At 48.6% G+C, this 144,179-nt stretch overlaps 2 protein-coding genes across 4 annotated transcripts; both read left to right on the forward strand.

Moving 5' to 3' along the window:
- The first annotated feature begins 2,638 nt into the window (after positions 1-2,638).
- TMPRSS3 (transmembrane serine protease 3) lies at positions 2,639-65,847 on the forward strand. Of its 3 annotated transcripts, none has more exons than XM_083171641.1 (13): positions 2,639-2,857; positions 7,568-7,718; positions 13,077-13,193; positions 14,299-14,415; positions 19,041-19,164; positions 24,106-24,234; positions 26,473-26,516; positions 26,819-26,990; positions 30,703-30,875; positions 34,752-34,847; positions 53,161-53,303; positions 54,848-55,000; positions 65,501-65,847. In XM_083171641.1, exons 1-13 carry the CDS (start codon positions 2,840-2,842, stop codon positions 65,522-65,524), a joined length of 1,461 nt encoding a protein of 486 aa, XP_083027767.1. In that variant the 5' UTR covers positions 2,639-2,839; the 3' UTR covers positions 65,525-65,847. The 3 variants fall into 3 exon arrangements, with proteins under 3 accessions (XP_083027767.1, XP_083027766.1, XP_083027768.1); XM_083171640.1 differs by lacking the exon at positions 2,639-2,857 and adding an exon at positions 7,007-7,320; XM_083171642.1 differs by lacking the exon at positions 2,639-2,857 and adding an exon at positions 7,088-7,164.
- A 9,095-nt stretch (positions 65,848-74,942) lies between these two features.
- LOC146059425 (putative gastrointestinal growth factor xP1) lies at positions 74,943-83,838 on the forward strand. Its single transcript, XM_083171644.1, has 3 exons — positions 74,943-75,032; positions 77,271-77,423; positions 83,667-83,838. The coding sequence occupies exons 1-3, from the start codon at positions 74,951-74,953 to the stop codon at positions 83,675-83,677; spliced, it is 246 nt and encodes an 81-aa protein (XP_083027770.1). The 5' UTR covers positions 74,943-74,950; the 3' UTR covers positions 83,678-83,838.
- Positions 83,839-144,179: the final 60,341 nt, after the last annotated feature.

Here is a 144,179-nt window from a genome sequence, read left to right on the forward strand (position 1 = left end):
ACCTTCAAGGAGAGAGCTTTCTGATCTCTATTGTGGGAGATCAACCCCCCCGCTTTCGTTGCTGGTTTTGAAAATCGTAGAAACCACTAAATTGGTTTTGCATATGAGCATAAACTTTGCATCTATGGGTAATTTCCCCATTCTTCTGGGATTATATATCTAAAGCGGCTTCTTAATAGGGTGGTTCCATATATAAGCGTCAACCTTATCAATACAGCCTCTATTTACTCGTTCGAAGTGAAGTTAGACTTACCTCAGTGAGTTTGTCCTTACCACCCTCTAGTGAACTCCAATACATACGTATGTTTGGTATAAGGAATGGCTCATGATTGTAAACTCTTATATCTGAATCTGTATTTTGCATGGCCCCTGATGAAGTCGTGTTGACGAAACGCGTTGGGAATCGTTTAATAAAGAGAAGTCTTCTTCTTATTGCTGAACACCTTAAACTGACTGCGGAAAATCAATGATTGTGGGATCATATTGTATGTTTATTGATGCTAGGTGGTACGATTTGAGCACATTCTGATCACTCTTTTTTCTCAGCTTTCCGTTTGTGTCTCTTACTAACAGGAGAGACATTTCAGAGTTGCAGCTTGGTATTTTTTCATTAGCGCAACACCTGAACCACTCCGTTCTTCGATATATATATATATATATATATATTTAGATAGATAGCCTTAAGGCCCCCATACATAGAGCCGACTTGTCCTAAGGACAAGTCGGACCCTATTCTCCTCCGAGCCGCCCGGCAGCTCCCCGGGAGGCTCACATACGATGAGGACTTTGATTTGCCATTTTTTACATGTGATAAATCGCAGGCCGGTGAGGAGCAGTGGGGGCGGGCGGCTGGGGAGGAAGCAGTGGGACAGCTGAGCAGCGCGTTACCAGATCAGTGCTGGGGCGGGCGGCGGTGACCATCAGTCTCACTCTCCACTGTCCGTGTCGGGCAGCCGCGGCTATTACATCTTTAAAATAACGTGTCAAATGACTTCCGCGGCCGCTGATTGGCTGAGAGTGCTCTATCTCAGCCAATCATTAGCCGGGCAGTCATTTGACACAATATTTTAAGATGTGATAGCCGCGGCTGCCCGCCCGCTACAGCGCTGGACATGGACAGTGGAGAGTGAGACTGATGGTCACCGCCGCCCGCCCCAGCACTGATCTGGTAACGCGCTGCTCAGCTGTCCCACTGCTTCCTCCCCAGCCGCCCGCCCCCACTGCTCCTCACCGCCCCGACTGACATACATCGTATGTCCCACCAATCAGACCCCTGATGCCGGGTCCGATACGCACGGGACCGCGCATCAGACCCGACCCCATGTCACGAAGAACCTATTTGGTCCGATTTATCGGGCCGATTGATCGCAATCGGCCGAAATCGGTCCAAATCGGCTTGATGTATGCCCACCTTAAGAGAGCATACCTCCAACTAATTGGAGACTGTCCCACTGGGATGCGGTCATTGGGTCACCAGTATGATGGTCGACAGTCATTAGGTTGACACTATTAGGTCGACATGCATTTAGGTCGACATGAGTTTAGGTCGACAGGCAGGAAGGGCGACAGGGTCATTAGGTTGACGTGGGTTAGGTCGACAGTCAAAAGGTTGACATGGGATTTTTCAAAAATGTTTTGAGCCGTCATGTGCCGACTGGCAGTATTTCATGCCCTACCACCATCCACTAGGGGGGCGTGGTGGGAGAATAAAATAGTGTTCCAAGCGTAGTGAGGCACCGTGCCCGAAGCATGGCGAGTGCAGCGAGCCATGCAAGTTGACGCGGTGCTCTGTTTCAGTGTACATGTCGAAATTCAGGGGACAAAAAAATGGGAAAAACCCCATGTCGACCATCCTGCATGTCGACCTAGACTCATGTCGACCTAATGATTGTTGACCAACATTGTGGTGACCTAATGATCCATACCCATTCCACCGTGCGGGTGGCATTGTACCGCGGGCGGGGAAGCAGTTGTGGGGGGGGGGGGGCTGGGGTTCAGCGCTGCTCTGGAGATCGCTGAAGAGATGCAGTGCAGGGCCGGAATGCAAGGTAGTGCTGGACATGCCCCTGAAAATTATGAAAACGGGTGATGCGGTAATAGGCCGGGCCCCTCTATAGCCCCGATGGGTGCCGGACGGCTCCCCGACAGTTGGGATTCCGACAGTCATTACTCCGACAGTCATTGCTCCCTCGTGGGGTCCACGACCCCCATAGAGGGAGAATAAAATAGGTGGCGAGCACAGCACAGCTCGCCACCGTGCCCGCAAGGGGCTTCATTGCGCTCCCCACGCTGTGCAGTCGGGATTCCGACGTCTGACTAATGACTGTCGGAATCCCGACTGTCGGCTAATTATACCACACCCGTCCCGATCACACCGTTGGCGCTGCAGGTCTTGGCTTTGAAGCCACAACAGTTGGGAGGTATGGGAGAGCGATAAAGTGGAGAGAGATAAATGACCAATAACAATCAGCTCTGCAATTTTTCAATTGCAGCCTGTAACATGGCAGTTAGGAGCTGACTGGCTAGAACTTTATAACTCTCCAAGGCTAAGTGCATCAAACCTCTTATCACTTTGACTCCAATCTTCCTTCACGTTGGGTCCTCGGGAGTTACCAATGCTCCTCTCACAATGTGGTTGTCCCCTGATCAATACACTTACTGATTTCTAGCTTCCTGGTTGCCATAGTGACCGCACAACTATCAAATGTCAGTACCAAGTGTCAGTTACACTGTATCAGTTGCAGCATCCTCTAGTGAGAGCAGCTTCCCAGGCTGAGCAGCCAGCCATACTGTACCTGCCCACAGATGGTGAGAAGAGAAGGTCCAGGTGCTACCAGCAATGTCCAGCGAACAGGAGGTAAGTGGCCGCTATATCATAATAATTTCATGTCCAAACTCAGTCTATTCCATTTGTGCAACAAAGTCATGTACATTTTATATGACAAGATTTTACTGGGGAGTGGATCTAGTTCTCTGAGAATATAAAGTGTAAATATGTATAAACACGTAACACAAATATTAATATAAAATAAACAAGTAAATGAAAGTTGATACATTGCAGAGTCTCGGTCCCCCCCCCCCCCCCCCCCCCACAACTGCACATAACACCAGGATTGTTTAATACCAGAACTTGGTCATTTGGGGACAGAATGAATGAACCTTTTCTCATTGTTGTTTTGCCTTGTTTATGGTGTTTTGTGTGTTTTTGTGATTGCTTTGTGCGCTTCTTTGTGTTATACACGGTCAGGAAACCCTGGAACATTGCAATATATAATTCAGAATCTCTTTTATTCCAACTTTAAATGGTGTTTTACTGTTTTCAATTGATAAGTTTACACCAATTGTTTCTCTCACTAGATGTCCGGTACGTCACAAAGAAATCTTCCTGCTCTACAGGGTCAGACACACGGAGCGGGACGTCTAAGCGATTTTGACTACATAGTCAAAATCGCTTAGAAGGTTAGTAAATCGCTTAGAAGGTTAGTAAAAATCGCTGACATGGTTAGACCCATCGCCCTATGGGCGGTAGCGATTCGCGCCGCTGCTTAAGTGAATATCGCTTAATAAAAACGAGTTGCCAGGGAAGGATATTTTGACTAGATTGCTGACTGTCTAGTCGCTGGTGTTCACTGCTGAGGGCGATCTTCAATTAAATACTAACCCAGTATGTTCATTCTAGTATAGTCAAAATCACCCACAGATGAAATGCTTAGTCAAAATCGCTGGTGCATTTAGTCAGTTGCTCACTAGCAAAAATTGCTCCGTGTGTACACCCCTTAATCAGTGGCGTAGCTACCGCTCCGCAGCCCCAGCGGAGGTGGGGGGGGGGGGGGATTTTTTTTGGCAGGGGGGAGCTACATTTCTAGTTACACCACTTCCCTTAAGACCCTGCTCTCCTTTCGCTCTGTAACAGAAGACTTGGAGCTGGGTAGACTCTGAGATAGTCACCGGTGACTTGGCGCAGCACCTGGTCCGTGCAGTGTCCCCAGAAGACACCTGCTGAAGACCAGCTCATCCGGGGCTGCGTCGGCTTTTCTGTGTTGATGTTGCATTATATACTGTACTGTCAGATCCGTCATATGTGATACGGTCACTGGGTCTACAAGCATAAGGTAAACGCCACTAGGTTGACATGCATGAAGGTCGTCATTACTGAAAGTCGACATGCAGGAAGGTTGACATGGTTTAGGTCAACAGGGTCATTAGATCGAAACAAGCATTAGGTTGACGTGGGGAAGGTCGACAATCAAAAAGTCGACACAGGGTTTTTCACTTTTTTTCTGAGCCGTCATGTGCCGACAGGCGATATTTCATGCCCGACCATGCACGAAGGTGTGGTGGGAGAATAAAATAGTGTGCCCAAAGCATGGCGAGAGTAGAGAGCTATGCGAGGGGATGAGGTGCTATGTATCAGTGTCCATGTGGACTGTGTCGACATTCGTGTAAAAAAGTGCAAAATCCCGTGTCGACCTTCCCCATGTTAACCTAATGCTTGTGTGGACTTAATAACCCATGTCGACCTTCAGTCATGTCGACCTTCATGCACGTCGACCTAGTGGTGTCGACCTAATGCTTGTCTACCTAGTCCATGTCTATCCAATGATCCATACCCGTGAACTCTGCTGTACCACCCCTAGCTCAGCATTATGATTATGTGGGTAAGACGCACAGCAACCACAAGTACCAGCATGTCAGCGATGGACTTTACAACCATGTTAATGGTGAATGGTAAATGCCCAAAATGAATGTTCAACCTAACAGGTAGGGGTCATGGGGTCAACAGTTTGAAGGTCGACATACATTAGGCAAGCCCCCCAAAACTACAAAAACAGGGTTCATGGTGCTCGGCCACACTCCTACATCTAAAGCCGCTCCACCCATGGCCCTTCACCTTCTTTTGGCTGTACGTGGCAAGACTCGCCTCCAGGACTCGAAAGGTTGGGAGGTATGCGTCTTGCAGACAACCTATCTGGTGCACAGGTGCAATCATTACTAACTGTCACATTTGCCAGACCACCTAGCTGGAGCACAGGTGTAATCATTAGTAACTGTCACATTCCCAGACTACCTAGCTGGTGCACAGGTGCAATCATTACTAACTGTCACATTTCCCAGATCACCTAGCTGGTGCACAGGTGTAGTCATTACTAACTGTCACATTTCCCAGATCACCTAGCTGGTGCACAGGTGTAGTCATTACTAACTGTCACATTTCCCAGATCACCTAGCTGGTGCACAGGTGTAGTCATTACTAACTGTCACATTTCCCAGATCACCTAGCTGTTGCACAGGTGCAATCATTACTAACTGTCACATTTCCCAGAACACCTAGCTGGTGCACAGGTGCAGTCATTACTGTCTCATTCCCCAGACCACCTAGCTGGTGCACAGGTGCTAGCATTACTAACTGTCACATTTCCCAGATTACCTAGCTGGTGCACAGGTGCAGTCATTACTAACTGTCACATTCCCCAGACCACCTAGCTGGTGCACAGGTGTAGTTATTACTAACTGTCACATTTCCCAGATTACCTAGCTGGTGCACAGGTGCAGTCATTACTAACTGTCACATTTCCCAGATCACCTAGCAGGTGCACAGGTGCAATCATTACTAACTGTCACATCTCCCAGACCACCTAGCTGGTGCACAGGTGCAGTCATTACTGTCTCATTCCCAGACCACCTAGCTGGTGCACAGGTGCTAGCATTACTAACTGTCACATTTCCCAGATTACCTAGCTGGTGCACAGGTGCAGTCATTACTAACTGTCACATTCCCCAGACCACCTAGCTGGTGCACAGGTGCTAGCATTACTAACTGTCACATTTCCCAGATTACCTAGCTGGTGCACAGGTGCAGTCATTACTAACTGTCACATTTCCCAGATCACCTAGCAGGTGCACAGGTGCAATCATTACTAACTGTCACATCTCCCAGACCACCTAGCTGGTGCACAGGTGCAGTCATTACTGTCTCATTCCCCAGACCACCTAGCTGGTGCACAGGTGCTAGCATTACTAACTGTCACATTTCCCAGATTACCTAGCTGGTGCACAGGTGCAGTCATTACTAACTGTCACATTCCCCAGACCACCTAGCTGGTGCACAGGTGTAGTTATTACTAACTGTCACATTTCCCAGATTACCTAGCTGGTGCACAGGTGCAGTCATTACTAACTGTCACATTTCCCAGATCACCTAGCAGGTGCACAGGTGCAATCATTACTAACTGTCACATCTCCCAGACCACCTAGCTGGTGCACAGGTGCAGTCATTACTGTCTCATTCCCCAGACCACCTAGCTGGTGCACAGGTGCTAGCATTACTAACTGTCACATTTCCCAGATTACCTAGCTGGTGCACAGGTGCAGTCATTACTAACTGTCACATTCCCCAGACCACCTAGCTGGTGCACAGGTGTAGTTATTACTAACTGTCACATTTCCCAGACCACGTAGCTGGTGCACAGGTGTAGTCATTACTGTCACATTTCCCAGACCACCTAGCTGGTGCACAGGTGCAGTCATTACTAGGTGATCTGGGGAATGTGACAGTTAGTAATGACTGCACCTGTGCTCCAGCTAGGGGGTCTGGCAATGTGACAGTTAGTAATGACCACAGCTGTGCACCAGCTAGGGGGTCTGAGACATGTGTCAGTTAGTAATGAGTCTGACTACAGCTGTGCACCAGCTAGGTGGTGCACAAAATGTCACATTTCCAGACCACCTAGCTGGAGCACAGGTGTACTCATTACTAACTGTCACATTTCCCAGACCACCTAACTGGTGCACAGATGAAATTATTACTAACTGTCACATTTTGAAACATGTGCTGCATTCATTCCTAACCAACACATTATCCACAGGTGGCCTGGAAAACATGGACCAGTCCTACCCCCCCTTTTACTAAAGTTCTCTAGTCCACTTTCCCTGAAGCACCTATCATCATCCCTTGCTCAGACCCTTCCCCATTCCAGGGTGTCATACACACTTATGTCACAAGGGGTCATTACATTGAGATTCTCTAGTGTTCGGCACACTGTAAAGTCGTCATCATCATCAGCCTGCGGAGGTGGGACCAGCATCTGATCTCTGTAATGGGCAGATACGCGCTGGTCACTTGCTGCAGGACTCTGCAAGGAAACAGAGAGTACCGGCAAGAAGGTTTCCACCAATCCATGGACAACACAAGAAAAATGTCTACATGTAAAATGGTCGACACACCAAAAGGTCGACATGAGTTTTTCAAGTTTTATTAGTGTCAATTTATACATTTGCGCACGTAGACCCCGAATTAGTGCCTCTGCTTCCACGTGGAAGGTAAAGTATAAAACAGTTAAAAAAAGGAACACAAATCGTGAAAACCATGACCATGTCAACCTTGTGCTTGTGTCGATCTATTGTAAATGTCGATCAATAGTAGTCAACCTCTTGACCTTTCCCCCGGATCCCTTATAGATGATAATATGGTATTATAGTCCTTGCTGCAATATCATCATCATTGTCCCATAGTATAAATCCTGGGCAGGACTATGCAGATACGTTACTTCATCTCCTCTCTTCCCAGGCTCCAGCTGAAGTTCCTGCCTCTGGTAGTTTGGAGATCGTGTCTGTTTCGGAGGAGGAGCTTCCCGCGGTGGACATCGCCTTCTCCTACTTCCGCTTTTTCCTAACACAAGCAAAACAAACAAAAGTAGATCCGCGAGAAAACAGATCAGGTGAGACCGGTCCCAACCTACACTACTGAGCCCCACCATCGCACATCGGGTGGAAAACATTAATGGTTGCTAAACATCGATGGTCAGTGGCGTAGCGGCTCATTTATCAATAAGTGATAAAGCTCGTGGACGCTAAAACTTGCGGCGTATACATTCCACTCCCAACTGTCATGTATTCAGCCCCTAACTGTCTTGTGGTCTGCTTTTGTAATGTGTTCAGCTCCCAAATGTCTTATGTTCTGCTCCTGTAATGTGTCAGCTCCTAACTGCCATGCGCTTAGCCACTAACTTGCATGTGTTTGGCTCCTAACTGTCTTGTGGTCTGCTCCTCTGATGTGCTCAGCTCCTAACTGTTTTGTGGTCTGCTCCGGTAATGTTTTCAGATTCCAACTGCCATGTGTTCAGCCCCTGTCGTGTTTTCTACTCCTATCTATCATACACTAAACTCCCAACTGTCATGTTCTTCTCCCAACCGTCATGTGCTCTGTTACTAACTGTCATATATTCAGCTCCCAACTACCATGCATTCTACTACCAACTGTCATGTACTTGGCTCCTAACTGGCATGCATTCAATTCCCAACTGCCAGGTGTTCAGCTCCTATCTATTATGTGTTTCAAAAAAGATAGATGGGAGCTCATTGGTTGGAGCATTATTTATCATGCGCGGGTTGGTAAATGGGCCCTTTAATCTGGTGTGGTATAGGGTTCCGACAGTCGGGATCCCGACAGTCATTAGCCCGAAGTCGGGATCCCGACTGCCCGGATTCAGACAGCATGGTGAGCCCAACAAAGCCCCTTGCGGGCTTGCCACGCTGCGGGCACCTATTCTATTCTCCCTCTATGGGGGTCTTGGACCCCCATGAGGGAAAATAGTGGGTGGCTGTCAGGCACCTGTCTGTCTGCGTTTTGACGGAAGCGGTACATCTGTCAGAATGAACTTAGGTCTACAGTCATTAGGTCGACCCCACTAGGTCGACTGGCAGGAAGGTCGACCTGACTTAAGGTCGACATGGGCCAAGGTCGACATGACTTAAGGTCGAATTTGCATAAAGGTCGACATGAGGAAGGTCGACTGGTCATAAGGTCGACATGGGTTTTTCACTGTTTTTTTATCCGAATATCGACAAAGTCGACATGGACACAGTTGGCAATGAGAATCGGACCCTCGCATCGCTCGCTTCGGGCACGGTGCCTCGCTGCGCTCGGCACACTATTTTATTCTCCCACCACGCCCTAGTGGATGGTAGGGCATGAAATACCGCCTGTCGGCACATGTCGGCTCAAAAAACAGTGAAAAACCCATGTCGACCTTATGACCAGTCGACCTTCCTCATGTCGACCTTTATGCAAATTCGACCTTAAGTCATGTCGACCTTGGCCCATGTCGACCTAGTGGGGTCGACCTAATGACTGTAGACCTAAGTTCATTCTAATAGATGACCGCATCCCGTTTTGACAGTCGGGATCCTGGGGGGGCTCACCGGATCGGGGTAACGTTGCGGAGGATGCAGGAACACATTCGCATTTGATGTTGTCTCAGTGATCTCCTCCGTTCCAGCCAATGGAACTTTTTGATGACTTTCAGCAGAAATACTTCAACCTAACAGGAGAGGGACTTAAATGATCGCTGTTCCGACCGGCGAGATAACCTGGCGGCTATAAATACACATTTCGGGTTTTATTTCGGGTTAGGGAATTGTGCGCTATGTCTAAATTGCTTCCCATTAATTTCCCAGCTGCTGCTTTTATTGTCCTGTAATCTGGAGGGTTTCCAAGTGCAGATGTTCATTTGCTTAAACTTGTAATCTTGCCAGGGGGAGAAAAGAGCTGAGTTCTCTCTCCCTCCCCATCTGTCCCGCCAGCTACTCCTCCTAATTACTGGAGACAAATGCACTGGAGAGCGCAGTTACAGCTCAGCCGAGCCTGCAGGAGCGAAGCAAGAGGGATGCTGCTGTATACTGGGGAGTGTGATGTCATAGGCGGAGCACCTGCGGCCATCGATGTTTTACAACCATCAGTTATTTTCTCTCAGAATGATGAGAATGTTTTACCTGTTCAGTGGCATGAAAGTGATGGCTGCCATTGTCGCATGCTGTATATCGATGTTGGCGATGCTAATTTAGCTGTGGATTCCACAAGGTGTACCCTCAGTCGGTAGCTGATTCCCAAAGCGCAGATCTCCATAGATCATATGCACGGCTCACACAATCCACTGTACTGAGATCTGACATACTGCAGTCATAATGTCAACATTGCCTGAGTGTCGATATTCAGAATGACGACATGACATGTGTCAATGTGGTCACGATGTTGACACTGTGAATGTTGACAGGTAGAATGTCAACAAACCATTTATATTTGTCTGGAGCTGGGGTTATGCTGCGGTTGGGGTTAGACTTGGGTTAGCCTGTGGTTCAGATTAGACTGGTAGGTTGACGGTACAGTTAGGGTTAGGCTGCGGTTAAGATTAGGATATGATTAGGTTTATGTTGCCGCTAGGATTAGGCTGCAGCTAGAGTTAAGCTGGCCATACATCTACAGATCGATTGTCAGATTGGGCCAATTAGAACAAAATCCTGGTAATATCTGAATGACAGTTTTTGGCAGTTTTCCAGCATTTCAAAGCAAACGGTCAACTGTCATTTACTCTCATCCATTACCAGGATTTTGTTCCAACCAACCCAATCTGACAATCGTTCTGTAGATGTATGGCCAGCTTTAGGCTGTGGTTAGGATTAGGCAGCGGTTAGGGTTAGGATTAGACTGAGTATATGGTAGGGTTAAGCACTAGTGAGGATTAGACAGCAGTTAGGGTTAGACTGCAGTTAAGATTTTGCTGTGGTTAGGATTAGGCAGCGGTTAGGGTTAGACTGCAGTTAGGATTATGCTGTGGTTAGGATTAGACAGCAGTTAGGGTTAGACTGCAGTTAGGATTATGCTGTGGTTTAGGATTAAGCAGCGGTTAGGGTTAGACTGCAGTTAGGATTTTGCTGTGGTTAGGATTAGGCAGCGGTTAGGGTTAGACTGCAGTTAGGATTATGCTGTGGTTAGGATTAGGCAGCGGTTAGGGTTAGACTGCAGTAAGGATTTTGCTGTGGTTAGGATTAGGCAGCGGTTAGGGTTAGACTACAGTTAGGATTATGCTGTGGTTAGGATTATGCTGTGGTTAGGTTTAGACTGCAGTTAGGATTATGCCGTGGTTAGAATTAGGCAGCGGTTAGGGTTAGACTGCAGTTAGGATTATGCCGTGGTTAGGATTAGGCAGCGGTCAGGGTTAGACTGCAGTTAAGATTTTGCTGTAGTTAGGATTAGGCAGCGGTTAGGGTTAGACTGCAGTTAGGATTATGCTGTAGTTAGGATTAGGCAGCGGTTAGGGTTAGACTGCAGTTAGGATTATGCTGTGGTTAGGATTAGGCAGCGGTTAGGGTTAGACTGCAGTTAGGATTTTGCTGTGGTTAGGATTAGGCAGCGGTTAGGGTTAGACTGCAGTTAGGATTATGTTGTGGTTAGGATTAGGCAGCAGTTAGGGTTAGACTGTAGTTAGGATTAGGCAGCGGTTAGGGTTAGACTGCAGTTAGTATTATGTTGTGGTTAGGATTAGGCAGCAGTTAGGGTTAGACTGTAGTTAGGATTAGGCAGCGGTTAGAGTTAGACTGCAGTTAGGATTCTGTTGTGGTTAGGATTAGGCAGCGGTTAGGGTTAGACTGCAGTTAAGATTATGCTGTGGTTAGGATTAGGCAGCAGTTAGGGTTAGACTGCAGTTAGGATTATGCTGTGGTTAGGATTAGGCAGCGGTTAGGGTTAGACTGCAGTTAGGATTTTGCTGTGGTTAGGATTAGGCAGCGGTTAGGGTTAGACTGCAGTTAGGATTATGTTGTGGTTAGAATTAGGCAGCGGTTAGGGTTAGACTGCAGTTAGGATTATGCTGTAGTTAGGATTAGGCAGCGGTTAGGGTTAGACTGCAGTTAGGATTATGCTGTGGTTAGGATTAGGCAGCGGTTAGGGTTAGACTGCGTCTATGGTAGGGTTAGGCTGTGGTTAGGATTAGGCTGCATTTATGGTTAGAATCTGTGAATGTTAGATTTTGTGAAGTCAACATTCTGCAATCCCGGCTACCGGATCACCTCATTTTGGCTCATCAGTGTGCAATACGCTTTCCGATCAGCCAGACAATCTTATTTGAATAATGAAAGTACATAAAGAAAAATCCGTGGGGTCCTGAGCATAACCAGACCTGGGCTCAAAGAGCCGGTCCTGGTTTTAAAAAATCACGGGGCAAACGACTAGGGGTCCCCCAGATTTTTTAAAACAAGCACCAGGCTGAAGGGCCGGTCCTGATTCCCAAAATACGGGGGACAAAACAAGTAGGGGTCCCCCGTATTCCAATAACCAGCACCAGGCCCAAACCGCAAGCAGGGTGATGCCACAGCTGGGGGGAGAATTTTATACAAGTCAAAGCATTAACCCCCTGACTGGTCAGCCTGGGCAGGGATCCTGGAGAAGTGGGGACCCCCCAATGAAGGCCCCCCCTCCAGAATTTACCTGCACAGGCTGAAGCCCGGGGCTGTCCCCGATGCCCCTTGGGTGCTGGGCATCGAGCTGATAAATGTGTAAAAATAGAACAAACTATTGTGTATTGCTGTGGAACTACTAGTCCCAGCAACACTGCACTGCATGCAGGGACTTGAGAACCACAAATCCCAGCATGTGGGGCATTAAAGGGCCCGCTGGAACTTGTAGTTCCTCAACAGTACAAATAGTGAAATAAAAACACACACACAATAAAAGTATAACTTTATTACATACTGAGCCCATTCATACACATACTTACCTACCTTGACACATAGGTAGGTCTCCTCCATCCTCTGGTCCTGAAGAAAATCCATCTGGGTACAAAGATGTAAACATATATTCTGCGTCTCCTCCTCAGTCCGTGCAGGGCTTCGCGTTCAGGTTTTTTTTATTTTGCCAAGTCCGCTGGATGCCTACTTGAAACAAAGAGGACGTGATCTACGCCAGAGGACCTGGTGAGTATGGATTCCTTATGGGTCCTCCAGCGTCGATCACTCCATTTGCCGCAAATTCGCATCCCATTAAATAGTCGAATTCTTCCAAAAATACGGGATTTTGAAAAATTCGATAAGGTGCGATGTCGGAACCTTACTAAAAATCCTATCCTATTAAATCTCACCCCAAAAGTCTACTGGCCGGGAATGCTGGGACTTGCAGTTCCACCGCTGCTGGCGACGCTCAGCTTTCCGACCTCTCTGGCAGAGCCCAGTAACATGCACTCGATGTCCTCTGCTTTGTGTAAGTGTCATTGTCACAATGTCTTTTTTAAATGCTTCCTCTCCAGAAAACAGAGAAAATGACGAATCGTCAAAGTGCCATCCCATTATCCCCATGAAATATCTCATTATCATCCTTCTTGTTGTTCTCATTATTGCCCTGGCCATCGCTACGGGCCTGATTGGTGAGTACGATTCATTATTCAGCGGCGTCTCCATTAAATTGTCAAGGATGAAATGTTTTACAAGCCACTTGAAGAAGAGAATAGAGACTTTTCGTGGTCTCTTTTTTCATTAAGCAAAGCGAGCTGACCTTTCTCACCTTCATTGTCTGCCTGCGCGATGAATGGCCGATGACTTGATAGCTTGTTTATCAGCGTATTAATGGTTTAATTGGACAGTAGACATTCATTATATCGGATAACTATCACGCAGTCTTCTATTTAGCGAATATTCACCGTCCAACAGTTGCCATGTCTGGTCCCTGTGCAATTTCAGCAGACATTAATCTTCCTCAGCTCCCCTTGTAAACGGCGCAGATCACTCTGAAGCGGCTGCGTCCTGTCTGGTGGGCATTGTATAAAAGGCAGTAGCCAATGGGAAGTCATTTGTTTCACAGCTTAGAATGATCGGAAGCCTCTGTTCTGTACAACTCCCCCTTCTCTCCTCATTCTGAGCAGACGTTTGCAGGAGCGTTTACGATTCCCAGAGATGAGACAAATGGCAGGCGGCCTTTCAAACGGGCATTGGCAAATGATTTTTCTCCCCTTTTGCTCCATGCGAGAGACAAAGTATCCACAAAATTTGTTTGAAAAAGCACAGTTAGGAAATGGTTGGCCGGGACTTTACCTCTCCTTAAGGCCTAGTACATAGACTCCGAATTATAGCCCCCAACTGTCACTTTTCAAGCAAAGCCTGTAACATGGCTGTGGAGAGAACCCCTATCAATCACCGCTCAGTGAATCAATGCTATGCGCACGCACACTGCGTCTGTTTATGTCAGACAGAGGGACTAGAGGCATGGCCAGCAGCTCACAGAGGGCTGGGCATGCCCCCATAGTGACAAAAGCAGGGGGAGTGGCTAGCCATCATGGCATTCATATGAGGCCACACCCCTCTGCAGAGGCCACACCCCCTTATCACACAGGAGTCCTGCTTCATTTATTTAGAATGGGAGGTATGCAGTTAGGAGCTGATTGGCTGGTACTTTGGGTAAGATACACCAAGCCTTGTAAAGTATCACAGAATGAAGACGATGTAACACATGTTATTTGTTCTCCATTTCCTTAGTACATTATACTTGTCCTGGGAAGCTACATTGCCAATCCTCGTCACAATGTATTCTCAGAACAAAGCGCTGTGACGGTGTCTTCGACTGCCCGGACGGAGATGACGAATTGAGATGTGGTAACAATCGCACATTTATATGTTTGATTTGGTTATATTATATATACAGGTACATTGAAATGGTTGAAAATAAATTGTATGAAAAAATAAATAAGAAATGCCATGGATTGGATGGGATCAGATGGTAAACACATCCAATTTGGGCTGATTTCTCACCCCATCAGTCTGGATCGGGTGAAATCGCCCAAATCGGACAAGTGTGTGTGTGAGATATATATATATATATATATATATATATATATATATATATATACACAGGCAGGGGGTAGCAGCGGCTACGAGTCGTTTGTTGGTTTGGATAAGCCCCGAGTGCCTCTGCTACCCCCTGCCTGTATTTGGGACAGCACATGCTGCACCCCTGCCGAAGGCACCAGGCCCTGAATGTGTTTATGAGGAGAGGAGTGCCAGCCTAGTACAATATATATATATACTAGGTGATTCATCGCGCCCTACGGGCGCTCTTCACACCGGCGTAAGGGGCTACGCCCCTTAATTTGTGAACATTTGTATTGTGAGAAATATGGTTAGAATTGTATGAAAGATGCCCTGTATTGCAGCTTCTGGCAGTGGGTGAGGGTCCAGCGTGGCAGCACAGGAGTACCGGACGGTGGCCCTGAGTCAGTGTCTCCTCCTACTGGGTGGGAGTTAGGGTGCATGAGAGCAGGAGGCTGGGACATGAGGCATGATAGGGGTATGTGGGCAACACAGCGTCAGCGATTACCCAGTGGTGGAAGTTACGGTTCAGGAGAGCAGGAAGCTGGGTAGTGATAGGGGTGTGTGGGCATACGGGGGACTAAAGAGGGTGGTGGACACTGTGCAGCTTCTGCCAGTGGGTGAGGGTCCAGCGTGGCAGCACAGAAATACAGGAGTCAGTGTCTCCTCCGACTGGGTGGGAGTTAGGGTGCATGAGAGCAGGAGGCTGGGCGGTAAAGCATGATAGGGGAATGTGGACAACACAGGGTGAGCGGGTCTCCACTGGTGGAAGTTACGGGGCAGGAGAACAGGAGGCAGGGCAGTGTCCTCCCACATTGATGGCAAAAGTATTCAACATCGGCCATAAACCATCGATTATTTGAAAATCATTGATGGTCGATGGGCATCCCTAGAACTGGAGGAGGGTGGGGGACAGTATGCAGCTCCCGGCAGTGGGTGAGCGTCTCCTCCCACTGGGAGGGAGTGAGCGTGCATGAGAGCAGGAGGCTGTATAATAGTGGTATGTGGGCAAGACATTGATAAAAGTTGTGGCGCTGGTGCAGAGGGCAGTGGGGAAACCTGCAGTGCGGCAGCCAGGGCCGGATTTCCCACCTAGGGGCGGTACCTGCTTGTGGTGGTACAGGATCCCCCATTGTCACGGGGGTACGTGAAATGCGGGAGCGGGGGCCGCGGTGGTCCGCTGGGGGGTGGAATTGCCGGAAGGGGGTCTGGGGGGTCTGCAAATTGCGGGAGGGGGGGTGGTGTGTGGGGATCCGCGGTTAGCGGGAGGGGGCGGGGGTCCGCAAATGGTGGGCGGGGGGCGCGGGGGGGCTTGAATCGTGGGAAGGGGGGTCCGCAAATTGCGGGAGGGGGGTTGTCGGGGTTAGTGAATTGCGGGAGAGGGGGTTGCGGAGGTCCGTGAATTGCGGGAGGGGCGCGTGGGGTGCCGTGAGTCAAGGGGGGGTGGTGCGGGGGTCCGTGAATCACGGGAGGGGTCATGAATCGCAGGAGGCGGGGGTCGTGGGGGGGCTGCGAATCGCAGGAGGGGGGGTTGCCGTGAATTGCATGAGGGGGGCGTGAATCAAGGGAGGGTGGGCACAGGGGGGTGGTGCGGGGGTCCGTAATTCGCGGGAGGGGGCATGAATCGCGGGAGGGGGGGTCGTGGGGGGTTCCGAATCGCAGGAAGGGGGGTATGGGGGGTGCCGTGAATTGCGTGAGGGGGGCATGAATCGCGGGAGGGGGGGTCCCCGAATGTGTGAATTACGGGGCGGTCGCAAATCGCGAGAGGTGCCGAGGGGGCCCGCAAATCGCGGGAGGGGGGCGCTACGGGGGGTTTCGTGAATCGCGGGAGGGGGGGTCGTGGGGGGTTCCGAATCGCAGGAAGGGGGGTATGGGGGGTGCCGTGAATTGCGTGAGGGGGGCATGAATCGCGGGAGGTGGGGTCCCCGAATGTGTGAATTAGGGGGCGGTCGCAAATCGCGAGAAGTGCCGAGGGGGCCCGCAAATCGCGGGAGGGGGGCGCTACGGGGGGTTCCGTGAATCGCGGGAGGGCGCGGCGCGAATTGCGGGAGGGGGGTCGCAAATCACAGTAGGGGGGGGGGGTGTGCCGTGAATCGCGGGAGGGGGGGTCGCGGGGGGCCCTTTTAATGCCGGGAGGGGGGGTCGCAGGGGTCCCACGAATCGCGGGAGGGGAGGATGCAGGGGTCCTGCGAATCACGGGAGGGGGCTCGCGGGAGGGAGGGGTCGCTGGGGTCCCGCGATTTGCGGGAGGGTCGCGGGGTTCCCGCGTTTCGCGGGAGAGGGTGGTCGCGGAGGTCCAGCGAATCGCGGGAGGGGGTGGTCGGGTCTGGGACGGATATTAGACAGCACTTACATCGACAGCCATTACATCGACACCATTAGTTCGACAGCTCAATAGGTCGACATGGTTTTAGGTCGACATACCATTAGGTCGACATGTCAACCGCAGTGCACATGGTTTCATCTATCTAAGAAATATATTGTCAGAAAGAGTGAACTAGAATAAGGGCCTCAGTTCCTGCGGGAGCCTACTGAAAAATAGCCCTGTATATATATATATATATATATATATATATATATATACATACACACACACCACATGAAATGGCTTGATTTGTCCCTCTGTACCTTAGTCTCTAGGAGACCTCACAGGCTCAGCGCTGCCTTTGATAAAAACCCTCCCATGATGAGGCTGCTATTGCTGCTGCTGTCCTCCACGTAGGGATGGCCATCAACCATCGGTGATTCAAAATCATTGGTTTATGGCCTATGTAGAATAGTTTTGCCATCGATGGGGAGAACCAGATGGTTTCCCACCATCGATGTCCAGCTTAATCAAATAGGGTGAAATTTAATAGGTTGAGAGATTCAGAAAGTGAGAGATTTGGTAAGAAATCTCCAGTTTTTATAAAGCGGCAATCATTTACACTGCAAAATCACACTGGTTTTGCAGTGTAAATGATTGCCACTTTAAAAAAACGGGAGATTTCTTACCTAATCTCTCACTTTCTGAATCTCTCAACCTATTAAATTTCACCCATAGTTTTGTTTTAATTTTTCCCCAAGGGGCCAGGACAGGGAGTGTAACTACGCCCCCGACATCCATGATGCCCCGCCCCCGTGTTTTGATTGGCCAAGAGGCCAATCAGTGAACGAAAATGGATCAATATGTAAAAACATTGATAGTCATCCATTGCATAGTATGACACTATCAATGGCCAGATGCACTATTGCCATTGATGGCAAAGGCAACAATGGCCAGCCCTCCCTCCATGGGCCTGAGAAGCATGTGATGAGCTCCACCAATCAGTGCTCCGCACAAGCTTCTCAGCCTCTGACCTCTTGTGCAAAGTCTCATGGGTGAACTCCCAGTAATGCATTGCACACTTGTGCAGTCAGTGTGCCTTGGCTCCCGATGCTCAGCACCAATAATCATTGTCTCATTGGCACATAGGTGAAGCTGCAGCACTACCCCACTCCCATGCACAAAACCTTTATTTAAAAACTAAAATAACAAAAAAAAAAAAATTAAAATACATGACCCCCTGTGCCCCCCTTAATCTGCCCTCTTTCATCAGGATGCATCAAGTCTCGCAATTAGATTTGGTACAACCCGTAAGCTTCAGTTGTCAACACTGGCGGATCCAGTGGTGGGGCACAACAGCATAATGTATCGGGTCAAGGAATTTGCATCTCAGCCAGACTGCAGTAGGAATGTAAAGTCCTGGGTTCTAATTCCAGGTCCACACAATGGGCCTGATTCTGGGTGGCTCAGTAAACAAGATTGTAGCCCCGCCCCGGGAGAATACCTGCCCCCCCCCCAACCATTGAGGGGATGTTTAGCAAAGACACATCCCTCTTGCATGCCGCCGATTCTCAAATAAAAGTTGGTCTCAACTGACTTTTATTTGTGGGCGCCGGGACGAAGACATGGGGATGCCTGGCATTTTCATAGGGACACCCATAATCAAACACTGGGCGTTCCCATGGCCAAGTGCCACCGCCAGTGCGAACGGTCCAGTGAATAACTTGCCACTGCCATTCGCAGTTGGGGTTTGCATATGCGCGAATCCCAAACATCTGGGCATCATGGCATGGGCTGAATTCGAATCACTGCTTGAGATCCAGAATCGGTCCCTTTATACATTTATGATACAAGCGACTTATATAAAATATCCTTGAAAATATATCCTTACATTTGGTTAGTACTAATGTCACCCAAGATAATTGCAAAGTAGTGATGTCAATGCTGCATAATGTGACTTTATATTTGGCAATCAGTGACGTCATATATGTGACATCACATGTTGTTTTCAGCTTCGCTATAAAGATATCTGTCACCTATTTATATTCATCGGTGCGCGGCATTGGAGCGCTGTCACTGTTCTCACAAGCTGTGTGTAATCTTGCAGTGAGGACGAGTGGACGGAACGGGGTGCTGCAAGCCTACATGGCCGGCTCTTGGAGAACCTTCTGTTCTGATGGCTGGAAAGCTCTGTATGGGAACCTGACATGTAAGCAATTAGGGTTTTCCAGGTAATACGGATCTGCTTGATGCTGCATGCTTCCTCGGCTGATGTAGCTTTAGGAGAACTGCTGTTAAACATTGCCGATGGTAATTAGAAATAACCCAACAGTGATGTATCTATAATCAGTGCAGTGCACATGGGCTCCTGGGGATATAGTCAGATGGTCCCCCCAATCATTAGCACCTCTCTGATATCCCAGCTCTTGTGTTCCCCCAGTTGCTGTATAATCATTATTTTATTAACAATGCTATATCTAATATTTATTTTAGTAAGACCAACCTGTAGCCAATCACCGCAGATGAATATTCACAAAGTAAAAGTGCATACACGTGGTGCAATTTGGGCTATGGCCATATTTTCTCTTCGATTTCACTTGAACTCCCTGGAGCCCAGAACCATCCAATATTGACTATATTCACTTGAGATGTTGGCCATATCTCAGTGCGAATTTGACTATACTAGAACACTATAGACTATATACGAAATAGTAAAATTGCCTTGCCTGCACAGTCTATTTTTCTTTGTGATGCCAATCTAACGGGGCCACGTATCGGCATAGCAAGCTGTATACACATGGGTCAGACCTGATCGGGTCCACCGTAGGCCTGTTCTTTTCTGCAGCAGTCACCCATAGGGTACCTGTTTAAAAAAAATATACTCACCATCCCTCCAGTGTAGATTGTGTCCTCTTTGGTCCATGTAGCTGTGGAAAAAAAACAAAAGCTGAATCCTGTATCCAGTGGACTGAGGTGCCGCAAGTGTGTTTATACAAGCAGCCCCTCATTGCAAATGAGAAAAGTCCCTCAGCTAATCAGAAGTGGGCTCCAGGGGAGCTCCACACCTGATAGGCTCTGCGCAGCTCCATTGATGCAGATTTTATGAATTTAACACTGGTGTCAAAGGAGGGAAAGGTTACAAGTGGAGGGAAAGGTTACAAGTGGAGGGAAAGGTTACAAGTGGAGTACCCCAGGGATCTGTACTTGGACCGGTGCTTTTTAATATCTTTATTGGTGATATTGCAAATGGAATTGAGGGTAAAATGTGCCTTTTTGCAGATGACACAAAGGTATGCAACAGGGAAGACACACCAGGAGGGGTAAAACAAATGATTGAGGATCTAGGCAGATTAGAGAAATGGTCAAGAGAATGGCAACTACAGTTTAATGCCAAAAAATGCAAAATCATGCACTTGGGTCTCAGAAATCCAAAGACTCAATATAGTATAAATGGCACTATAATGGAAACTACTGAGGAAGAGAGGGATCTAGGTGTCACTATTTCAGGGGACTTAAAAGCAGGTAGGCAATGTAACAAAGCAATGAAGAAGGCAAGTCAGATGCTTGGTTGCATAGGGAGAGGTATCAGCAGTAGAAAGAAAGAAGTAATAATGCCACTGTATAGGTCATTGGTACGACCTCATCTAGAGTATTGTGTTCTGGAGGCCATATCTCCAGAAGGATATAAATACATTAGAGACTGTACAAAGAAGAGCAACTAAAATGGTGCATGGCCTACATCACAAAACGTACCAGGAAAGACTAAAAGATCTTAATATGTATACTTTAGAGCAGAGAAGGGAAAGGGGGGACATGATAGAAACTTTCAAATATATCAAGGGCTTTAACAAGGTGCAGGTGGGAGACATTCTTCACAGGAAGAGGAGCAACAGAACACGAGGACATGCACTGAAACTAGAGGGAGGAAGATTCAGGGGAAATGTGAGGAAGAATTTTTTCACAGAAAGAGTAGTAGATAAGTGGAATAGCCTCCCAACAGAGGTGGTAGACGCAAATACAGTAGTACAATTTAAACATGCTTGGGATAAGCATATTGCTATCCTTACAAAAAAATAAGGATCAAATATGGTTTGAGGTAACATGTTTAAAAAAAGGGGCAGACTAGATGGGCCAAGTGGTTCTTATCTGCCGTCAAATTCTATGTTTCTATGTTTCTATGTCTATGGTGAGAACCGACAACTCAGTTGCCGGTTCCCACCATAGATGCCCATGTTAAATTTATAACATGGGCATCTATGGAGCCGCGCAGAGCCTATAAGGCGTGGAGGTCCCATGGGAACACCCAAATTCCCTCATTCTCCATGAGGGGCTGCAAGTGTCAAAACACTTGCAGCTTTTCAGTCTGCTGTATTCGGGATTTGTTTTTGTGGACCCTCTTGGATGCTACTTGGAACGAAGAGGACATGATCTACACTGGAAGGATGGTGAGTATATATTTTTCACAGGTACCCTATGGATTACTACTGAAGAAGAGGACAGGCCTACGGGGGACCCTATAGGTAAGCATGTTTGTATGTATGTATGTATGTATGTATGTATGTATGTATGTGGTGTGTAAAAATCTTCTGTAGAAGGACTAAAAGTCCCAGTGGGCCCATTAATGGCCCACATGCTGGTACTTGTGGTTCGTCAAGTCCCAACTTGCGGGGGAGGCTTTCTGTGCCTTGTAGTTCTACTACAAAACCCAACATCTATTTTTTTTTACTTAAGTCCTTTTTACAGTGGCGTCCACTTCCCAGGAATGTCGGGGGTACCCCTTTAAAAGGTGGTCCCCACTCCCCAGGTACCTGGCCTGGGGTGAGCAGTCATGGTTTCATGTTTTGGCTGGGGGAGCTATACATAGTTCCCCCCAGCAGTGGCATGGCACCGCAGGCTGTTGGAGCCTTGTGCTGGTTTCCAAAATATGGGAGACCCCTACTCCTTTTGTCCCCCCTGTATTTTAGGAACCAGGACTGGGCCAAGAGCCTGGTACTGGCTATAGAAATAAAGGGGGACCCTATTTGACGCCCTCCCCCTATATTTGTGCAACCAGGACCATATCTTTGAGCCCGGAGCTGGTTATACTCGGGAGGGGGGACCCCATGCCGTTTTGTTTTTGTTAAATGATATATTTATTTTTCTACATTTATTTTCCATTCGTATTCATCTGAATTAGCAGCTGTATTCAGCCCTATGAATGTTAGTAAATGAGCACACCACCATAGCACTCATGGCCATATACCGCCAAGTTCTATCTATGGCGTATTCATTCGTACACCAGATTTTGTCTGAGCTTGTGGCAAATCAACCGAAATTTGGCTGATAGTAAATTAGCAGATGGTAATTTACCAGCCGTATTTTAGATTAAATTGAAGCATTCATACCCATTCGATCTTAAACCCCATTCTCACTGCAAGGCAAATTACCGGGTCTAACATGTCGACCCGGTAATTTGTCTTTTAACACAAATTTTTTTGCAGTGTGAACTGTCTGCATACACGGATCTATAAACACGGGTAAAACCCTTCCTTTTACCCGTGTTTGAGATCCGGGTATGCAGACACAGAATGACCCGTTCACACTGCCAAAAAACCCGTGTTAAGAAGCAAATTACCCGGTAGAACAGCTTCATCTGGGAAAACTAGCAGTGAGAACGGGGGTCCGTCGCCACAGCTCCCGACATTTAAATGCCAGGTTAAAGCCGTGTAGTTCACACTTGCAGTGTGAATACGGTATAAGTCAATTTACCTCTTAAGATCCACCTGTAGCCAATCAGAGCAGAAGAACATTCACAAAGTAAGATCCACCTGTAGCCAATCAGAGCAGAAGAACATTCACAAAGTAAGATCCACCTGTAGCCTATCAGAGCAAAAGAACATTCACAAATTAAGATCCACCTGTAGCCAATCAGAGCAGAAGAACATTTGCAAAGTAACATCCACCTGTAGCCAATCAGAGCAACAGAACATTCACAAAGTAACATTCACCTGTAGCCAATCAGAGCAAAAGAACATTCACAAAGACCCACCTGTAGCCAATCAGAGCAGAAAAACATTCGCAAAGTAACATCCACCTGTAGCCAATCAGAGCATAAGAACTTTTACAAAGTAAGATCCACCTGTAGCCAATCAGAGCACCAGAACATTCTTAGAGTAAGGCCATCGTATAGCCAATAAGAGTATTAGAAGATGCCTAAAGACCAAACTATAGCCAATCATAACATTAGAAAGTCCTGATTAAGATTAAGGACACTTATACGGCCTACACACATGCCGAGATTAAGGCATTTTCTAAGCGATTTTGCTTAGTTTGGCAAAGTCTCGGCATCGGCAGGGTTCTCCCACCGGAGAACACTGGCGCTGTCTGGTCGCTTAGCACACAGAGCTGACAGCTCGCTCTGTGTGTGGTCTGTCAGCTCTGTGTGCTATGCGATAGCGGCGCAGCACAGCCCGACCTAGCATAGCTAGGTCGCCCCACACACATCGCTATGTGTGTAGGGTCCTTTAGGGTCCCTCGCTGTATCTGCACCTTGTGCATGCATGATCCAAACCAGGACTAATATCATAAACTCTCGCTGTATAATTCGGTCTATGGGGTCTTGTGTCCCTGTAAAACACGATTATTGCATTCCCCTGAAAGGACATTTCTTATTGCTGCTACGCTTTAAGTCAGGGGTGGGGAACCTCAGCCGGTCTGAGTGGCCCTCCCACCCGCCTGGCGGCTTTGCCGGGAATAAAGTACAGGAGAATTCTCGCGAGAGGTCGGTGGTTCTCGCGAGATTTCTCTTAATCAACAGCAGCCGGAGACTGTCAGTCCTATTCAGTGGCAGCCGCCAGAGCGTGGGACGGCTGCAGCAGGACAATTTGTAAGAGAATTTTTTTCATATTGCTCTGAAAGGTTTATTCCCCATACAAATGGCCCTTGGCACAAAAAGAGGTTCCCCACCCCTGCTCTAAGTGATGGACAACACGAGAAATAATCTGCATGTGAGGAATGAGCCTTACAACAAAGGCTTGAAATCCTTATAACAAACTTGTCTGGTTTCTGATTTATATATTAAAAAAAAATTATAATTTTGTATAATATTTTTGAAAAATTACGTTTCTTTTTCCTCCTAATTTCAGACGCGCTATACCATAATGTCTGTAGCTAATACTGACTGTACTTTGTAGCTTCATGAGCGCTTCCTCGCTGCCGGTGGATGCTCTCGAAGAACAGTTTAGACGAGACTTTGTGTCAATCACACAATCGTCACACGTGGAAGCCGCGATGACGCTGATGCAACATGTTATACAGGAAAGGTTGGTGTTAGTGCATAATGATGGAATAATGGCTGATGATATACATTTATCAATCCCCCGATGACTGACAGAGACAGATAATGTGCCGGTGGCTATACACCAGCCTGATTCACACTTTGAAAGTCGGTATTATTAGTCGGCTGAACAGATGCGGTAGACAAAGTCCTGATTGTAAAATGTGCGCTGTAGGGTGATGCTGCTACCGTACATGTGTAGGGTGTGGCTTACCTGGCGCTTCACCCACTCACCTTCAAGCCAGGGGCCTGATCATTGTCCGTTATGGGCGCGTTTCACCGGCAGGAATGGTCGTTTCATCATCTAAACTCCAGAAGAAGCAATGTCATCTTCAGATGTCTTTGGTTCCTGGTGTTTCGCCCCGTTCTATAAGTAGGTCTGTGGTTGCGAAGAGATTGGACTCCTCAGCCTCCAATGCACTGCATACCCTGGGGCCGTTCGCATGCATACTCTCAGGTCATGCACTGTACCCGGCTGGTAACACCACTGATTGTAACCTTGTCCAAAACATGGCGAGCGAAGCAAGCCCATAAGGTTAAACATTTGTACTGATCATGGTCACAAAACATGAGATATACAAGATTTGCCCCCCCCCCCCCAAAAAAAAAAAATTGAAGTCAACCTTTGCCTGTCAACTTAAGCTCTGTCCACCTTTCATAATGTTGTCATTTTGCACCTGTCGACTAATACATGTCGACTGTTTGGTGTTGACCTAATAACTGTTGACCCATTGATCCAAGCCCAGACAGGTAACAGTGGAAAGCAGAGGCATACCTAGATATTAGTAGGCCCCATAGCAAAAGTTTGTAAGGGCCCCCTATTTTGCACCAGATGGTGATAAATGAATGTAAAACATATTAGTAAGACAGCAAAGATGGGACCCCTTCAGCTCTGGGCCCCATAGCAGCTGCACCCCTTGCACCTATGGTAGTTATGCCCTTGGTGGAACGTATCACCGATACAGAACATTTGTAGTAGTATCGGCATAGTGGAGATAGATGCATTATGGGGCAGCTGGGCCTGCACCTTGTACAATATGGAATTATTTCGGTAACTAGGTATCCACAGCTGCAACTCACGGGAATTATTGTAGGCCCCCAACAGCCTACGTGAGCATGAAACAATCAGGGGTAGAGCATATATTATTTTATTTAAAAAGTGCCCAATGTAAATGGTCAATAAACGCAATAAATAATATCTTAATAACAAACCATTTATATTCTGTGGCCCTGTGAGTTACCACGCGGGGCCCAAATGAAAACCCTCTCTAGACTTGTCCTTTCTGATGGTGCTCATGCCCAATATTTAAAAGGACAATATTTTTAAGGCTTGGTTACTTGAAGCAGGGCAGAATTTTGGGGTCAGGCCGCCCCTAGGCACCAAACTTTTGCCTATTTGCACTTTTGGGATGGGCCAACCCATTCCTGGTTGGCCCATCCCCAGCACTCAGTCCCGCTGCCCGGCTCAGTGCCTCCACTCGGCCTGTCAGCCTCTCCACCTGCTCCCGCAGCCGCTGGTCCTCGCCCTGCAGGTCGGTGACGGAGGAGGAGAGCAGCCCTGCCAGCACGTCTTCCAACTGCCTCTCCAAGCTACCAGTACTCCTCCATTTCCACCTGCAGTGTCCCCCTGTCACCCTCCTGCCGGAGGCTCCTGCAGCTGGTGGCCGGTCACACCGACACCTCCGCGCTGGGTCCATGGATGGGCAGGAGGGAGAGTGCATGCCGGCAAGGGGAGCCCCAAGGAGGGAGCACTAGCGGCGGCTACAGCACAGGTACCGCTGGACACCTGCTAGCTCGTGGTCTCTACAGGCAGCTGTGCAAGGGGTGATGTCAGTGCTGCCGCTCAGTCATCTGATGCTGCTACCCATAGGGACCCAGAGCTAGTGACATGTACCGGGAGAGGCTCCTAGCTGCCTGCTGCCCTTAATTTGTGCCACCCCTAGGTCCGTGCCTCACGGCCCTAGTGGCAAAATCTGGCCCTAACTAGAAGGATTGCTCTTTTAAATTTAGGGAATTAGCACTATCCGAAGCTCTGGGTTTTACATTCCGACACTTCGTACATAGTCCTTCAGTCAGACCTATGCCGCATGAGAGTACACAGCCGATTGAAAAGGCCTGAATCAGTCCCATAGACTGAATGGATTCATGGTAAAAGGCTGCATTCACCTAAAGAATATATATGTACAATCTTCCTGCAAAAAAACACTTTTGTTTCCTTTTTTAGGGAACATTGCTCCTCGGGATATGTCACCACCATAAAGTGTCTCGGTGAGTACCGTATTTGTTAATAATCTGGGGACGCAGGTAACATGTTGGTGTAAATATGTGTCAGGCAATGGCGCTAATTCCCCTCCTCTTCCTCTCTAGCGGGTGGTGGGAGAGAGGGTAAGGTTAGACTACTTACCACCTAGGTCTTCTGACGACCGGCATCCTAAGCACCGGCATCCCAATACCGTCCTATCAAGGGATATAATTGTTTCCTATGTTTTGGCTTCAACAAGATGGAAGCCTTTACCGAGGGGAGACATCAGGCGCACAGTACCATTATAATATTATCTTTTCGTTTGCAGTCTGTGGGAACCGTCCCAGTTACAGCTCGTCTACACGTATAGTGGGTGGGAACATGTCTGCAGATGGACAGTGGCCCTGGCAAGCCAGCCTGACCTTCCAAGGCATTCATCTGTGTGGCGGATCTTTGATTAGCGCGCAGTGGATCGTGACTGCAGCACATTGCGTGTACGAGTAAGTGTCAGCAGGCATGGGGGAGATGTATCGAGCCTTGGAGGGAGATAAACTACCAACCAATCAGTTCCTGTAACATGACATTTTAGAGCTGCTTGGCTTTGTTCACCTTTATCTCTCTCCAAGCGTTGATACATCTCCCTCAAGGTTTTTACATTCAGTAAAGTGTTTTCTGCAATGACAAATATTCAGGGTCATCCGTTAAGTGCAAAGAAAGCGTTTACCAGCGTATCAACTACAAAGATAGGGCGGCCATTTTGTGGGATGATCCCAGGGCTGGATTGGCCATAGGGCTTACAGAGATGATTCCCAGTAGACTGGCACACCCATCAGCCAGTGACTATGTTTTGAAAGGTGTGGCCCTGCCCAGAGTAGTGGCCCTGCCCCCTCCTGTCCCACACACAAATAACCATTGCCAGTCACATAGCTGAATACCCAATCAGATACCCATCTATATCCATTGTAACATACTGTATGTTACAGGGGCAGGAGTGGAGGCTATTTGTGGGTTTGTCACAGCAGATTAAAGGTCTGGGGCCACTACAATGCCTTCCATATTGAAACCAAAAGGTGTAGTAACGTTTTAACTCTGTCCAATTTAGTATTAGGTCCACCTTTATTTAATTTGAGAGGTGCAGGGGGTAAGAGAGGAAAGGAGAGGTGCAGTGTGGCAGGGGGAAGGAGAGGTGCATGGGAGAGAAAGGGGTGAGCGAGGGAAGGAGAGGTGTAAGGGGTAGTACGGATGGTGGAATGGTCACAGCACTGAGGCCACGGGTTCGATTCCCACCCTGGCCCTAACTTGCAGAGTTTATATATTCTACCCGTGGTTGCGTGGGTGTACTCCGGGTACTCCGGTTTCCTCCCACAATCCCCAAAATACATTGGTAGGCTAATTGGCTCCCAAAAAATTAACCCTAGAATGTCTGTGTGTGCGTGTACATGTGGTAGGGAATATTTATTTATTATTTTATTTATTAACAGTTTCTTATATAGCGCAGCATATTTCGTTGCGCTTTCCAAAGGGGACAGTGATACAACAAAACAGGGTATTTACAGACAGTCAAAATGTAGGAGGGCCTTGCTCGCAAGCTTACAATCTATAGGGAAATAGGCATTGATACATAAGGATAGATACTGTATTCTTTATTATATAGATTGTAAGCTCCACTGGGGCAGGGACTGATGTGAATGTTCAAATATTCTCTGTACAGCGCTGGGGAATTTTTGTGCGCTATATATATATAAGAAACTGTTCATAAATAAAGAAATAAATAAATAAAGGGATGTGAGAGAGGGAAGGAGAGGTGTAGGGATGAGAGATGGAAGGAGAGGTGCAGGGGTGAGTGACGGAAGGAGAGGTGTAAGAGTGAGAGAGGGAAGGAGAGGTGCAGGGATGAGAGATGGAAGGAGAGGTGTAGGAGTGAGAGAGGGAAGGAGAGGTGCAGGATAACTGAGGGAAGGAGAGGTGTAGGGGTGAGTGACGGAAGGAGAGGTGTAAGAGTGAGAGAGGGAAGGAGAGGTGCAGGGATGAGAGATAGGAGAGGTGTAGGAGTGAGAGAGGGATGGAGAGGTGCAGGGATGAGAGATGGAAGGAGAGGTGCAGGGTAACTGAGGGAAGGAGAGGTGTAGGAGAGAGAGGGAAGGAGAGGTGCAGGGTAACTGAGGGAAGGAGAGGTGTAGGAGAGAGAGGGAAGGAGAGGTGCAGGGTAACTGAGGGAAGGAGAGGTGCAGGGTAACTGAGGGAAGGAGAGGTGTAGGGGTGAGAGAGGGAAGGAGAGGTGTAGGGGTGAGTGAGGGAAGGAGAGGTGTAGGGGTGAGAGAGGGAAGGAGAGGTGTAGGGGTGAGTGAGGGAAGGAGAGGTGTAGGGGTGAGAGAGGGAAAGAGAGGTGCAGGGGCGAAAAGGAGTGAGAAATAAATGCAGGTGTGAGAGACTCAGAAAGACAGACAAGTTGGATAATTGTATGTCATCATACAATATGGTTTCTTCTATATAATAGTGTCTTATGTCTTTCATCTACTGATACACAAACAGCATTACATGTATATACTAACTTATTACAAGACAACATTATATACCGACACAAAAGACAGCATTACATACTTATCACAAGACTGTCATTATACACGTGTGCATCTGTGTGTTGTGCCTGCTTCTGTGTGTGTGTGTGTATATATCTGGCACCGGGATTGCAGCCATATGGTTTCGGTGTCAGTGTGATCAGATATAAAACGTCTGTATACTTTACAGTACTATCGGTGACAGCGAGCGCTGTTCTATAACAATTACTGTGACAGCAGGGACGTTGCTATCACTGTATACTATGCAGAATCAATTTTATTATTTTTTATTAATATTTTTCTTGAGGCGTCACAGAATGACAATACAATGAACAACTATCACAGATACATTGAAGTCTGTATTCATAATCACATCTTGGTTTAGGGTGTTTTCCACAGTGTCGTAAAGATTTTCGTCCGCCCCCTTCAAATAAAGCCCCCTTAAAATAAAGCCCGCTGCCAACCACCCAACCCATCTGCTTAACCCCTCTGCTCTCCGCCACCACGCCGGGCCACGCAGATCTTGTCTGCGGTCCCGGCTCTCCTGGCAGGCTTCAGTTAATGAAAATGACCCTCACAAAATGTTTGTACATTAACAGCAGACCGTATTTGAGGATGCTAGAGGCCGCCCCACACGTGTCTGCAGGGATATGCTGAGCGTTTTTATAGGCATGCACATAATATGCTGGGGCGTTCCCCCTGCTTTCGTCCCATGCCCGCCCCCTTCCCACCCACCGTTGAGTGTGTAAAACTCGCAGAAGCCGCTCACTCCCAGGGTTATGTGCAAGCACAAACGCCAACCGTTGGACAGGGGACCGAATTTGGCCAGCAGCTTGCAATAATAAGAAATGTTAAACATTTGTTTGTGCAAGATATTGTATCTTATGTCCTTGTTGTACTAGACACATATAGGGCAGTATTCAATGCGGCTGGCGAGGGGGTTAAAGAAGGTAAACAGCGGGCATCGCCAAAAACAAATTTAACCATTTAACCCCTGCGCCGTCCGCTCACCGTATTCAATGGGGGGTATTCAATGCCGCAGCGAGCGGCCGGCGAGGGGGTTAAACAGCGAGGATTGCTGAAAACCAGCGATCCTCGCTGTTTAACCCCCGCGCCGGGCCGCTCGCTCTATTCAACGTTCTGGGGAAATCCTCGCCGTCACAGGACGGCGAGAATTCCCCAAAACAGCGAGACCCGCGGCTCCTGCAGAAAACTCACAGTTTTTAGCCGCGGGTCTCGCTGCTTCTGGAGCCGCATCCGCCAATTCCCCCTCGCTCAAAAAACGGAGCGAGGGGGAATTGGCGGATGCGGAGGCTGTGTTGAATGCTGTCAGGGTGAGTGGTGACAGCGAGCAGGAAGCCCTGCTCGCTGTCACCACTTGCAAACAGCATTGAATACCTGCCAATGTTTCGGGGGATCTCCCGCTGCATTTAGCCGCGAGCCTCTCTGTTTTGGCGGCCGCACACACCGTTTCCATGTCGCTGCAAAAACCCAGCCTGTGCAGGGGGTCAGTTGAATGCCGACTGTCACAGCTGGCAGAAACCATTGACTAAACCCCATAGACACATAAACACACAGTTCACATAGTAAATCTGCAGACAAGCGCAGGATAAATGACGCTGTATCTAAGTTCTCTCCCCCGCTTCATTTGCAGCTTGTATTTTCCAGAGTCATGGAGCGTACAGGTGGGATTGGTCAATCAGCCTCTAGAGCCTCCGACCAACTCTTTCCTGGTGGAGAAGATCCTCTACCACGGCAGATACAAGGCTAGCTCCATGGCCAATGACATTGCGCTTATTAAACTGGCCACACCCTATACATTCAATGGTAAGAGGCGGATTATTTATTTTACATATCAAGTATGTAAATCATTTCATGTAATATAACAATGGAACCTTATTTCAGGTAGAAAGGCCGAACATTGTAATGAAATTGGGGCTGTGCTGTGCCCCCTTGCCATCCACTATAATAATCCCAAATTGAATGCTATAGTCCAGCTGTATGTACCCCAAGAGGTTTAAGGGTCACTGTACGGGGACACTGAGAGGGTGGAGAGAGCTTAAAACAAGGGAACAGGCCTGTCTGATGGTCTCTGTAAGGGTCAGAGACAATGGTGGAGGAGAACAAATGCACCACTTCTTGGCTGAGTGTGCATGTGACCATGTCTCCAAGATTTGGCCACGCCTCTTGGATCACCTGTGCCCACCTTAAGTATTGGTGGCCCTGGGTCTACAGAATGGTTTGGTAAAATGGGGTAAGGGTTATGTTGATTTGGAGTATGGATGGGTAGGTCAGGCATGGCTTGCATGAGAAAGGGTGGGGGTTATCGTTCCCTAATGCCGTCCATCCGGTCGCATCCTATGGTAAAGAAAATGCCCCCATCTTGCGATGGCACATCGGGTGCTGAAAGAGGGCGGGCGGAGGGTGGCGGAGTAGCATAGCGCTATGCAGTAGCGCTAGAAGGCGGCGGGGGTCAGCGTGGTGACAGAATTTGAAAAAAAACAACAACAAATTAAAACACTAGGCAGCCCTCTGATTGGCTGAGAGAACTGCTACCGCTTATCGCTAAAGTACCCAGACACCGGCAGCCAGGGGCTGGCTGGCAACTTTTAGCCTAGGGGGCAAGTCCAGAGCACTGGCCCATAATCAGCCAAGTCACCGCCGGAAGGAATGCTTCTGCGCGCCGTAGGCGCGCCGAAAAATTAGGGGCGTGGCCTATCATAAGGGGCGTTGCCTGTACCATGATTGTATTGTGTACCTGCAGATTGCACATTTTAGCGAACCTTGTAATACCCATTACACATAAAGCCACATGCCGTAATGCCAATTACACATTATGCTGAACACCATGATGCCAGTTACACATTACGCCCAACACTGCGATGCTAATTACTCAATACACCGCACACTGTGATGCTAATCACACATTATGCTGCACACCTTGATGCCCATTACACCCCATACTGTGATGGCAATTACCCAATGCTCCCCACACCGTAATGTCCATTACGCCCCATACCATGATGCCCATTACACCGCACAATGTGATGTCCACAGTGCCAGATATGCCCCCACAGTGCAAGATATTCCGCCACAGTACCAAATACACATATGCCCCCACAGTGCCAGACACAAATGCCGCCACAGTGCCAGATATTCTGCCACAGTGCCAAATACGCATATTTCTCCACAGTGCCAGATATGCCCCCACAGTGCCAGAGACACATATGCCCCCACAGTGCCAGATATGCCCCCACAGTGCCAGAGACACATATGCCCCCACAGTGCCAGAGACACATATGCCCCCTCAGTGCCAGAGACACATATTCCCCCACAGTGCCAAAGACACATATGCCCCCACAGTGCCAGATATGCCCCCACAGTGCCAGATATGCCCCCACAGTGCCAGATATGCCCCCACAGTGCCAGAGACACATATGCCCCCACAGTGCCAGAGACACATATGCCCCCACAGTGCCAGAGACACATATGCCCCCACAGTGCCAGAGACACATATGCCCCCACAGTGCCAGAGACACATATGCCCCCACAGTGCCAGAGACACATATGCCCCCACAGTGCCAGATACACATATGCCCCCACAGTGCCAGATACACATATGTCCCCATAGTGCCAGATACACATATGCCCCCACAGTGCCAGATACACATACGCCCCCACAGTGCCAGATATGCCCCCACAGTGCCAAATACACATATGCCCCACAGTGCCAGATACACATATGCCCCCACAGTGCCAAATACACATATGCCCCCACAGTGCCAGATACACATATGACCCCACAGTGCCAAATACACATATGCCCCACTGTGCCAGATACACATATGTCCCCACAGTGCCAAATACATATATGCCCCCACAGTGCCAGATATGCCCCCCACAGTGCCAGATACACATATGCCCCCACACAGTGCCAGATATGCCCCCACACAGTGCCAGATATGCCCCCACACAGTGCCAGATATGCCCCCACACAGTGCCAGATATGCCCCCACAGTGACAGAAACACATATGCTGGGGTGAGGGAGGGGGGGGGGGGAGAGCGCTTACCCACTCGCTAGCTGCGGCTGGATCAGCTTCTCCAGCCCTCCTGCGCTGGCCGCGGCTTCCAGAACACGGCTGCGGCTACAGGAAAATGGCCGCCGGCCTCCTGCACTGAGAACATGTCCTCAGTGCAGGGGGCCGGCGGCCATTTTCCTGTAGCCGCGGCCGTGTTCTGTAAGCCGCGGCCAGTGCAGGAGGGCTGGAGAAGCTGATCCAGCCGCAGCACGGCCCGCAGCCAGTGGGTGGGTAAGCGGCCCGGGGGGCATATGGCACTCTGCCCCCCGGCCCAGCCCGCCCCAGCCGGCAGCGGTCTCTCCGGACCCCTTTCCACAACCTTCGATAGATATTATGTGCAGCACATACTCTCTATCAACGCAACATCTGACGGCGGGCCCGCGCATCGTGATGCATGTGCCCTAAAATTTGCATACAATCATTTGATTTATTGAACAGATGTGGTCGAAATCGAATGATTGCATACAATTTCTTACAAGTGTATGGGCTACATTAGTTTCAGGGAATAGGCACGCGTGACTTTGGGGATAATTTCTAAACATAGCAAAGTAACTTTACACCTGGACATACCTTGCTGCACTGCAGATGGGGCAGATGTAGGGGGAGATTCTCTAACAATTGCGGCCCAGCTCCACCCCCCTTCGCCGCCCATCGCATACATAATTATCGCATATGTTCTAACATATGCGATAATTATGGCAAAGGACAGCTCTTGCGTTAAGAGCTGTCCTTTGCGGTGAGAGTCGCCGGGTCCCAGCAGGTCCCGGCAGCTCCCCCCTCCCTCCCTTACCGGAGGGAGCCGGGCTCTCCTCCTCCCTGCACGCGGAAGAGGATCATAGTGCAGGGAGGAGGAGGTCACAGGTCCGGGCAGCACAGCTCTGTGCTGCCAGGACACAGGTGAGGTGGGGGGCGGGGGGTCAGTGCGGGCCGGCGGTTGGTTGCCGCAGAAGCCCATAGGCTTCTATGGGGCATCGCCAGAGCATCCCAAAATGCAGTAAAAACCCAGATAACGGGGTTTTTACCGCATTTTTAGTTTAGAGAATCTCCCCCGTAATGTGCATAGAGAGTTAGATGTGGGAGGGGAATTTTCTAACTCAAATCTATACGCAGAGTAAAAGTAAACCTGTGTAATAACATGTGTGGGTTACATACAAAAGCAGCCAGTATTTACCCTGCATGCAAAAGATGGAATGGAACTAATGGACACTGTGCTGGTGTTCCGTTGGTACTAGATAGTAATAATAATGGCACGCCTATTTAAGCAGATAAGAATAACATAAAGAGCATAGTATATTTGAATGTCTGCACTTATACTCAGAAATATAAGTATGACGTAACCAGATTTATGGAATTAAATGAAACAATGTTAGTCACAGATCGCCATCTTGTGGGCAGCAAGTGTAGTGCATTCAAAAGGCTGTTTTAAATAGCTTTTCTGGGAGATCTGAAGTTGTCCTGTAATTATCATCATCCGAAATTAGTATCCTACTGAACAAATCTATCTGTTATGTCTGGGGACTGTGATAATACTGTAAGACAAACATCAAAGCCTTCCACGTCTGTTTTTATGTGAATACACTGGAATGAGATAAATATTCATTTAATTGTTTCATTTATTTCCAGGGTTAATACAACCGATCTGTCTTCCAAATTATGGAGAGGATTTTCCAGAGGGTAAAATGTGCTGGATATCAGGCTGGGGCGCCACAGAAGAAGGAGGTACATACAAACTAGATAGGTTTATTACAGTTCATTGTCTTATCTTATCTATTAACGTGTCATGATGCCTCTCTCCCACTGATGTTGCCAAGGACGTAGCTACCACAGGTGCAGGGAGTGCAGCTGCTATGGGGCCAGAGCTGAGTGGGGCCACCTTCCCTGTCACAGTTACATGTGTTATATACAGGGTGTAGCTACCATAGGTGCGGGGGGTGCAGCTGCTATGGGGCCAGAGCTGAGAGGGGCCACCTTCCCTGTCACAGTTACATGTGTTATATACAGGGGTGTAGCTACCATAGGCATACCTCCCAACTGTCACGATTCCGTCGGGACAGTCCCGATTTTCGGGTCCTGTCCCTAAGTCCCACCCGCGGCAGGCATTGTCCCGCTGCGGGGGGTGGCAGTTGGGAGACCCCCCAATCTAGTAGAATAGACGCTGTGCGCATGCGCACAGCGTCTATTCTCGTATGAAAATGAGGTCGCGGCTAATTAACATAAGCCGCGCCCTCATTTGCATACGCCCCGCCCCCTTTTCGGACACAAGTTGGGAGGTATGCATAGGTGCAGGGGGTGCAGCTGCTATGGGGCCCAGAGCTGAGAGGGACCACCTTTCCTGTCACAGTTACATGTGTTATATACAGGGTGTAGCTACCATAGGTGCAGGGAGTGCAGATGCTATGGGGCCCAGAGCTGAGAGGGGCCACCTTCCCTGTCTCAGTTACATGTGTTATATACAGGGATGTAGCTACCATAGGTGCAGGGGTGCAGCTGCTATGGGCCCAGAGCTGAGAGGGCCACCTTCCCTGTCACAGTTACATGTGTTATATACAGGGATGTAGCTACCATAGGTGCAGGGGGTGCAGCTGCTATGGGGCACAGAGCTGAGAGGGGCCACCTTCCCTGTCACAGTTACATGTGTTATATACAGGGGTGTAGCTACCATAGGTGCATGGAGTGCAGCTGCTATGGGGCCCAGAGCTGAGAGGGGCCCCCTTCCCTATCACAGTTACATGTGTTATATACAGAGTGTAGCTACCATAGGTGCAGGGAGTGCAGCTGCTATGGGGCCCAGAGCTGAGAGGGCCACCTTCCCTGTCACAGTTACATGTGTTATATACAGGGGTGTAGCTACCATAGGTGCAGGGAGTGCAGCTGCTATGGGGCCCAGAGCTGAGAGGGCCACCTTCCCTGTCACAGTTACATGTGTTATATACAGGGGTGTAGCTACCATAGGTGCAGGGAGCGCAGCTGCTATGGGGCCCAGAGCTGAGAGGGGCCACCTTCCCTGTCACAGTTACATGTGTTATATACAGGGGTGTAACTACCATAGGTGCAGGGTGTGCAGCTGCTATGGGGCCAAGTGCTGAGAGAGGCCACCTTCCCTGTCGCAGTTACATGTGTTATATACAGGGGTGTAGCTACTATAGGTGCAGGGTGTGCAGCTGCTATGGGGCCAAGTGCTGAGAGGGGCCACCTTCCCTGTCACAGATACATGTGTTATATACAGAGTGTAACTACCATAGGTGCAGGTGGTGCAGCTGCTATGGGGCTAGAGCTGAGAGGGGCCACCTTCCCTGTCACAGTTACATGTGTTATATACAGGGGTGTAGCTACCATAGGTGCAGGGAGCGCAGCTGCTATGGGGCCCAGAGCTGAGAGGGGCCATCTTCCCTGTCACAGTTACATGTGTTATATACAGGGATGTAGCTACCATAGGTGCAGGGAGTACAGCTGCTATGGGGACCAGAGATGAGAGGGGCCACCTTCCCTGTCACAGTTACATGTGTTATATACAGGGTGTAGCTACCATAGGTGCAGGGAGTGCAGCTGCTATGGGGCCCAGAGCTGAGAGAGGCCACCTTCCCTGTCACAGTTACATGTGCTATATACAGGGTGTAGCTACCATAGGTGCAGGGGGTGCAGCTGCTATGGGGCCAGAGCTGAGAGGGGCCACCTTTTCTGTCACAGTTACATGTGTTATATACAGGATGTAGCTACCATAGGTGCAGGGGGTGCAGCTGCTATGGGGTACAGAGCTGAGAGGGGCCACCTTCCCTGTCACAGTTAAATGTGTTATATACAGTGGTATAACTACCATAGGTGCAGGTGGTGCAGCTGCTATGGGGCCCAGAGCTGAGAGGGGCCACCTTCCCTGTCACAGTTACATGTGTTATAAACAGAGTGTAACTACCATAGGTGCAGGGGCAGTGGCGTAACTAATAATTGTGCGCCCCCCTGCCGAAAATGCAGGGGGGCGCCCCCCCCCCCCCCCCTAAAAAAAAAACAAGCAGCGTGGAGCCGTGGCGCGCGGGGGGGGGGGGGGGGGGAGAGGGAGGGAAGGGGATTGAGGGGAGGGAGCGTGTGTGTGTGTGTGTGTGTATGTGTGTGTTTGTGTGCGTGTGTGTTTTACCTTGGGCCGCATCCGTCCGCGCCGGGTCCCGGCTCTCCCGGCTACTGCTGCTAACGAAAGTGACACTTGGAAAATGGCTGCCCCCATACAGCAGACGAAAAACTGTCTGCGGTATGGGGGCAGCCATTTTCCAAGTGTCACTTTTTGTATCAGTGAGAGAGCAGCGCTGCGGCAATAGCCGGGAGAGCTGGGACCCGGACGGTGCACACACACAGACAGGCAGGCAGGCAGACAGTGACTGTCGTCCCGCAGCCCCCCGGCGCCCACATACCCTCAGCGCCTCCCCGCCACGGCGGGGGCTGCGGGACGGTAGTTACGCCAGTGTGCAGGGGGTGCAGCTGCTATGAGGCCAGAGCTGAGAGGGGCCACCTTCCCTGTCACAGTTAAATGTGTTATATACAGTGGTATAACTACCATAGGTGCAGGTGGTGCAGCTGCTATGGGGCCCAGAGCTGAGAGGGGCCACCTTCCCTGTCACAGTTACATGTGTTATATACAGGGTGTAGCTACCATAGGTGCAGGGGGTGCAGCTGCTATGGGGCTAGAGCTGAGAGGGGCCACCTTCCCTGTCACAGTTACATGTGTTATATACAGGAGTGTCGCTACCATAGGTGCAGGGGGTACAGATGCTATGGGGCCCAGAGCTGATAGGGGCCACCTTCCCTGTCACAGTTACATGTGTTATATACAGGGTGTAGCTACCATAGGTGCAGGGGGTGCAGCTGCTATGGGACCCAGAGCTGAGAGGGGCCACCTTCCCTGTCACAGTTACATGTGTTATATACAGGGTGTAGCTACCATAGGTGCAGGGGTGCAGCTGCTATGGGGCTAGAGCTGAGAGGGGCCACCTTCCCTGTCACAATTACATGTGTTATATACAGGGGTGTAGCTACCATAGGTGCAGGGGGTGCAGCTGCTATGGGGCTAGAGCTGAGAGGGGCCACCTTCCATGTCACAGTTACATGTGTTATATACAGGGGTGTAGCTACCATAGGTGCAGGGTGTGCAGCTGCTATGGGGCCCAGAGCTGAGAGGGGCCACCTTACCTGTCACAGTTACATGTGTTATATACATTTTGAATCATTATTTTGTAAATAGGGGCCCTTACAAACTCTTACTCTGGGGCCTACATGTATCATGTTATGCCATTGTTTTATAATGCTGGAAGAAGGCCTGCATGGGGAGCCAACCTTTTGGATCCACTTGTGTAGAACAATGGTTTCTGCAAATCCATTGCATGCAGCTAGACATGATTTAAACAGTTGCAGTTTTTACCTATGGGCTACAGGACTGCAGCCCCCCCACCCCCCAGGTAAAATCCGCCACTGTGCTCTACCTAAGTGAAGCCAGATGCAGTCTGGAAGCCAAGAGATGCCCCTTTGGCTTCCATGGACTGCAGCCAAAGCAGCCCATAGACCCAGGGCAAGCGCATGCACAGTACCCAGGGGTTAAAGTGAGGGGGGACCTCTAATGGTGAGGTGGAACATCAGTGGCAAACGCAGGATTTTCAGAAGGGGGTTTCCAGAGGGGCGGAGCAAAGCACGGAGATGGACACTTAGGTGACCCAGTATATGCCAGGTCATTTAAAGTATTATAGATAGACATATATATATATATATATATATATATATATATATATATATATATATATATATATATATATATATACAGCACTTACCTATCCTGGGAACCAGGTTAGGAAACAGACCAGCACTCACGTAGTTTGAGTTGAAGAAAAAAATGTGTATTTTCAAAACATTATACAAAGTGTAGTGCAGCAAGGCTGACCCAACAGCCGTTTCAACTGGATGCCTTCCAGTTTTCGTCAGGGGTGAAGGCATCCAGTTGAAACGGCTGTTGGGTCAGCCTTGCTGCACTACACTTTGTATAATGTTTTGAAAATACACCTTTTTTTCTTCAACTCAAACTACGTGAGTGCTGGTCTGTTTCCTAACCTGGTTCCCAGGATAGGTAAGTGCTGTCTATCATTATCCCTCTTGGACCCTGCACCGCATCATTCCTTTAACATCTGAGTGCCGTTTTGCTTCTCTCTCTCTATATATATATATATATATATATACATACAGGGGCGTCAACAGCAGTGCAGACCCCTGGGCATAGCAATGTATTGAGGCACCTACCGATCCTCCATCGGTAGGGGTGGGGGAAGTTTTGATGTCCCGCGGGTGGTAGGGGGTATTATATCAACCGCTCAGCATGTAGCGCCTGGATCAGTAATTTCCACTAATTACCCCTTTACTGCACAGATGGTGGGAGATGAAGTGGGAGAAGGGGGCATTCGGCTGAATGAAGGGGCCCTGATACATAACTTCCAGGGTGGTAGAGGATGTTTAATATGCAGAGGAGGGGTGTATAGTGGAGTGGGCATATTATTCATAATTTTCTGGTGGGAGACAGCTTGCTTGACTGCCGATATCTCCAGTTCCCAGAAATACATTTATTAGATTTTAATGGATTTAAAAACTATAGAATCCCCCCTAACAAATGGTCCCAAATGGGGACTAGGGGATCAGAGTTCAGGAGGCAGAGCAATCTGCCAACGAGTATATAAAACTACATACCAGGTGTGTGGAGCTGGAGCAGTAACCAGCTGCTGGAAGGCTGATATCTCTGGTTCTGGGAACAGTAGAGACAAGCTTCTAGTGTCCACCAATGGGGGAGAGTCCCAACTTTTGGAATATACCCTTAGAGAAACTCTGAGTTAGACAGAACCTGAAATATCTGACTTGGAATAGCAATTAACAGGCTTGGATGGGGACCACTGCTTTGAAGTCAGATATCTCCGGTTCCCAAGGGCCGATTTTTAAAATTCTTGTACCCATGGAAAGAGGGGACCCTCAGCTTTCAGCCTAGGGCCCTTAGACTCCTGGGGGGGGTTTCTGGGTACCCAGAAACCCCCCCTGCGTGCGCTACTGAACATTTTAACCTCCACATTGGCCCTGCACAGTAATTCTCACAGAAAAGCATTCTAGTTTGCAGAACCAAAAACCCTAGCACTGGCCCGGTCTCCGCCTAATGGGGGGAGGGGATGGGGGGTAATTAGGTGGCATAGAGAAATAAGTTCCCCCCTCTGCATGACCACTTTATGCCCTGACAGTACCTATGTCAGTACTGCGCATGTGCCAGTATTGTACAGGCGCCGGGACCGTGATTTCACTTCTATGTCGGTACTGAGCACCACACACCGCCGCACTCTTGCCCCGATCCCGGCTGCTATGCCCAACACAGCATACGTAAATTAAATTAAGGAGGCCGATCTTGGGATCCCGGGAATCCCGGGATTGGGCATTTTCAATCCAAAATCCCGGGATTGAAAAAATGCCCCAGGATTGGCTTCCCTAGCCACAAGCTCAGTCAATGGCTTATCCGTCCCTCTTCCCCTCCTGCCCAAATATCTGATATGTCACAACTTCCCCTGTTGAGAGGAGGGGGGGACGACTTTTTACCCTGGCCTGGGTCTGCTGGAGGGGCCCGTGTCCCTTGCAGGGAGCCCGTGTCCTGCTCCCCCTTTGCAGGGAGCCGGGCATTGGGGAGAGAGATGACAGGTTGCTCCTGCAGCTCAGCGTCTCTCTACAGCCAGGCCCTGCCCCTGCCAGGTGGCCACGCCCTCTCCATTTTAGCGGGGCTAAGCCAACCTGACGCCAATGTTGTGAGGTATGGTTCTAGATGGGGAAAACACACTGCAAACAGGTGCACAGTTATGCCCCTATTTTTCTATAGAGTACAGTACAGTTAGTGTATGTAGGGTGTATGTATATTCATTTTATTGCAGCATCTGTTGCTTCTTCAATTGTAAAGTGTTAAGTATCACATGTAAGACGTCCTCATCTGCGTTACCGGCTTCTCCTCAGCCAACACTTACAGTAACACATTTTTCCCTGTGTATAAATATTTAACTTTCTGATAGAGGGCAACGAGCTCAGGGAACGCGCTGTGTGCAAATACAGATGTATTGCTGTATAAAGGTGATGTATAACCCCCTGCGCACATCCCCCTGTATAACGTCGTGTCAGCCCTTGTGTAACAGGGTGCGATTTTTTTTAAACAGCTAAAAAATCGCACCATATCGCACATGTGATATTTAGAAGTCAGAAAAATGTACGATTCCCTAGACATGGGAGTGTGTGGATTTGTGTAAACCTTTTTTTTTTTTTTAAATAGCGTAGGGTCCCTCCTCCCAAACAATAACAGCCTATCGAGCTGGTCCTGGTTCCACAAACACGAGAAAAAAAATAGTCGGGTTCCCCTGAATTTAAAAAACCAACACAGGGCTCTTTGCACTGTTCCTGGTTCCAAAAATGTGAAAGATAAAAATACTCGGGGTCCCCCATATTTTGGTACCAGCATCGGGCTCCATCAGCTAGCGGAGTCATGCCACAGCCGTAAGACACTTTTTACACAAGGACCCCTGGCCCCAGCCAGGACCTTGTGTAAAAAGTGTGGGGGGGACCCCACGCCATTTAAAAAAAAAATAACTTTAGAACACTTTTTTTGTCAGAACCGTGCACAGATCTCACTCTCCAGGCTGGACCTGGTCTTTTTGTTGCGCGATTTCTGGTCATTTTCATTTTGCGATTTTCGCGCTTTCTATGAGAAAACATCTGGAAGCGATTTCTAATGTGCAATTTTTTAGACAGGTCAAAAAAGTGCGAATTTTACCGCAATTCGCATGTTACTTAATGTGCGATTTTTGTTAAATGTGCGAATTCGGATGATTTTTACCTAAAAATTGCACATGTGCAAAAATTGCACCCTATTACATTTTTGCCGCTTGTCTCTTCTGTGTAGGATTAGTAGAAGTGGGGTTGGTGTCCAGTGGCGGATTCAGGGGGGGGTACCCGGGCACGTGCCCCCCCTGTCATTTATTTTGTAGCTGAGGACCAGGGCTTTCCAACGAGCCCAGCCCCGTGTCTCTAGCCCCCGGGGAACCGGAGATATCGCCTGGCAAACCTGTAACGTTTTTTCCCCATAGGATAATATGGGACCCGTCAATTCCGACCCCCACCCGGTTCCGACGGCTGCCAGTTCCCGCCCTGGCATCAAAGAAGCTTATGGTTGATTTCATTCAATTCCAAATCGCTGGGCCTTCAATATGATACCAGGATGGTCCAAATCGGTCAATCGGTTCCAGAGATATTGTGTGTAAACCGATTTTTTTATTTTTGAAATGTAATTTCATGCTGTTCATGTTCTTTGAGGGCAGATTACTCTGGAACCAAACGTTCCAGTTTCACTGGACTAAAATCATTCAAAGCCCACTCAAAAGTTCTTCAATATGATACTTGCCTCATGTAAATGGGTCAGTTGGTTCTGAAGATATAGCCGGTTAAATGAGATAACTGGTTAAAGGGGGAGGGGTGGTTTTCTCTCCCCCTCACACCAGAAAATGCAGGGACTAGGCTGGTGTTAAAGGGGCCAACCTGGGAATGCATTTTCTGGTGTGAAATGGGTATTATTTCAAATAGCCGGTACCTGCAGTGCTCTGAATACAGCCAGGCTCTGCCACTGTCAGTGGCTACCACTTCTGCCTGGCGGCGGCTATCCCCCATTTACCGCTAGCATGTATTCCCCCTTGGCAATGAGCATGTAATCCCACATGGCAATGAGCATGGAACCTCTGGCAATGAGCATGGAACCCTTGGCAATGAGCATGTAGAGAAGCAGCACTTATGTAGCATAATTTTTAATAGGCATTATGGTGTTTGGCATAACACATAATGGACATAATGGTGTGTAACTTAACGTGTAATGGACATTATGGTGTAAATGTTTTATGCACGCCTTTGGTGGACAATGTTCCTGTTTATGAAACGTATTGTGAATTTTTGCTTAATCTGTGTGGCATTATGTGAATTCTGGCTCAATCCATGTGGCATTATGTGAATTTTGTCTCAATCCGTGTGGCATTATGTGAATTCTGGCTCAATCCATGTGGCATTATGTGAATTTTGGCTCAATCCATGTGGCATTATGTGAATTTTGGCTCAATCCGTGTGGCATTATGTGAATTTTTTCCCAATTCATGTGGCATTATGTGAATTTTGGCTCAATCCGTGTGGCATTATGTGAATTTTTTCCCAATCCATGTGGCATTATGTGAATTTTGGCCCAATCCATGTGGCATTATGTGAATTTTGGCTCAATCCATGTGGCATTATGTGAATTTTGGCTCAATCCGTATGGCATTTTATGCTTTTGGCTCAATCCGTGTGGCATTATGTGAATTTTGACACAATTCATTTGGCATTATGTGAATTTTGGCTTAATCCGTGTGTGTTATTATGTAAATTTTGGCTCAATCCATGTGGCATTATGTGAATTTTGACACAATCCATGTGGCATTATGTCAATTTTGGCTCATTCCATTTGGCATCATGTGTAAGGGGCAAGTATAATGGGGTCTAGTATTTTGTTGCATAATGTGTAGAAGTTGTATATGGTGTTGACACGCCCCCTGTTGAGTGGCCACACACCTTTTTCCGGAGCGCGCCTTCGGCGCACGCACAACTACATCCTTCACTTTTGTCGCCATGGTGGGCCTGCATACTTTAAATGCCAGGGCCTATTTTTAATTCCATTCCCACCCTCTCCTGCCACTCTCTTAGCATGTACACTGGCACCACTAACACCGCCCCTCCCCCACCCAAACCCTTTTTTATCATGTGCCCCCCCTGTCATTTTATCCTGGATCCGCCCCTGTTGGTGTCTGTTTAGGCCATAGACCTTACCCAAAGTCTAGAATCCGATATCTATCCTCGGGATTATGAGCAAACATAGAGGGTGGGAAAGTAGGATGGCTAGCGAACAAAATTGCCACCTCCATCCTCAATCCTTATGGATAAGATCACAGGCATGGTAGACACGTGGAAAGCGCATTGACTTCAGCTCTGGGCAGTGTGTATCATCACATCTCCACTGCTTTCAGGTAAGTAACATGGTAATTGTGAAAAAATAGATACCATTCAAGATTTCTAAGCAGGCTCTGATAGGGTCGGTAGAGCCCCTTATTTCTGCCCCGGGGGGAATAGCAGCTGCCGCCTATTCAGTGCTGCAGTTTCCGACAGCACTGAAGGCAGATTCCGACAAAACAGATCTGACTTTAACACAATGGCTGCCGATTGTTGAATTCACTGCCATTTTTCGACAATCCGCAGTTGTTTTCACAGACACGCCCACCTTCCGACACTTGTCAGCCGGGAACATTGAATTCCGGCTGTCGAGTTTCTGTCGAGCTGAGCGAAAACAGCCCGGGATTCCGACTGTCAGGATTCCAAGTGTTCGGCGTTCCAACAGTCGTAATTCCGAATTGAATACCGTCCTATATGTCCGAATGGCGCATTAAGGTGTTAATTCAGGTCTGTTCCCACAGGTTTGAAGTTGACCCCGTCCCCGATGTTTTGGTCTGCGCGTGCACATTGTCGACAATGTGCTATGTTTTTATGCGCCGAGTGATAGGCAGTGGCGGCATTACTGGGGTCCACCCAGGGTTTCATGCGGAGTATCCCTGCCTGGATGAAGTCACATGACGTCAGTACCCTCCAAGTCCTTGCATACTTTTCATAACGAACAGAGGAAAAATCTAAGGCGCCTAAAGAATTATGTTGGTTGGCCTATACCTTAACTTAACCTTAAGTGCCTAGAAATAACTCACACAGGACACCTTAACTAAAAATAACGATATGGCATAAGTTTAAACTGGTCACGCTATTTATTGAGGTGGTATGACCCTTATTTGTCTATCTAAAGGGATGGCCAAGAAAAGCACTTGAGACCAGCAGGTGTATGCCAATGGTAGTGACTACGACGTTCCAATCTAACAAAACACCCCTTACGTGAGGTACAGCCTGCACCGTGACGGTTTACCGCCCCTTCTACGGTATGGCGCGGACACTTCCAGGATTCGGGTCTCACCCACCCTCCTGGCAAAGGGGGGCCATACCGCACGGTGACCGCCTGACACCTCACCCGACTGCTGGTCGAGAGCGCCTTCTCGCCGATTTAATATTAAAATTATGCAATCAATTGTTTAGACAGCCCGTAGGCAAGGTAGCACAAGAGTGGAAAGAAGAAAGGGGAGAGAGGGAGGGTGGGGATCCGGACTCCAAGAGGAAGTGCTACCCCTCAAGCTACAACTTATATACCCCTCAATAAGCTGCCTCCCAAAAGCTACCTGATTGGCCCAATGCCCCATGACCCTGCTGCCTGGGACTTTTCCCACAGCACCTTGCTTCTTCAATAACTTTGTTTATCACCTACAAATTCCTAGGCTCTTAAATACACTTGAGCCTATGCGGCCCTCGTTCTATAATTTGATGGTGAGGAACCATCAAATTATGCAAGCTGATGTGTAAGGGTACACATCCGCTCGCAGCCTAGAGCCGGGATTTGGGTGGCGGGGTGGGCGTGCATGTGTTCGGTGGAGTGATGTTTACCTGCTAGCTAGGCAGTATGGGGCCCTAAATTTCCCAGCCATAATAGGTCTTGTATGATAACCTGTGCTAGAATATTTTTTGGACTTTCTCCATACCACTTTTGAAAGGCATCCGAGACCTAGGAATCCATGTTTTCATTTCCCTCTCCCCTCTTATTTTCCTCCAGGCTTTTTCACCTTTCTTATATAACTGCAATGCTAGACCTACTTGGGCCGCCTTTGTGACAGATATTTAAATGAGGGATTAAGAACTAGCTTATTCTTCTACTTAATGCCTGCTGCTGAATTCATCGCAACACACACAGTTGCCATGGAAATGGCTGTATTATTACCGATTCAGCACAGCTACGGGATCGCAGCAGGTGGCAAAGTTGCCAAGACGAGCGAAAGGTTCGGGATTCAAGACAAAAAAAGCAAAAAACAAAAAAGCAAAATATTATTTGAAGTGTGAGCGTGTGTTCTGCTCCGTCTCCGTCAAAAAGGAAGCTGTGATTTATTTGAAAAACAGTAAAAAAATGGGGTTGCAGCATTCCATCAATAATTTATCAGATAAAAAATATATCACTGTCAACAACTTTATACAGACCATGAGAGATGAGCTTGGATACTGGATGTTAGTAGATAAAGATTTTCCATTTATGTATCATGACAGCCAAATATATCATGTTGATATCTGTTTTTTAAATGGTATCTGTAGGCTTGACACAAAATGGACATTTAGAAAGCACATTGTGGCTGGATCTTAATAGTCCTTAGTCATAGGTGTAGGCTTGTAGGTGGTGGTCCTAGAGGTATTGAGTTTAGTAGATGGTGGATGAGCAGATAGATCTGGGATCTGTAAATGGTGTATGAGGATTTGCAGCTGGGATCCGTAGATAGTTGATGAGGATTTACAGCTGGGAACTGTAGTCGTTGGATGAGAAGGTACAGCTGGGAAGGAACTGTGGTAAGTGGATGTGGAGATACAGCTGGGAACTGTAGTTGGTGGATGAGAAGATACAGCTGGGAACTGTGGTCGGTGGATGTGGAGATACAGCTGGGAACTGTAGTTGGTGGATGAGAAGATAAAGCTGGGAACTGTGGTCGGTGGATGTGGAGATACAGCTGGGAACTGTAGTCTGTGGATGAGGAGATACAGCTGGGAACTGTAGTCAGTGGATGAGGAGATATAGCTGGGAACTGTAGTCGGTGGATGAGGAGATACAGCTGAGAACTGTAGTCAGTGGATGAGGAGATAGAGCTGGGAACTGTAGTTGGTGGATGAGGAGATACAGCTGGGAACTGTAGTCGGTGGATGAGGATTTGCAGAAGGGATCCGTAGATGGTTGATGAGGAGATACAGCTGCAATCCGTAGATGGTTGATGAGGAGATACAGCTGGGAACTGTAGTCTTGGATGAGGAGATACAGCTGGGAACTGTAGTCTTGGATGAGGAGATAGAGCTGGGAACTTTAGTCGGTGGATGAGGAGATAGAGCTGGGAACTGTAGTTGGTGGATGAGGAGATACAGCTGGGAACTGTAGTCGGTGGATGAGGATTTGCAGAAGGGATCCGTAGATGGTTGATGAGGAGATACAGCTGGGAACTGTAGTCGGTGGATGAGGAGATACAGCTGGGAACTGTAGTCGGTGGATGAGAAGATACAGCTGAGAACTGTAGTCGGTGGAGGAGAAGATACAGCTGGGAACTGTAGTCGGTGGATGAGCAGATACAGCTGGGAACTGTAGTCGGTGGATGAGAAGATACAGCTGGGAACTGTAGTCGGTGGATGAGAAGATACAGCTGAGAACTGCAGGCGGTGGATGAGCAGATACAGCTGGGAACTGTAGTCGGTGGATGAGAAGATACAGCTGGGAACTGTAGTCGGTGGATGAGGAGATACAGCTGGGAACTGTAGTCGTTGGATGAGAAGATACAGCTGGGAACTGTAGTTGGTGGATGAGGAGATACAGCTGGGAACTGTAGTCGTTGGATGAGAAGATACAGCCTGGAACTGTAGTCGGTGGATGAGAAGATACAGTTGAGAACTGCAGTCGGTGGATGAGAAGATACAGCTGAGAACTGCAGTCGGTGGATGAGGAGATACAGCTGGGAACTGCAGTCGGTGGATGAGGAGATACAGCTGCGAACTGCAGTCGGTGGAGGAGGAGATATAGCTGGGAACTGTAGTCGGTGGATGAGAAGATACAGCTGGGAACTGCAGTCGGTGGATGAGGAGATATAGCTGGGAACTGTAGTTGGTGGATGAGAAGATACAGCTGAGAACTGCAGTCGGTGGATGAGGAGATACAGCTGGGAACTGCAGTCGGTGGATGAGGAGATACAGCTGGGAACTGTAGTCGGTGGATGAGGAGATAGAGCTGGGAACTGTAGTTGGTGGATGAGGAGATACAGCTGGGAACTAGTCGTGGATGAGGATTTGCAGAAGGGATCCGTAGATGGTTGATGAGGAGATACAGCTGGGAACTGTAGTCAGTGGATGAGGAGATAGAGCTGGGAACTGTAGTTGGTGGATGAGGAGATAGAGCTGGGAACTGTAGTTGGTGGATGAGGAGATACAGCTGGGAACTGTAGTCGTGGATGAGGATTTGCAGAAGGGATCCGTAGATGGTTGATGAGGAGATACAGCTGGGAACTATAGTCGGTGGATGAGGAGATAGAGCTGGGAACTGTAGTTGGTGGATGAGGAGATAGAGCTGGGAACTGTAGTTGGTGGATGAGGAGATACAGCTGGGAACTGTAGTCGGTGGATGAGAAGATACAGCTGAGAACTGCAGTCGGTGGATGAGCAGATACAGCTGGGAACTGTAGTCGGTGGATGAGAAGATACAGCTGGGAACTGTAGTCGGTGGATGAGGAGATACAGCTGGGAACTGTAGTCGGTGGATGAGAAGATACAGCTGGGAACTGTAGTTGGTGGATGAGGAGATACAGCTGGGAACTGTAGTCGTTGGATGAGAAGATACAGCCTGGAACTGTAAGCGGTGGATGAGAAGATACAGTTGAGAACTGCAGTCGGTGGATGAGAAGATACAGCTGAGAACTGCAGTCGGTGGATTAGGAGATACAGCTGGGAACTGCAGTCGGTGGATGAGGAGATACAGCTGCGAACTGCAGTCGGTGGAGGAGGAGATATAGCTGGGAACTGTAGTCGGTGGATGAGAAGATACAGCTGAGAACTGTAGTAGGTGGATGAGGAGATACAGCTGGGAACTGCAGTCGGTGGATGAGGAGATATAGCTGGGAACTGCAGTCGGTGGATGAGGAGATATAGCTGGGAACTGCAGTCGGTGGATGAGGAGATACAGCTGAGAACTGCAGTCGGTGGATGAGGAGATACAGCTGGGAACTGCAGTCGGTGGATGAGGAGATACAGCTGGGAACTGTAGTCGGTGGATGAGGAGATAGAGTTGGGAACTGTAGTTGGTGGATGAGGAGATACAGCTGGGAACTGTAGTCGTGGATGAGGATTTGCAGAAGGGATCCGTAGATGGTTGATGAGGAGATACAGCTGGGAACTGTAGTCGGTGGATGAGGAGATAGAGCTGGGAACTGCAGTCGGTGGATAAGAAGATACAGCTGAGAACTGCAGTCGGTGGATGAGGAGATACAGCTGGGAACTGCAGTCGGTGGATGAGGAGATACAGCTGGGAACTGCAGTCGGTGGATGAGGAGATACAGCTGGGACCTGTAGTTGGTGGATGAGGAGATACAGCTGGGACCTGTAGTTGGTGGATGAGGAGATACAGCTGGGACCTGTAGTTGGTGGATGAGGAGATAGAGCTGGGAACTGCAGTCGGTGGATGAGAAGATACAGCTGGGAACTGTAGTCGGTGGATGAGGAGATACAGCTGGGAACTGTAGTCGGTGGATGAGGAGATACAGCTGGGAACTGTAGTTGGTGGATGAGGAGATACAGCTGGGACCTGTAGTTGGTGGATGAGGAGATACAGCTGGGACCTGTAGTTGGTGGATGAGGAGATACAGCTGGGATCTGTACAGCTGGGATACATCTAGGATATGTAGATAATGGATGAGGAGTTACAGCTGGCATATGTAGATGGTGAATGGTGAGTTACTGTCGACATGGACACTGAAACGTAGCGCCGCACCCCCTCACATGGCTCGCTGCGCTCACCATGCTTCGGGCACAGTGCCTCACTACGCTCGGCACACTATTTTATTCTTCCACTACGCCCTAGTGGATGGTAGGCAGTGGCGTAACTACCTAATATGCCCCCCCCCCTTGCACTACCCCTCCCCTCAGCGCACCCCCCCATGCTCGTACCTGCCTGGCCGAATCTGCAGTCACGGTCCCGTCGCCGGCTCCTGCTGCTATAATGAAGACGGACTCTTAGAAAATGGCTGCCCCCATACTGCAGACAGAAAACTGTCTGCAGTATGGGGGCAGCCATTTTCTAAAAGTCAGTTTTCATTATAGCAGCAGGAGCCGGTGCCGGGAGACGGAGAGACGGGACCATGAAGGCAGGCAAGACAGCAGCAGGTAACTATAGCCCTGCAGACCCCCGGCGCCCACATGTTCTCTGCGCCTCCCCGCCACCGCGGGGGCTGCGGAGCTATAGCTACGCCTGTGATGGTAGGGCATGAAATACCACCTCTTGGCACATGTCGGCTCAATTTTTTTTTTAAAAACCCATGTCGACCTTTTGACTGTCAAACTTCCCCATGTTGACGTAATGCTTGTGTCGACCTAATGACCCTGTCGACCTAACCCTGGATGTCGACCTAAATGCATGTCAACCTAATGGTGTTGACCTAATGCTTGTCGACCATCATGCTGTAGACCTAGTGACCGTATCCCGTAGGACTTTATTGTCTGATACATCCGAGTGTCCCTGTATACTGTATACAGAGTAACAAATAGTGTATCAGATCTTTCAGCGGTTTATTGCTGCTTAAGGCCGCCCACCACCTCGCCTAACAACCGTTTCTCATAAAATGCTGGGTGCTCCCCTGCTCTGATTGGTGGATTGCTCGTATTCTCCACCAATCAGCCCTTTGATAGCCTTTTACTGCAGGCAGCTCCAGTTTGCCCCGCACTGCTCTGATTCTGTGACCACAGCCCAAACCTGCTCAGAGGCTAGGGATGTTCACCGGCCACTTTTCGGGTTTTGGGTTTTGGGTTCTGATTACCTTGAGGTTTTGGGTTCTAATGGGTTTTGGCAAAACACCTCCTAAGTGTTTTGTGTTTGGATTTATTTGGGTTTTGGGTTCTGATTTTTTTGTTAAAAAAAGCCTAAAAACAGCTAAAATGGCAGAATTTGGTGGTTTTTTTGCTCCTACGCTATATTGACCTCAATAACATTCATTTACACTCATTTCCAGTGTATTCTGAACACCTCACACCTCACAATATTGTTTTTATTGCCAAAGTTTGCACTGAGGTAGCTGGATAACTATGCTAAGCCACACAAGTGTGCGGCACAAACACGTGGCTCATGTAAGAGTGGCACTGCAGCGGCAGACATGATGGCAGTTTAAAAAAATAGGCCCATAAAAGATACCTATCTGGCTTGATCATGCACTGTTTACCATGTGCAGCCAAGGAGCGGTGGGCATTTTGTGCAGCACAGAGTTTGTCTGCAAGTGTGTTACTGTTTCGATCACTTTAACATCCAACAAGACCCCTATCTGGCTTGATTGTGATTATGATTATTTATAATTAATTTCATCTGATTTTTAATTTGGTGATTAGTAATATTATTCATTTATTATTTATTATTACCATTCGTCTCGTCAATCATTGCCTAATGGGTGGAGGGGAGGGGGCTAATCAATGACTAGGTGGCAGCTGGAAGAGTTCTATCTGGCTGCGACTTCTGTAACTCTATTGATCGCTAGGGTGGATTCAGGTGATCTGGCTCGCTAGGCGGGTGTTCCCTTTGCTCACTGCTTCACATGCGTCCCTCGTGAAGCTGTGCGCTCTGTCGAGGAGGATGTCCTTTGCCGGTAGAGAAGTACTGATCTTCTCTCAAGGTGTTACGACTCGTAGCTGCACTCCCCTGCTACAACCTCAAAACAAGCACCAAGACCCCTATCTGGCTTGATTGTGCACTGTTTACACAGTGCAGCCGAGGAGCAGTGGGCGATTGGTGCAGCAATCAATTACTCTCATTAGTGGAATGCAATCAGTTGTATGCATTTAAAAGACAAGTCCCTCATACGAATGACTCTCAGCAGTGGGCACCAGACCAGACAGGTAGATGAAGCAGTACTAGACACCACACGGTAGATAAGTCAGTACTTAACCAGTACTAACCAGTGAGCCCCAGACCAGACGGTACATACGGCAGTATAGCCAGTGACCCCCAGACCACAAAGGTAGAGATATACGGCAGTATTTAATTATTTATTAGGCAGGCAGTATTTAATTATTTATTAGCCAGTGAGCCCCAGACCAGACGGTACATACGGCAGTATAGCCAGTGAGCCCCAGACCACAAAGGTAGAGATATACAGCAGTATTTAATTATTTATTAGCCAGTGAGCCCCAGACCAGACGGTACATACGGCAGTATAGGCAGTGAGCCCCAGACCACAAAGGTAGAGATATACGGCAGTATTTAATTATTTATTAGGCAGGCAGTATTTAATTATTTATTAGCCAGTGAGCCCCAGACCACAGACCGCCAGACTGGCAGATTCAGTGCAGGCAGCAGTGCAGCACCAGTGGACTATATATATATTTATATTTAATATAATTAATTAATAATTATATATATAATAAATGGCACAGCACAGCACCAGAGGTATGCCCCAGCACAGAGGAGACAGTACTACAGGCAGGTACACAGTTAGACTGTTCTCCTAAGCAGAGGAGAACATAGTACACAGCAGCACTGAGGGAGACAGCCCTAGCAAATAAAATAATTAATTACAGCACAGTTCACCAGAGGTAGACCGCACAGAGGAGACAGTAGTACTACAAGTACACAGTTAGACTGTTGTCCTAAGCTGAGAACAGAGTACACAGCAGCACTGAGGGAGACAGCCCCAGCAAATAAAATAATCAATTACAGGCAGCACAGCACACCAGAGGTAGACCGCACAGAGGAGACAGTAGTACTACAAGTACACAGTTAGACTACTACACAGCAGCACTGAGAGACAGCACCAGCGATTGCAAAAGCTCAAGGACAAGCTCAAGTTTAAGCCCCAGCAGCAGCACCAACACACCCTCTCCCAACCCACTACTTAACTGGAGTGAAGATGGCGGGGGCGCGGCAGCTGCTTATAAAGCCTCGCGAAATCCGACGCCGGGAGATGACGTTCTAATCACGCGGACGGACCGAGTCAGGCGGGAATCTCCGAGCGCTGCTCGGAATCGGGCTCGGAATGATGACGTCCGTGGGGGCTCGGATCTCTGATATCCGAGCCCGCACATCTCTATCAGAGGCCACTAAAATCTTCTTTCTTTTTTTTTTTTGCAGGTGACACATCACAGACAATGGACTACGCTGGGGTCCCGCTTATATCGAATAAAGTCTGTAATACCAAATACGTCTATGGTGGTGTTATAAAGCCATCTATGCTGTGTGCTGGATTTTTGGAAGGAGGAGTAGATACCTGTCAGGTAGGAAATTGCCTTTGATTAATAAGAACGAAATGAAATAAATCAAACATTGATTATCCCAACACTCTCTATTTACCAAAGTCACACCAGGCCACTATCATGAACCACCCAAACGTATTCGTTGCCAATTAGAGCTCATTTAGGGGCCTGTTCGTTATCACTAATGTTCCAGTTACACATGCAGAAACAGTCGTTACTGTGGGGGTTATTCTAGTTCACTCTTTCTGACCAATTCCTTCTTAGATGGACAAAACCATGTGCACTGCAGGTGGGGCAGATGTAAAATGTGCAGAGAGAATTAGATTTGGATGAGTCATTTTGTTTCTGTGCAGGGAAAATACTGACTGCATTATTTCTACACTGCAATATAGATCTCACTTTGAAGTAAAGCCCCACCCAAATCTAATTCTCTCTGCACAAGTAACATCTGCCCCACCTGCAGTGCACATGGTTTTGTCCATCTAAGAAGGATTTTGTCAGAAAGAATGAACCAAAATAACCCCCTGTATGTTGTTAGTAATGGGCACATTCTGCAAAATTCACGATTCAGCAAACTCTCAAAGATGGCAAGATTGGGGAAAAAGAGCCGCTATCTTCAGATGGCGCTGATATCCGCGGGGCCTGCTCCTACATATGGGAAAGAGGTTCAGTGATGCGAAAAGGGATGTGAGTGGATCCTTCTGTTACCTCCATAGAGTCCCACCTAGGAAATAATAGTGTCATCAGCAGTTATACTCTGGTGACCATGTGTGACCCGGTGTGTGTCGACCGCTGTAGGTTGACACCTGAAATAGGTCAAAATGGCTAAGGTAGACAGGGTCGGAACGTCGACATAATCATTAGGTCGACAATGGGGAGGTCGACAGTCAAAAGGTCACCATGCTTCAGGCACTATTTTATTCTTCCACTACGCCCGTAGTGGATGGTAGGGCATGAAATACCGGCTGTCGGCAGGTGTCGGCTCAGAAAAACATGAAAAACTAGCCTGAGCCAGCCTAAGAAGGCCAGAGCACCAGATAGAGGCACCTACACCACCAGGGCCAGACTGCGCACAGCGTCTATTCCCCGCTGCCCAGCGGGTGGCAGCCGGGACTCCCAACTGCCCCCCCCCCCTGCTGCGGGACACTGCTGGCCCTCAGTGGGACACGGGACGTTCCTGCGGGAAACGGGACAGTTGGGAGGTATGGATAATCAAGCACTCTCTAATGATTAGTCAAGTTTCTGTGGTGGCTAGCCACACCCTCTGTGGTGGCTCGCCACACCCATAAATATGGCCCCCGAACATTGCATTCCTTCGTTAGACCCTTCATGCACCTAGTGCTACTAATTGCATAGGCTCAGGTCTGACAGAGAGGCCCAGTGAAGCCTTACTCCTCCCACAATTAGGCCACACCCCCTGAAAAGTACCTGGGCCTGGTCAGGCTCTCTACTGCCCTGCATGCACCAGTCCGGCACTGTACACCACCGGCCAGTGTAAGGGAGCAATGCATACTGTAGTATATAATCTGCAGGCACTGTATAATGTACTGTTTGTTTTGTGATAGGGGGACAGTGGTGGTCCTTTAGCATGCGAAGACAGGAAAGTTTGGAAACTGATGGGGACCACGAGTTGGGGTGTTGGCTGTGCCATGCGGTATAAGCCTGGGGTGTACACTCGGATAACATCCTTCCTGGACTGGATACACACGCAGATGGAGGTAGGTACAATCACTCTCGTTAGCACATTGCCAAATCTTATGTATATATGTCTAGTGTCCGTGTGACTTCAAAACACTGCCATCTGTTGGCAGCAAGGTAAACTACATATGCTTTTAAAGCTTTTGCTTCCAGCGGGCATACCAGTGATTTTATATGTAGCTATGCAGAAGTGTGTCCTTATACAGTCCTGTTACTCCAGGCATCCCATTGGTTAATATAGATCTGATTAGGAGATTGATCATCGGGATTCATCACCAATCATGGCATGGCCTGAGGGGGTTAGGCTGCAGCAGTGTATTTGGAAATGTTATATATATATTTTAATTTGATAAATTTGTTAAATCTTTTTTTATTATGTTTGTTGGTGACATTGCAAATGGTAGTGAAGCATACCTCCCAACGTCACTCTCTCCAGAAGGGACAGAAAGATTTGCTCCTATACGTTCCAATTAATGTATGATTGCCATCACCTGTGTTGAACAGGTCAATTGATAAGAAAAGTATCCAGTTCTGTATAGGTTATTGGTGCGGCCTCATCTAGATATTGTGTCCAGTTCTTTATACTGTAGGTCATTGGTACGGCCTCATCTAGATACCGTGTCCAGTTCTGTATAGGTCACTGGTACGGCCTCATCTAGACACTGTGCCCGGTTCTGTATAGGTTATTGGTACGGCCTCATCTAGATACTGTGTCCAGTTCTGTATAGGTTATTGGTACGGCCTCATCTAGATTCTGTGCCCAGTTTTGTATAGGTTTTTGGTACGGCCTCATCTAGATACTGTGTCCAGTTCTGTATAGGTCACTGGTACGGCCTCATCTAGATACTGTGACCAGTTCTGTATAGGTCACTGGTACGGCCTCATCTAGATACTGTGCCCAGTTCTGTATAGGTCACTGGTGCGGCCTCATCTAGATACTGTGCCCAGTTCTGTATAGGTCACTGGTGCGGCCTCATCTAGATACTGTGCCCAGTTCTGGATAGGTCACTGGTAGGGCCTCATCTAGATACTGTGCCCAGTTCTGTATAGGTCACTGGTAAGGCCTCATCTAGATACTGTGCCCAGTTCTGTATAGGTCACTGGTACGGCCTCATCTAGAATACTGTGTCCATTGGTACGGCCTCATCTAGATACTGTGACCAGTTCTGTATAGGTCACTGGTACTGCCTCATCTAGAATACTGTGTTCAGTTCTGTATAAGTCATTGGTATGGCCTCATCTAGATACTGTGCCCGGTTCTGTATAGGTCACTGGTGCGGCCTCATCTAGATACTGTGCCCAGTTCTGTATAGGTCACTGGTATGGCCTCATCTAGATACTGCCTCCAGTTCTGTATAGGTCACTGGTGCGGCCTCATCTAGATACTGCCCCCAGTTCTGTATAGGTCACTGGTACGGCCTCATCTAGATACTGTGTCCAGTTCTGTATAGGTCACTGGTGCGGCCTCATCTAGATACTGTGCCCGGTTCTGTATAGGTCACTGGTACGGCCTCATCTATATACTGTGTCCAGTTCTGTATAGGTCACTGGTGCGGCCTCATCTAGATACTGTGCCCGGTTCTGTATAGGTCACTGGTGCGGCCTCATCTAGATACTGTGTCTTGTTCTGTATAGGTCATTGGTGCAGCATCCTCTAGAATACTGTGCCCCGTACTGTATAGGTCACTGGTGTGGTCTCATCTAGATACTGTGCCCCGTACTGTATAGGTCACTGGTGCGGCCTCATCTAGATACTGTGCCCGGTTCTGTATAGGTCACTGGTATGGCCTCATCTAGATACTGCCTCCAGTTCTGTATAGGTCACTGGTGCGGCCTCATCTAGATACTGCCCCCAGTTCTGTATAGGTCACTGGTACGGCCTCATCTAGATACTGCCCCCAGTTCTGTATAGGTCACTGGTACGGCCTCATCTAGATACTGTGTCCAGTTCTGTATAGGTCACTGGTGCGGCCTCATCTAGATACTGTGCCCGGTTCTGTATAGGTCACTGGTACGGCCTCATCTATATACTTTGTCCAGTTCTGTATAGGTCACTGGTGCGGCCTCATCTAAATACTGTGTCCAGTTCTGTATAGGTCACTGGTGCGGCCTCATCTAAATACTGTGTCCAGTTCTGTATAGGTCACTAGTACGACCTCCTCTAGATACTGTGACCAGATCTGTATCAGTCCTTGATGGCTAACCTTGACACTCCAGCTGTTGTTGAACTACACATCCCAACTATGTCTGCATCAGATTAACCTGATAGCAAATAATAGCAAAACTGAAGCAGAGCATGCTGGGATGTGTAGTTTAAAAACATCTGGAGTGTCAAGGTTAGCCATCAAGGGTATAGGTCATTGGCCCATATTCTGAGTCAACCATTTGACCATGTTGACTATATGAATTTTGACCATGTGAAATCGACCTATCGTCCGGATCCCACTGAAGATGCCATACATAACTCCTTTGTACAATGATCTGAAAGCAGTATCTGGCTGGTGGCGGGTGGGAGGGGTGTGAGACGTATAAGGAAGTATACAGGCAGAGCCCACGGTGCAGGTTATCGCGCTCTGCACTCACAGAACAGAGATACGGCACCTGCAGGCTGAGATAATCTTCTACAGAGTACACACCTGTGCAGGGGGATCAGATTGCTCCTGTTTGGATTGCAGGGCTGGAGAGATTTATTTTGGAAGTGAGAACAGAAGGTAACACAACTAGAAGCTATCAGCAAAACACAGCTGCGTCAGTACTGGCCGACGGGGTTTCCACGCTGCATTATATAAGATTTTACTTCCCTTTATTTAAATGTTTTTCTTTTTACAGAGCCTTTAGTTTTCCTCCATATACTGAGTCAGCAGTCAGCTCAGATCCGAGGCTCTTTGGGCCTGATTCAGATTTGATCGCTGATGTACGGACTTGCGTTTATTGAGCATGCATACGGATCGCAGGACGCATGAGCGAGGCAAAATAGTGGCAGAAATAGCAAAAATAGGTCATTGTAATCCCCTCGCAATATGGCTGACAGGAAGACGGCGTTTGTGGGTGGTAACTGGTCGTGTAAGGGAGTGTCAGGGGAATGTAGGCATGCCCAGGTGTGGTCAGGGAGGGTGTGACGTCATCTCTGGCCCCAATCCGCTTGATTCTGCCGTAGATGACCGGTCCAAATAGCATGTGTATAACATCCGATCCCATCCAATGTGCAATGCCCTGCACATCGGACCGGAGTCGGAGGTCACACGGGCTGCACATTAGATAAGTCATATGTGCTGCGTCTTTATCGCACCAGCGATGTATCTCACATTTACACGGGGCGAGTTTTCTTTCTCTCTGGACGGCGGCCATCTACTCGTAGGCATCTGCAACTTTGCAGATGAGCAATCTGGGCTGAATCAGGCCCTTAATCCTATCCCACTTGGGTACCCCTGGCAGCCAATTTGCATTAGCGGTATCCCAAACATTTGTAATCAATATACTTGCTTTTATTTGTTTATTTTTTAATATGTTTATGCGTATCATCAAGTAACTATATATATATATATATATATATATATATATATATATATATATATATCTATCTTATATATTTGGCTACATCTGTCACTCAAAGTGTGTCTGGAGCTGTAACGCTGGGTGGAGCCTCTGACTCACATGACTGACTCACATGACAGAGAACCAGCCCAGTGAGCCCACAGACAGTGCCAGACACCCTCTGCCTCTCCATGTTACACAGCAAAGACACCGCTACTCACCAGACACACCAGGTGAGCGCCCCACACCTCCATACCTCCCAACATGACCCTCTCCAGGAGGGACAGAATGCTCTGTTTGTGGACTTCCATCTTAATTTATGATTGTCATCACCTGTCATTTTAAACAGGGTAATTGATAAGAAAGGTGTTTAAGCACAGGTGATGGTAATCCATATATTAAGAAGAAAGTCCAGAAACAGAGCAATGTGTCCCTCCTGGAGAGGGTCATGTTGGGTATGCACCTCCCTCCCTCCCTCCCCCCCCCCCATTCACGGCATCCCCACGATTAAATGGCACATGCAAAACACTGACATGGCTATGGTCGACAATGAAAAAGAATGACAAGATTTATTTTTCACTTTTTCAATGTTTTCATATTCATTCTCATGTGTCGACATGGACACCAATGAAGTGCCACACTTATGTCAACATTTACATGTGTTGACCTTTCTGTGTTGATTTTTTCTTGTGGCGATTCGCGGCACCCCCCGCGACCCCCCTCCCGCGATTTGCAGCACACCCCCCGCAATTCGCGGCACCCCCGGTGACTCCCGCGATTCGCGGCCCCACCCCGTGACACCCCCCCTCCTGCAATTCGCGGCACCCTGCGACCCCCCCTACCGCGATTCGCGGCCACCCCCCAGGCCCCCCCTCCCGCGGTTCACGGTGCCCCCCACGACCCCCCCTACCGTGATTCCCCACCCGTGACCCCCCTCCTGTCATTGCGGCAACCCCCTGGCCCTGCGACCCACCCTCCCGTGATTCACTGCAACCCCCCGCGTCCCCCCATCCCACGATTCGGCACCCACACCCCCCCACCCGCGACCCCCCCTCCCGCAATTCACGGCATCCACCCACGACCCCTCCTCCCATGATTCGCGGACACCCCTCACCTCCTCCCTCCCCCCCCACCCCCGTGCGTGATTCACGGCAACCCCAGGATTAAATGGCACATGCAAAACACTGGCACGGCTATGGTCGACAATGAAAAAGGTTGACCTGAGTTTTTGAAGATTTATTTTTCTTTTTTTGAATGTTTTCATATTCATTCTCATGTGTCGACATGGCCATGATGAAGTGCCACACTTATGTCAACATTTACATGTGTTGAACTTTCTGTGTTGATTTTTTCTTGTAGCAATTTTTTTCCAGTGACAACTATGAACTATGTGCACGTCAACCTACACATCATCAACCAATTCTTTGTATAATATATAACACCTGTTCTGTTTTACTGTAGGTGCTTTAAGTCAGACCTTTTACTGCAACTATTACTGTTTATGTAAATGCATTCTGAATGACATCAACATCCTACCATCCTTCTACAAGAATATATAACCAACTTGGTGATTCATCGCGTCCCGTGCCCCCCCCCCCCGCAATTCACGGACCCCCGCGCACCCCCCCTCCCGCGATTCGCAACCCCCCCTTGCGCAATTCACGCCCCCTCCCACGCTTTGCGGACCCCCGCCCTCTCCCGCGATTCCGACACCTGCGCCCCTCCCTCCCTTGATTTACGGCACCCCCCGCGCCCCTCCCGCAATTCACGGCACCCCTAAGCCCCTCTTTAGTCCCCCGTATACTCACACACCCCTATCACTACCCAGCTTCCTGCTCTCCTGAACCGTAACTTCCACCACTGGGGAGTTGCTGATGCTGTTTTGCCCACATGCCCCTATCATGCCTCATAGCCCAGCCTCCTGCTCTCATGCACCCGAACTCCCACCCAGTAGGAGGAGACACTGACTAAGGGCCACCATCCTGTACTGCCACGCTGGACCCTCACCCACTGGCAGAAGCTGCACAGTGTCCCCCACCCTCCTCTTTAGTCCCCCTTATGCCCACACACCCCTATCACTACCCAGCCTCCTGTTTTCCTGTGTCTTGACCTCCGCCAGTGGGGAGCCGCTGACTCAGAAACACCCTACTATACTATTGCACACACACACCTAAACAACATGTACACACAGCGCCCCCCCCCCACACCCACAAATGTCACTGTACCATCCACACTATCAATGTACATCTTACTCTGTAACCGCTTTTTAATTAAACAAAACAATACACACCCCCTTCCACATCATATGCTCTCTATTTAACACATTTCACCTATAACTCAAGTTGCAATACAGGCCATCTTTCATACAATTCTAACCATCTTTCTCATATACAAATGTTCACAAATTAAGGGGGCGCAGCCCCTTACGACGGTGTGAAGAGCGCCCGTAGGGTGCGATGAATCACCTAGTATATATATATATATGTATATATATACATACATACATACACAGTGCTCGAAGTGGAAATTTTAAAGTGGGGTAAGGAGAAAAAATGGAAACTCTGGAAAAGGGGGTGTGGCCAACTGAATGGGAGGGTATCTAAGTGGAGTGTACCACACCACATACCCCTTATACACATTATAGGGGTTATTTTGGTTCACTCCTTCTGACAAATTCCTTCTTAGATGGACAAAACCATGTGCACTGCAGGTGGGGCAGATGTTACTTGTGCAGAGAGAATTAGATTTGGGTGGGGTTTACTTTAAAGTGAGATCTATATTGCAGTGTAAAAATAAAGCAGCCAGTATTTACCCTGCACAGAAACAAAATAACTCACCCAAATCGAATTCTCTCTGCACAATTTACATCTGCCCCACCTTCAGTGCACATGGTTTTGTCCATCTAAGAAGGAATTTGCCTGAAGGAGTGAACCAGAATAACCCCCTATGCATGATTCCCTATGAGCAAGCTGGCTCCCCGGTTGTGGTGTATAACTAATAGGCTCCCCACATGAGGCACTGCCTTCACCTATTGGCTGTCGTTGATGAGGGGGGAGGCAGGTTATGGTGTCCCTGGAGGTAGCTTGCAGTACATGGCCACCACGTGCATAGGACAGTGTTGTTTGATGCCCGCTGCCTGGGTTTTATGGGGGCTCTTCTGTTCCCAGCTCTTTCCTCATGAGAGCTTGGCCTCCGTACCGCTGACTTGCCCCCCCCCCCCAACCCTGCAGGGAGCGGACGGATCTCCAGCTGTCACGGTCACGCTGGCTCCTGCTGCTCATGCCGGCATCCCTCCTACGCGCCATACACTAGCCGAGGCTGTAAAAAAAAAAAGCAGTGCTGGAAGGAAGTGCCGGTAAGCCATACCATAACGGTGTATACCGGCCCACTTCGGGCACTGTATATACAGTATATCAAAGCTTTTTTTGCATTAAAAATAAATTAAAAGGCTTATACATTTATGGGTTTATGTCTTGTTATTTACACATTCTTTTTTTACAGGGGAACTACGAGACCCAGCGGGCACATCAATATCCCCCCATGCTGAGTCTTGTAGTTCTCCTGTATAAAGCAATGTGTTTTTATCTATGTTTTACACACACCAGCCTGGGGTCCACTGCTCTGGTACACCGGGGACAGCCCCAGACTTGAGCCCTGGATGGAGGACCCCCTTTAATGGGGGAAGGGGGGGGGGTTCTGACTCCCCCAGGTACCCTGTCCAGGGCTGACCAGTCACGGTGCTTATGGTAAGGCCATTGGACCTTGTATAACGAGCTGTGGCATACACCGCTGGCTGTTGGAGCCCGGTGCTGGTTCCAAAATATGGGGGACCCCCAGTTTTCGTGTCCCCCATATTTTTGGAACCAGGAACGGTCCAAGAGCCAGGGGCTGGTTTCAGACATTTGGAAGACCCCTAAGCTTTTTGTCCCCCATATTTTTGGATCCATGAGTTTGGCTCAGGAAGGGGGATCCCACTTTTAATAATGTTTACCAAAAATCGCACCCTATTACATTTGCCAATTGTATACTTTATAATGGGAAAACATCTGGATGCGAATTGTAATGTGCGATTTATACCAATAAATGTGCAAATTAAATTGAAATTCACCCACCAATATGTGTTTACCTTTAGTAAACTGCTATATATTCTGTTTATAAAATATACATGCTTTGATATAATGTGACATGACCAGTTACAATGACAGGATGCTACAGGTTGAGTATCCCTTATCCAAATATCCGTTATTTTATTTATTTATTTATTTACACTTTCTTATATAGCGCAGCAGTTACCGTTACAGTGTCTTATATAGCGCAGCAGATTCCGTTACAGTGTCTTATATAGCGCAGCAGATTCCGCTACAGTGTCTTCTATAGCGCAGCAAATTCCGTTAGTGTCTTATATAGCGCAGCAGATTCCGTTACAGTGTCTTATATAGCGCAGCAGATTCCGTTACAGTGTCTTATATAGCGCAGCAGATTCCGTTACAGCGTCATATATAGCGCAGCAGATTCCGTTACAGTGTCTTATATAGCGCAGCAGATTCCGTTACAGTGTCTTATATAGCGCAGCAGATTCCGTTACAGGTTCTTATATAGCGCAGCAGATTCCGTTACAGTGTCTTATATAGTGCAGCAGATTCCGTTACAGCGTCTTATATAGCGCAGCAGATTCCATTACAGGTTCTTATATAGCGCAGCAGATTCTGTTACAGTGTCTTATATAGCGCAGCAGATTCCATTACAGTGTCTTATATAGCGCAGCAGATTCCGTTACAGCGTCTTATACAGCGCAGCAGATTCCGTTACAGTGTCTTATATAGCGCAGCAGATTCCGTTACAGTGTCTTATATAGTGCAGCAGATTCCGTTACTGCGTCTTATATAGCGCAGCAGATTCCGTTACAGTGTCTTGTATAGCGCAGCAGATTCCGTTGCAGGTTCTTATATAGCGCAGCAGATTCCGTTACAGTGTCTTATATAGCGCAGCAGATTCCGTCACAGTGTCTTATATAGCGCAGCAGATTCCGTTACAGCGTCTTATATAGCGCAGCAGATTCCGTTACAGCGTCTTATACAGCGCAGCAGATTCCGTTACAGTGTCTTATATAGCGCAGCAGATTCCGTTACAGCGTCTTATATAGCGCAGCAGATTCCGTTACAGTGTCTTATATAGCGCAGCAGATTCAATAACAGTGTCTTATATAGCGCAGCAGATTCCGTTACAGTGTCTTATATAGCGCAGCAGATTCTGTTACAGTGTCTTATATAGCGCAGCAGATTCCGTTACAGCGTCTTATATAGCGCAGCAGATTCCGTTACAGCGTCTTATATAGCGCAGCAGATTCCGTTACAGTGTCTTATATAGAGCAGCAGATTCCGTTAGTGTCTTATATAGCGCAGCAGATTCCGTTACAGTGTCTTATATAGCGCAGCAGATTCCGTTACAGTTTCTTATATAGCGCAGCAGATTCCGTTACAGTTTCTTATATAGCGCAGCAGATTCCGTTACAGTGTCTTATATAGCGCAGCAAATTCCGTTACAGTGTCTTATAGCGCAGCAGATTCCGTTACAGTGTCTTATATAGCGCAGCATATTCCGTTACAGTGTCTTATATAGCGCAGCAGATTCCGTTACAGTGTCTTATATAGCGCAGCATATTCCATTACAGTGTCTTATATAGCGCAGCAGATTCCGTTACAGGGTCTTATATAGCGCAGCAGATTCCGTTACATTGTCTTATATAGCGCAGCAGATTCCGTTACAGCGTCTTATATAGCGCAGCAGATTCCGTTACAGTGTCTTATATAGCGCAGCAGATTCCGTTACAGTGTCTTATATAGCGCAGCAGATTCCGTTACAGCGTCTTATATAGCGCAGCAGATTCCGTTACAGCGTCTTATATAGCGCAGCAGATTCCGTTACAGTGTCTTATATAGAGCAGCAGATTCCGTTAGTGTCTTATATAGCGCAGCAGATTCCGTTACAGTGTCTTATATAGCGCAGCAGATTCCGTTACAGTGTCTTATATAGCGCAGCAGATTCCGTTACAGTTTCTTATATAGCGCAGCAGATTCCGTTACAGTTTCTTATATAGCGCAGCAGATTCCGTTAGTGTCTTATATAGCGCAGCAAATTCCGTTACAGTGTCTTATAGCGCAGCAGATTCCGTTACAGTGTCTTATATAGCGCAGCATATTCCGTTACAGTGTCTTATATAGCGCAGCAGATTCCGTTACAGTGTCTTATATAGCGCAGCATATTCCATTACAGTGTCTTATATAGCGCAGCAGATTCCGTTACAGGGTCTTATATAGCGCAGCAGATTCCGTTACATTGTCTTATATAGCGCAGCAGATTCCGTTAGTGTCTTATATAGCGCAGCAGATTCCGTTACAGTGTCTTATATAGCGCAGCAGATTCCGTTACAGTGTCTTATATAGCGCAGCAGATTCCGTTGCACTTTACAATTGTACACATTGATAGAACACACTGGGTAACAACAGACTGGTAGGAGGGCCCTGCTGCAAGCTTATAATCTATAGGGAAATAGGAGGGAAATACAGGGACAGGCACCAATCTAAATTATTCTGAAAACCATAGTCTCCAAAATGTCATTTTTTTTGCTAAAATACTACGGGGACATCAGTAACTGGCACTACTGGGGACGTGATATGTAACTGGCACTAAAGATGTACAAGACAATGATTGTTTGGCATTCAAATTCAGTATCTGACATTGTACACAAACCTTGTTTGAAAAGCTTGTTTTATGCACAAATAAAATATATTTGTGTGTATTTCATGTGTTTTATGTGCTTATACAACATAAACGCAAGATACCTCATTGAAATATAAAAATATTCCGAAATATGGAATTATTCATTATCCAAAATTCTACTGGTCCCAAGCACTTTGCATAAGGGATACTCAACCTGTATTATATATTGTCTACCGGTAACCAGAATTATTCTTATACTGTTACAGAGAGAAGAGAGGACGATGAACTAGGAATTGTAACCTGCCTGCAGTCACAGCTGTATATTATACTCTATACGTGTACAAGTGGAATTGCTTCCTTTGAATGAACAAGGACAGAGAATCCCCCAGACCATTGATCAGTCACGAAATCTCTTTGAATCAATATTAATAAAAGGCGTAGTGCGTCTTATCACCCTGCGTGCTAGCAGCATCACCCAGTGTATATAGACTGAGGAGCCTTTATACTGCGGCCTTTGTTACAGAAATACGTCCATCTTATACTATTGTATGTACCATGTATTTAATAACAGCGAATACAATTTGCCGTTTTCAATAAAGGAGGTGAAATACAACAGGCTGACTTGTTATGTATCATAAACAAGGAAGTACTAGGAATTATTAATGATCTAACCTATTGATATATTAATATCAGATGTGAGACTTTTATGAGTGACATATTTCTATGACACCAATGATTTGGTCCATAGATTTGAAGAAAATTTTAAAGTTGTACTCAGCTGCTTTGTTTTGGGGTTATGGGGGTAAAAAATCTGCCTGCCATTAACAATGCATCACCATTGTACTCTGGAAAATTTGTACCTGCTGGGTGTCCTGCAGGTACACATGCGTAAACATGGGCGTACACGGGGGTGTGCACACAAAAAGCTCGGTGCCACAACCGCCTCGATCGGAGAACGCACCATGCATTTTAGGCCAAAAACAGGCGGACGCCAAAGAGTGCTCCTGACCAGCCCTAGAGATACCGTATGAGAGCGGACGCCTGGGTCTGCTAATTAACGCAGATTACTAGTCAAACTCATACACCTGAATGCAATAAGCAATGCTGCAGGCTATTAAGTGAAATGCCAGTGAAATGCCTCATTTCACTACCTGCAAGCCACACACAGCCCAGAAATACATAGGAAGGTTCTCTTTCTACACTTTTAAACATGTAAAGGTTGGTTTATTTTTAAGTACTATTAATCCAAATACACGTTTCTCTATATGTCCAGGTAGTTATTTTTTAACCATCTACACCCTTAGTGCAAGTGTGTTTTACATCTTTACAAAGCAGGAGACACAATTAATAGGAGTAGACATGTAGATACATGTAATGAGGGGTAAAATGTATATTTATTAAGGTGTTTATTAAGGAAGACAATTGAGGTAATAGAAAACAATTATTAAATAACACTTAGTGTAATTGTCATAATTAAACTTGAAAGGGAATATTTGCAGGCCAATATATGTGAAGCGTACGCCACCGCGCTCGGACGCATATCCTCTCACGATCGGGGAGACACGCTGAAAAAGGCTGAGATCCGTCTGTGCACGGTGGCGTATGCTCAAATGTACGCCACTCCCCTTTGCTGGTGTCTGAGACCGTCCATGCGCGGCTGTTCTGTGGGCGGAAAACGCTCGGTGTGCACGTCCGTACGCACGTTTCACCGATCCGATCAGAATAAGGCCCATAGTAAAATAGTAGTTGAGGTTGAAAAAGGACATCCGTCCATCAAGTTCAACCTTGTTTTGCAGATCTAACTAAGGTGTATGGCCCCCTGTAATACAGGCTTGCCTACCCTTCCGGAACGGCCGGGAGCTTCCCGAAAATTGGGTTCTTCTCCCGGCCCCCCGGGAAGGTGGGCAAGTCTCCCACTTTCTGGTAATAGCCCCCGCTCCCCCCTTGCCCGCTGGTTTAATTACCGTAAATCGCGGGTCCGTGGTGACGAGGCGGGGCTTAAATGACGCGATAGCTTCATTTTGCAGCATTTAAGCTCCGCCCCCTCTCCACGGCCTGCGAATCACAGCGGTTTCCAGCATGGGGGTGGGGCCAAGTGATTTCAGCCTTGCCCCCGCCCCCCTGACGTGTTGCCTCTCTGGGCTTCTCCCGGAGAGGTGAAATCTAAAGTACTGTAGGCAAGTAATCTAATCCCCCTATTGTAGCTAAGGGCTAAATAGTAGTAGTAGTAGTAGTACGTTTATTTATATGGCGCCGCAAAGTGTCCGCAGCGCCGTACATAGCAAACAAAAAAAAATGACGAGGTAACGTACAGGGTGTGTTGAAAAATACAGTATAAATGGGGGTATAGCTGGTAGAACTAAAATCAGCATCAGTTCAGAAGTAGGTGTCAAAATTGTCAAGGAGACTAAAGATGAAGTAGAGGAAGGGAAGAACAGGACAGGAGCACAGGTGAGGTAAAGAGGTAGGGTGAGTACGTGAGGAAGGAGGGCCCTACTCATAAGAGTTAACATACTAAAAATAGGTGGGTGGACGAACGAAAAACAATAGGATAAGTAGGAACGGAGGGGAACGGAGGCAGGATAAGAGGATCAAAAGAGGTTAGGAGGAGGGATAGGCTAGTCGAAAAAAGTGGGTTTTGAGGGAGCGCTTGAAGGAGGTAAGGGAATCAGAAAGCCTGATGGGTGGCGGGAGGTTGTTCCAGTGCAGGGGGGCAGCGCGAGAGAAGTCTTGGACACGGGAGTGGGAGGAGGTGATTAGGTGAGAGGTCAGTCGGCGGTCAGTGATGGAGCGAAGAGGACGGGAGGGAGTGTGGATAGAGATCAGTGAAGAGAGGTAAGGAGCGGTGGAGGAGGAGAGAGCTTTGTAGGTGGTGGTGAGGAGTTTAAAGAGAACTCGGAAAGGAATGGGGAGCCAGTGAAGAGATAGACAGAGGGGGGAGGCGGAGGTAGAGCGGCGGGAGAGGAAGATGAGCCTAGCAGCAGCGTTAAGAATGGATTGGAGAGGTGCGAGGCGGGTGAGAGGTAGCCCGGAGAGAAGGATGTTGCAGTAGTCAAGGCGGGAGATGACAAGAGAGTGAATGAGAATTTTGGTCGCGTCAGTGGAGAGGAATGGTCTGATGCGTGAGATGTTGCGTAGGTGAAAGCGGCAAGACTGTGAGAGAGCACGAATGTGGGGGGTGAAAGAGAGGGAGGAGTCAATGATGACACCAAGGCAGCGCGTTTGGTCGGTGGAGGTGATCTCGGTTTCACCAATACTGATGGAGATAGTGGGAGAAGAGGGGATGTTCGGGGGATGGAAGATTAGAAGTTCAGTTTTAGCCATGTTTAGCTTCAGGAAGCGTTGGGTCATCCAGGCTGAGATGGCTGTGAGGCATTCAGAGACCTTGGACAGGAGTGATGGGGATAGATCGGGGGAAGAGAGATAGATTAGGGTATCATCAGCATAAAGGTGGTAATGAAAACCATAGGAGCTGATGAGAGTGCCCAGAGAGGTGGTGTAGAGAGAGAAGAGGAGAGGGCCAAGGACAGACCCTTGGGGAACACCGACTGGCTGCGGGGTAGTAGGAGAGGAGGAGCTCGGAGTGGAGACGGAGAAGGAGCGATCGGAGAGGTATGAGGTGAACCAGGAGAATACCGTGCCAGTGATGCCAAAGGAGCGGAGTGTGTTGAGCAGGAGAGGGTGGTCAACAGTGTCAAAGGCAGCTGACAGATCAAGCTGGATGAGGATAGAGAAGAGGCCTTTGGATTTAGCCGATATTAGATCGTTAGTGACTTTGGTCAGGGCAGTTTCAGTGGAATGTAAAGGGCGGAACCCGGATTGGAGGGGGTCGAGAATGGAGTTAGCAGTAAGGTGGTTTAGGAGACGATTATAGGTCAGACGTTCTAGGAGTTTGGAGGCAAAAGGGAGGAGGGAGATGGGCCTGTAGTTGGATGGGGAGTTGGGGTCCAGATTTGTTTTTTTGAGAATTGGGGAGACAAGAGCGTGTTTGAAGGAGGAAGGGAAGATCCCAGAGGATAGGGAAAGATTAAACAGGTGAGCCAGGTGAGAGCAGACTGACGGACTGAGACGACGGATAATATTGGAGGGGATAGGATCAAGCGGGCAGGTGGAGGGAGAAGCGGATTGAAGGATAGAGTGGACTTCAGCAGCAGTGGTGGGGTAAAATGAGGACAGGGGTTGGAAGGAGGGGAGTGGGGATGTAGGAGGGGAGGAGGGAGAGGGTGGGGTCATGGCAGCAGTGATGGCAGTCCTGAGAGAGGAGATTTTGGTTGAAAAGTAGGTAGCAAAATCAGCGGCTACGATGGAGGACGGAAGAGCTGGAGGAGGGGGGGAGAGCAAGGAGTTGAAGGTGGCGAAGAGCCTGCGGGGATTGGATGATTGGGAAAGGATGAGGGACTTAAAGTAGGATTCCTTGGCCAGAGCAAGGGCAGAGCTGAAGGAGGAGAGAATGAATTTGAAATGGAGATAATCCGCGAGGGAGCGTGATTTCTTCCAGAAGCGCTCAGCAGTGCGAGAGCACTTTTTAAGGAATCGGGTGATAGGCGAGTGCCACGGTTGGGGGTTGGAGCATCGAAGGGGGATAGAGGATGGAGGGCAGGCAGAGTCCAATGTCGAAGATAGGGTGTCATTATAGAAGGAGGCGGCGAGGTTCGGGCAGGACATGGTGGTGATTGGGGCGAGAAGAGGACACAGCGTGTTAGAGAAGGCAGCAAGATCAAGTGTGTTGACGTTATGCCGTGAGACAATGCGCTTGGGAGGGGGAGTGGGAGAGGGGGAAGCAGTGAGGGAGAAGGAGATGAGGTGATGGTCAGAAAGAGGAAAAGCCGAGATAGTGTAGTCAGTAAGGGAACAAGAGCGAGAGAAGACGAGATCGAGGGAGTGTCCTTGGATGTGGGTGGGAGAGGTAGTCCACTGAGATAGGCCAAGAGAGGAGCAGAGAGAGAGGAGTTTGGAGGTGCCAGGATCAGCGGGGTTATCCAAGGGGATGTTAAAGTCACCAAGAATGACAGATGGCAGGTCAGAGGAGAGGAAGTGTGGGAGCCAGGCGGCGAAGTTGTCGAGAAATTGGGAGATAGGGCCAGGGGGGCGGTATGGGTTGTACCCCTGGATGCTTTTTTTCCAGTAACTGTTTGTCCAACCTTATTTTAAATGTATTTAATGTGTCTGCCCATACACTACTAATGGTACGGAATCTATTTTCCTCCAGTGTAAAGGTGCCCACAGACGCACCGATCCCGGCGTGCGTTGTGGGCTTAACTAGCACACATAGCATCGCATCGTATGCCTTGTGCATACGATGTGCATGCGATGCGATGCTAGAAAAAGCTAGTACAAAAAGTATGTGCAGCACATACTTTTTGTACTGTACGATGGGGTGTACTGTACGATGGAGCGCGCACCCCATCGTATAGCATCGCACCGCCGGGAACGGTGCGTGTGTGGGCACCTTAAGTGCGTGCATATGTGTCCTAGTCTCTGGCCTCAAAGCAAAGAGGGTACCTGATAGTCCGTTCTATTGCCCCCTGATATTTGTACATGTTAAGCATGTCTGCTCTTAAATGCCTCTGTTCCTAATTTGGTTAATCTTTCTTCATAGGTAAATGTCTCCATCCCTTTTATCAGTTTAGTCGCCCTTCTCTGGACTTTTTCCAGCTCTATAATGTCCGTTCTGTAGTGTGGGGTCCAGAATTGCAGATGAGGTCTAACCAATGCCTTATGGAGTGCTATAATTACATTATCTTCTCTAGTTTCCATGCCCCGTTTTATACAAGCTAGTATCCTGTCGACTTAGTGGCCGCACTGTGACACTGAGCACTGCACCCCAGTTTTTTGTCGATTTGGACTTGTCGACTGTACAGATGGCGATTGGCCCATCTTTGCAGGGGCTGGCGTTTCTAATGCCAGCCCCGCCATCCCGCCAGGGGGGCCCGTGCGCACGAGATGCTTGCACACTCCCTGGCAATGGAGCCTGCCTCCGGTCCCCACCGCCTCCCCCACCATCACAGCAGGTACCCCTCACCGCCTCAGGCATCCCCCTAACCCTGCACGTCTCCATAAAGCGGAGACGAGCAGGGACACACAGCGTCCCTGCCGAGAGACTGGGACGCGCATGCCTGTGAGACGCACGCGCATCCCAGTTCATTGTAGCCCCTGTCCGCCGACGCACACCAGCGGGGAGGGTCTGGCGAGCCCCGGCCAAGGATGGCAGGAGCTACATCTGTTGGTCTTTTTTTAATTCTGATTTGCCCCAATCTATCCCATTTTGTTTATAATTTGCACCCTGGTTAGGTCTTCCAAGATGCGTGACCTTACATTTATTAGAATCACATTTTCCATTTACCTGCCCACTCATTAAAGGCCCCATTACACTTGTCCAACTTATTGTCCAACAAGTTGGACCTGATTGACTCGAGATTTATCCTATGTGCAGGAGGATCAATCTCTTCCAATCTCTTGGTTATACCCAATGGCATGGGATTGTGTCCTACACATCAGGCACATAAGATTTTGTCAGATAAATTGACCCAATCCCCCTGAATTGGGTCAAATCTGTCAAAATCGCACAAGTGTAAGGGGCCCTTTAGTTTGTTTAAATCTCTCTGTAGCGTGGAGACAGCCTCAACCGTTCTAATCACCCTGCACAGTTCTGTGAAGATGGATATATAGTATTCTGTTCTCTATATCATAAATGAAAATGTTAAATTACGGAGGCCCCAGCACAGAAACCCTGTGGTACCCCGCTCGGTACTGGTTCCAGATGGAATAAGCTCCTCTTACCACCACCCTCTGTTCTCGGTCCTGCAGCCAGTTCCTTACCTAGCTACAAATATTACTGTCTAGTCCCAATTCCTCCATTGTATGAACCAGCCTCTTATGTGGCACAGTGCCAAATGCCTTCACAAAATACAGCTGAGCTACATCTACAGCATTTCCAGTGTCTATGTTTCTGCTGGCTTCCTCATAAAAACTGCTACTTGTGTATTATCACGGCGCCCAAGTTTCTAACGTACAGCACCGTAGGGAAATCGCATCGCATGAGCCACTGAAACGGCAGTGCGATGCGTTGCGATCTTCCTATGTAATTTATTCACTGCTCTCTTAGCCCCGGGGAATCGCATCACATTGCATTGCAGTAGATGCACAGGACCCTTGGGTGAATCCCATCTGGACCTGGTGATTTATATATTTTGAATTTGCAAAGCCCCTTGTACAGTAGATCTCCTCTTTGGTGAATTCTATTTTTAGCGCTCCTCCCTTTTGAAGTGCCTGTAAATTCCAACGTCTGCTCCTCCCTAGTGAAAACCAATGAAAAAATGTATTTAGTACTATAGGACTGCTTTGTCCTTGTCCTCAGTAATGCTATTTCCATCACAGCTGTACCTTCTCACACAGCTCTCCTCCCTACCCACACAGATCTCTCCCTCAGACATCCCTGCCCACAGCACAGATCTCCCCCTTATACCAGGGTTGCCGACCCTCCCGGAATTTCCGGGAGTCTCCCGAAAATCGGGACCCCCTCCCGGCCCCCCGGAAGGGTGGGCAACCCTCCTGGATTCAGGGGGGACCCCCGCTGTCCCCCGGATCGCGGCATTAAAATGCCGCAATCCTCGGGTCTCAGAGGAGGGGGCGGAGCTAAAACGTCACAATCGCGTCATTTTAGCCCCGCCCCCTCCACGGAGATCCGTGAATTCCCTGCTTTACCAGCATGGGGGCGGGGCTTAGTGATGTCACTCGTAAGCCCCGCCCCCCTGAGCGGCTGCTGAAACTCTCCTCTCCGGGTTTCTCCCAGAGAGGAGAATAATAAAGTCGGCAACCCTGCCTTATACAGATCCCTCCTCTCACATAGGGGCTGATTCAGGATCCAAATTTGTCCCAAGCCCAGATGGAGGAAGCCTGGGGGGACCACTTTATTAGGGTCTGATGTTTTGGCTGGGGAATCACCTTGATAGCTGTTGGAGCCCGGCGCTGGTTCCAAAACTCCTTTTGTCCCCACAAGTGTTTTCTGGTTTTGCTAAAAGCAACTAGGTCGACACCACTAGGTCAACACGCAGGAAGGTCGACATTGGCTGAAGGTCGACATGGGTTAGGGTTGACAGGGTCATTAGGTCGACATACATTAGGTCGATAACGGGAAGGTCAACAGTCGAAAGGTCGAGATGGGGTTTTTCACTTTTTTTTGAGCCAACATGTGCCGACAGGCGGTATTTCATGCCCTGTCGACATTCGGGACAAAAAAATTGAAAAACCCCAATGTCGACCTTTTGACTGTCGACCTTCCCCATGTCGACTGAATGCATGTCGACTTAATGACCCCGTCGACCTAACCCATGTGATGTGCGCCGGACCACAGCACCACTGACCTCCGACGGGCATCGGGTCCAATCAGGTGTCAAACGCATGCAATTTGGCATGATTTCCCCCAATTTCTCAGTTGGCGAGAGCATACACAGAGCACGGCGGCTCCCCCTGCTGGCCATACCATGCACGGTACACAGCATTCAGTGCGGACCCTCATTAAGTTGTAACAAAATTCTGGGTGTAATTTAGGCCCGTTCCGATGGCAGGGTGGGGGGTCTGTGCTTGTGTATATTTGTACATATGCAGACCCCCCTGTGAAAGCCATTGGCGAGTATCACTTTCGGAGAAGGGAGGGGGGCGGACTGGGGGCGGCATCAGGGGCCCAGCGTTTTATAGGCGTCCCCATGAAAATGTTGGAGGTTCCCCTGGAAACACAGGCGTGGCATTTCCTGCTCGTGGCGGGGGCGGCTGACATCACATAGCCCTCCCCCTTTTTGTTGATTTCCGACAGAAATAAAAGTCAGTGCTCACAAACTTTAATGATTTCTGTCCCCTTCATCCGCATGCGAGCAGGGCAGGCGACAGAGGGGGTCAAAGGGGACACTCATACCGGGCCCTGACCAGTTGAGGGGCCCCAAGACTTTGAGGGATTCAGGGTCTTAAAGCATGGCTGCCTGATCACTTGTCTGGCTACCTGTACTAATGAGTTTATTGTCATCACGCAACACACTAAACCACACAACGCACAATGCTGCGCCCTCCCACCTCTGCCCTCCCATATTATATTGCATTGTAAATATTAATTATCTATTTACTTCTAATAATAATAAAAAATACTTTCAATATGCAATGTAATAAGACTCCGCGTTCGGTGATGGGGGCCCCCCGAGATATCAGTGTTCCGGGCCCCAAGATTTCTGTTGCCAGCCCTGCATGCGAGGGGTTGTGTTCTCTGACAAATCCCCTTGCATGCTAGCGAGGGGATGCAGGCGGCACTGGTGAGGAAGAGGGGGAGTGGGCGTTTGTCAGGTGGTTTATCCTGTTCAACAAAGTGTACTCCACCTGTATCTGTGAAAACCACTGATCACTACCCTGTATCGCTGATGTGTTCATTGTACTATCCGCAGAACATTTGGCCTGATCGGGATCACACACTACACGATACCCACCCAATGTATATCTGAACTTGTCAGCTTTGTGCACAGATAACACGCCGGATATCATGACTCACCGGAGTCATTATCATCTCACTATTGCCAAAGCAATGACAAATGAATGATGAACATGATATTGTTCAACCCATAATTGGGAACTCGCCTTAACATTTGCTGTTAGATATAAAATAATTCTCCGGAAAGTTTTCCATTCTACGTTCAACTCCATCTCTACAGCAAGACCGAGGCGAGAGCCCAGCAATGGAATACCGGGTGTTCTGCCTGATTGCCGTCGTCCTCATTGTGGGGTCTTTCATCTCCGCACAAGGGGAACCTAACCCAAGTGAGTCCTATACAGCATGCAACCCAATATTCATCTTTATTACATATTAAAGGGGAAATTGACTAAGATGTGTATTCTGCTATGGGCAACCAATCAGAATCTACTTCTTATTTATTTAGCACCCTCTAGAAGATAGTAGACAGGATCTGATTGGTTCTCATAGGAACATCCCATGTGAAGTAGAATACACATTTCAGTAAATTTCCCCCTAAGAGTAATTAAAAATCTCTATTTGAAATTGAGATCGCTGTAGTAGTGATTTGCTTATTATATGGGTATTTAAGGTTTTGTTTATCAATATTTGACCTTGTTTGGCACTTTCTGATACATTCATCAATATTACTTCCTCCGAAAAAGTTAGGTGCTAAACCAAGCATCCAGCGACGCATCCAAGCATTCAGTTCTTCTGGCAAATTCCTTCTTAAATGGACAAAACCATGTGCAGTGCAGGTGGGGCAGATGTAACATGTGGAGAGAGAATTAGATTTGGGGGAAGTTATTTTGTTTCTGTGCAGGGTAAATACTGACTGCTTTGTTTTTACACTGCAATATAGATCTCACTTTGAAGTAAAACACCACCCAAATCTAATTCTCTCTGCACAAGTTACATCTGCACCACCTGCAGTGCACATGGTTTTGTCCATCTGAGAAGGAATTTGCCAGAAGGAGTGAACCGGAATAACCCCCTTTATCTGGAGGGATTCAGTACTTAATCCTGGCGGTCGGGATCCCGGCGTTCAGAATCCCGACAGCCAAAATCCCGACAAGGGGGGACGTGGATCGCCCCCCCTTGCGGGCTCGCTGCGCTCGCCACGCAGCGGGCCCGATGCCTCGCTACGCTCGGCACACTAATTTATTCTCCCTCCAGGGGTGTCGTGGACACCCACGGAGGGAGAATGTGTCGGGATTCCGGCGTCGGGATTCTGAATGCCGGGATCCCGACCGCCGGGATTTTAACTGGAGATGTGAAGGTAGAGTCGATGAGTAATACCAGCCATCGCCAGTAGAGGGAGAAGATTATTTTGGGTGAAATCAATAGGATGAGAGAATCAGAAAGTGAGAGATTTGATTAAAAATCGCCAGTTTTTCTTTAAAGCGGCAATCATTTACACGGCAACATCAAACTGGTTTTGCAGGAGATGTTTTACCAAATCTCTCACTTTCTGAATCTCTCATCCTATTACATTTCCCGCTTGGTGCACAGGTATAACCACATCATTCTAGGGATACAGTCATGAGATCAACCCTATTTCGGTCGACAAGCATTGGGTCGACCACTTAAAGTCGACATAATTTAGGTGACACATGAAACAGTTAAGTGGCTAAGTTCGTCTGGGTTGGTAGGTCGGCACAATCATTCGTTCTACAATGGGAAGGTCGACGGTGAGAATGTTGACATGAGTTTTTCATGTTTTGTTTGTGCCGACGGGCGGTATTTCATGCCCTGCCACCCACTATGGCGTGGTGGGAGAATACAATATTGCCGTGCCTGAAGCAACAAGCCATGCGGGTGGATGCGGTACACTTAGAAGGTGTCCGTGTCAACAATGTCGACATCTGGGACAAAAAAAGTGAAAAACTTATGTCGACCTTTTGACTGTCAACCGTCCCATTGTTGACCTAATGCTTGTGTCGACCTTCCACCATGTCGACCTCAGCCATGTTGACCAATTCGGTGGGACGCTGGCTGTCTTATTGACTGGCACGTGGCGTTTCGTGGGTGGACACCCAAATGGTGTCCGCGCCCATAGAAATGCTAGGCAGACCCCAGCAAACTCAGGCGCTTGGGGCAGGCGGATGAGGTCACACGACGTCAGCGCCCGCCCCCAATTCGGAGAAGACCAAGCAGAAAAGTAAGTCCTGGGCTCCTGTTCATTTGATGGTGTGAAACCATCGAATGATTTTATCGCAGGGTGATATTTAATATTTGCGCACAGCGTCTATTCCTGCAGCCGGAGGGGCTGGGGGCATAGCCAGTAGCTCAATGAGCTGCTGAGCATGCCCCGACAGTGGTGTAAAGGGGGCGTGGCCACGTGACATCGCAGCGAGTACAGCCCCTTTCCTGCTAGGCCACGCCCCCAAAGTTCCCCCTCTTTGGGACCTGCAGAAGTTGGGAGGTATGAATGTTGTCACTCCAGGGATAAAAGTTGGTTCCATTGTTTTCCATAAATTATGTGATTGTCTCCTTTTCCCATACGACACTGTAATCTGTTATTCATGTGTTTATTATTGATGCAGCTGCAGAACAATGCAATGTTGCACCGAAAGAGAGAAAGAACTGTGGATTCCCCGGCATCACCAAAGATGAGTGTGGTAACAATGGCTGCTGCTTTGACAGTCAGATTCCCCATACCCCCTGGTGCTTCCACAAACAAGAAGAACCAGATGATGGTAAGCGCGGTGCTGTACTACACCCTGGGGATCAGTGAGGGAGAGAAAATGCAGAGGTTTCCCATAGCAACTACTATTCAAATTCTGTCATTGTATAGGGAAAGGCGGGGCTAGTCGTTACAAAAACACAGCTACTGTATTTAAATATCGAAAAAAATCTTTCATCACGACCAAATAGATAAATGTACACACAAGTATTCTTTATTTTATTTATATTGGGTGTAAGTTACATCCAGTAAAAATAATAATAATAATAACAATAGAAAAAAAAAATTTCGGAACATTAATAATCGTAACAATCTGATCCCTATTCGGGTAAGTTGTAACAGGGTTGGGGCAAGTTGTTACTGATAAATGAATCAATACAAAGGGGGGAATGCAGTAGGATGAGAGAATCAGAAAGTGAGAAATCTCCAGTTCTTTTTAAAGCGGCAATCATTTACACTGCAAAATCAAACTGGTTTTGCAGTGTAAATGATTGCCGCTTAAAAAAAAAAAAAAAAACCTGGGGATTTCTTACCAAATATCTCACTTTCTGAATCTCTCATCCTATTAAATTTCACCCTGTGGGGGAAATTTACTAAAGGAAATTTGTAAAAAAAATAGGTGTATTTGTATCCAGAAATACACTTATTTTTGACATTTAGGGGGAAATTTACTAAAGGAAATTTGTAAAAAATAGGTGTATTTGTATCCAGAAATACACTTATTTTTTACATTTACTATCCCGAAAATACGGCAATTCGTATTCGTATTGATGTGCTATCAATACGAATACGAATTGCCGTATTTTCGGGATAGTAAATGTCAAAAATAAGTGTATTTCTGGATACAAATACACCTATTTTTTACAAATTTCCTTTAGTAAATTTCCCCCTGTATGTTTGTCACAAAATTACAATTGACACGGACGGTGTAGTGGTTAGCCTTACCACCTCACACCACTGAGGTCATGAGTTGATTTCCACCATGACCCTAATGCTGCTTTCAGACCGCATCTCTGGCTTTGACCCTGTATTTGGAAACGTTTCCAAAAACGGGTCTGCCAGATAAAACCCCTTTCACACCGCAGCACTTAAACGGTATATTACCGTTTAAGTGCCGATTTTTTGACACTGGCAGACCCGTTTTTGGAAACTTTCCAAATACAGGGTCAAAGCCAGTGCAGCCTTCAGCCCTCCCCTCCGTGCAGCTCCCCCCCCCCCCTCGCGCGTGTCGACCGAGAGCGTGTCGACGCCCCCCGCGCATGTCGGCGCCCCCCGCGCGTGTCGACCCCCCCGCGTGTCGGCGCCCCCCCCGTGTCGACTTACCCCGTGCCGGTACCTCCATTGTGGATCCCGGCACTGCAGCTCGGTATGCTCGGAAAGCACTTATGAAAAAAGTGTCTTCCAGAAAATGGCTGCCCCATAGGAAACCCAGTTTAAAAAAACTGTCTTTCGTATGGGGGCAGCCATTTTCTGAAAGACACTTTTTTCATAAGTGCTTTCCGAGCATACTGAGCTGCAGTGCCGGGAACCACAACGGAGATACCGGCACGGGGTAAGTCGACACGGGGGGGGGGGGGGTGTCGACACGCGCGGGGGGGGGGCGTCGACACGCGCGCGCGCGGGGGGGGGGGGGGGGCTCCAGTGCTGTGAATACTTAATGAGCGCTCATTAAGTATTCACTGTGCTGATTTTAGGACCCAGCTCATTGGCTGGGTCCTAAATACCGTTTCAGAACCGATTTTGAGCCTAAAATACCGGTTCTGAAACGGGTAGGACCCTGCATTTTAACCGGTTAGAAAAAACGTTTTTTTTCTAACCGGTTAAGTGGTCCTGCACCTTTCAGACCGCACACATTACCGTTTTAAAACGGTAAAAAAACGGCAATATACCGTTTTTAAAGTGCGGTCTGAAAGGGGCATAACTGTGTGGACAGTGGCATAACTAGAAATTTTGCGCCCCCTGCCCAAAAAAATTGAAATTGAAATGAATAGTTTGGCGCAGATGTTTATAAAAAGATATTGAACTCCAATACCTACAATCATTTAGATTGAAGAGGTATACAAGATTTATCGTATACCTATATCCGGTCCACAGTCTTCTCGCTGCGGTGGGATGGGCGGTACAGACCAGACGACACAGGTGTAACTTTGAGTTTTTATTCTGGGCCTGCAACTAGGGGCGCCAGCCTTTGTTTTGCTCCTTCAAACAGGACGATTACTTCAACATAAATCACGACAGTACAATATTACAAATATACACACAATCCCGGCACACAGTACAGGGTTTCAATAGTGCTTCTGGCAATAATCAATTTCAGCACCTTTTACCTTAGGAGCACTAGTGCACCGATCCTATTCTATATTCGCGGCGTTACTGCCCAACGAATGGGGTCATGCGACTCCTTTAACACTACTTGACTGCGGTAAGTATAAACCGCTTGAACACACGTATGAGGTTGGGTGCAGTATCACCGGTGAATTGAATGAGTTACAACTTTACACTTTAACTTGCATATACGTTCAAGGCACATAACATTAATATCACAATATCACAATCATATAATAACACAAACCCCACGTACCCGGGTACTCTTATAACTAAGGCCGGCTAGTCCTGTAACGGGCCAATGCATAGGACTAAAGCTGGGTACACATATATACAATTGTCGGGCCATTCTTCCGTTCTGGGTCGGACAGCCGTTCAATTGTATAGGTGTGTACGCTGTCCCGTACGAGCGATAAACGGCAAAAAACTGTCTTGACCGTCCATAATCGGTCGGTCGACGGTTCTTTGCTGTTTAATTTTCATCCGACAGGACGGCCCCATATCGGTACAAAAGTGCAGTGTGTACGCACGTTCGACCGATATGCTGCCGTCCTTGCGACTATACTGCCAAAGCTGGAACGCCTATGTGGGCGATCCATAGCTGCATCCTCTCTGGCAGGGGGACTAAAAAAAACAAAAAATGGCGTGGGGTCCCCCCCACGGCCGTAACCAGCACCAGGCTGAAAGAGCCGGGGCTGGTATTAAAAAATCAGGAAACCCGACAAATAGGGCTTCGCTGATTTTTTAAAACCAGCCCCAGGCTCCAGGTCCAGGGCTGGTTCCCAAAATACGGGGGACAAAATGACTAGGGGTCCTCCGTATTTTAGGAACCAGCCCCAGGCCAAACCAGCCAGCAGGGTAATGCCACAGCCGGGGGGACACTTATTATATAAGGTCCCGCATCCAAAGCATTCATCCCTCTGCCCGGTCAGCCTAGCCAGGGGTCCTGGGGAAGTGGTACAATAAAGGGGTCCCCCCCTCCAGGACTTACCTGACCAGGCTGAAGCCTGGTGCTGTCCCCGGTGGCCCTGTGCAGTGGCCACCGTGCTGATTCAGTGTAAAAAAAAGAATTAAAAACTATTGTCTTTTCCTGTGGAACTATGAGTCCCAGCAAGCCTCCCCCGCATGCTGGGACTTGGAGAACCACAAGTCCCAGCATGCGGGGCATTAAAGGGCCCGCTGGCACTTGTAGTTCCACAGAGAAAAAAATCGTAAAATAAAAGTTTAATACATACATTACACAAACACACTTGATCCCGTAGGTAGGTCCCAGACTGCCTGACTGGCTCCTTCTCTCACAGGCCAGGCTGTCACTCATTACTGGAGCTCTCTGCTGCTCAAGTGTCTGGCAGGTCAGGGGTCACAGGTGCCACACTGCATACCCTCCAACTGTACCGATTTAGCCGGTACAATACGTTTTTTAACGGTCTGTACCGACTAAATCAAAGTGTACCGATTGTACCGTTTTTTGAGGGGTTTGGGCGACTCCTGTCTTCCTTTTCCCCTTGACAGGCAATGGGAATCTATTAGGACTGGCGCAGACGGAAAAAACAATGTATTCAGCCTATTCTGGGGCTTCTGCACCCGTTCCCAGGGATACAATGCGGCGGGTCCCAGGGTGCAGTGCTGCGCGTCATGACATCAGGCAGCCAGAGACTCCTGGGCTGAGAGCCGCTGGTGGAGGAGGAGCAGCATATTAGACCTACGCAGCTGTGACAGGACCGTGGAGATGAGGGGAGCGCTCAGCTGCCAAATGTATGTATGACCTGACGGTGCTGGTCTGCGACGGCTCTAGTCTGCTGCTCTTTTGGGTATGCCTGTATGATACAGGCATACCCAAAAGAGCAGCGCACTAGAGCGTCGCAGACCAGCACCGTCAGGTCAGGCTGTATCTGTGCCCACTGCCCAAGGGAATATATCCTATACCTGCAGCAGTGACCCGGTGAAGTCTCCCTCCAGCCGTTTTGTGCCCGTGGCCCGGCGCTCTCTCCACTGGGGCCCGCCAGCATGGTGCTCCGGGCTGCGCTGTCTCACTAGCGGGCAATGCGATCATCAACTGTGTCTTCTTGCAGACCAGCACCCTCAGGTCAGGCTGTATCTGTGCCCACTGCCCAGGTTGTATGTGCCCAGTGAAATGTACTGTGCTGGGCACATAATACATAACAATAAAAGTGTTTGAAATGCACTTATAGTTAACAGATGTATAATGTAGGATAAAAAATGCCCTGTACATATTCGGAAAGGGGGCGTGGACACGCCCCCTTTACTCATGGCAACGCCCTGTTTGCCATTGACCACGCCCATTCCCGAATGTGTACCGTTTTCTAAACTGCAGATGTTGGAGGGTATGACACTGCTGTCTTCCTCTCTCTAGGTTGCCCAGTGTCTTTCAGGCTGCATGGAGAAGTCTCCTCTCCCTGTGCTAGCTGCTAACTTCCTCAATCGCTGCTGGCTCAGGTCACCTCTGACCTCTCTCTTCCTGTCACACTCCAGCCTGTCTGTGTTTAACTCTTTAGGTCTGAGCTGTGCCCATACCTCCCAACTGTCACGCTTTCCGCGGGAACGTCCCGATATTCGGGGACGTTCCCGCGTCCCACCCGGGGCCGCCATTGTCCCGCGGTGGGGGGGACAGTTGGGAGCCCCCCCCAGCTTGCCGAGAATAGACGCTGTGCGCATGTTCACAGCGTCTATTCAGCGCCGACGAGCGGTGAAAACGGGGCGTGGCCGAAGTCCGCGTCACCCAGTGAGGTCACGCCCCCTTTTCTTGAGGCCACGCCCCTTTTTCGGGAGCGCGCACGGCTTAGCCGCGCGAACGTTCCGACCTCCCAACTTCAAAAGTTGGGAGGTATGTGTGCCTAGTGCTGGGGTATATTAACCCCTGGTTAACTGGAATGCACAGCACCTACATACCCTCCAACATGACCCATTCCATTAGGTACAAAATGCTCTGCCTCTGGACTTCTTCCTTAATTTAGGATTGCCTTCACATTTGCTGGAACACCGCTATCATCACTGAACCAGTTCAACACAGGTGACTGCAATTATCAATTAAGAGGGAAGTCCAGAAACAGTGCATTTTGTACCTAATGGAATGGGTCATGTTGGAGGGTATGCACCTATTATTCCACAGTTATGGGGTGTTACATTTGTATACCACCTTATACATTTATGGTAATCTCCACAAACCCTTATATACTGTGTCAGTCGTACCACAATCTTAGCCCCGACCATGAGGCCACACCTCTATTTCCAGGTGCGCGCAAGTCTCTCTCCTGAACTGCCACCAATGTTAGGAGGTATGAGATGGGAGTTCTGTTTCATCAGATTCTATCTATCTTCTAGAAGGTGCTATATAAATAAGAAGTAGATTCTGATTGGTTGTAGCAACATCCCACGTGAAGCAGAACTCCCATCTTAGTAAATTCCCCCTTATGAATGTAGACATTATATCATACCTCTCAACAGTCCAGATTTTTGCGGGACAGTCCCGATTATCAGGGCCTTTCCCGCTGTCCCACCCACGGGCGCAGTGTCCCGCGGTGTGGGGGGGCTGTTGGGAGTCCCCCCTGTCAGCTGCTAAGCAGCGGGGAATAAACGCTGTGCGCATGCAGCCAGGGGGCTGGGGGCATGGCTAGAGGCTCACAGAGCCTCTGGGTCATGCCCCCATAGCGGCAAAATGGGGGCGTGGCCTCGTGGGGGAGCTGCGAGTATAGGCCAAGCCCCCAAATTAGACCACGCCCACAGAAAATTTTGGGGCGCCTTCGGCGCGTAGCGGCAGCGTCCCGCTTGTTGAGCTAACAAGGTTGGGAGGTATGTTATATATCGCTATACTAATTCCACTGTTACCTAGACAATAAACTGGCAATATTATGAATGCATCCCAAAGTCCGCCCTGTGCCCTGCTTGTGCTAATGACTGACTTTCTCCTTAGATTGCCTGTAAGGGTCTCTGAGGAACACAGCGGTCTCTGCCAGTGGAACAATGCTGCACCTTCATGTCTGATATATAATGGAGGAAGATGGAACAAGCTGAAACCTCTCACTGTCCCCATCAGATACTGTGTCCCATTGTAAAGGACTTTCCCTCATTATAAATATATTACAGCCAGGTACTTGTGTCATTTAATAAAACTGCAATTGGAAACATAAATGGTCTCATTATTTACAGCTAACTCATTAACAGTTGGATTACAGCCTCTTATTATTACATTGACCATTGTTAGGATCATACTTGCCTACTTTTGAAAACTAGTTTCAGGGAGATTATAGTTGGTAATAGAATTTTGCACCGCGCCCCATTGAGGGCGTGTCTAGTTCCATATATGGAGAGATTGTGAACATCTGAGATTAATCTTGTAAAATGACTTATATCCAAATGTAGATGAGCCCCAAAGCAGTTAGTAAGAGCTACTATACTTGGTAATGTGCTGGGAAATGGAGCTGATGATTCAATGTAAATGTATCTGTCTCTCATTCCTTTGTAACAGTGTAACAGTGTAATGTGGGCCAGGTGACATGAGGGAGATTACTGGACTAATGAGGGAGAGACAGAGATTGCTGCTATGTCAGGGAGTCTCCTGCAGAATGCAGGAGGGGAGGTAACTATGGTGTAACAGTGTAATGTGGGTGACATGAGGGAGATTGCAGGAGGGGAGGTAGCTATGATGTAACAGTGTAATGTGGGCAAGGTGACATGAGGGAGATTGCTAGACTAATGAGGGAGAGAGGAAGATTGCTGCTATGTCAGGGAGTCTCCTGCAGAATTCAGATGGGGAGGTAACTATAATGTAACAGTGTAATGTGGGGTAGGTGACATGAGGGAGATTGCTAGACTAATGAGGGATAGAGGGAGATTGCTGCTATGTCAGGGAGTCTCCTGCAAAACGCTGGAGGGGAGGTAACTATGATGTAACAGTGTAATGTGGGCTAGGTGACATGAGGGAGATTGCTAGACTAATGAGGGAGAGAGGGAGATTGCTGCTATGTCAGGGAGTCTCCTGCAGAATGAAGGAGGAGAGGTAACTATGATGTAACATTGTAATGTGGGCTAGGTGATGAGAGAGATTGCTAGACTAATGAGGGAGAGAGGGAGATTGCTGCTATTTCAGGGAGTCTCCTGCAGAATGTAGGATGGGAGGAAAATATGATGTAACAGTGTAATGTGGGCTAGGTGACATGAGGGAGATTGCTGTTATTTCAGGGAGTCTCCTGCAGAATGCAGGAGGGGAGGAAACTATGATGTCACAGTGTAATGTGGGCTAGGTGACATGAGGGAGATTGCTAGACTAATGAGGGAGAGATGGAGATTTATGCTATTTCAGAATGCAGGAGGGGAGGTAACTATGATGTCACAGTGTAATGCAGGCTAGGTGACATGAGGGAGATTGCTAGACTAATGAGGGAGAGAGGGAGATAGCTGCTATGTCAGGGAGTCTCCTGCAGAATGCAGGAGGGCAGGTAACTATGATGTAACAGTGTAATGTGGGCTAGGTGACATGAGGGAGATTGCTAGACTAATGAGGGAGAGAGGGAGATTGCTGCTATGTCAGGGAGTCTCCAGCAGAATGCAGGAGGGGAGGTAACTATGATGTAACAGTGTAATGTGGGCCAGGTGAAATGAGGGAGATTGCTAGACTAATGAGGGAGAGAGGGAGATTGCTGCTATGTCAGGGAGTCTCCTGCAGAATGCAGGAGGGTAGGTAACTATGATGTAACAGTGTAATGTGGGCTAGGTGACATGGGGGAGATTGTCAGACTAATGAGGGAGAGAGGGAGATTGCTGCTATGTCATGGAGTCTCCTGCAGAATGCAGGAGGGGAGGTAACTATGATGTAACAGTGTAATGTGGGCTAGGTAACATGAGGGAGATTGCTAGACTAATGAGGGAGAGAGGGAGATTGCTGCTATGTCAGGGAGTCTCCTGCAGAATGCAGGAGGGGAGGTAACTATGAGGTTACAGTGTAATGTGGGCCAGGTGACATGAGGGAGATTGCTAGAGTAATGAGGGAGAGAGGGAGATAACTGCTACCGTATGTCAGGGAGTCTCCTGCAGAATGCAGAAGGGGAGGTAACTATGATGTAACAGTGTAATGTGGGCTAGGTGACATGAGGGAGATTGCTAGACTAATGAGGGAGAGAGGGAGATTGCTGCTATGTCGGGGAGTCTCCTGCAGAATGCAGGAGGGGAGGTAACTATGGTTAGAATGTAGATGTACAGACTGGCTAAGCATCATTTCCCTCCTTCCACTTCAGACATACTAGCACATAGACCTGACGCAGTTGGCAGATCTGAAATACTCTGTGCTACTCAATTATAACTCCGCCCACTTCATCTCAATTTTGAAGAATGAATAAGAGCTATGACCTTTGTCCAGGTATGGGGAACCTTTGTCCCTCCTGCTGTTGTTGAACTACACATCCCAGCATGCCCTGCAACGATCTGATCCTATTCTGCCTCTGAATCTGTACAAAATCAAATGCATGTTCGTGTCCATCAATCACATTCCAAGGTGCAGATTCTATATTTGGGATTACCGGGGAGAGAGAGATTTGAAGGTTCCCCATATTCTTCCGCAATGTCACCGTCATCTACAAACACCGCTGACAGTTACCCGAGTATGAACCTGCCGGTCCTCAGTGTTCCGCTGCGGAATGTGGCTAAGCCGGTTCTTATGTACCGTAGCCATTCATAGATTAGACAGGGGGTCCATGTACTAAAGGCCCCCATACTGATCAAATCGGCCCAAATCCGGTCAGTTTGAGGTCCCCTCAGGGCCGATGCGTGGTCCCGTGTGCATCAGACCCGAGTCAGTGGTTGGACTTGTTGCCCGTCCGACCATCCGACATCGGACCTCCCTCCTGGCAGCAGGCCGGGCGGGGAGGAAGGTTGCATGTGATCCATCACAACCAATTGAGTCCCTGCCCCCCGGGAAGTTCCTGGGCGGCTCGTGGGGTATCGCTGCCCGTACGCTGCACCACTGTAGGGCCACCTTTAGCCTTGGCGAGTTAAAAAAAGTGGACTGAGTTAAAACACTGGTACTTTATCTCTGCACTTCATCTCTCTCCAAAGCTTAGTACATCTGCCCACGGTTACAATAATTTTTGCAGAGGGTCTCAAACATAGGGCCTGATTCAGCCCTGTTCGCTAGGGTGCGTATGCTCGGCCGCCTGTAGGAAGGCTAAGCTGCTTGCGGGAGAGTAAAGAGCCAGGTGGGGGGGGAGTTGTCGCACCGTGTCGGGCAGGTCATGGAGTCCAGAAGAGAGACAGCGGAAGGCCAGGCAGCCGCACCACACTGGCTGCTACTAGGGAGGAGGGATTGTCTGACCGTAGTGGGACTGACAGTGTGGGCGGCTGAGGGAGGACTCCTGTCCAGTGGTGGCTGTGTCCAGAGAGGCACAGCCACTCCCCTCCCCCCCAGTGACAGGAGACCGTGGACCCAGATACAAAGCTCCTGACCTTCAGGAGAACCCTGTTACTGCTGCTCCTAGGACTCAGCACTCCTGCTATTGGTGCATCATTCTAATCATGCACTATAACGGACGGTGTAGTTACCTAGCCCACATTACACGGTTACATCATAGTTACCTCCCCTCCTGGATTCTGCAGGAGACTCCCTGATATAGCTGAGGTCCTTCATTATCTTCCTGGCTTTGGTCCGGCATCGCTTGCTGTATATCATGTCCAGGTCTGGAAGCACGATACGGATGGTACGCTCTGCCGATCGCACAACCCTCTGGAGAGCTTGTCTGTCCTTCTTGGTGCTGTTACCAAACCAGGCCGTGATATTTCCTGTCAGGATGCTCTCAATGGGGCTGGCATAGAAATTCCTTAGTACCCTTGAGGATAGTCTAAAATCCTTCAGCCGTCTAAGATGATAAAAAGTTGCCGGGCCTTCTTCACAAGGGAGTTAACATGGCAGGACCAAGTCAGGTCCTGCGTGATGTAGACACCAGGTAATTTATGCTCAGGGATGAACTCACACAAGGTCAAATTGCATTTGGAATTTATTGCATAGACATGACAATAATCATGTATACTGCTCTGAGAAGAAAATAACCATATTGAACGTACCAAATACTAAATACTAACTCGAACTGTTCTAGATATATGTGAACTGTATGTGATGTATGTTTATGCCTCTCTCCCCCCCCCCCCTTTGTGTTCCCTGATTGATGCTGCACTGTTATCACAAAAAATTCCAAGCATACGCAAGTATACCTGGCCAATAAAGATGATTCTGATCCTGATATGGTTGCAAACAAGAACCCCCATATTGCAGATAACAATGTTAGCATTAATACTTGCAAAACTTCCCATAATATATTGTTACTAATGTTATATAGAAATATCTTGCAACAACAAGCATTTAAAAATAGACACGCCCTTATGTGGAGCTAGACACGCCCTTATTTGGAGCTAGACACGCCCTTTGTGCAAAATGTGACGCACTCCAGCATCCTACTGTTATCTCCATGATTTTAGTTATCAAAAGTAGGCAGTATGACCGGGCGCCATGCGGCACTAGGAATCAGCTTAAGGTTACACATACTCCTTCTAAGCCCGCCTCCAGACTCCACTGAAACTAGCCAATAGGAGTCTTGGGGCGGGCTTAAAAGAAGTGTATGAACCCTTATGCTGATTCCTATATATATATATATATATATGTGTATGTATGTTGGATATAGAGAGCGCTAGATAGAAGCCTCCACCTTACTGTGACATTCAATAGTAGATACCGAATTTGCGATTTGCAAACAAATTTTATTTAAAATGAATAATATAGTCAATATCGGACAATATTCACATAAAAAATAGTAAGATTTATAATTCAGGTGTTTCCAATGAGTCGAGACCCAACGCGTTTCGCCGATGAACGGCTTCCTCAGGGGTAGTAGACTCGGGATTCTGAGCTTATGAAAGATCTCAGGTTGAATTATTTTAAAAACTTCTTATGACGCTTGGATGACGTCCTGTGGTGTTTAAAGGTCTGTCATACAGAAATCTGTCCAGTGTTTATACGAATAGCACTGTTCAAAGGTTTTGAAGAACACCCTTTGATGGTGGTAGACCTGTCCAACAGTTTTCTGTCGGATGCTTATACGGGTCGCACTGTCCAAATGATTGGCGGACACCAGAGGTGTGTGAATCGCTCTCTCACAGTGTCTGCTTATTATTCCACCTGCAATCCATTTTTTCCATATATATATATATATACACATACATACAGGGGCATCAACAGCAGTGTAGGCCCCTGGGCATAGCAATGTATTGGGGCCCCTATCGATCCTCCAGCGGTAGGGGTGGGGGAAGCTTTGATGTCCCACAGGTGGTAGGGGGTATTATATCAACCGCTCAGCATGTAGGGCCTGGATCAGTAATTTCCACTAATTACCCCTTTACTGCACAGATGGTGGGAGATGAGGACATTGCGCTGAATGAAGGGGCCCTGATAAATAACTTCCAGGGTGGTAGAGGATGTTTAATATGCAGAGGAGGGTGTATAGTGGAGTGGGCTTATTATTCATAATTTCTGGTGGGAGGACAGCTTGCTTGACTGCAGATATCTCCAGTTCCCGGAAATAGATTTCTTAGATTTTAATGGAATTGAAAACTAGAGAATGCCACCTACCAAATGGTACTGGGGACTAGGGGATCAGAGTTCAGGAGGCAGAGCAATCTGCCAACGAGTATATAAAACTACATACCAGGCATGTGGAGCTGGAGCAGTAACCAGCTGCTGGAAGGCTGATATCTCTGGTTCTGGGAACAGTAGAGACAAGCTTCTAGTGCCCATCAAATGGGGAGAGTCCCAGCTTTTGGAATATACCCTCAGACAAACTCTAAGTCAGACAGAACCTGAAAGATCTGACTGGGAAAAGCAATTAACAGGCTTGGATGGGGACCACTGCTTTGAAGTCAGATATCTCCGGTTCCCAAGGGCCGATTTTTAAAATTCTTGTACCCATGGAAAGAGGGGACCCTCAGCTTTCAGCCTAGGGCTCTTAGACTTCTGTGGGGGTTTCTGGGTACTCGGAAACCCCCCCTGCGTGCGCTACTGACCCGTTCCAAGCAACCACCGGTGCTGAGAATATACAGTGGTTCAGGTTTACTGCACATAGCTGAACCTGTCCGAGCCAGTACGAGGCATCCGGTGCGGTTGCTATACTGTAGGCCCAACAATGCAGCCTCCCATCCCTGTACAGAGACTGTTGTCCATGATCCAAGAGACCTCACCAGTGTACTTTCGGTTATTTTGGGAACCCTGCCTTGAAAAAATATATAATATAAAACATCCAGGAGAATATCTGCTGCCTCTAGACAGATAAAAATTTAGGTTATTTGTGTATTGCTTTGAAATTTTGACTTAGGTGTGTTAAATCTTCTGCGGAGGGTAGCACTATTCAATAAACCCTACTCCACCTGCATCTGTGCATCATCATCATAGTCATCATAATAATAATAATAATTTTGTACTTGTGTACAATCACGGCTCCCATCGCATGCCATCGCATGCCATATGTAGTGGCATGCGATGGAATGCGATGCGATTTTACAGTGTTTTTATGCATTTTTGTTAAAAATCGCATGCGATCTGATGCGATGAGATGTCATTTTTCACTGAAATTATGGACATGAGTTGAAATCATGTAAAATGCACCCCAAATGTCATTTTTCACACTGTACCACCCCCACTATCAACGCCAACCTGAAGCGTGGCGAGTGCAGCGAGCCCGCGAGGGGCGGCGGTACGCGTCCTATGACCTTTTCATACCCCCACTATCCACGTCGGCGTGGAGTTGAGAATAGAAAGTGTGGCGAGCGCAGCGAGCGCCGCGAGGGGACGCGGATACCTTCACAGGTATCCGTGTCCCCTCGCGGGCTTCACAGGTATCCTAGTCCCCTCGCGGGCTTCACAGGTATCCGCGTCCCCTCGCGGGCTTCACAGGTATCCGCGTCCCCTCGCGGGCTTCACAGTTATCCGCGTCCCCTCGCGGGCTTCACAGGTATCCTCGTCCCCTCGCGGGCTTCACAGGTATCCATGTCCCCTCGCGGGGCTCGCTGCACTCGCCACACTTTCAATTCTCAACTCCACGCCAACGTGGATAGTAGGGGTATGAAAAGGTCGTAGGACGCGTACCGCCGCCGCTCGCCACACTTCGGGTTGGCGTTGATAGTGGGGGTGGTACAGTGTGAAAAATTACATTTGGGGTGCATTTTACATGATTTCAACTCATGTCCATAATTTCAGTGAAAAATGACATCGCATCGCATCAGATCGCATGCGATTTTCCGTATTGGTGATTCTACACAAGTACCAATAATTTTCGTACTAAGTACATATGTGAAGTGTGTATTGTATAACATTGTGGCCTAATCCTGCGCTTTGCAAACCAATTTAATATTGAAGTTGCCAACTTATGGCGCAGATAAGACGCATGACTCATCGGAGCTACTGTATCATTATCTCTCCGATGCCAAAGCAAAGATAAATGAATGAGGAACATTGTAATGTTCAGCCCATGGATGGGACTCGCCTCAGTGTATACTGTTACATAGCAGATAACAGAGAACAAGTAAGAATATAACATATCCCATTGGGCATATTCAGCAACGCAGAGCCAATGGAATACCGGGAGTTTTGTCTGTTTGCTATCTCCCTCATTGTGGGGTCTTCCACACAGAGCTGCCATCAGAAATTGTGGGGCCCAGGACTGACAAAATAGGAAGCCCCCCCCCCATTGTTATTAAAAAAATCATCACTAACAAGGTCCCACATCGGCTGGCTTTACCAGCATGTCTAGCGATGATGCCTGCTTTCTCAGCCATCATTGCTGTGTGTGTGTGTACGCATGGCACCGCCGGGCTGAGAGATTACACACTTTCAGCCCAGTGACTGCCCCGTCGACAGTGGCGTAACTATAGAGGGTGCAGGGGGTGCAGCAGGGGGCGCATGCTGACTCTGCTACATCCGCGGGAACAGGAGGTTCTGGCACCTTGAGACCTGGTCGGAAGCCGTCCCCTGAGATCCGGCGAGAGGGGAGGCCTGGCCCCAGAGACCTGGCGGGAGGGGAGGCCTGGCCCTGGAAATCCGGCAGGAGACCTGTCCCTGGAGACCCGGCGCTGCTGGAGGTACAGTAGCTGAACTTTACTAAAGGGGAAGTGGAATTGGGGAGAGAGCATAGCAGAGCAAGGTATAATTGACACTCCCCCCCCCCCCTCTCTTTTTTCTTTTTCTCAGTCCCATGCACTCTTTTACCTCTTGCCCCCACTTTCTCTCAACCCTCTTTCTCACTCCCCTTCCATCTCTCTGCCCCATGTCACTTTCTCCTTATGGGCGGGATGTTCAAACATCCGCACCCCAGCTCCGCCCCCCTTCGCCGCTCATCACATACATAATTATCGCATATGCTCTAACATATGCGATAATTATGGCAAAGGACAGCTCTTGCGTTAAGAGCTGTCCTTTGCGGTGAGAGTCGCCGGGTCCCAGCAAGTCTCGGCGACTCACCCCTCCCTTACCCATACCTCCCAACTGTCACGCTTTCCGCGGGAACGTCCCGATATTCGGGGACGTTCCCGCGTCCCGCCTGGGGCCGCCATTGTCCCGCGGTGGGGGGGACAGTTGGGAGCCCCCCCAGCTTGCCGAGAATAGACGCTATTCATTGCCGACGAGCTGCGAAAAAGGGGGCGTGGCCGGAGTGCGCGGCACCCCGTGAGGCCACGCCCCCTTTTCTTGAGGCCACACCCCTTTTTCGGGAACGCGCGCGGCTTTGCCGCGCGAACGTCCTGACCTCCCAACTTCAAAAGTTGGGAGGTATGCCTTACCCGGCACTGCTGCTGCTGCGCCAGGCTCTCCACAGGTCCGGGCAGCACAGCTCTGTGCTGCCCGAACACAGGTGAGGGGGGGGGTCGGTGCGGGGCGGTGATGGGTCGGTGCAGGGGGCGGTGGGTCGTGTTAGAAGCCCATCGCGGTAACCCCGCGGGAGTCAGCGTGCTTAGAGCATCCCAAAATGTGGTAAAAACCCCAATAACGGGGTTTTTACCTCATTTTTAGTTTAGATAATCTCCCCCACAGTCTCCCCCACCTGTTTTATCTCAGCCTGGCAATATCTCCCCCCTTTCTCTACCTGACAACTTTTCTCTCTCTCTGCCTGGGCAGAATGTAATGCCGCACAAATTTAAAGGCCAATCAGGATACAAGGTAAAAGCAATGCTTTTGATTGCCCCTTTCAAAAGAGTCACAGTTTGGCAGGCATCATGCATGGTAGCTGAACTCAGGCAACATTACAGTCTGCCCCTTGTCTCCCCACTTACATCCTCTCTTGCTCCCCTCTCTCCCTGCCATTCTTTGTCTCACACCTCCCTGTCTCTAACTTGCTCCTCACTACAATGCCCCCACCCTATAGGGGTGTACACACGGGGTGATTCTTCCAAGCGATTTTAACTACACTGTCACAATCGCTTGGAAGGTTTCCCTGAGTTGCCCCATGTGTACACAGCTGGCGATAGTGATGCGTGGCCCAGCAGCATCGCTATCGCCCAGCCAAATAGACCCTGCAGGCAAGGATATTTTTGCTATACTGTGTATTTGGCTGTGGCTCCCGGGGCTGGCAGGAGCGCTATGCAAAGCCATCCTGAAAGCCGCTCATTTGCTGGTATACTGGTGAGTGGCTTTCCCGGCGATGTTGCGGGAGCGGGCAGCAGCACTCACCGCTCATCGCCGGGCCATACACACTGGGTGGCTTTGAGCGACTTTCAGCTCAAAGTCGCCCAGTGTGTATGGGCCTTTACTCCAATGCCCTGCAGAATGGGAGATTTTGGATTACATTTGGAAACCCCCCTCTAAAAATCCTGCATTTGCCACTGTTTAGATGGTTTATAGCAAAGCACCCCTAACAGTGCATGTTTTCCAGATCTCAGGTGGAGCTAATTATTTCACTTGTGATTCTGTGTGGGGACCTGCAAAACATGCACTGTGTTAGGTACTGAGGACCGAGGTTGAGAATCACTGTCCTCGCTGGAACACATTATAATACTATATTTTTTATAGAAGCCACTGGAATAGTCTCTGATTGGACTGATGGGGGCTGGTAAAAGCATTAAATATGATTATAACCATTTGACGTAACAATATGTCATATTTTTATTGGCACCACACGCACAATAGACCAGCCACCCTCTTTTTGTTACCATCAGCTGGTAGAAAGGCTGGTACCACCCTCCAAGTTGACAGCCAGCCCCTGATAACAGACACTGCCTATTACGTCGACGTGCGGATTGTACTGTGTGCATTGCATAACAGTTTGGCCTGATCGGGATCACACACTATACCCACCCAAAGTAATATTGAAATTGGCAATTTTTTGGTCTAGATAAGACGTAGGATATCATGACTCACCGGTGCTATCAATATCGCTCCAATGCCAAAGCAAAGGCACATTCATGGTGACCAACCCATGTACGGGGACTCGCCTCAATGTACGCAGTCTGATAAAAGATAACAAAGAACAGGTAGGAATATAAAATATCCCCCTTGGAGAGATTTCCATTCTACTCTCCTCTACATCTTCCCGGCAAGACCAAGCCAAGAGCCCAGCAATGGAATACCGGGTGTTCTGCCTGTTTGCTATCGCCCTCATTGTTGGGTCTATCAGCTCCGCACATGGACAGGCCGCTCTGAGTAAGTCCAAGGCAGCATGTTACCCAATGGGCACCTGTTTTATATTTTAAGGAATGCCAAACAAATCTCTGCTTGTCATTGAGATTGTTATAAAGGTTGGGTCTGGATTATATTGGGGTCTCATTTTGGATTAGAGTTTGGATTCATTGAAGATCTAGGATTAAATATAGGAAAATAGGTTATAATATATAATGTGGGGGAAGTTAAAAATATGGGGTCAATTTACTAAGATATGAGTTCTATTGAAGACGTTTCCCATAGCAACCTATCAGATTGTACTTGTTATTTAATTAGCACCTTCTGCAAAGTAATAGAATATTATTGGCTGCTCTGGTCATAGAGTCGATGAAGGTCAACATACATTTGGTTGGCCACTGAAGGTTGACAGGCTAAGATCGACTGGGTCGGAAGGATGTCACATGCATTAGTTTGAGAATAGGAAGGTCGACATTAATGTTTGTGTTTCTTGGCCTGAATGTCGACATGGTCGACATGGACACCATATTAGTGTACCGCGTCCCCTCGCATGGCTCAATGCGCGCTGCACACTATTATATTTTCCCTCCACGCCGTAGTATATGGTAGGGTATGAAATACTACATGTCGACACAAGTCGGCTCCAAAAAAAAAAAAGTGAAAAACTCAAGTTGACCTTAGCCATCTCGACCTATTTTAGGTGTCGACCTAAGAGCTGTTGACCATCAGTGGTCAGCCGATATGCCATCCTCTAGGGTTTACTGTATCCCCTTGTGTAAGTGCCCCGCACATTCTGATTCCTTATTTCAGACCTTTTAACTAAAGTCTTTCTGTAAGCAATTCTTAGACAAAGAAAAGCTCCTGAATCATTACCTAGTCAGATCAGTTCCTCTGGACGTGACATAAATATAATCTCAGCAAATTGTTAAACAAAGGCTCGTCTGAGTATTTACTTACGGTAATAACAAGGATCCTGACTCAAATTAGCGCATAAACGTTTTTGGCTTTTGGAGTTCAGTGCGGACTTACGCAATTAATAGAATTAGGAGTCAGATCTATGCGCCTGACGCTAAGGGGGAAATTTACTAAAGGAAATTTGTAAAAAAATAGGTGTATTTGTATCCAGAAATACACTTATTTTTGACATTTACTATCCCGAAAATACGGCAATTTGTAGTTGTATTGATGTGCTATCAATACGAATACGAATTGCCGTATTTTCGGGATAATAAATGTCAAAAATAAGTGTATTTCTGGATACAAATACACCTATATTTTACAAATTTCCTTTAGTAAATTTCCCCCTAAAAGTCCAACCAAGAGGGGGTTAAGACAAGGGAACCCGGTAAAGGGGGTGGGTGTTGTATTGAATCAGTGTTTCTCAAACTTGTTCCTCAGGACCCCACACAGGTCACGTTTACCAGGTAACCCATTAGTTGCACAGGTGCATTCATTACTGACTGACATATTTTAAAAGATCCACAGGTGGAGCAAATTATTTCACTTGATTCTGTGAGGAGACCTGCAAAGCATGCACTGTGTGGGGTTCTGAGGACGACTTTGAAAACCTGTGTATTAGATTATACCTATATCCCAACATGACCCATTCCAGGAGGGACAGAGCGCTCTCTACCTGGACGTCTCTCTTAATATGATTGGCGTCACCTGTGTAGAACTATTTAATTGATAAGAAAGGTGATTCACTACAGGTGATTGTAATCATAACTTAAGAAGAAAATTCAGGTACAGTAGTTCATGTCCCACCTGGAATAGGTCATGTTGGGGTGTATGGATTGTGTATATTACATTTAAACCAATGATATATATATTTATTACATTTAACTAATTTTTTAATAATGCCCAGACACCTAGGTGGGAAAGAGGAGAAGCTGGGATCTCTGTGTCACTTACAGGTCTCTCCATTCTCCCATCTCTGCTCTGGTCAGGAAGCTCTGTTGGTAGCTTATAAAACTTCCTGTGTCTCTGCCTGAACTGCTTACTGTCCTGCCCACATTCTGACTTCCTGGTTCTGCTGCTGCATAAGAGGGAAAGCTAGCAATGTATATGCGCTCAGGCCAGGGGCCCCTTGACAAAGCACGGGAATTTTTATGCTGGCAAAAAGAGTTGTAGCCTCATGGGTAAGGGGTATGGCCTCGCGGGTAAGGGGCAAGGCCTCCCATTATGTCATACCGTGGGTCCAGTGTGAGTGCAGTGCCAACTCCTACACTGTGCTATACATAATATTATAGTGCAGCACCCGGATCTTGCCAATCAGTTGGCACTTTACTGTCCCCCCTTGGCAGATGACACCTGGGTGTGGCCACCACCATCTGCATCCCCATTGCGTTGCCACTCCTTGATGGTATTACTAATTCTACATTTTTGCACAAAAATTTGGCCTCAGGATGGTGCTGTTGTACTAGTCCGTGGCTGATATTTCCTTTTTTTTTTACGAAGGCGCCTGAAAGTGAAATGTAAACTATTTTAGTTAAGTAATCCTTATGTTAATTTGGTTTTATAGTTTTCCTTTTGCGCAGCAAAAAATGACTCTGAAATTGCAGTGATCTGTGATTCTTAGATACCGTATCTTTCTCCACTTTACGCCTCTCCAAGGCTTAGCCCATACACCCCCTAATGATGGTTTCCTTTAGCCATGCCGTTCTGTAATCTGTTATTCATGTCTTTATTCCAGCCCAAGAGCAATGCAACGTCCAGCCAGTTGCGAGAGTGAACTGTGGGGCACCCGGCATCTCCCCAAGTGAGTGCTTTAACAAGGGCTGCTGCTACGACAGTTCCAATCCCAACGCCATCTGGTGCTTCTACGCCCGGCCAAATGATGGTAAGACTGGCTCTCTTTATGCCCGCTGTACCCAGGGGGAGCAGTAATTCAGGGCCGCAGTGGGTGGAATGCACAGGTCTGGTCTATGATTGTTGGGGCAACATTACTAAATACTTTTGTATGGTACTCAGTGCAGAGTAAAATTAAATTGACTGTGGTACTAATTACCTGTGCTCAAGCATGGAAATCCTTAAAACCTGGACTGTGATGGCAGAGTCTGAATATATACTGCAATGCAATCAGTCACTGACCAGATAGACCAACCATCTGATCAAACAGTTCCCAACATATCATTCTGGACATTGCACGATGCATCATGAATATAATACACATATATTATAGCATAAGAATATGACATTAAAAATAAAATGTACCAGTTCTCCATCCAAATCCGCTGGATGAGTAGCCTTATGTGATTTAAAGCTCTTTAGATGCCCCCTACCCAACCCTCAAGAATGAGGTTCACTTATATGTGGCACAAGCCCTTTATCGATGATCCTATATAATATAAGGCTTAAACATCCTAGCCCCTGATGTGTGTGACCTCTAGCATGTACATATATTCACATTTCGTAAACTTACAAACTAAACCTGAAATAATGGCTCGGAGACATAGGTTTGGCAGAAATTGTTAGCTGATTTATTTAAGCACTTTAAGCTAGTTTAAGTTATTAATAATTAATTACTTAATGGTGGCCCAGAAAGAATGGCTAATTAACCAAACTCCACCCCACAATCTGCATACGTAAACTAACAAGCGATATCCACTCGCCCTACTGCATTGACTACCCTCCCACCTGGGTGGGGTCGCTGTCCCCGAGCGGGTGATCCAGCTGAGGCCTAAACCAATTAGAGGCGAGCGCACTGAAACCAAAACTATATACGTAGCATCATCACTTAAAGCAGAACTAATTCTATTAACCTGCCGTTCTTTCCCGCCTATCAGCCAACACACTTAAACACCCACCCAAAACCCCAACCTATAAGGGAGGGCGGGAGGGAAAACCTTCAGGAAAGAGAGGAAGACTCCTCCCTTTCCTGTATTGATATCCCAGCTAACACTGCCATTCGTTGCATCCTTATTGGACAACCGTGTCACATGCTTTCCAAGGTACACACAGCCTTCAATCTAGACAGACTGCTTAGAAATGGGGCTGTAATGGCTCCTATGTTGTTTGTGCTAGCAGCCACTAGATGGCGCCAACTAAGCAATTCACAGCTGCCAGTGCTGACATTCTGGGAGGGTAGGCAAGTATGCAGTTATGTGGCCTCAAAGCATTGCATTTTTAATTGTTTCTCTGCATTGATTGCTTATATTAATTATCGCTTTTCCTCTTAGAATGCCTCTTGTAACCGGACTCCGATGAATACTCTCTAGCCGTCTCTGCCATTGGAACAACGCAACATGGAGCAATCGTCAATTGTTTACATAGACAGAACAATCCGAAGACTTTCTCTGTCCTGATCAGATTTCCCATTGTAAAAGACTTTCCCTACTTATAAATGTATCACAGCCAGGCACATTCTCTCATTTAATAAAGCTGCAATTGGAAGCGTAAAGTGTGTCTCATTATTAATAGCTAAGCCATTATTTACACACTATTCTGTGATGCTGGTAACATGCAAACGCCCAAACCAAGCTCTATTCACAGACGCCAAGGAATTGGCTGATCTGAAATACTCTGTGCTGCTCAGCTTATTGGCCTGAGCTTGTTTAACCTACTCACTGCTACTTCTGCATGTTAGTATAGGGAGATTTATTAAAGTGGAGAGAGGTAAAGGGGAAGATGAGAGATATAATGTATCAACCAATCAGCTTATTGTACTTTTTAAACATAGACAGTAACACGGCCGTTAGAAGCTGATTGGTTGGTAAATTATCTCAATCCAAGTTATGATAAATGACCAGTTAGCAGCTGAATGTCTGTCAGTGGTGGGTGGCTGGAGTGCTGACAGCAATTAATTCTATGGAAGTATGTGGACAGAGGATGCAGGACTGCAGGAGGTGCAAGTTAAAATCATACTGACCTACCCTCCTGGAATGGCCGGGAGGCTCCCGAAAATCGGGGAAGGTGGCCAATTCTCCCGCAGCCCCCTGTCCCGGCTGCACCAAATACCGTGTTTCACAGGTCCGCGAATTGAGGGTGGGACTAAAATGTCATGAATCGCTTCATTTTGAATCATTTTAGCTCCTACCCCAATCCAAAGACCCACAAATTGCCAAGGGGGCAGGGCTTGGTGATGCCAGCCTCATCCCGCCCCCTGACATGTACTATCTGGTCTCCTCTCCGGGCATCTCCCAAAGAGGAGAAAAACAAAGTAGGCAAGTATGGTTCTAATTGGTTCCAGTGCCGTTTTTTTCTATGGCTGTAGGACTGCAGCCCCCACCCAGGTAAAAACTGCCACCCCCTCAGCGTTAGTGAAGCCAGTGGAAGTCCTACAGTACCTGTCAGTCACCCGCATTACAGGCAGCCCCATTGGGAGGTGTTCCCTCCCTTCGGGACTGCCAGTCTGGGCTGCTATAGGCATAGAGCTGGCTTCCTGTAGGAAGCCACTTCCTGCCTTACCATGCAGCCCTATCCAGCTTCTATGGGCTGCAGCCATTACCAGCGGAGACCCGGCAGGGACCAGGTGGTGGGCAACCAGTAGAGATCCAGTGGTGGGGACCGGTGCAGACCCGGCGGTGTGGCCAGCGGCAGTCCCCTCCTACTCACAGTTCGGAGCTGGTGCATATTAAATGAGTGGGGAGGGGCCACAGCACATTTCTTTTGCAATTGCCTACAATGCCGTTACGATGGCCCCGATCACACCACCATGCATTTTGTTCGCATTTTCACACTAATACTACTTCACAGCTGTATGTCATTGAGATTTTTTTTATTATTAAACAAACCAGCGCTAAATGCACAATACACAGAACTATGACTTTAATAGAAATAAAACAGGAACTATACACATAAATAAATGTAATATAAAATTGTTACCCCTAGTCCACAAGTGCGATCCACCATCATGTCACTTGTGTCCGGTGCAGACACGGCCATACTACTGGGAGAGGTCACATAGTCTGCTGGCCACTTGTCTGTCTTCCGATGGTAGAGAGATGTATGGACAGTGCAGAGAGCAAACTACTGCCAGAGGGTGCAAGGCCTAAACAGGGGGGACACTCAACATAGGATTGCCATTTAGATAAAGGATAGGGACGGGTAGGTTCAGGGGGAGCACTGCAACTTACTGTGGCATGAAATACTTACATGTAATGTCACCAAATTGACATTGTGCTCTGTGTCTATAGCATAACCTGGCATTGAAATAACCTCCCCCAGATTATGCATTAGACCAGGGATGGCTAACCTTGACACTCCAGCTGTTGTTGAACTACACGTCCCAGCATACCATGCACCAGTTTTAGCATGGCCAAATAGTAAAACTGTAGCAGGGCATGCTGGGATGTGTAGTTCAACAACAGCTGGAGTGTCAAGGTTAGCCTTCACTGCATTAGACAGTGAGCAAGTAGAAGGCTTGTTACCAATGATTATGGACAGTGATTTTCAACCTTTTTACATTGCGGCACACTAAATAAGATTTTAAGATTGCCAAGGCACACCATGAGACCCCCACAGGGCAAAACACACCGGCCCCCACAGGAAAAAAAAAAAAAACCTATTGACTCCCATATGAAAAAAAAAACAATTACACTGGTTCCCACAGGTAACGAAAATCAATACATTGGCCTTTCACATGAAAATAAGAGACCAATAACAGTTGCATTGTTGGTGGCTGTAAACTGGTTTGGGCATCTCTAGATCTTGCGGTACACTTGAGAACAGCTCAAGGCACACTAGCGGATTAGGGGGGGGCATCAGTAATTAACAACTATTTCATTTGTAAGTATAATTTTGCAAAGTGTAGAGGTTTTTTTTTAAAGTAACAGCAATCTTCCCTCATTTGGTTTTACTTAGTTGCACTAAAATGGTAAGAATTAACAATAAAGATATGAAAAATGAAAACATTTAACCCAAAAAACTCTTATTTGTATAAAATAAACCTAATGTTCTGTGTATATAAAACCAATATATACTTTAGCTTCCTGAGATACTGTAACAGAATAATTGTAATGTTAATCATTTTTGCATATCGTGTAGCAATTATCAAAACAATAGAAATAGTGTGCTGGGTTGGGGAGAGAGGCTGCTGCAGCAGTCTGTTTGCCCTCCCTTTGTGATGTGTGCGTGGGAAGGCACGTCAGTGGCAAACGCAGGACTTTTAGAGGGGTTTCCAAATGTAATCCAAAATCTCCCACTCTGCAGCGCATTGGAGTAAGTACGGGAGTCTGGAGGAGTACACTGGATATACACTGGATACTGTATGAAATACAGTATAATTATTTAACAGTACAGATGTTCTATAGTTCCGGCTGTTTCAAACATTTAAATAAGATCAGGAAAAGGTTAAACATAATAAATAAATAATCAAACAAACAAACATAATAGAACCAGTACTGCACTTTCTAAGCTCACAATCTCCCACTTCATGGTAAGGCTCCGGTCTCTTCCTCCTGGCAGCTGCTCTCTGGTCCATTTCTATGTTTGAGGTCTCAGATCCACACATACAGTAAATGTGGTAGAAGAAGCTGGAACACTGGGCATGTGCACAAGCCCTGCTCTGTCCCTCACACTGCATGATGTGGTGGCAGCTCTGTTGATCATATTAGATACCAGTGCTATTATTGTCATAATTTAAGGCCTTTGCCAGGAGGAGTGGGGTTTCTGCCCTTCGAAACAGCTTACCTTAAGCCACTTTTCCGCTGTCTACCACGAGGAGTTGGGGGAGGCAGTGATCCCTGAAGAGATGCTGCGCGAATGCGCATGACATCTAGCAGTGCAGATAGGGGAGCGGTGGCTGCCCATCGGTACAGTGACCCCTGGTCATGTCCACAAAATGATGATGGGGGTAGCAAAGCGATCCACACCCTTCAACCATGGCTCCACAAACTCTGCGCCAACTCCACATACCTCCCCTTTTCGGGCATGAACGGTCCAGCTTCTCCACCTCTTAAAGGCCCTTATTCTGGTTGGTGCGGTCAGAGCCGCACACGGGGCTCCGACCGCACAAACCAAGGGCCGCCCACCGGACGGATCGCCACGGCCGTCCATACACGGACGGCTGGCGATCCGCACAAAAATGGTGGAGGCTACGCCTCCACCATGGTGGGAGCTGCCCCCTGCCTTCGATGGTCGACGACCATCGAAGGCAGGCCCGCACGCCGCGGCAGCTCCCGCAAGCTCAGACCACACGGACAATCGTCCGTGTGGGAGCTTGTAAGGGGGCTGAAAGCTGACATCCGGCGACGTCAGCTTTCCGCCCCCATGTCATGGTAATGAGGGCGTCATGCCCTCATTACCATGCACACGCCCCGCGTTTTCATGGGAACGCCCATGAAACGCGGGGCGTACACATAGGGAAATGAGGGGCTGAAGCCCCTCACGCCCCTATACGCCCCCTTTGCGGCGGACGAAATCCGTCTGCGGCGAAGGGGGCTGCACATGCGCAGAATGACCTCTGCGCATGTGCAGACAAAAAACATCGGCGGTACGGCCGCACGCGGGCCGTACCGCACGATTCTGAATAAGGGCCAAAGTCGGGAGGTATACAGAACGAGATTTTCTAACAAATGATTTTTAGTACATTTAGATCACATTTCTCTTGACTATAGGAAATGCGATCTAATTACTAAGACACATGCAATATTAAGGTCTTTGAAGAGAAGTGAGTGAATTCCTCTCCCATTGCTCATTAGTACATTTGTGTACATTACAAGTGTTACTTGGGCGGCAGGAGAGGGCGGAACGTCCCTATTTCTATCACGTTCCTATGGAGACAAAAATGAAGCAATCTATTTTTCTTCCAAACATTGGAAAATAAACTGTGACATACAATCTATACATAGAGAGAAAGTAACTTAGTCACACTATATAGGGGACGGGGAGGGGTGCGGGGAAGGGCGCAGCCTCTCCCTAAGTTCTTTTATCTGAAGAATTTAGCAAACAGGCCTGAGTATATAAAAGTACCCCCATGTAATCCGTACATTGCAGGCTGTCCCAGACTATCACCTGAGCGCACTGGAGGGAACAGCTATGGAGAGCCGCCAGCTGTGCTGTGTGTTGGTTGTGGTGCTGATGTTGGGGGCCACTTGCTCTGCCCAGGTTTTGAGTAAGTAATACTGCAATTACCTTAAACTGTTACTCCAATAAAGGATCGTGTAAAATGGGAATCGGATCTGAGACTTCAATGTGAAGTAATATGTAGCTTTTTTGCAGGGCCTATTTAAAGGTTCCAGCCGCCCTACGCTAATACAGAGGTGCCGCTCATACATTAATTATAAAGAATTTTCACCTAGTGTATGTGCTCGGGGTTACAAGTCATACCCTCCAACACGGCCCATTCCATTAGGTACAAAATGCTCTGTTCCTGGATTTCCCTGCCGGTGGCAGTTACAGAGGTTGGACTCCAGCACAGTCCAAAATCCAAAGAGGGGGTCACATCAACTGCCAGTGAGTCCAGGACAGTGATGTTTGGAGTGGCATTAGGTGTGCCTCCCCTTTTTGAATATTGGACTGTGCTGGAGTCCAACCTCTGTAACTGCCACTGGCAGGGAAGTCCCGGAACAGAGCATTTTGTACCTAATGGAATGGGTCATGTTGGAGGGTATGAAGTGTTTGTTGGCTTGGGTTCCATGCTTCTTGCCAGAGATTAGTTGCTTGTTGCGCGGAGTTTCCTGCTCGTTGCCAGGGGTTAAATTATCGTTACCAGGAGTTACTGGCATGTTGCCTGGGATTATATGCTTGTTGCCAGGGTTACATATGCTTGTTGCCAGGTTTTTTTTGTTTTTTTGCCAAGAGGGTTCCTTGATTGTTCTCAAGGGGGGCTACATGCTCAGTGTGATGGCGGTTACTTGCTCATTGCCACTGTGTAACCTGCAATAAGTCTATGGCGGTTGTACTAAATGGTATACGTCGTTATGTCGACACACCAAAGGTCCGCATGCATTGGGTTACATAGTTACATAGTAGGTGAGGCTGAATAAAGACTTGCGTCCATCTAGTTCAACCTATGTTTATAGTAGCTTATCCCTTGTTGTATAGTATGTTCTGATATTTTACAGACAGATTGTTACTTATTAATATCCTCGGATGTTTTTAACCAATAAATGTTTATCCAACCTTATTTTGAACGTATTTATAGTGTCTTCCGACACCACTTCTCCAGGAAGAGAGTTCCAGAGTTTGACTGTTCTGACTGTAAAGAAATTTTTTCTTCTAGATGAACAAAATCTTTTTTCTTCTAATCTAAACTCGTGCCCTCGCATCCTAGATTCCTGTCTAGCAGAAAAAAGGGAGCTTAAGAGTTCCTTATATTGGCCCCTGATATATTTGTACATGTTAAGCATGTCCCCCCTTAGACGTCTCTTCTCTAATGTAAATAGTCCCAGATTGCTTAATCTCTCCTCGTAGCTTAAAGTCTCCATTCCCCTAATAAACTTTGTTGCTCTTTGGATTTTTTCCAATTCTATGATGTCCTTTTTATAGTGCGGGGCCCAGAACTGTACTCCGTATTCGAGGTGCGGTCTAATTAATGATTTGTATAGTGGCATAATTACTTTTGAGTCCCTAGTTTCCATGCCCCTTTTAATACATGCTAGAGTTTTATTGGCCTTTTTAGTTGCTATATTACATTGAGCACTACACCCTTTGTTGTCTATTTGGACTCATTGATCTCTGAATGACGACATGGCTTAGATGGACACCTGCAATAGGACGACATGCCTAAGGTGTATATGGATGTCAGGTCGACACAAGCATTAGGTCCACAATGGCTAGGTTGACAGTCAAAAGATCGACATGTGGTTTTTCATTATTTTTTAGCCGACACGTGCCGACAGGCGGTATTTCATGCCCTACCATCCACTAAGGCATGGGGGGAGAATATAATAGTGCGAGTGCAGCAAGACTTGCAAGGGGATGAGGTACACTTTGACGGCATTCGGGACAAAAAAAAGTGGAAAAACCTGTGTCGTCCTGTTGACTGTTGACCTGGCCATTGTGGAGCTAAGGTTTGTGTCGACCTTCCATCGCTGTCGACCGTAGGCATGTCGAAGTAAGCCATGTCGATCTTCTGTGGTCGACTCAATGACCCATAACCATAGTAATCCCAGGAGCACATGCTGATTTCGGTGCACACCTCCAGCTCCTGATACCAGGGACAATAGAGTCTGACTCAGGCGTGGACCGCCCACATAGATAGGTTAGAATTTGTTTGAACAACTTTATACAGAGTCAGCATAAAGGTCAGGCCGGTGTGTGCGAAAGGAGACTCATTGCCAGTCACTGTGTATAAAGCATGATACATGTAGTCTTGTAAGAATAGAAGGTATTCACGTGTCCCTAAAATAGCAGTGCCATACAGAAACCACTGGAATATGGAAGGTAATCATTTGTTTAACCCTTCCAGGTCCAACGTCTAGTCAGGCTCAACAGCCCTAGCGCTAGTGGCAGATCCACTGGTGAGACACTTTAAAATAAGAACATTAACATCGTTCAGCGTCCAATGTAGACCAATTTTTGAACGAAAAAAAAAAATTACAATTACTTCAAACATTTAAACCAGACCGAATTGCAAAAAAAAAAAAAAAAAGGACTGTAAAGGGTTGAGGACTTTACCGAGGACTGCTGACTTACTAGCACAAGTACAGCCTGATAAGGAAATCTTACATCCAGTCTGCATTAAGGGCCTGATTCAGACCTTTTTGCTAGGCTGCAAATACTCGCATAACGAACAGGTCAGCAGCGCCTGCCACCCCGCCAAACACCCACCATTGGCTTACTCTGGCAACCAGTACACATTGGGGTCACTATACCTGTGTTACCCACAATGGATCCCTCCCAGCATGCCCCGCAGTCACTGACGTCACTCTGCACATGCGTAGAACGACTCCCGGGTCACAGGGAAGTCCAAGGACCAGCGTCCATCTTAAAGGGCAGATCTTTTCGGAAGAGCTTTGCCTTGCTAATTGCATATGATTGTACATCATACTTACCTACTTTTAGAGTCTCCCTTTGGGAGGAGCCCAGAGAGGAGACTATTAGCAGCACTTCAGGGGCGGGGCCTGATCTTGATATCATCAAGCCCCACCCCCAAGTACTGTAATTTGAGTGTCTTCAATGAGGGGGCAGGGCTAAAATTATGCGATTTACGTCATTTTAGCCCCAACCCCTCCCTTTAAGTCTTGAAAGCTGATGCCGGGGAGATATGTGTGTTTTTGTGTGTGTGGGGGGGATACAGCCTCTAGCATGGCAGTTAGGAGCTGATTGGTCAGTACTTTATCTCTCTCTGCTTTGTCTCTACAAGTTTTGGTTGGCTCCTCTGGTGCAGATACAGTTACGTGCTGTGACTTTGGGTTTCATTTGCTGCCTTTGGAGGTAATAACTTGGTAATTACACTCTCTCCTGTCTTCCTAACAGCTGCCGCTGAATGTGACGTCACACCCAAAGCCAGGGTGAACTGTGGCTACCCGGGTATTTCCAGCACTATCTGTCATGCCAGAGGCTGCTGCTTTGACTCCAGCATTCGGGGAGTTGTCTGGTGTTTCCAGTCAAACCTGGCAGGTAATTGCAATAAATAAACTTAAACATCTTGCAGGACATCTTTTATAGATTATTAACACAGTGGCAGCCATTTTGTGAGCTGGACAAATGTTCATGAGAATAAGATGGCAGCCTATCAATTTGCTAGGAACCAATGACATCGCTGAGACATGAGTGACAGAACATACCCATACATCCCAACATCGGCCAGGCATGAAGAGGGACATCTTTTCCCGTGAGGCCACGCCCCATTTTTGCCGCTGTGGGGGCATGGCTAGTGGCTCTCTGAGCCGCATGCGCACAGCTTTTATTCAAGGGTGACAGGGGATACGCCCAACCGCCCCCCCCCCCTTCCACCACCGCGGAACACTGCCGGCCCCGGGAAGGAGGCAGGAGCATCCCAAAAAATCAGTTGGGAGGTATGGATACCTCATACTATCACACACATGAGGTATTGCTCCACGAGTCACCGCAAGGCCCAATTTGGTGAAGGAACAGCCAAGGAACAGCCAAGGTTGGACGCAAGCCAAGGAACAGCCAAGGTTGGACCTCATGAAGGAACAGCCAAGGTTGGACACATAGGTGTAAATTTACTAAAATGGAATGTTGCCATTCAGAACCTACTGCTTATTTATTTTGCAGTTTGAGAAGATAATAGATAGAATCTGATTATTGGTTGCTATAGGCAACATCCAATCTTCAATAGAACTCCCATCTTAATAAATTTACCCCACAGACATTGGCATACCTCCCAACTTTCAGTATCCTCTACAGCGAGCACGCCCAAAATTTGGGGGGGGTTGCCAGACAAAAAGAAAGCATGGTCTACAATTCATGTCATTCTTAAAGGCCACACCCCCATTTTGCCACTGTGGGGGCATGGCCCAGAGGCTCTGTGAGCTTCTAGCCATGCCCCCAGAGCCTGGATGGTGGCGGTGGTGGGAAGGCGCCGAGTAAATGTGGGTGCCGGGGGTCTGCGGGGGCTATTGCTGCGCTAATCTGCTTTACCCCTCTGCTTGCCGCCGTCGTCGTCGATGGGTCTGTGTCCGGGACCAGCAGATCTACCCGGCGCTCCCCTTGGCTAATGCTGTTAATGAAAAATCTCCCTCACAAAATGTCCACCCATTACAGCAGACAGATTTTGAGCATGCTAGAGGCAGGGGCGGCCTCCTCTAGCATCCTTAAAAATGGTCTGCTGTTAGGGGCAGCTATTTTATGAGGGTCATTTTTCATTAGCAGGAGCCAGGAGAATACACTGCCGAACTTTTTGGCAGGGGGGCGCCTGTTTTCTAGTTACCCCACTGCCCACAGAATCTAAGGTCCTGATTCCAATTTGTACACTATGGGCGAGATGTACTAAGCTTAAAAAGTGATAAAATGGAGAGTGATAAACCACCAACCAATCAGCTCCTAAATGTAATTTTTCAATCTGTAGTATGGAAGTTAGTAGTTGATTGGCTGGCTGTTGATGACTCTCCATTTTATCACTTTTAAAGCAACTGCGGCATTTCAGGTGACGGACTTGCTAATCATCGAAAGAGAAGTAGCTGCCCAGAAATGAATAGAGCGCATTGACTCGTGAGTGAGTCTATGGTCACACAGAGCGGCTGCGGCAAATGCTGGCGCCATGTTTCCTGTGTATTTGATGTCAGATGTAGGCAGAGACACAACAAGCCAGTATATTCACCGCCACTCCCTGTTCCCACCCCCAAACGGTTCCTGGCTGTCAATCCCTCCGCGAATGAATCCTCACTACGAGCTGATTCGCTGAGGAGCCTGGGGGCGTGTGCAGAGAGGCCGCAGCACTTGAGCAGTTTTCCGATAATTGCTCAGTTGCGTCAATAGCGGCATCGTGTACAAATCGCAATCAGTCCCTATAAACCTTATCTTATATTGTTGAAATGGGAAACGGTCGCTAGGTCGACACGATGAAGGTCGACAGTCAAATGTCGACATGAATTTTTCATGTTTTTTTTCCCAAAACAGGCGGCATGTCGTACCCTACCATCCATTAGGGTGTGGAGGGAGACTATAGTAGGGTGCGGAGCGCAGCGCACCATGCGAGGGGACGCGGTACACTGATACGGTGTCCACGTCGACTTACTTTGAAATTCGGGACAAAAAAAACGTGAAATACATTTTGACTGTCGATGTTCCCATTGTCAACATAATGCTTGTGTCGACCTTTCTGACTCTGTCCACACATTTCATGTGTCGATCTAAGCCCTGTCGAAATTTAGTGTGTGTGACCCCATGACCCCCATACCCCTTCCGATCACGCTGCAGGGATAATGCATTAGGAGCAGGGATCCTGTTTGAATTAAAGATATATTTTTCTCTTTGCAGACTGCACTTTGTAAAACCAACCGACCTTGATCGGCGACCCCACGCTTCAGACGTTTGCACCTACACACGCTGAGAAGCCAACGCCATACGTTGTATCAATAAATCACATAACCGGTAACTTGTCGCCAGTCCTCAAGATTCCAAAAGGAATGGTATCGCTCTAATCGCTGGAATCCCAGGAGAGAAAATGTTTTACCTGTCACTTTACCTGGAGGCAACAATGGATATGTATTACATACTCAATTATAAATGTACTACAGAGAACATGGAGCCTCGAGTCGCTGTGTTATTACGCTTGATATGGAGGGTGAGGTGTCCTCTGACACAGATCCCGTTATTCCCAACTGTTTCTCCCCAGCAGGGACCGTGACAGGGATTCTACGGGGACAATCATCAGCGCCAGATAACTAAGTCGCCCAAGGAAACGAATGACGGCTTCTGCAATGTACTTTCGCTTTGAGCTGTGACAGTTTTTACTTTCAATTCGAGCTGTGACAGATTTTAGTCCACATACTCTCCACCCCTCCCCCAGTTCCTATCTGCTCCTACCTCCAATCTCTGTCTTCACAGCTCCCTCTCTATATCCAGCAAGTTTGAAACAGATCAGCGTCCCTGCAAAAATTGCTTTCACTTTCTGCTATGACATCTTTAAGCACACATAGGAGTCATTTGGTCCTTCGAGTGGCCTCTAGTGGTCACTGGGGGTACTTCACCTCAGACCGATCATATTGTGCACTTATTGTCCCATCTTGATTGGCTGCAATGTTTGCTACAACGTGTACCAGAAAATATTGGGCAATGCTAAAATATGTCTTTAAGGTTTTTATTGTAGAGATTTCTACTTTTATTTTATTTTTTTAAATGTGTTTTCAGGATTTGCAGCCATTGCCGGTGATTAAACACTGGGAACGGCAATTCACACCTTTAAATGACCTCCTAATGGAGCATCAGCAGCGAGAGTTTTCCAGGAATTTTGGGCAAATAATGCGCACCGCAGCATTGCGTGCGGCACTGAATCAGGAGCTAAGACGTCGTTTAGGGATCGTTAGCATTTTCTAAAGTATAATTGTATTTTACAGCCTCTTGCTGTGTGTGCCTAGTGGACACTAATAAACATTGTTCCGCAGCTTGTGGTTTCTTACTTTGTAAAATCATGAAAAACATTTAGGGGTGATTCAGGACCGCTCGCTTAGCAGCGGTCTTGCGCTGATTAGCGATCGTCTTAACGCTACTCACCCGAACGCTTGATGTTAATGACTCGTGGTTCGGCTTCACCTGAAGATAGGAGCCTTCTTCCCTCTAATAAATTCAAAAAATGATGCTGCCAAAAGCAGGTGAAACAACTTTACGTTCTACAGAGACATCACAAGTCCCCAAAGAGAGTACAAGCGTGTCGGTGGTTGTGATGTCTAGGCCTGACCTTCCCAACACTGGACGGGAAGAGGAGGCACTTTCCACCATTGGCACGTCCTCTGCAAAGGGCTGGGAGGAGCACCGCCTGTCCCATTGCTGATATTGACATTGGGGATGTCACCCTAGAAGTACATTGGGATGAGGATTTTGGTGTAGCTGAGGCTGAGGAAGCAGTTGACCGGGAGGGCATAAGACCATACCTCCCAACTTCTGTGATGATGAAATAGGGACACTCGCGCCCGAAAAGGGGCGGGGCGTATGCAAATGAGGGCGCGGCTAATTAGCCACGACCTCATTTTCAGACGAGAATAGATGCTGTGCGCATGCGCACAGCGTCTATTCTATTAGATTGGGGGGTCTCCCAACTGCCACCCCCCGCAGCGGGACAATGCCTGCCGCGGGTGGGACAGCGGGACAGGACCCGGAAATCGGGACTGTCCGCTGTAATCGTGACAGTTGGGAGGTATTTAAGACCAAAAAATCTTCGTTTGGGAATCCTCCATACTGTGAACGGGACCTAGGTCGCTCGACCCTGGTTACCCATTCCCACTGCACCTTGTCTTGACAGGCTGCTGCCGCAGGTGCTGTTCAGTGCCGTGCGCTGTGCTGGAGAGAGAGGCAGTTGCAGCGGCAGCCTGTCCTCTCTCTCCCTCTCGTTTATTTTTTTTTCACACAGGGGTGTGGCCTCACCCCCCTCCCCCGCCCAGTCGGCGCTCCTGACCATACACACGGAGTGATCCATGCTTCATTTCTAAGAGATCTAGTCAGATCGCTTAGAAATGTGGCTGTGATTGCCTCCTTTATTAGCATTTCGTGATCATTGCAATGCTTCAATAGCTATAGCCAAGTGTAATGTCCCAGTGTGTCAGTAGGTGGCGCTGACTGCCTACTTTTCTAAATGGAAAGCAATTTAAAAATGAAACTTGCAGCACTGGTAAACGACTCGTCATACTGGTATAAGGAAGAAATGTTTTACACACATGATAGAAGGTTCTGGAAATCCCTGAAAAGATTCTACACATTTATCGGATCTCTGCAATTAATATCTGTGCACAAAGGATTCTTATACTGCATAGTCATGTAAATAATACAGGATTAAGGGGTTTATGTACTAAACTGTGGAGAGAGAGATAAAGTTCCAGCCAATCAGCTCCTGTCATGTTATAGGCCAGGTTTGATAAATAAGAGGCTGGGACTTTGGGCCAAATTCAGACCTGACCGCACAGCTGCAATTTTTTTGCCCCCTTTCTTCGCAATGACTCACCATCAAAAGGAATCCCCCCCCCCCTCCCCTCCCATGTGCAGTGTCACGTGAGCCAAGACTTACGCTGTGATGGGGAGATTGGGGACGCTCGTGATGTCAGCATTCCTCCCAACGGCTGAGCCCACCTGCATTTTTTTGCGGCAATCCCAGAAAATGCTGGGGTACAACCCACCAAAGCCGGCCAGCTGTCAATCAGCTAGTGTACGGCCTGCGATCACAGGCCTTTGCTGGGTGTGGCCACACGGCGGGCTCACACATGCGCACTGCGGACCGCGCAGGCATCCCAGCAGTGTGCAGGATTATCTGTTTTGCCGGATTATCGGTGGTTACCCCCCACACCTGGCGTCCCCCTACTATGATGCAACTCCCCCACCCTCATCGTCTTTCTCTCAGTGGCCATCTCAACCCCCAAATCCATCTCTTTAATGTGTGACACTGGGCATATATAAATATATATATACTAGGTGATTCATCACGCCCTACGGGCGCTCTTCACACCAGCGCAAGGGGCTGCGCCCCCTTAATTTGTGAACATTTGTATATGAGAAAGATGGTTAGAATTGTATGAAAGATGGCCTGTATTGCCACTTGAGTTATAGGTGAAATGTGTTAAATAGAGAGCATATGATGTGGAAGGGGGTGTGTATTGTTTTGTTTAATTAAAAAGCGGTTACAGAGTAAGATGTACATTGATAGTGTGGAGGGTACAGTGACATTTGTGGGTGTGGGGGGGCTGTGTGTGCATGTTGTTTAGGTGTGTGTGTGCAATAGTATAGTAGGGTGTTTTTGAGTCAGCGGCTCCCCACTGGTGGAGGTCACGACACAGGAAAACAGGAGGCTGGGTAGTGATAGGGGTGTGTGGGCATATGCAGTGGCGTAGCTATAGCTCCGCAGCTGGGCGGGGGGAGGTGATGTCAAGGGGGTGGAACGTCAGACACATGAAAGTGAAACTGTCCTACACAGGAACGTTCTCCACAGGGGTTGAGTGACAGATCTGGCTAAATATATAAGAGATGAGGAACTGCAAAGTAACCTACACTGGGACTTGGTTGAATTTAAAAAATCTGGCCACTCATCTCTAATAAATACAATTTGACGTTCTCTCATCACCCAAACCTCGACTGAAACATTGTATGCACAGTAGTGGCTTCACAAACATTCGAGGGGACTCCTATCCATTTGGGTATGTGGTAAAAACAGGTTGGACCTCAATGGTATACAATACTAGTATATTTGTTCATTTGTGAACAATACACGTCATTCTCCAATGTATCCTATGACGAGTAAATGTATCATGTAGCCATTAGCTGTGCAGACATTATTCTGAGCACTGTACGCTGTTCCCTCGGCCACTACATTCCACTCCTTCTGCAAACACAGAATGGATTATAAAACAATGAATTTCTCATTCCTCATAGAACCTTGGTTTTATGTAACCTACCTATTGCGTCCCTGTATTCACAGCTCACTCTGCCACCTGTAAATACTCAACACAACCAGGGCCGGCGCTCGGTGCTTTACAAAGAGACAACGCGTGCCGAAGGCGCATGCTGGGAAAAAAGGGGTGTATCATGCCCGTAGTACTGGTGCCTAATACACATTGGACCTTAATCTGGTCCAATCATAGGCCTGCATCCATTCACACGGGCCGATGTTTGCTCTTTGTGTATTTCTGCACGCGCCCATCCTTGTGGGCGGAGGTTTCACTCGCATGGATGTGAATTCGCATCCGACCGAATGAACCAGAATACCCCCCCGTAACCCCGTAATGTATCCAGTAGCAGCAGTGCCATCACTAGAAATGTTGGTGCCATGTGCCAGAAAAGGAGTTATTGCCCCCCCCCCCCCCCCCCCACACACACACACTAAAAATAGGGACAGTAAGCTCTGAAAACTTTGTGGGGAAGGCATGTGGTCACATAGTAATACAGTAGCGCACGCAGGGGGGTTTCTGAGTACCCAGAAACCCCCCCAGGAGTCTAAGGGGTCCAGTCTGAAAGCTGAGGGTCTCCTCTTTCCAGGGGTACAATAATTTTAAAAATCGGCCCTTGGGAACCGGAGATATCTGACTTCAAAGCAGTGTTCCCCATCCAAGCCTGTTAATTGCTCTTCCCAGTAAGATATTTGAGGTTCTACCTGACTTAGAGTTTTTCTGGTATATTCCAAAAGCTGGGACTCTCCCCCTTTGATGGACACTAGTAGCTTGTCTCTACTGTTCCCCGAACCAGAGATATCAGCCTTCCAGCAGCTGGTTACTGCTCCAGCTCCACACACCTGGTATGTAGTTTTATATACTCGTTGGTAGATTGCTCTGCCTCCTGAAAGCTAATCCCCTAGTCCCCAGTACCATTTGGTAGGTGGGATTCTTTAGTTTTCCATTAAAATCTAAGAAATCTATTTCTGGGAACTGGAGATATCTGCAGTCAAGCAAGCTGTCCTCCCACCAGAAAATTAGGAATAATAAGCACACTCCACTATACACCCCTCCTCTGCGTATTAAACATCCTCTACCACCCTGGAAGATATGTATCAGGGCCCCTTCATTCAGCCCAATGCCCCCTTCTCCCACCCCATCTCCCACCATCTGTGCAGTAAAGGTGTAACTAGTGGAAATTACTGATCCAGGCCCTACATGCTGAGCGGTTGATATAATACGTGTATGTATGTATGTATGTGTATATATATATATATATATATATATATATATATATATATATATATATATGAGTGTGTTTTGGGTGTGTATATATTTATTATTATTATTATTTATATACATTTGGTCTATCTATAATACTTTAACTGACCCGGTATATACTGGGTCACCTAAGTGTCCATCTCAGTGCTTTGCTCCGCCCCTCTGGAAACCCCCTTCTGAAAATCCTGCGTTTGCCACTGTAATACCAATTCACATTACACCACACATTAGTGTCCGTTATTTACATTACACCACACAGTTGTGCCACTTATACACATTTCACCAGCTAGAGCTCCTTAGACTCAGTGTGCCACGTTGAACTCCTTGGACATACTGCACCAGGTAGAGCCCATTGGACACACTGTTACATGGCTGCACACACACCATGGTGGCTGCTAGCTGAAATCTGATTAGGAAGACTCTGCAGGAGTCAATCCCCCAGGTTTGTGAGTATGAATCAGCTGTGGGGGCAGGGGGGTGTCATCACAGCATGTGGGGTGGGGTGGAGGACCGTAGAAAGGCAAAAGAGGTGCCAACGGAAGCAGCCATGTGAAAAGCGGTGCATGCGCCATACAGTAAAGATAGAAACATAGGAGGTTATTCTGATCGTAGCGGCCAAACGTGCGTACGTTCGCTATTAACGTACGCTATCCGTACGCGGCCGTTGGGGTTGAGTCCACCCACAACTCAGCCGCATTCGTACGGCCAGAAACATCGGCAAAGGGGAGTGGCGTACAATTGAGCGTACGCCAACGTACACGGACGGGCCGGCCCTTACACTCCGACAACTGGCGTACAACTGAGCGTACGCCGCCGTTTACGGACGTCTCTCGGCCGTCTTCCCACCGACTTCTTGCGGCTATCTGAGCGTACGCCAGCTTGCACGGACGGGTCCCTATTGTTTTCAATAGAAAAGTCAGCTTATGTCACCGCTCGTGAGAGTGAGCGTACGTCCGTGTACGCTGGCATACCCTTCACATATATGGACCTGCAAATCTTGCCTTTCAACTATAATTATGAAAATTAATTAATTGATTGAATTAATTAATGTGCAAAATAGTGGGCATGGGCTTAAAACATTGCTGAAACATCCTTTGTAGGTGTTAGATGTGGTTTATGTTATTGTATCATAAATACAAAACCTATGTTTGTATTAGAGTGAACACGTTGACACATGTCGACTTGTGTAGATTGAGTGTGCTACTGTGTAAAGTCTATGAAAGCACGTAGTGAATGTGTATAACTGTTTAACAAATACCTACCTTAGCATATATAAGCAGGTCTTACAAAGATTCTTACCTTAAACTAAACAAACCTTTAAATGTAGAGAAGTATAGAAAGATAAGCTTCCAATGTGTTTGAGTGCTGTAGGTAGTGAAATCATGGTTTGGACTTAATAGACTGCAGCATTGGTTAGTACATTCAGGTGTATGTGTTTGGTAGTAATCAGCGTAAATTAGCTAACCCAGGCGCACGCTGGCATGCGGTATCTGTAGGGGTGGTTTGAGATGGCGGTTGGCGGCCGCCTGTTTTGTGTCCGAAATGAACGGTGCTTTAGCCGATCGTCCGGTAGTAGCACCGCTTATTTTAGGTGCACACCCCCGTGTACGCCCATATTTACGCCCATTTTCCCTCATTATTTCGGCCGCTCCCCTCATCACGCCCCTATGCCGCCCCCAATGCCCGTACACTCGCGTACAGTTTTTTTCGCACGTAGAGACCCGTCCGTAAGCGTTGTGGAGTGTTCGCGCCTGCGCATTAGCGAATGTACGCATACGCAGATCATTAAAAACCCCGGGACGTACGCGTACGGCCCGGCCGCACCAACCAGAATAAGGCCCATTGAAACATAGAATGTGACGGCAGATAAGAACCACTTGGCCCATCTAGTCTGCCCCTTTTTTAAACATGTTAGATCAAACCATATTTGATCCTTATTTTTTTGTAAGGATATCAATATGCCTATCCCAAGCATGTTTAAATTGTACTACTGTATTTGCCTCTACCACCTCTGATGGGAGGCTATTCCACTTATCTACTACTCTTTCTGTGAAGTAATTCTTCCTCACATTTCCCCTGAATCTTCCTCCCCCTAGTGTCAGTGCATGTCCTCGTGTTCTGTTGCCCCTCGTCCTGTGAAGAATGTCTCCCACCTGTACCTTGTTAAAACCCTTGATATATTTGAAAGTTTCTATCATGTCCCCCCTTTCCCTTCTCTGCTCTAAAGTATACATATTAAGATCTTTTAGTCTTTCCTGGTACGTTTTGTGATGTAGGCCATGCACCATTTTAGTTGCCCTTCTTTGTACAGTCTCTAATGTATTTATATCCTTCTGGAGATATGGCCTCCAGAACTGAACACACTACTCTAGATGACCAATGACCTATACAGTGGCATTATTTCTTTCTACTGCTGATACCTCTCCCTATGCAACCAAGCATCTGACTTGCCTTCTTCATTGCTTTGTTACATTGCCTACCTGCCTTTAAGTCCCCTGAAATAGTGACACCTAGATCCCTCTCTTCCTCAGTAGTTTCCATTATAGTGCCATTTATACTATATTTAGTCTTTGGATTTTTGCAACCCAAGTGCATGATTTTGCATTTTTTGGCATTAAACTGTAGTTGCCATGCTCTTGACCATTCCTCTAATCTACCTAGATCATCAATCATTTGTTTTACCCCTCCTGGTGTGTCTACCCTGTTGCATACCTTTGTGTCATCTGCAAAAAGGCACATTTTACCCTCAATTCCATTTGCAATATCACCAATAAAGATATTAAAAAGCACTGGTCCAAGTACAGATCCCTGGGGTACTCCACTTGTAACCTTTCCCTCCTTTGACTGTACTGTAGTGCTGCGGAGACCCATCCATGTGATGTATGCAATTATCAGAATGCGAGTTGGCCTCTATGGAATGCTAATCCAAGTGTTCCTGCAATTAACTGGTGTCTTTACCCCAAATCCAAAGGTACCTTATAGGGAGCAATGGTGGAGTGGGAGCCTGTAGTGCTATTTATTAAGGGTCTGATTCACACAGTCCAAAGCGGGTTCATCAGCCATTTTTTTTTATGAAAGTCACAGGCAACTGTATATTCACTTGTGATTGAATAAGTGAATGTGATCTCTCACACATGGTATACGTGGGCTGTGGGTGGACACATGGTATACATGGGCTGTGGGTGGACACATGGTATATGGGGGCTGTGGGTGGACACATGGTATGCGTGGGCTGTGGGTGGACACATGGTATACGTGGGCTGTGGTTGGACACATGTTATACGGGGGCTGTGGGTGGACACATGGTATACAGGGGCTGTGGGTGGACACATGGTATACGGGGGCTGTGGGTGGACACATGGTATACGGGGGCTGTGGGTGGACACATGGTATACAGGGGCTGTGGGTGGACACATGGTATACAGGGGCTGTGGTTGGACACATGGTATACGGGGGCTGTGGGTGGACACATGGTATACGGGGGCTGTGGGTGGACACATGGTGTACAGGGGCTGTGGGTGGACACAGAGTATACGTGGGCTGTGGGTGGACACAGGGTATACGTGGGCTGTGGTTGGACACATGGTATACGGGGGCTGTGGGTGGACACATGGTATACAGGGGCTGTGGGTGGACACATGGTGTACAGGGGCTGTGGGTGGACACAGAGTATACGTGGGCTGTGGGTGGACACAGGGTATACGTGGGCTGTGGGTGGACACAGGGTATACGTGGGCTGTGGGTGGACACAGGGTATACGTGGGCTGTGGGTGGACACAGGGTATACGTGGGCTGTGGGTGGACACAGGGTATACGTGGGCTGTGGGTGGACACAGGGTATACGTGGGCTGTGGGTGGACACATGGTATACGTGGGCTGTGGGTGGATGGATCCGTCACTGGAGTGCAGGGACTAGGGAAACGTCTGACTTATAACTATATAACCATGGTTTGTCCTTTGCATTCTCATTTAATTATCGGGTACTGATGGGTTTGGAATTACATCTAAGATGCCATACCTGTGCCATACAGCCATCACCGGGCCCCAACGGAGCCCATCAATTATTACTATTATTATTCGTCCAGTGAATGGAGTCAGCGGCGGCAGAAATACTGGGGGTGACTCCTGTGCATTTGGGACACACGATAAGATGATGGATAACCCAGGGGTACAGTATTTGGATACTTGCTCAGCTGGAGAACATTCCACCTTTATACTCCAATGTTTCTTATCAAGAGTAAATACATTTATATAGCCATTAGTGTGAATGCATTGCTCCGTGTACATAACGTTTTCGCCGGTGACTAAATTCCACCTCCTTCTGCAAACCCCTTGAGGGAAGTTGGGACAGCACCGCATGAATCATTAAAGTGATGGATTTCCAATTCCTCATGTAATCTATTTTTTATCTAACATTCTTGTGTCCCCAAACATAGAGTCAATGTCATCAGGAACTATCTTCAATTTAAATATTATGGTACTGGCATACCGGTTGGCAGGTACTAGGTAGTTGGCATGACCCAGAACAGAGGGGCGGAGTCTAACACGCCAGGAGGTGTTCACCAGGGAACCCCGCAAGGAGTTATGGACTGGGCTGCACCTGGCGTGCAGGTCGCGGACATCTGTCTGGGTCATGTGGTATCTGCACTGGACAAGGATAATTTGCAACTGCCAAGACGAGGGTTACTCAGGGCAAGGTAGTATTGCTGTATGTGCAAGGTGATTAAACTGTGACACCAGCAACAAACAAGGCTAGATGAATATAGGTAATAGGACCACAGGATACAGACTAGGCAGGGCAGGCATTCTGGATACAGGCAAGGCAGGGCAGGTATTCTGGATGCAGGTAAGGCAGGGCAGGCATTCTGTATACAGGCAAGGCAGGGCAGGTATTCTGGATACAGGTAAGGCAGGGCAGGTATTCTGGGTACAGGTAAGGCAGGGCAGGTATTCTGGATACAGGTAAGGCAGGGCAGGTATTCTGGGTACAGGTAAGGCAGGGCAGGTATTCTGGGTACAGGTAAGGCAGGGCAGGTATTCTGGATGCAGACTGACAGAGCAGGTATTCTGGGTACAGGTAAGGCAGGGCAGGTATTCTGGATGCAGACTGACAGAGCAGGTATTCTCAGTACAGGCAAGGCAGGGCAGGTATTCTGGATACAGGTAAGGCAGGGCAGGTATTCTGGGTACAGGTAAGGCAGGCAGGTATTCTGGATGCAGACTGACAGAGCAGGTATTCTGGATGCAGACTGACAGAGCAGGTATTCTGGGTACAGGTAAGGCAGGGCAGGTATTCTGGGTACAGGTAAGGCAGGGCAGGTATTCTCGGTACAGGCAAGGCAGGGCAGGTATTCTGGGTACAGGTAAGGCAGGGCAGGTATTCTGGGTACAGGTAAAGCAGGGCAGGTATTCTGGATACAGGTAAGGCAGGGCAGGTATTCTGGGTACAGGTAAGGCAGGGCAGGTATTCTGGGTACAGGTAAGGCAGGGCAGGTATTTTGGGTACAGGTAAGGCAGGGCAGGTATTCTGGATGCAGACTGACAGAGCAGGTATTCTCGGTACAGGCAAGGCAGGGCAGGTATTCTGGATACAGGTAAGGCAGGGCAGGTATTCTGGGTACAGGTAAGGCAGGCAGGTATTCTGGATACAGACTGACAGAGCAGGTATTCTGGATGCAGACTGACAGAGCAGGTATTCTGGGTACAGGTAAGGCAGGGCAGGTATTCTGGGTACAGGTAAGGCAGGGCAGGTATTCTCGGTACAGGCAAGGCAGGGCAGGTATTCTGGGTACAGGAAAGGCAGGGCAGGTATTCTGGGTACAGGTAAGGCAGGGCAGGCATTCTGGATACAGGCAGGGCAGGTATTCTGGATGCAGGTAAGGCAGGGCAGGCATTCTGGATACAGGCAAGGCAGGGCAGGTATTCTGGATACAGGTAAGGCAGGGCAGGTATTCTGGGTACAGGTAAAGCAGGGCAGGTATTCTGGGTACAGGTAAGGCAGGGCAGGTATTCTGGATACAGGTAAGGCAGGGCAGGTATTCTGGGTACAGGTAAGGCAGGGCAGGTATTCTGGATGCAGACTGACAGAGCAGGTATTCTGGGTACAGGTAAGGCAGGGCAGGTATTCTGGATGCAGACTGACAGAGCAGGTATTCTCGGTACAGGCAAGGCAGGGCAGGTATTCTGGATACAGGTAAGGCAGGGCAGGTATTCTGGGTACAGGTAAGGCAGGCAGGTATTCTGGATGCAGACTGACAGAGCAGGTATTCTGGATGCAGACTGACAGAGCAGGTATTCTGGGTACAGGTAAGGCAGGGCAGGTATTCTGGGTACAGGTAAGGCAGGGCAGGTATTCTCGGTACAGGCAAGGCAGGGCAGGTATTCTGGGTACAGGTAAGGCAGGGCAGGTATTCTGGGTACAGGTAAGGCAGGGCAGGTATTCTGGATACAGGTAAGGCAGGGCAGGTATTCTGGGTACAGGTAAGGCAGGCAGGTATTCTGGGTACAGGTAAGGCAGGGCAGGTATTCTGGGTACAGGTAAGGCAGGGCAGGTATTCTGGATGCAGACTGACAGAGCAGGTATTCTGGGTACAGGTAAGGCAGGGCAGGTATTCTGGGTACAGGTAAGGCAGAGCAGGTTTTCTGGATGCAGACTGACAGAGCAGGTATTCTGGATACAGGTAAGGCAGGGCAGGTATTCTGGGTACAGGTAAGGTAGGGCGGGTATTCTCGGTACAGGCAAGGCAGGGCAGGTATTCTGGGTACAGGTAAGGCAGGGCAGGTATTCTGGATACAGGTAAGGCAGGGCAGGTATTCTGGGTACAGGTAAGGCAGGCAGGTATTCTGGGTACAGGTAAGGCAGGACGGGTATTCTGGATACAGGTAAGGCAGGCAGGTATTCTGGATACAGTAAGGCCGGGCAGGTATTCTGGATACAGGTAAGGCAGTGCAGGTATTCTGGGTACAGGTAAGGCAGGGCAGGTATTCTGGTTACAGGTAAGGCAGGACAGGTATTCCTGGTACAGGTAAGGCAGGACAGGTATTCTGGATACAGGTAAGGCAGGCAGGTATTCTGGATACAGGTAAGGCAGGGCAGGTATTCTGGATACAAGTAAGGCAGGGCAGGTATTCTGGATACAGGTAAGGCAGGGCAGGTATTCTGGGTACAGGTAAGGCAGGGCGGGTATTCTGAGTACAGGTAAGGCAGGGCGGGTATTCTGGATACTGGTAAGGCAGGGCAGGTATTCTGGGTACAGGTAAGGCAGGGCAGGTATTCTGGGTACAGGTAAGGCAGGACAGGTATTCTGGGTACAGATAAGGCAGGACAGGTATTCTGGGTACAGGTAAGGCAGGGCAGGTATTCTGGGTACAGGTAAGGCAGGGCAGGTATTCTGGGTACAGGTAAGGCAGGGCAGGTATTCTGGGTACAGGTAAGGCAGGCAGGTATTCTGGGTACAGGTAAGGCAGGGCAGGTATTCTGGATACAGGTAAGGCAGGCAGGTATTCTGGATACAGGTAAGGCAGGGCAGGTATTCTGGGTACAGGTAAGGCAGGACAGGTATTCTGGGTACAGGTAAGGCAGGGCAGGTATTCTGGGTACAGGTAAGGCAGGCAGGTATTCTGGGTACAGGTAAGGCAGGGCGGGTATTTTGGATACAGGTAAGGCAGGGCAGGTATTCTGGATACAGGTAAGGCAGTGCAGGTATTCTGGGTACAGGTAAGGCAGGACAGGTATTCTGGGTACAGGTAAGGCAGGCAGGTATTCTGGGTACAGGTAAGGCAGGGCGGGTATTCTGGATACAGGTAAGGCAGGGCAGGTATTCTGGGTACAGGTAAGGCAGGGCAGGTATTCTGGGTACAGGTAAGGCAGGGCAGGTATTCTGGGTACAGGTAAGGCAGGGCGGGTATTCTGGGTACAGGTAAGGCAGGGCAGGTATTCTGGGTACAGGTAAGGCAGGGCAGGTATTCTGGATGCAGACTGACAGAGCAGGTATTCTGGGTACAGGTAAGGCAGGGCAGGTATTCTGGGTACAGGTAAGGCAGGGCAGGTATTCTGGGTACAGGTAAGGCAGGGCAGGTATTCTGGGTACAGGTAAGGCAGGGCGGGTATTCTGGGTACAAGTAAGGCAGGGCGGGTATTCTGGGTACAGGTAAGGCAGGGCGGGTTTTCTGGATACAGGTAAGGCAGGGCAGGTATTCTGGATACAGGTAAGGCAGTGCAGGTATTCTGGGTACAGGTAAGGCAGGACAGGTATTCTGGGTACAGGTAAGGCAGAGCAGGTTTTCTGGATGCAGACTGACAGAGCAGGTATTCTGGACACAGGCAGGGCAGGTATTCTGGATACAGGTAAGGCAGGGCAGGGCAGGTATTCTGGGTACAGGTATGGCAGGGCAGGTATTCTGGGTACAGGTAAGGCAGGGCAGGTATTCTGGGTACAGGTAAGGCAGGGCGGGTATTCTGGATACAGGTAAGGCAGGGCAGGTATTCTGGATACAGGTAAGGCAGTGCAGGTATTCTGGGTACAGGTAAGGCAGGACAGGTATTCTGGGTACAGGTAAGGCAGAGCAGGTTTTCTGGATGCAGACTGACAGAGCAGGTATTCTGGATACAGGCAAGGCAGGGCAGGTATTCTGGATGCAGGTTAGGCAGGGCAGGTATTCTGGGTACAGGCAAGGCAGGGTAGGTATTCTGGATACAGGTAAGACAAGGCAGGTATTCTGGATGCAGGTAAGACAGGGCAGGTATTCTGGATACAGGTAAGGCAGGGCAGGTATTCTGGGTACAGGTAAGGCAGGGCAGGTATTCTGGGTACAGGTAAGGCAGGGCGGGTATTCTGGGTACAGGTAAGGCAGGGCAGGTATTCTGGGTACAGGTAAAGCAGGGCAGGTATTCTGGGTACAGGTAAGGCAGGGCAGGTATTCTGGGTACAGGTAAGGCAGGGCAGGTATTCTGGGTACAGGTAAGGCAGGACAGGTATTCTGGATACAGGTAAGGCAGAGCAGGTTTTCTGGATGCAGACGGACAGAGCAGATATTCTGGATGCAGGTAAGACAGGGCAGGTATTCTGGATACAGGTAAGGCAGGGCAGGTATTCTGGGTACAGGTAAGGCAGGGCAGGTATTCTGGGTACAGGTAAGGCAGGGCGGGTATTCTGGGTACAGGTAAGGCAGGGCAGGTATTCTGGGTACAGGTAAAGCAGGGCATGTATTCTGGGTACAGGTAAGGCAGGGCAGGTATTCTGGGTACAGGTAAGGCAGGGCAGGTATTCTGGGTACAGGTAAGGCAGGACAGGTATTCTGGATACAGGTAAGGCAGAGCAGGTTTTCTGGATGCAGACGGACAGAGCAGATATTCTGGATACAGGCAAGGCAGGGCAGGTATTCTGGATGCAGGTAAGGCAGGGCAGGTTTTCTGGGTACAGGCAAGGCAGGGCAGGTATTCTGGATGCAGGTAAGGCAGGGCAGGTATTCTGGGTACATGCAAGGCAGGGCAGGTATTCTGGATACAGGTAAGGCAGAGCAGGTTTTCTGGATGCAGACTGACAGAGCAGGTATTCTGGATACAGGCAAGGCAGGGCAGGTATTCTGGATGCAGGTAAGGCAGATCAGGTTTTCTAGATACAGGCAAGGGTTCAGGATGCAGACACAGTAGGGCAAGACTTCTGGACATAGGGCCTGATTCAGACCCCAGGTGCGATCAACTTCAGCAAATAATTCTATTTGCAAGCCAATCGCAGGGTGAGTGACAGCAGGTTGGTGTGTGGGGGCGGCCGTTTCATGGACGCGCCTGCAAAAACGGTGGACACGTTCAATCAAACACTGGGAGTGTCCAGGAAGGTGCAGGCATGTTTATTCCTGCTGGGGGATGACATCAGCGTCCGACTTGAAAGTTACTGTTTTTTTCTGAGATTCTGAGTACGTCCTGGGCTACGCAGCGGCTGTGAACAGCAGGAACCAGAGGAAAAGTCATTAAAATTGCAAGATTTGTCCTCTAGGCAGCCGGGTGTGAATTGATTTATACCCGTACACACGCATCCATTATAGGGGTGTACTAGCGCTGGCTAAATGTATAAAAATATATATAGGATGAACTATTGCATACAATATTTAACTATAATATTAACAAAAAAAATATGATGTATTACACAAATCGACCACATGAGGACACATGCCTAAGATCTCGGCGGAAGAAAGTCCGTCTATGCAGGGGACGATACGACAAGCAGGTGAGGCCAACTGCCACCACCACTAACAGCGTAAAATGCCAACCCTATCACAAGAGAAGGAAAAGGACCCACCTGTGCCGGTATTGTTCTTCATCCAATCTGGTCTCAACACTTACCCTCTCCATGGCATGGACCGTTCCTCATGGCACAAACACAAAGGAAAAACAGCTTCAAAACAAACCCCATTCTGAACCCGGCACCAAAGACTCCACCAAAAAGCCAACAAACTCCCTTCAAAATATTGTTGGCAAGGACGGCGAATGACGGCCAAAACAAGGGGGTTTTCTTTTCTAAGATGGGAGTTCTATTGAAAATCAGATGTTGCCCATAGCAATCACAATCTACTTATTTATTTAGCACCTTCTAGAAGATAATAGGTAGAATCTAATTGGTTAGCAACATCCCATCTTCAATACAACTCCCATCTTAGTAAATAAACCCCAAAGAGAGAGGAGCCTTCTCCAAACACCCAGAATAAGGGCGGGATGTATTAATATACATTGCCACCCAGCCGCTGCGATGCTACCGCATATGTATTAACATATGCGGCTAGCATCGGGGTGCGGTGCCGGGGACCCCCGCGATACCTGTAATGTGGTGTGAGGGGGTCTCCGTCACATCCCGGCGCCTCTCAGTGTCCCCGGCATCTCCTCCTCCCCCCTGCAGCCGGATGTCCTCCTGTTGGGGGAGGAGGAGATCGATGGAGGACAGGAGGGGGGTCGCGCAGACGGCAGGCAGAAGGCGGCGATAGAAGCCCATAGGCTTCTATAGGGTATCGCCCCAGAGGTGGCGATACCCTGCTCAGCGGAGACGGAGAGGACGGGTAATGGTACATAGGAAAATGCGGTAAAACCCCCGTTTTACCGCATTTTCCCTTTAGTACATGCCGCCCTAAGTCCACCCACAAACCAGCATAGATAAACCCTATTGGCTATACCCCGGTACAAACCCATCCCTCACAGTTAACCCTATTGTTTCCCGAATGACTGGGAAGTGCACTAGCCTGAAGTATTATCAATCCCTCTGTGGTCTTTTCTTTGGAGAGTCCATCAATTAGATCATTTGCGATCACTTAACAAAGCTCCAGGTGTCCTTATCCCAGATCCCGACACAGACTTGGAAATATCACAACAGATGCTACGGAATACCAGGTCATAACAGCAGATGCTGCGGAATACCCGGTCATAACAGCAGATGCTACGGAATACCCGGTCATAGCAGCAGATGCTACGGAATACCCGGTCATAACAGCAGGTGCTACGGAATACCCGGTCATAGCAGCAGATGCTACGGAATACCCGGTCATAACAGCAGATGCTACGGAATACCCGGTCATAGCAGCAGATGCTACGGAATACCCGGTCATAGCAGCAGATGCTACGGAATACCCGGTCATAACAGCAGGTGCTACGGAATACCCGGGCATAACAGCAGATGCTACGGAATACCCGGTCATAACAGCAGATGCTACGGAATATACGGTCATAACAGCAGATGCTACGGGATACCCGGTCATAGCAGCAGATGCTGTGGAATACCCGGTCATAACAGCAGATGCTACGGAATACCCGGTCATAACAGCAGATGCTACGGAATACCCGGTCATAGCAGCAGATGCTACGGAATACCCGGTCATAACAGCAGGTGCTACGGAATACCCGGTCATAACAGCAGATGCTACGGAATACCCGGGCATAACAGCAGATGCTACGGAATACCCGGTCATAACAGCAGATGCTACGGAATACCCGGTCATAGCAGCAGATGCTACGGAATACCCGGTCATAGCAGGGGATGCTACGGAATACCCGGTCATAACAGCAGATGCTACGGAATACCCGGTCATAGCAGCAGATGCTACGGAATACCCGGTCATAGCAGCAGATGCTACGGAATACCCGGTCATAGCAGCAGATGCTACGGAATACCCGGTCATAACAGCAGATGCTACGGAATACCCGGTCATAACAGCAGATGCTACGGAATACCCGGTCATAGCAGCAGATGCTACGGAATACCCGGTCATAACAGCAGATGCTACGGAATACCCGGTCATAGCAGCAGATGCTACGGAATACCCGGTCATAGCAGCAGATGCTACGGAATACCCGGTCATAGCAGCAGATGCTACGGAATACCCGGTCATAGCAGCAGATGCTACGGAATACCCGGTCATAGCAGCAGATGCTACGGAATACCCGGTCATAGCAGCAGATGCTACGGAATACCCGGTCATAGCAGCAGATGCTACGGAATACCCGGTCATAACAGCAGATGCTACGGAATACCCGGTCATAGCAGCAGATGCTACGGAATACCCGGTCATAGCAGCAGATGCTACGGAATACCAGGTCATAGCAGGAGATGCTACGGAATACCCGGTCATAGCAGCAGATACTACGGAATACCCGGTCATAGCAGCAGGTGCTACGGAATACCCGGTCATAGCAGCAGATACTACGGAATACCCGGTCATAGCAGCAGATGCTACGGAATACCCGGTCATAGCAGCAGATGCTACAGAATACCCGGTCATAGCAGCAGATGCTGCGGAATACCCGGTCATAGCAGCAGATGCTACGGAATACCCGGTCATAGCAGCAGATGCTACGGAATACCCGGTCATAGCAGCAGATGCTACGGAATACCCGGTCATAGCAGGAGATGCTACGGAATACCCGGTAATAGCAGCAGATGCTACAGAATACCCGGTCATAGCAGCAGATGCTGCGGAATACCCGGTCATAGCAGGAGATGCTACGGAATACCCGGTCATAGCAGCAGATGCTACGGAATACCCGGTCATAGCAGCAGATGCTACGGAATACCCGGTCATAACAGCAGATGCTACGGAATACCCGGTCATAGCAGGAGATGCTACGGAATACCCGGTCATAGCAGCAGATGCTACGGAATACCCGGTCATAACAGCAGGTGCTACGGAATACCCGGTCATAGCAGCAGATGCTACGGAATACCCGGTCATAACAGCAGATGCTACGGAATACCCGGTCATAGCAGCAGATGCTACGGAATACCCGGTCATAACAGCAGATGCTACGGAATACCCGGTCATAGCAGGAGATGCTACGGAATACCCGGTCATAGCAGCAGATGCTACGGAATACCCGGTCATAACAGCAGATGCTACGGAATACCCGGTCATAGCAGGAGATGCTACGGAATACCCGGTCATAGCAGCAGATGCTACGGAATACCCGGTCATAGCAGGAGATGCTACGGAATACCCGGTCATAGCAGCAGATGCTACGGAATACCCGGTCATAGCAGGAGATGCTACGGAATACCCGGTCATAGCAGCAGATGCTGCGGAATACCCGGTCATAGCAGCAGATGCTACGGAATACCCGGTCATAACAGCAGATGCTGCGGAATACCCGGTCATAGCAGCAGATGCTACGGAATACCCGGTCATAGCAGCAGATGCTACGGAATACCCGGTCATAGCAGGAGATGCTACGGAATACCCGGTCATAGCAGCAGGTGCTACGGAATACCCGGTCATAGCAGCAGATGCTACGGAATACCCGGTCATAGCAGCAGATGCTACGGAATACCCGGTCATAGCAGGAGATGCTACGGAATACCCGGTCATAGCAGCAGATGCTGCGGAATACCCGGTCATAGCAGCAGATGCTACGGAATACCCGGTCATAGCAGCAGATGCTACGGAATACCCGGTCATAGCAGGAGATGCTACGGAATACCCGGTCATAACAGCAGATGCTGCGGAATACCCGGTCATAACAGCAGATGCTACGGAATACCCGGTCATAACAGCAGATGCTGCGGAATACCCGGTCATAGCAGCAGATGCTGCGGAATACCCGGTCATAGCAGCAGATGCTACGGAATACCCGGTCATAACATCAGATGCTGCAGAATACCCGGTCATAGCAGGAGATGCTACGGAATACCCGGTCATAGCAGCAGATGCTACGGAATACCCGGTCATAGCAGCAGATGCTACGGAATATCCGGTCATAGCAGGAGATGCTACGGAATACCCGGTCATAGCAGCAGATGCTGCGGAATACCCGGTCATAGCAGCAGATGCTACGGAATACCTGGTCATAGCAGCAGATGCTACGGAATACCCGGTCATAGCAGGAGATGCTACGGAATACCCGGTCATAGCAGCAGATGCTACGGAATACCCGGTCATAGCAGCAGATGCTACGGAATACCCGGTCATAGCAGCAGATGCTACGGAATACCCGGTCATAGCAGCAGATGCTACGGAATACCCGGTCATAACAGCAGATGCTACGGAATACCCGGTCATAGCAGCAGATGCTACGGAATACCCGGTCATAGCAGCAGATGCTACGGAATACCCGGTCATAACAGCAGATACTACGGAATACCCGGTCATAACAGCAGATACTACGGAATACCCGGTCATAGCAGCAGGTGCTACGGAATACCCGGTCATAGCAGCAGATAAACAAGGACTTTTACTGGCCATAAATGTGAGTAATACATGACACAATGCACATGACACATCGCTACTCACTACAATATCACATTCCGCACACACACAAAATATTGCCAAACTCTATCTCTTACATCCATACAAAACTTTTCCTCTGATAGATGAGATATATTACAGGGTGTGTGAGTTAACAGATCTGATAAGGAGGCCTGCTGCCGTAACTCTCTATGAACCATCTGCCCACTACACACGTGATTATCTAGCACGGATGGTGTAATGGTTAGCATTACTGCCTCACAGCACTGAGGTCATGGGTTCGATTCCCACCATGGCCCTAACTGTGTGGAGTTTGTATATTCTCCCCGTGCTTGCGTGGGTTTACTCCGGGTACTCCGGTTTCCTCCCACAATCCAAAAATATACAGGTAGGTTAATTGGCTTCCAACAAAAATTAACCCTAGAATGTCTGTGTGTGCGTGTACATGTGGTAGGGAATATAGATTGTAAGCTCCACTGGGGCAGGGACTGATGTGAATGTTCAGATATTCTCTGTAAAGCGCTGCGGAATCTGTGTGCGCTATATAAGAAACTGTTAATAAATAAATAATAAATAAATATGGTGTTTCTGTCCCTTTCACATCGGTCACTTATAACCCTGTTGGCAGAAACATTGTCACACCCAACAGACTGAACTGACAATCAATGTGTTCAATTTATATACAATTATATAGTATTGGTAAACTAAATAAATTCTTATTAAATATCTTAATATAATGCTGTATGTGCAACCATGATTGTTCAGATTAATACTAGTCTTTTGTTAATTTATTAGGTATGATATATAGTGCCGACAAATACAAAATATTCCTAATAAAATGATCACCTCTGGCTATCTAATAAGCCCCGATAAGCTAACAGAATTGCAGATTTTTGGGGATTTGCTTAGACTGGGCCAGATACACTAAGCTTCAAAACTGATAAAATGGAGAGTTATAAACCACCAGCCAATCAGCTCCTACCTGCCATGTCACAGGATGTGTTTGAAAACTGTCAGGTAGCAGCTGATTGGTTGGTTGTTTATCACTCTCCATTTTATCACTTTTGAAGCTTAGTGAATTTGGCCCTATGCCTTAAATCCTGACTGCAGCAGGTAAAATCTCCAAAGCGACCAAACGACCAGCGGGGACACGCATCGGATCGGAATAGCATTGAAGACATTTCTGATTTTTTTTTCCACATACAATCGGTTGAAATTGCATTGAAATTGGGGGAATTGAGCCCAAATCGTTCTGGTGTGTACCCAGCAATAGTGGTTAAACATTAAAGGATTAGTGAGTACCTGTCTTTGCCTACCAGTAGAGGTTGCAGAGACAGGTACTCAAAGCATACCTTCCAACTTTGAGAAATCCGGACGCAGAAGGCTTGCCGGAAATGTTTTGGGGGTGCGACCTTGCTAGAGGGGGCATGGCTTACACTTGCGATGCTCCCACGAGGCCACGCTCCATTTTCACTGATTTGCCGCGCACGGGCCCCGATTCAGGGGAGCCAAAGTTGGGAGGAATGTATTTGTAAGGATAATCATTTGCCTATCCCAAGCAGGTTGCTGTTAAGAAATCACACTTTGTCCCACAGCTGACCTCACTAGACGTAAAAATATAGCCCTAACCAAGATTTTTCTTGGTGCCCCCAAAGACCTCTGCTACAGTAGTTTTGCCTCTGGTCCAGCACCCCTCTGCCAACAGGAAGGTGAGGGCAGCGGGTGTGGGGTGACAGGATGAGTGGGGATGAAGGCTGTAGGGTGACTGGCTGGGAGCAGGAAGGTGAAGGTAGCATGTGTGGGGTGACAGAATGAGTGGGGATAATGGCTTTGGGATGACAGGCTGTGAGCAGGAAGGTGGGGGCAGCGGGTGTGGGGTGACAGGCTGTGAGTGGGATGGAGGGGGTAGTGGGTGTGGGGGGATTGGCTGTGACAAGGTCGATTTAACTGTGTGCCAGGGGTGAAGAAAGACAGAAAAAAAAACTATTAAAAAAAGTCAGATGCAAAACATGCTCATAGGAAATGGATATACATAGGGCATAGATGTGCAATCGGCCGATGTCCGCAGTCACTCACTGTATGGAGCGCTCCTATGGTGTAAGTGAAATATCTCCATTCTCCACCAAGGCTTCTTCTTCACAGACACAGAGAGTGACGTCATCATGTCACGTGTGTCCTGGGTTTTCATTTGTCAAAAGGCTGGGGAGGCGGAGCGGCTGTGAGGGGCCTCTGCGACTTGTCCTGCCTGTTGGTCCGTGGGGCGCAAAGCAGGGTGGGTACATCATGAATGATCGCACCATCTCCTACTGCATGTCTCACTGCAGGGGCGGGCCTTGGAAGCGGCAAGTCTCAGCATTTGAGACAGAGCAGAGCCCTTAGAGGCCGCACCCCCTGCTCTGGCCGGAACCTTCTCACCCGATCACAGGTTGCCACTTTCCACCACCACTTTACCACGATTCAGACCCGGCATTAGGGCAGCAGAACCATAGAGAGTGCCCCAGGGGTGCCGGACGCGGTCCCGACAGTTGGGATCCCGACAGTCATTTACCCGACATTGGGATCCCGACTGTCAAAACGCCAACAGACAGGTGCCCGACGGCCACCCCCTTTTTTCCCTCGTCGGGGTCCACGACCCCCATAGAGGGGGAATAGAATAGGTGGAGAGCGTAGCGAGCCACCGTGCCCGCAACATGGCAAGCGCAGCGAGCCCGCAAGGGGCTTAGTTGCACTCGCCAGGCTGCCTGGGTTTGGCCAGTCGGGATCCCACCATCGGGATAATGATTGTCGGGATCCCGACTGTCAGAACCCTATACCACACCCATGCCCCAGTTCCCCTGCTAGACACTCCAAGTTGAGCCGGCCCTTGGCATGGAATGCATGATGCCCCTATGCAATCCTGATGCCCTTGGCAGTTGCGTAGTTTGCCTATGCCTAGGGCCGGCTCTGCATGTGGTAGGGAATATAGATTGTAAGCTCCACTGGGGCAGGGACTGATGTGAATGTTCAAATATTCTCTGTAATGTGCTGCGGAATATGTGTGCGCTATCTAAATAACTGGTAATAAATAAATAAAAACTTTATAAACATCAATTTGTTTGCATGGCAGGGAAATCAGATTGGAGTTAACTTTTCATATCTCTTATATATTTAGCCAGATCTGTCACTCAACCCCTGTGGAGAACGTTCCTGTGTAGAACAGTTTCACTTTCATGTGTCTGACGTTCCACCCCCTTGACATCACCTCCCCCCGCCCAGCCAGGGCTACAGTACACGCCCACCATCCACCATTACTCCACAGCCACCATCCACCATTACTCCTGCACATCCCTACCCTCTGCCAGGACCCCCGCGACCCCCCTCCCGCGATTCGCGGGACCCCCCGCGACCCCCCCTCCCGCGATTTGCGGGACCCCCCCGCGACCCCCCCTCCCGCGATTTGCGGGACAACCGGGACCCCCGCGACCCCCCCGGTATCCGGACTATTGTTAGACAGCACTTACATCTACAGCCATTACATCGACACCATTAGTTCGACACCTCAATAGGTCGACATGGTTTTAGGTCGACACACCATTAGGTCGACATGTCATTATGTCGACAGCTCATTAGGTCGACAACTCATTAGGTCGACATGTTTTTAGGTCGACACTGCCATTAGGTCGACAGTGTCTATGTCGACAGTTAAAAGGTCGACATGGGTTTTTTCACTGTTTATTGAGCCGACATGTGCCGACAGGCGGTATTTCATGCCCTACTATCCACTAGGGCGTGGTGGGAGAATAAAATAGTGTGCCGAGCGCAGCGAGGCACCGTGCCCGAAGCATAGCGAGCGGCTGCGGTACACTTCAAACTGTGTCCATGTCGACTGTGTCGACATTTCGGCCAAAAAACAGTGAAAAAACCCATGTCGACCTTTTGACTGTCGACATAGACTCTGTCGACCTAATGGCAGTGTCGACCTAAAAACATGTCGACCTAATGAGCTGTCGACCTAATGAGCTGTCGACCTAATGAGCTGTCGACATAATGACATGTCGACCTAATGGTATGTCGACCTAAAACCATGTCGACCTATTGAGCTGTCGAACTGATGGTGTCGATGTAATGGCTGTCGATGTAAGTGCTGTCTAATATCCGTCCCAGACCCGACCACCCCCTCCCGCGATTCGCTGGACCTCCGCGACCACCCCCTCCCGCGAAACGCGGGACCCCCGCGACCCTCCCGCAAATCGCGGGACCCCAGCGACCCCTCCCTCCCGCGAGCCCCCTCCCGCAATTTGCAGGACCCCTGCATCCTCCCCTCCCGCGATTCGCTGGACCCCTGCGACCCCCCCTCCCGGCATTAAAAACGGCCCCCCGCGACCCCCCCTCCCGCGATTCACGGCACCCCCCCCCCACTATGATTTGCGACCCCCCTCCCGCAATTCGCGCCGCCCCCTCCTGCGATTCACGGAACCCCCCCGTAGCGCCACCCTCCCGCGATTTGCGGGCCCCCTCGGCACTTCTCGCGATTTGCGACCGCCCCCTAATTCACACATTCGGGGACCCCACCTCCCGCGATTCATGCCCCCCTCATGCAATTCACAGCACCCCCCTTCCTGCGATTCGCAACCCCTCACGACCCCCCCTCCCGCGATTCACAAAACCCCCCGTAGCGCCCCCCTCCCGCGATTTGCGGGCCCCCTCGGCACCTCTCGCGATTTGCGACCGCCCCGTAATTCACATATTCGGGGACCCCCCCTCCCGCGATTCATGCCCCCCTCACGCAATTCACGGTACCCCCCATACCCCCCTTCCTGCGATTCGGAACCCCCCACGACCCCCCTCCCGCGATTCATGCCCCCTCCCGCAATTCACGGACCCCCGCACCACCCCCCTGCGCCCACCCTCCCTTGATTCATACCCCCCTCATGCAATTCACGGCAACCCCCCACACCCCCCCTCCTGCGATTCGCAGCCCCCCCACGACCCCCGCCTCCTGCGATTCATGACCCCTCCCGTGATTCACGGACCCCCGCACCACCCCCCCTTGACTCATGGCACCCCACGCGCCCCTCCCGCAATTCACGGACCTCCGCAACCCCCCCTCCCGCAATTCACTAACCCCGACAACCCCCCTCCCGCAATTTGCGGACCCCCCTTCCCACGATTCAAGCCCCCCCGCGCCCCCGCCCACGATTTGCGGACCCCCGCCCCCTCCCGCTAACCGCGGATCCCCACACACCACCCCCCCTCCCGCAATTTGCAGACCCCCCAGACCCCCTTCCGGCAATTCCACCCCCCAGCGGACCACCGCGGCCCCCGCTCCCGCATTTCACGTACCCCAGTGACAATGGGGGATCCTGTACCACCACAAGCAGGTACCGCCCCTAGGTGGGAAATCCGGCCCTGGCTGCCGCACTGCAGGTTTCCCCACTGCCCTCTGCACCAGCGCCACAACTTTTATCAATGTCTTGCCCACATACCACTATTATACAGCCTCCTGCTCTCATGCACGCTCACTCCCTCCCAGTGGGAGGAGACGCTCACCCACTGCCGGGAGCTGCATACTGTCCCCCACCCTCCTCCAGTTCTAGGGATGCCCATCGACCATCAATGATTTTCAAATAATCAATGGTTTATGGCCGATGTTGAATACTTTTGCCATCAATGTGGGAGGACACTGCCCTGCCTCCTGTTCTCCTGCCCCGTAACTTCCGCCAGTGGAGACCCGCTCACCCTGTGTTGCCCACATTCCCCTATCATGCTTTACCGCCCAGCCTCCTGCTCTCATGCACCCTAACTCCCACCCAGTCGGAGGAGACACTGACTCCTGTATTTCTGTGCTGCCACGCTGGACCCTCACCCACTGGCAGAAGCTGCACAGTGTCCACCACCCTCTTTAGTCCCCCGTATGCCCACACACCCCTATCACTACCCAGCTTCCTGCTCTCCTGAACCGTAACTTCCACCACTGGGTAATCGCTGACGCTGTGTTGCCCACATGCCCCTATCATGCCTCATAGCCCAGCCTCCTGCTCTCATGCACCCTAACTCCCACCCAGTAGGAGGAGACACTGACTCAGGGCCACCGTCCGGTACTCCTGTGCTGCCACGCTGGACCCTCACCCACTGCCAGAAGCTGCAATACAGGGCATCTTTCATACAATTCTAACCATATTTCTCACAATACAAATGCTCACAAATTAAGGGGCGTAGCCCCTTACGCCGGTGTGAAGAGCGCCCGTAGGGCGCGATGAATCACCTAGTTTACAAATAAATAACCTAAATCCAATTATTTGTTACTCATTTGTTTTCCATGTTTTCAATATTTTCCACTCTACATTTTTTAATATAAAAATACAACAACTTTGTTAATAAAGTAACTCACACACTGCGCATTTACCGGCAAATAAAAAGTCTAATACCAATATTTTTGTGCTAATTAAAATTATGATTACACTTAAGGTGCCCATACACGGTACAATTATTGTATGCAATTTGGACTAGATCGCATCGCATACGCTTTTGCAATGCAATGAGATGAGATCTAGTACAAGTAGTATGTGGAGCCAGGGCCGTTTCTAGACAATTTAGCTCCCAGGGCGAAAAAAAAAAAATGCGCCCCCCCCCCCCCCCAAATACATAACATGGCATAGAAGAAATTGAGCGCGGCAAAATAGGGGTGTGGCTTAATTTAAAAGGGGGTGTGGCTTAATATAAGGGCGTGGCCTAGCCGGAAAACAATTACCTTACATCACACTTTTGCGACCTGCGTGACCAGACATTGGTTACCGCAGGAGTTGTCATTGTCCTCCTGCACTTAAGTTGGCGGGCTGAAGGCCACACAGTGACATAAAAAACATAAAGGCCCACACAGTTACCTAGTACACCTCACAGATCAAGGCCAAACAATGACAGGCTACTTAAATCATTATACACTATTTATCCATGATGCCAATTACACATGACGCCGCACACCGTGATGACAATTACACATTACGTCACACACTGTGATGACAATTACACATTATGCCGCACACTGTGATGCCAATTACATATTACGCCGCACACCGTGATAAAAATGACACATTTTTGTTGCACACCGTGATGCCCATTACACCCCACACTGGGATGGCAATTACGCAATACTCCCCACACCGTAATGCCCATTACACATTATGCCCCACGAGCCGCTGCCGCACAACTGATGCCATTTACTAATATGCCCCCACAGTGCCAGATATGCCCCCACAGTGCCACACATATATGCCCCCACAGTGACACACATATGCCCCCACAGTGCCAAATATGCCCCCACAGATATGTCCCCACAGATATGCCCCCACAGTGCCAAATATGCCCCCACGGTGCCACACATATGCCCCCACAGTGCCACACATATGCCCCCACAGTGCCACACATATGCCCCCCACAGCGCCACACATATATGCCCCCACAGCGCCACACATATATGCCCCCACAGAGACAGATATGCCCCAACAGTGCCAAATATGCCCCACAGTGCCACAGATATATGCCCCCACAGTGCCACAGATATATGCCCCCCACAGCGCCACACATATTTTCCCCCACAGTGACAGCTATTCCCACACAGCGCCACACATATTTGCCCCCACAGCGCCACACATATATGCCCCCAGTGACAGCTATGCCCCAACAGTGCCAAATATGCCCCACAGTGCCACAGATATATGCCCCCACAGTGCCAAATATGCCCCCACAGTGCCACAGATATATGCCCCCACTTTGCCACAGATATATGCCCCCACAGGGCCAAATATGCCCCCACAGTGCCACAGATATATGCCCCCACAGTGCCAAATATGCCCCCCACAGTGCCACAGATATATACCCCCACAGTGCCAAATATGCCCCCCACAGTGCCACAGATATATGCCCCCACAGTGCCACAGATATATGCCCCCACAGTGCCAAATATGCCCCACAGTGCCACAGATATATGCCCCCACAGTGCCAAATATGCCCCCCACAGTGCCACAGATATATGCCCCCAGAGTGCCACAGATATATGCCCCCAGAGTGCCAAATATGCCCCACAGTGCCAATATGCCCCACAGTGCCGGAAGCAGCATATACAGTAACTCACTGTGCGTGCCTCCCCCTGCTGCCATCGCCTCTGCTGCAGTGCTGCCTCTTGTTCATCTTCCTTGGGGAGGGGAGGGGAGCGCATCGCATGTCTCTCCTTCCCCTTCACTGAGCTGTCAGCCATCCATACATCGCGGGCTGTCTCCTGATTGGCTGACAGCCCAGTGACACAGTGAGAGAGGGGAAGGAGAGACGCACGATGCGCTCCCTCCCCTCCCCATGGAAATCAATCAGCGGCGCCGGCGGTGGACGGTGAGCGCTGAGATGGGAGCCGTAGAGGGGGGAGGAACTGGAAGGGAGGCAGCGCTGAGGGGAGCTGCTGCCGGGCGCCCCGGCTGTTTATTAGAGGCGGACAAGCCGTGCGGCGCCCCGGGCTGCTGCACGGCTTGTCCGCCTCTAGAAACGGCCCTGTGTGGAGCACATACTTTTTGAGCTATGAGATGTGTGACGGGAGCGCGCATCTCATCGCACCCAGCAGTTGTACCATGTATGGGCACCTTAACCCCTTCAGTAGTCCTTTTTTTTGGGGGGGAGAGCTCCCCACTGGGTGAGTTTTTTTATGGGGAGCGCTCCCTTAAAAAACCCCACTACTGCCTCACTGGGTCCGGGCAGCGTCGCTGAACTGTCAATCAGCCGCTGCCCGACCCTGCACCCCGGCCCTACCTGCTGCGACCCAGCTTGTCATAAACCGGCGCCGCAGGTTGTAATGTAACAGCCGGGGGCGGGGTGAGCTGGGGGCGTGGCGGAGGGGAGGGACCCGGGCAGCACTGAAGCTGCCTGAGTTCAGCGATGAACTCAGCAGCACTGCCCGGCGCTAATCACTGGCAATCCCGAGAATTTTCCGGGCTTGCCAGCCTGGGCATTAAGGCATAGCCCGGAAAATTCTCGGGATTACCATTGAAGTTAATAGCTTATTTCACTCAGTGGTGACTTCACAAATTAACCATTTAAAAGGAATGTAAGTAGATGTGAGTAAACCTTCTTATGCTCCTGTGCGTCTTTGGGTCGGAGCCGGAGGCCATCACCGGCACAACGCGGGTGCTTTTTGGAACACGTGATGTATCACACCCAAATTCTCTTGAACTCCCCTGGCAGCTTTATTGCATGTAAAGGCCCCCATACACTAGTCTGACTTGTCCTAAGGACAAGTCAGACGAGTTTGCCCTTGAGAGCCCCTTGGCAGCTCCCCGGGAGGCTGCTTATGATTTGGTATTTGATTTGCCAAATTATACACGCAATAAATCACAAGTGATTTATTGCATGTAATCCCAAGTAGCTGGCAATGGGCAGTGGGGTCCATGCGGCGTGGGGCGAGAAGGGGGGTCCCTGCAGTGCTGGGTGGTAAGTCAGCGGGGTTAATGCGGTTAAAGCCAATCAGCATCCGGGCCAGTTTTTTCAAATTCAGCAGCGCTTACCGTGCCACCTGGCAAATAGCGATACTTAGTTCCCAGCCGCCACCCAGAACCCCAGTTCCCAGACCGAATGTGAGTACATGCCACGCCCATTCCCTGCTAGGCCATGCCCCCAAATTGTCTGCACACTGTCCCTCTTTGGGGAAATCAGAAGTTGGGAGGTATGCTATATTATTTTCAATAGAAATTAAAATAAAAGATTCATATAAAATAGTACAGTGGGCTGGTTTATAAAATACAGGGGGGTCTAAAAGACCCCTAGGTTGTTTATGTTTAGGAGGGGGAACCCCACACCGCTTTTTTTACATTCTCTAAAAAAATGTTTTTCTAAAAATCGCGTACGATTTGCGTTTTACTTTCAAAAGTTAAAGCCTATTACATTTACGATTTCTGTAACGAAATCGGACATTATGAAAGCGCGTTTTGATGCGATTATTTGGGGCACATCACAAAATCGCTTTCTATTACATTTGCCCCTATGTGAGGATAGATAAACAAACAGGGTTTTACCATGATGACAAAGGAGTTAAATAGGATTTATATACTGATAAGCAAGTTGCTTTTATGACACTGCATATTGTCAGTATAGATAAAGGTACAGGTAGATGCTGGATATTGGTGGCGTTCTGTCACTGCGCACACAGAACGCCATCTCTGTATAATCTAATAACTCTGCATTTATTATATGCTATAAAGTAGCAGTGTGACAGAATACACTGGGTGTAGGAGCAATAAGGACACAGATTATCCCACCCTCAGTAAATGTTCCCTAGACTAATTACACAGCGCTGTCCCTATATATATCTGCGCCCTACGCACTGGGTCCTACCTTACGTTTGGAGCAGAGACGGACAGACGTGATGATGCCAAAAATACTGATCCTGCTGTCAGTCGTCCTTCTCCTGGGGCAACAGAGCTCAGCGAAAGGCAGCCGCAGTCACAGCAGCAGCAGCAGCAGCGAGGAGAAAGGTAAGTACAGTATAACTCTACAGGTGCAGAACTAGTATGTTCTGTATATTACCCCAAAACACTCAGGGAAAGGGGCTACCGTATGTATCATTCCACTGCCCTATCCCCACTCCTCCAGGTACCCCGTCCAAGGCTGACTAGCCAAGGTGCTCATGTTTCGGCCAGGGGACCTTATATAAAAAGTGTCCCCCGGCTGTGGCATGACACCGCGGGCTGTTGGAGCCCGGTGCTGATTTCAACATCAAGGGAACCCCCAGATTTTTTGTCCTTCAGATTTTTGGAACCAGGACCAGTCCAAGAGTCTGGGGCTGGTTTCAGAAATATGGGGGACCCCTACGCTTTTTGTCCCCCGTATTTTCTGAACCAGGTCAGGTTCCATGAGCCCGGGGCTGGTTAAGCTCAGGAGGGGGGGGCCTCACGCCATTTTTGTTTTATTTTTTTAACACAAATTCACACATTACCTCAAATTTGCACATTTTTATGACTAAAATTCGCACATTATCACACTTAATCGCACTTTTTCCCCCGGAATATGCACCTCATGAAATATGCAAATTCGCAGCAAAAAATTAGATTTTAAAAAGTGCGATAATGGGTGAATTTAAAAGTGTCTAAAAATCACATTCTATTAAATGTCACCCCTGATTTCATGCATCCCCCAATAACTTAGGGCAGGGCTGGGCAATTGCGGCCCTCCAGATGTTGATGAAACACACATCCCAGCATGCCTTGCATCAGTTTCAGCATGGCCACATAGCAAAACGTATGCAAAGCATCCTGGGATGTGTAGTTCATCAACATCTGGAGGGCCGCAATTGCCCAGCCCTGACTTAGGGCCTGATTCAGGAACTGGTGAACGCCAACCGCCGGGCAAGCGAAAGCCCGCCCCCCAGCTGCAGCGTGTGATTGTCCTCACCGATATGCGAATGAATTTGTACGCTGACAATTATTCGATGGTTGCCAACTATCAAATGATTTTTCGTCCCGCTCACAGATAAAAGTCAGTCTGATCTGACTTTTATCTGGGCCGGAGATGGCTGAAAAGGGGGCGGGCCCTGATGTCATGTGATGTCAGCCGCCCATCCCATGCATTAACCATACCAGCGTTTGCATGTGAACATCCAGCATTTTTCTGGGTGCACCCACCGTTTTTCTGAACATGCCCGGGAAATGCTGGGTGTACCCATGTGACAGTCCCCTGCCTGCCCACTACCCGCCCAGTGTGGGTGAATGCCTCCGCGACTGTGATACAGATGGAGCGTCCCTCTTCCTTGCAGGGGCTGGCGGTAGATTTGCCAGCCCCCGGAAGGCGACGCGCACGCACGAGACGCGCGTGCGTCACCTTACTACGGAATCACACCCATCTTTTTTTGTATGCATGCAGCATGGATGACATCTGGAATTGCATCAATGTTACGTGCAACTCAAACAAAAAAGATGCTGCAGAGATGTTAGATACACTGCATTAGAGAATGTATCGAGTACATAGAATGTAAAACATGGGGCAGATGTATTAAGCCTTAACAAGAGATAAATGTAAGGGTGATAAGGAGAGATAAACATCCAGCCAATCAGCTCCTTACTGATTTTTTTTTCAAACACAGCCTGTAACATGGCAGTTAGCAGGTGATTGGCTGGAGGTTTATCTCTCCTTATCACCCTTGCATTTATCTCTTGTTAAAGCTTAATACATCTTCCCCATTGTCCTTATCTACTCTCCCATAAGTTGCAGCAGCCTCTCGATGTTTCAGGCACTTACGGAAATCTCCTGCATCCCTCTTCCGCATCCTAGTGTTGCCAGGACGACAAGGAGATTATACATGGGCTTTGTGGCTGTGTATAGAGAGGGCGGGGCTAAATGACACTTATTCACGTAACTCCTCCCAGTGTACAGTATCTGTTAAATGTTGCATTTTTGCCACACGGGGGTAGGGCTTATTAAAGAGACAGCCCAGCCCTGCCTCCATACTCCCCAATGAAGATCCTTCAGTATTTCCTCTTTGGGCTTGTCCCGGAGAGACCATAAAATACATAAGTATGGTGTATAATGATGCTCTAAGACTTATACGTTAACTATCCACTAACAGCAATTGACAAGAAACAATGTACTGTGGAACCGTACAGCAGACGGGATTGCGGCTACCCCACAATAAGTGCCCAGGAATGTGCCAAGAGGAAATGTTGCTTTGACTCCAGCATTCCCGGGGTTAACTGGTGCTTCTTCTCCAAGTTACAAGGTACGGAGCTGCTGTATAGCGACACACAAAACATTATAGTCAGAGACGTACCTAGATATTCGTGGGCGTGGGCCCCATAGCAAAAGTTTGTAAGGGCCCTCTATTTAGCAACTGATGGTGAAAAATGTATGTAAAACATATTACTTAGACAGCAAAGAGGGGCTCCCTTCAGCTCTGGGCCCCATAGCAACTGCACCCCTTGCACCTATGGTAGTTACACCCTTTATTATAGTTACATTGCCGTACACACACCGTAGTGGCTGCATGCTGAGATTTGATCTTATTTTTTTTTTTTTAGAAAGCTTCATATCCATTCACCTTACCTCTAAACTTATGCAGAGAGGGGATGCGGCCTTGGCTAGGTGGGGGTGTGGCCACTGGTGGGTAGGTGTGGCCTAGCAGCATGATTCCACTCCCCCCATTTCATCATATTGAAGGCGTTCTCAGCACTCCCAAAGCAGCTAGGCATGACCTCAGGTACTTTATCTCCAGACACTTTATTACTTTTCCCGGCTTAGTACATCTGGCCCAGCATGTCATACAATAAGTAAGTAATGTTAGCTATATCAGACATGAGGTGCATGGGTAACAAAGCCTTCCAGGTACATAGATCCATCAGTATCTGTCAGTTCTGCTCTTTCTTGTATGATGTCACACAAATGGGCCGGAAAATAGAGAGCAAGCACTGCCCATTTGTCATAGTTGCCAACTGATGTTCCATTCCAGGGGTCAGACACAGGTATAGTGAATAGTTCCACACTCCCTTTTGCTGAGGCCGCGCCGCCTTTTCGGGGAGGCAATTACATAATTTTTAACGTTGAGAGGTATTCAATAGTTACTGACACCCTGGTGTTAACTGCTTTACATAACAATAATAATAATAATGTCTTCTGGAAGAAATCACGTGGATTTTCTCCATTTCAAATTCATTCTTTCCTCCTTCAGCTCTGCCCTTGCTCTGGCCAAGGAATCCTACTTTAAGTCCCTCATCCTTTCCCAATCATCCAACCCCCGCAGGCTCTTCACCACCTTCAACTCCTTGCTCTCCCCCCCCCCTCCAGCTCTTCCATCCTCCATCGTAGCCGCTGATTTTGCTACCTACTTTTCAACCAAAATCTCCTCTCTCAGGACTGCCATCACTGCTGACATGAACTCACCCTCTCCCTCCTCCCCTCCTACATCTCCACTCCCCTCCTTCCAACCCCTGTCCTCATTTTACCCCACCACTGCCGCTGAAGTCCATTCTATCCTTCAATCCGCTTCTCCCTCCACCTGCCTGCTTGATCCTATCCCCTCCAATATTATCCGCTTTTGTCTCCCCAATTCTCAAAAAATCAAATCTGGACCCCAACTCTCCGTCACACTACAGGCCCATCTCCCTCCTCCCTTTTGCCTCCAAGCTCCTAGAACGTCTGGCCTATAATCGTCTCCTAAGCCACCTTACTGATAACTCCATTCTAGACCCCCTCCAATCTGGGTTCCGCCCTTTACATTCCACTGAAACTGCCCTGACCAAAGTCACTAACGATCTACTATCGGCTAAATCCAAAGGCCTCTTCTCTATCCTCATCTGCTGCCTTTGACACTGTTGACCACCCTCTCCTGCTCAACACCCTCCGCTCCTTTGGCATCACTGGCACGGTCTTCTCCTGGTTCAACTCATACCTCTCTGATCGCTCCTTCTCCGTCTCCACTCCGAGCTCTTCCTCTCCTACTACCCCGCAGCCAGTCGGTGTTCCCCAAGGGTCAGTCCTTGGCCCTCTCCTCTTCTCCCTCTACACCACCTCTCTGGGCACCCTCATCAGCTCCGATGGCTTCCATTACCACCTTTATGCTGATGATACCCTAATCTATCTCTCCTCCCCCGACCTATCCCCATCACTCCTGTCCAAGGTCTCCTAATGCCTCACGGCCATCTCAGCCTGGATGACCCAACGCTTCCTGAAACTAAACATGGCTAAAACTGAACTTCTAATCTTCCATCCCCCGAACATCTCCTCTTCTCCCACTATCTCCATCAGCATTGGTGAAACTGAGATCACCTCCACCGACCAAACGCGCTGCCTCGGTGTCATCATTGACTCCTCCCTCTCTTTCACCCCCCACATTCGTACTCTCTCACAGTCTTGCCGCTTTCACCTC

The sequence above is a fragment of the Crinia signifera genome, chromosome 2 (genome assembly GCF_055691185.1).
Source record: "Crinia signifera chromosome 2, ASM5569118v1, whole genome shotgun sequence".
In the NCBI taxonomy this organism is placed as follows: domain Eukaryota; kingdom Metazoa; phylum Chordata; class Amphibia; order Anura; family Myobatrachidae; genus Crinia; species Crinia signifera.

Excerpts from the sequence above, each read along its gene's own strand:
- TMPRSS3 (XM_083171640.1), top strand. The coding sequence starts at position 7,237 with ATGAGTTTTTCAAGTTTTATTAGTGTCAATTTATACATTTGCGCACGT. Across the intron at positions 7,719-13,076 it reads TCCGCGAGAAAACAGATCAG|AAAACAGAGAAAATGACGAA; the intron begins GTGAGACCGGTC and ends CTTCCTCTCCAG. Across the intron at positions 26,517-26,818 it reads CACCACCATAAAGTGTCTCG|TCTGTGGGAACCGTCCCAGT; the intron begins GTGAGTACCGTA and ends TTTCGTTTGCAG.
- LOC146059425 (XM_083171644.1), top strand. The coding sequence starts at position 74,951 with ATGGAATACCGGGTGTTCTGCCTGATTGCCGTCGTCCTCATTGTGGGG. Across the intron at positions 75,033-77,270 it reads ACAAGGGGAACCTAACCCAA|CTGCAGAACAATGCAATGTT; the intron begins GTGAGTCCTATA and ends TTATTGATGCAG.